The 142,734-nt window shown below is 45.6% G+C and overlaps 8 protein-coding genes across 13 annotated transcripts; 4 read left to right on the top strand and 4 right to left on the bottom strand.

Annotated features, from left to right (window-relative positions):
• Nucleotides 1-3,404: 3,404 nt before the first annotated feature.
• Nucleotides 3,405-11,623, bottom strand: LOC125945544 (histidine-rich glycoprotein-like). The gene is made up of 6 exons (XM_049667427.1): nucleotides 11,222-11,623; nucleotides 10,995-11,021; nucleotides 10,008-10,070; nucleotides 9,466-9,525; nucleotides 7,790-7,852; nucleotides 3,405-3,563 (listed from the first exon to the last, which is right to left on the bottom strand). Exons 1-6 carry the CDS (start codon nucleotides 11,271-11,273, stop codon nucleotides 3,538-3,540), a joined length of 291 nt encoding a protein of 96 aa, XP_049523384.1. The 5' UTR covers nucleotides 11,274-11,623; the 3' UTR covers nucleotides 3,405-3,537.
• Nucleotides 11,624-30,134: 18,511 nt separating this feature from the next.
• Nucleotides 30,135-50,287, bottom strand: LOC119452927 (acyl carrier protein, mitochondrial). Its single transcript, XM_037714887.2, has 5 exons — nucleotides 49,915-50,287; nucleotides 38,723-38,848; nucleotides 38,063-38,150; nucleotides 34,096-34,209; nucleotides 30,135-30,251 (listed from the first exon to the last, which is right to left on the bottom strand). Exons 1-4 carry the CDS (start codon nucleotides 50,080-50,082, stop codon nucleotides 34,118-34,120), a joined length of 474 nt encoding a protein of 157 aa, XP_037570815.1. The 5' UTR covers nucleotides 50,083-50,287; the 3' UTR covers nucleotides 30,135-30,251; nucleotides 34,096-34,117.
• A 444-nt stretch (nucleotides 50,288-50,731) lies between these two features.
• LOC119452922 (dynein axonemal assembly factor 5-like) lies at nucleotides 50,732-74,292 on the top strand. The gene is given in 13 exon segments (XM_037714882.2): nucleotides 50,732-51,377; nucleotides 52,811-53,003; nucleotides 54,672-54,745; nucleotides 56,841-57,070; nucleotides 59,478-59,675; nucleotides 61,249-61,392; nucleotides 63,081-63,243; nucleotides 64,200-64,387; nucleotides 64,389-64,457; nucleotides 68,736-68,789; nucleotides 68,791-68,847; nucleotides 68,850-69,043; nucleotides 72,107-74,292. Coding segments are annotated over 13 exon segments (2,196 nt in total). The 5' UTR covers nucleotides 50,732-50,746; the 3' UTR covers nucleotides 72,108-74,292.
• A 102-nt stretch (nucleotides 74,293-74,394) lies between these two features.
• On the bottom strand, nucleotides 74,395-84,579 carry LOC119452921 (DNA ligase 3). Its single transcript, XM_037714881.2, has 3 exons — nucleotides 83,032-84,579; nucleotides 82,099-82,503; nucleotides 74,395-81,209 (listed from the first exon to the last, which is right to left on the bottom strand). Exons 1-3 carry the CDS (start codon nucleotides 84,328-84,330, stop codon nucleotides 80,241-80,243), a joined length of 2,673 nt encoding a protein of 890 aa, XP_037570809.1. The 5' UTR covers nucleotides 84,331-84,579; the 3' UTR covers nucleotides 74,395-80,240.
• Nucleotides 84,580-84,774: 195 nt separating this feature from the next.
• LOC119452925 (CDP-diacylglycerol--glycerol-3-phosphate 3-phosphatidyltransferase, mitochondrial-like) lies at nucleotides 84,775-100,277 on the top strand. Its single transcript, XM_037714885.2, has 11 exons — nucleotides 84,775-84,847; nucleotides 85,943-86,087; nucleotides 87,019-87,096; nucleotides 89,009-89,194; nucleotides 90,614-90,741; nucleotides 92,094-92,275; nucleotides 94,526-94,680; nucleotides 95,998-96,150; nucleotides 97,113-97,332; nucleotides 98,250-98,332; nucleotides 100,063-100,277. The coding sequence occupies exons 2-11, from the start codon at nucleotides 85,965-85,967 to the stop codon at nucleotides 100,180-100,182; spliced, it is 1,428 nt and encodes a 475-aa protein (XP_037570813.1). The 5' UTR covers nucleotides 84,775-84,847; nucleotides 85,943-85,964; the 3' UTR covers nucleotides 100,183-100,277.
• A 1,166-nt stretch (nucleotides 100,278-101,443) lies between these two features.
• LOC119452923 (signal recognition particle subunit SRP68) lies at nucleotides 101,444-117,062 on the top strand. 2 transcript variants are annotated; one of them, XM_049667401.1, is made up of 11 exons: nucleotides 101,444-101,659; nucleotides 102,946-103,012; nucleotides 105,242-105,497; nucleotides 106,314-106,430; nucleotides 108,556-108,768; nucleotides 110,021-110,230; nucleotides 110,921-111,133; nucleotides 112,170-112,385; nucleotides 113,412-113,537; nucleotides 115,755-116,002; nucleotides 116,520-117,062. In XM_049667401.1, the coding sequence occupies exons 1-10, from the start codon at nucleotides 101,569-101,571 to the stop codon at nucleotides 115,983-115,985; spliced, it is 1,740 nt and encodes a 579-aa protein (XP_049523358.1). In that variant the 5' UTR covers nucleotides 101,444-101,568; the 3' UTR covers nucleotides 115,986-116,002; nucleotides 116,520-117,062. The 2 variants fall into 2 exon arrangements, with proteins under 2 accessions (XP_049523358.1, XP_037570811.1); XM_037714883.2 differs by lacking the exon at nucleotides 116,520-117,062 and having other exon boundaries at nucleotides 115,755-116,087.
• Nucleotides 117,063-126,746: 9,684 nt separating this feature from the next.
• On the bottom strand, nucleotides 126,747-140,273 carry LOC119452915 (uncharacterized). 5 transcript variants are annotated; one of them, XM_049667395.1, is made up of 4 exons: nucleotides 135,545-135,932; nucleotides 132,913-133,049; nucleotides 130,143-130,444; nucleotides 126,747-129,702 (listed from the first exon to the last, which is right to left on the bottom strand). In XM_049667395.1, exons 2-4 carry the CDS (start codon nucleotides 132,917-132,919, stop codon nucleotides 127,852-127,854), a joined length of 2,160 nt encoding a protein of 719 aa, XP_049523352.1. In that variant the 5' UTR covers nucleotides 132,920-133,049; nucleotides 135,545-135,932; the 3' UTR covers nucleotides 126,747-127,851. The 5 variants fall into 5 exon arrangements, with proteins under 5 accessions (XP_049523352.1, XP_037570804.1, XP_049523353.1 ...); XM_037714876.2 differs by having other exon boundaries at nucleotides 130,143-130,426; nucleotides 132,945-133,049; XM_037714875.2 differs by having other exon boundaries at nucleotides 126,748-129,702; nucleotides 130,143-130,426; nucleotides 135,545-135,931.
• A 545-nt stretch (nucleotides 140,274-140,818) lies between these two features.
• On the top strand, nucleotides 140,819-141,379 carry LOC125945435 (uncharacterized). Its single transcript, XM_049667183.1, has 2 exons — nucleotides 140,819-141,174; nucleotides 141,241-141,379. The coding sequence occupies exons 1-2, from the start codon at nucleotides 140,819-140,821 to the stop codon at nucleotides 141,377-141,379; spliced, it is 495 nt and encodes a 164-aa protein (XP_049523140.1).
• Nucleotides 141,380-142,734: the final 1,355 nt, after the last annotated feature.

Raw genomic sequence — 142,734 nt, 5'->3', positions numbered from 1 at the left:
CGCTGGCTTCCCGCTTCCTTGCTTGCGCGTGGGAGAGATAAGAGACTGTTCGGACGAGCGACGAGCGCGGTTGTTGGCAGAGAAGTGCCCCCCCCCCCCCCCCCCCCTGCTCCCTCCGGCGCTGGCTTTCCGCTTCCTTGCTTGCGCGTGGGAGATTGAGTGCGTTCGCTCTCCGTGATAGCGCGCGTCCCCGCACGCTTCCGCTGGGGCATACGGCGCGCGGCGAAGATTTTATCTATACGGAACCTCACGGCGACGGCGACGCCGACGGCAGAAATCCGGTTGAAGTGTCCATATAATTGCTATCGCAATAAAAAAAAAGTTGTGTATGGGAAATACCGCTGCCATAAACTAGAAGCTTGTTTCCCCACAGTACGACTGAGTTTGTGGAGAAACAAACGCATTGTATGTTTTCTTCGTATTTCCAAGCGATTTGGTGCGACTGCATTTAAACGCCCGGAATCAGGTTAGTCATGTCCGAACGATCGTCAGACCAGTGTTTTGTTGCGCTACGAGGACATTGTAAGAGTCACCTTACGAGAGGAAATATTCCCGACAAAGCGGGGCTCCGAGAAGTATTCTCAAGAGATTACCAATTTGCTCAGCTAAGCAATCGTGTGACTCAAAGCAGGCCCTACAACAATTCAGCCGGTGTAGTTCAGCGGTTGCGGCTCCACTTTCTCAAACCTTCACAACCTTACCTTCGCGTATAACGTGCGAGATTTGCGTACACTTAACAGGCACGCATGGTTTTAGTTAGACTTCCGAACTGATAAAAGAAATCACGCAGAAAGTCCTCTGTAAGTGTCCTAAGTGTGCACAAGCATTGCGCCGCTTGTTAATCGCCACGCAGCCTAGTGTCATTATCAATGTTATGAAATTTGATTCGACCAGCATAAACCCTTATTAACCCTCATCGGTCGTTATCAACCTTATCGAACACGATCCGACCCTTACGAACTATTATCGGTCCTTATCAACCTGTATGTCCAGCTAAGCTGTTACAAAACCACCACTACAATTGCTGAGGGAGCATGCAATGTTTTATTCATGGTTCGGATGCTTGTTTTGCACTTGTTTTTTATTGAAACGTGTGCTGTTCTGCGTATAGTATGGGTGATCTGAATGAATGTATGCGCTGTTCGCTTCACTTCGCTGAGCGCTTGTAGCCTCTGCCTTACGTGGTTATGAGCCATTGCATTCGTCTTACGTGACGAACGGACAAATTTCTCATTTGGTAGGCATAGAAATGCTTATGCATTTAAAACTGAAACGGGATGGTTTATTAAACGAGACGAAGCTGCTGATTTTCGCTGTAACACGGGGACTATCTTTTCCTCTTTATTTCGTTCCGTCACGCGCACTATAGATCAGGAGTTTTTCCTTTCAATTTGTTTTTACACTGATAATATTCAAACCTTCGCATTGTCGGCACATTGCACTACACACACGTAACACACGTAACAAATTAAGTAAACACCTAACAAGTAACACGTAAACACACGTAACAAGGGCTCTATTTGGCGATGTACTTTTGTGTCAAAAATTTGCCTAATACTAAATCTGTCTAAGCACCTTATCTTTCTAAATACCAATTGAAACACTTTACCATGCACCGAAACTTGAGAAAAAGGGGGGCGCGCAACCAGGCTTCGCGCTTCGATGGCACTCCATAAAGCCATTTGGCCCGCTCCTTCTTGCAGAATCTAATACCATCATCTTTCCTTATACGTCATGGAGCAAATATGCATCACAGCTGCACATTCGTGTCCATTTTTGACATGGTCCGCAAGCTCTTTCCCATCAATTCCACGGCGGACGAATCTTTTGCCCCTGTGGAGATGCTTTGCCGCATAGTATCCAAACAAAAGCGCCCCAGGAAAAAAATTCAGCCAGCGGATTAAAAGCAAACTGGACCTACATATATAGAGAGACCTAACGTATCTGCCACTCGAGTGCAATTAGCGGATGAGTTTTTACTGTGCTGCAAACTACATTTTAAAAATCACCCCATGCATTTTCAATGGGTCTACAAAAGTGCCCCAGGAAAAAAATCCAGCCAGTGGAATTAGACTACACTCGACATATACCGTGAGAACGTTGTCGGGATTTAGTGCCTAAAGTGCAAATTGCGAAAAACGAGCCATTGCTCAGTAATCAATTTTTAAAAAATCCTTCCCATAGAGTTACGCCAACCGCATCGCCCCAGGGTCGGCTTCACCGCAGTAGTCGATGTCCCAGATTGCTGGACTTGGTTTATAAAGCTTGTTGGATTCCAACTTCTGGCAACACATATTAACGCTCTGCGGGCCAGTATTTTCATTCCGAGTACGCCAAGCAACAGCATTTTGGTCACTTTCAGAAAGTGGGTTTTGCGCCTGGGCTTCGGAAGCCCTCACGCTAAAATCGGACGACAAGCTTAGCTTACCCACGTTTTCTCGACAGGGAAGGGGCTGGTGATTTTGTCTCTTTGGGTCCCACGTGTGACAAGGGATGGGTTCAAGCTCAATGGCACATGGTATATTTTAACTGCGCTAACCCACACGGACAAGGACGAGGCAGACAAGACGTGCGCAGACTCGCAACTGAATGTTTAATGGGTGAAAATAACATATATACAGAGAAAAATGAATACATCTGATTGGCGATACAACCATGCATATGTTGACGTCACACAGTAGCATCTAAAAACCCCATCTCGCAATCAGCTAGTGACACCGAAGGTTCGCTATCCATGCTTGGATCGCCAATCAGATGTATTCATTTTTCTCTGCATATATGTCATTTTCACCATTCAAACATTTTATTTTCACCATTTTCAAACATTCAGTTGTGAGTCTGCGCACGTCTTGTCTGCCTCGTCCTTGTCCGTGTGGGTTAGCGCAGTTAAAATATACCATGCATGTCAACCAACTAGCCCGACTTGGAGCTCTACTTCAATGGCATACTTCAGTGGGCTCGGGGACCTGTACCACCTGGATAAGATTTCGTAAGTAGCCTACCCGCGAGCGCGCCGCTGTTGGTATGGTAGCAATGCTGGCAAAAGGGGTTTGTGTGAGAGTGTCCTTGTAACAGAATTATGTTTTCTCGTACATTCAAGTAACAGTCCGACGCCACCATGTCTGTAGGTTGTGGTTAAGTCGTACTTTACCATTTTTCTGACATATTTCACTGTGAGAAATTCAATTTTTGTTCACTAACACCTTGCGCCACGCGGAGGGCCTGCGCGGTCGAGGTGGTTCGGGATGATTTTCTCCGCCACGGTCGCGACGCCGGATTTTCTGCGACACGGGATCCTTAACGCTGTCGCGTTAAAAATCTTAGCGTGGAAGATATTGACACATGTGTACGCGTGAGCAAGGATGAGTGAGGAGAGAACGAATGCCAGTTTTGTGAGTGAATAAGCACGCCGTTGCCCATTTATTTCATTTGTACGAGCCAACAAATCTCGCGTGATGATCGTCGACATGGCAGAGCGTCTGCGGCCAATTTCTGTTCCCTCTAACCACAGTCGACATTGGCGTATTTCCTTCACTTCTACTTTCCGTGACGGTTTTGCTTCCCTGCGTAAAAAAATAAAAATAACAACTTAAAAAATACTGCAGTTAGGGCAATATTTCCTATTTCGGAAAATAATGGACGCATTCCGGTGCAACATAAAGAAGGTAATTAACGCTTGCTTGTTCAGACAAGGCCGCAGCATGCGTACACTGGTTAACGTATGAATGCATAGTAGCGCATACATACTAAACCCCATTCAAGAAAATTGAGTTTACCTTGAAGAGTGCGAACGACTACCAGCTTCCACTAAAACACTCCCGGAATCTTCCACTAACAACACTGCTTCGTCCTTTACTGGCCTTACTAGCTGCACTTAGTAAATATTGATAACGGCACTAGGCAAATAAATAAACACAAAAGTGCATGGTTGTCTGATTTATAACGAAGCAAATTTCACGATTTTAGTGAAGCGCCGGAAACGATTAGAAACGCTGGAGCTATGTTCGCGTGGTTCTCATTCTGTGTCGTGGTCTCATTCCGCAATTGTTCATTCTGAAACCGATCACTGAAACTGAAGGGCGTTACTGTGAACTGCGTTGCACCTTCAACGTAGAGTTTGGTGAACATCGAGGCAAATTCATGTAAGAGATGATCCGTAAGCCATTGCCAAAGTACGTTAAGCTACAAGGTAGATCTAGGGAATCATGAAATTTTGAGAATTTCGCAACGAGAGTAAACGTTTTCCACGATGGGGACTAAAGAACTTCTGATGCAGCCCACCATGCATGAAGCGGTAGCTTCAACGTGAGCATAGTCGCCTTTCGCCTCAGCGACGTGGGAACTGAAGATTTATGGGAGCTAAAGTAGAAATTTTAATTTCCAAATATTCCTTATTATCATGATAGCATTAGGAGTTGCAAGCAATGACATTCCCCAAGCAAAGCGCTTTCGAATGCGTGCACACCTGAACGCGGGCAGGTTCACAATGACTATCTGTTCTAATTTTACATGCCCGAACAGCATCGCTGCATAGATGGCTCAGTAGAGGCAATTTCGGCTAAACGTTTTGTACTTACAAAATAAAAAAATGTCACAGTTTCGCCCTAAGGGTGAAGCAATGAATGCGATAGCAACACAGCAATGTCATAGGAAGTAAGGTGAGCGGCCTTGGTAGCAATATGAATTGTAGTAAACATGAGCTGATTAAGTAAGCAGGTGTGCTGCGGCGTAAGTAGACCGACATGAAGAGAGACTCGATGACCACGAGAAGGCGCGTGTGAAACGGTGGTGTTGATGAGAAGCGCTTACCGTGGGCAGCGCGTGCGAAGGGACACACCTGTAGTGCTGCACTGCCGATCTGGGCAGCATTGCATGTGTAGCGTGCGTTGGAAAATGTGGCCCGACTATTACTAACTGAATGAACAAGCGTGGTGTGAGCGCGCACAAACAAACATGAATAGATCACACTGAATGACTGCAGCCAACGACTGTCAAAACGCTGGCAGCGCAACGTACCTTCGGCCGCGCAGCGGGCGAAGGTACAGCGGTGAGCACTGTTAGGGTGAACACGCGAGCGCGTGGCCGACGGCACTATCAGCGCCGCGTAACAGCCATCGTTGGAAACATTGCACATGCGCAGCATGTGCTTTGCGAAACACTCTTTCCACCGCGCGCATCACGTCATCGATACGCTTGTTCGTCGTCTGCTAGCCGCATTTTTTGTTCGCTGAGCTGATACCTTCTGCATTTCAAGGTCCATCTGGATTGAAGATTGGTGCGTGAAGGAAAAAAGTGAGTGTAAGAGGGATAATTATTAAACTTTTTATTCAAGAAAATTGCACTTTTGCAATTCAAGTTAAACAAGACCATGAGAACAAATATAAAAACATGAGCAAATCTAATAGCGAGTCATGTGACCACTTACAGCAACGACTGCAGCTATTCTGGACGGTAACGAGTCTTAAAGTTATCGAACATATTCCCGATCGGCTTTCAGCCTTTCCCACTCGTTGCTGACTTGCGCCCACAACTGGTCCGAAGTCGCGGAATAAAGGGGCTTCCTTGCCAAAGAAGCTTTCAGACGGCCCCACACGTTTTCTATCACATTCAGGTCCGCTCCTTTCGGAGGCCATTCCAGTAGCTGCATGTGCTGCTCCGCCTGGAACTCCTTGACAGCCCGCGCCGTGTGTATCGGTGACCGGTCCTGTTGGAACAGGTAATCACCGTCTGGGAATAAACTGCTCGCATATGGCAACAGCACATTGTTCAAAATGTTGCAGTATTGTTCCGACGATAAGTGTCCACGTATACGTTGCAGGGGCCCTAAACCATATCTTGAAACAGCACCCCACACGCTCACACTCGATCTCCCACTGGCAGAAACACCTTGCACGTTGTCCGGGTCGTTCCTGCGTGGCATTGTGATGTTAACTAAAACAATTGCTTTTCAAAGCAGGAAGTTTGCCTCACCGTGTGCCTGGTAGTCTCCAAACACGCAATCTTTGGTCTTGTCGCGTCGAAAACGTCGACTCATCCGAAAAGATGACGCGACCCCACTCTTCTGATGTCCATGCTTCGTGCAGCTCAGCGAACTGCCGTCGTGCGTCCTTGTTTGCCGCCGTTAGTAGTGGCTTCTGCGCTGCGACGCGACTGCGAAGGCCCGCAGTACGCAGGCGACGTCGAACAGTGGTGTCCGAAGCGTCCAAATCCAAGTCCTCGCGTATTGCTGGGGCTGGCAAGAAAGGGTTACGAACAGCAGCTGCAACTATGAGGGCGTCTTCATCGTCTGTGGTAGCTTTAGGGCGGGGCGCGCGGGGTGCATCCTGAATGCGACCTTCATACTTGTAGGCTTGAATTATCCTGTTCACAGTCTTCAGGGGCCTATTAACTAAAGCGCCAATATACCGCTGGGAATAACCTTTCATGGAAAGATCGACAATTGAGCGCCGTTCATCATCGGGAACCCTAGCCATAATACGATCTGGCGACAGAATGAACGGCTACAAAAGATGTTTGGTTGTTTTATATACGGCGTTGCATGCACAACAACTTTGAAGGGAACGAATAGACACGCCCCCATAGATATACAAGTTTTTTGTCTTGTTCTGTTCAAGCACAGATGTTTAAAGAAATCTTAAAATGCAGGATGCATGGGCTAAGAAAACAAAAATGCGGCTAGCAGACGACGAACAAGTGCATTCATGACGTCATGCGCGCGGTGGAACAATTATTTCGCGGAAGGCGTGATGCGCATGCGCAATGTTTCCAGTGATGACCGTAACGGGGCGCTGACAGTGCCGTCGGCCACGCGCTCGCGTGTTCACCCTAACAGTGCTCACCGCTGTACGTACGGTCTATCGCTTCAACGGAAACTGAGCGGCGCATAAAGGTCAGAGCCGTGTGGAGATAAGAGGCGGTGCGGTCGAACGAACGACGAGCGCGGTTGTTGGCAGCGTAGAAGTGCGCCCCCCCCCCCCCCCCCCCCCACCCTCACTCCCTCCGGCGCTGGCTTCCCGCTTCCTTGCTTGCGCGTGGGAGAGATAAGAGACTGTTCGGACGAGCGACGAGCGCGGTTGTTGGCAGAAAAGTGCCCCCCCCCCCCCCCCTGCTCCCTCCGGCGCTGGCTTTCCGCTTCCTTGCTTGCGCGTGGGAGATTGAGTGCGTTCGCTCTCCGTGATAGCGCGCGTCCCCGCACGCTTCCGCTGGGGCATACGGCGCGCGGCGAAGATTTTATCTATACGGAACCTCACGGCGACGGCGACGCCGACGGCAGAAATCCGGTTGAAGTGTCCATATAATTGCTATCGCAATAAAATATTCCTTTGAAATAAACCTGAACATTAGCGCCGTGCGTAGCCGATCAAGTGAGGAATTATAAAGCGAAGCTTTCGTTGTAATACGATATGCGTGGGATCCACCGATTTTTGTTCCTCTCTTGTCTCCTTTTGTCGGGCTCATATACGATAAGATATTGGCAAAGTGGTATCTGCAATGACCCTGGTCATTGCAGATACCACTTATAACACCCGATAATCCCCAGGGTTACCGAGAGGTCCAGGCACGCAATGGACGACCACTGCCGGCTCCTATAGCTGTTTTGAGTTATCACAGGCTGCTCGATCAGGTACGCTTTGATATCAGCAACCGGGGGCCTAGCGAGGGACTAAACAAGTTTGTCGCAGCGTCAGTGTTCCTCGACAAGGAGTCGTGAAACTAGCACGCGAGGGGTTGATTCCTATATCTGCCCAGCGTCAACAACAGCTAAATGTCTGTGAGGGTAAAGGATTACCATGTTCGTTTGTCCAGCCGGAATTATGGCCGCCATAGCGAAAGCGGTGTTGGAATGATGACCCTGCAAAATGAAGAAGCCTGTTGGGCCCACTCTTACAGCTAGATGCAACGCGTTAGTGAAGGAAATAGTTCGACGTAAAAAAAATAACTTTTCTTTCTTGCCGATTATTCGTATGCTTTTTCTTGAAGCTTCATACTGCTTTTAGGTAGGTCGATCCACTTCACGGATTTATGCAGAAGTCACTCACTCAAGCAATTCAAACACGACAAAGGGCTCACCAGGATGTGGACACTCGTAGTGATCAACGGCGGATGAACAAGATAATCGTCAACCTTGAGCCGACGCTTCGACAAAGGCACTTGTTTTTATCGCGAAGTCTCCTTGTCAAAACAGCTCCAGACTGAGGATTTTCTTGTTTCATCACTATTGATCATTTGTTTAAAGAAGTATGATGTAACCATATTAAGTAATAAGAGGCCGCTTCAAGCGCTCTCCGTTGAAGCTTAAATAGACACACTCTTTTTCGAGAGCTATACTTTTTTGCCAAGCATCGCCTGAATTTCATTAGCCGTGAAAAAACTATTATTCATTTCGCGGCTCCAGTCAAGACGGTTGACGGTCATGGAATGAATGGTAAACATGCCGGCCTACAAACCAATGAGTTAATTTGTCCAGTCCGATTGCGTTCGTATTGAATTCAGACTCGAGGCAGCGATATGTGCGACTAAACGAGAACTAGGCTGAACTTGGGCAGCATGATCACAGAACAAACGTGAGATGATGAATACAACGGAATAAACTTGGGCAGGACATACCATGCGCATAAACGATAAGTGGTCACCTCTATGAGCAATGGATTGTAGTTTAAAAAATGTACTGGACTGTGGCAGGTAATACGACGACGTATGATGATGTTGATTACATTGATTTTCATTCTCCATTCTACTTGTACATAATGAGCAATGAGCAACACACAAGACGATGTCGAAGACAAAACCTAGAAAGCGCTGGACTCGTCTTTGTCCTCGTCGTTTCGTGAGCCGCTCACAGTGTATGTGCTCAATGTTTCGCTTGTTCGTGCTCTTAGGTGAGCTATAGTAATAACCCCAGCAGGGGAGACTAACACGACAACTGTCTATACGACGGGGTCAGCTACCCAATGTCGCGCTGAGTGTGAGCAAGCACCGATACGCGGGATAACGAAGGCTGCAAGGTCAAAAAGCCGTACCCGTATCGCCGCTTCAACCACGGCGGTGACTCTGGTGAAACGGATGGTGACGGGGTAGTCCTCCGAGTTGAGAGATCCAGGCTTTGCTCGGTCCTGTTACGTTGTCTCCCACTCCAAGTACGCTTTGTGCATTTAGTACGGAACATTTCCGGGGTATACTAACACAGTAATATGTCTTGCGAGTCATATTCTTACACTTTACAGACCCTAGAAGATCCAGTTGGCCTGATCCCATTTTCGTAGCCTTGGGTTTACACGGTCGGGACAATAACCCCGAAGAGTGACGCATAGGGCATTGCACTTCGCCGTGAAGGTCCTGCTCTCTTCATAGTGTTCGACTTATTCATGAAACACTTACCACAGAGAAAAACGAGTGATTGGCGATATGTTTAGTTTGAATATTAGACGTAAGAATAAATTGTCAGCAAAACAAGATCAAATTTACCCTGTTCCCCGCTCGACCCATAGTGAGGACGATCCTGGTATGGGTAGTGAGAAGGCGGACCTGCGAACCAAAAGGAAAACGAATGAAGACAAATGCTGCACCACGCTTATCAAAGTTGTTTATAAAAGCCTCCGGCAGTGACGCGTCTTCCGTGAATTACTGCTAACATTTGGCATTGCTCGTTCATCTCGAACTTCTATAGGCTTGGCTGACGGCTCGGCTTCTGAAGTTGTGCTCTGTCTCTCTAAACTTACCTAAAGCCAGTTAAAACACTGCAAACTGATTTATACAATTACGAATGTGCTCTTTTACTAAATCGCTGGTGCCCCCCCCCCCCCCCCTGTTTTTTTTTCTCAGAAACAAATGCATTAGTCCGAGAGAATACCTCTTTGACCGAAGTTATTCAGCCTTACCACTCTTCTTTGCTTGTGTGCAGACGTGTGATGCGCTTCAATGTCTTGTTACAATCACTACAGAAAAGAGTTTGTTTTACATAATGCTATTTCTGCAGTGTACAGTGTTGAGTAAGGAAAAAGGCTCACCCCATTCACCCTTCCGGTGATGGGGAGGAGAGCCGTGATGCCGATGGTGATGATCAGGGTAGCCTAGAAAGCAAAGCGGATAAGCGTTGGCGTATGCGACAACTCCCCCCCAAAATATCACGCGCGTGAAACTACAATACATTTGCTAGAAGTTTAGTAATTAACGAACGTTAGCTAATTATTTTAATAAACTAATTACTTTACGGTACGTACGTATTACAATTTACAAGATGTAGCAGGTGACTTTGAAAGTCGTATCCACTTGGTACTAATTCTGAGGATGAGACCAGTTTCGAAATACGTGTTCCCAAGTTTGGACGAAATGCAGTGCTGTTGCAGTAATTTTATGAGCTTCAATGTAGAAAAACGCGTTTTGTTAAATAGTAAGTAGAACAACATGGCATTTTTACCGCAAGTTTGACTGCGCTTATCTCAAAACTTGTGCTAGTTTCAAAATTCGTTGCAAATGGACGGGCCCTTGTCAAATCACTAACTTCAATTCGTGAATTGCAATATGCGCGCTAAATTAACTCGTTAAGAAGTTGATTAGAGAAACTTTGTTAACTACAGTCGATATCTATTCTGACTTCCAATGTAAGTAACGTCCGCCTCTTCGAGTAATAGAGCCCAATAAGTCGATTTGCACTATATGCTACAGGCGATTTTTAAAAATTATGTTAACGTTAAAATAAAACATCCATTTGTTTAGGCCCTCAGGCACTTAACACATGGAATGCTTTTAAAGCAGATGAATAGATGGCCCGGCATGATGAGTGCTGATAGTGTTCAATGATCCTGACCTGTCAAGTCAACTCGTATGTAAGATTGCCTGTGTAAACATTCGCAAGACTCATGAGTTCTGTTTTAGCGCTGAAGTCACCTTAGAACTTTTCTTTGACATTCCCCACCAAGACTATTTTTAACAGGTGATAAAATAGGATTTATTTTTATACTTATGTATTTATTTGCGGAGAAAGCGGGCCTTACCTCGCGTTTCTGGGCCGGGATCCTGGGCTGGGAAGCAAGAACAAAGAAATGACAGACTGTCCATACACTATACCATTCGACACTTCACCGAATAGAAGTATATCGCATGCCAGTACACTGTATTTCGGTAATTAAGGCGCAATTTTTCATGTATCCCTGACATTTCTTACGAAAAACACACTAAACGTACACGTCGTCTTCGATTTAATGAAAGTATCAGCACTTACAGACGACGACGCCGACCAAAGCAGCGAGCAAGATGGCGACAGGCAGGTTCATCTTGGAAATGTTTCATACGATATCTGCGGACGATACGCGAGAAGAACAATATGAAGATGATGAAACGATCACTGAAAAATGTGGTTGATCCCTCTTATATAGGAATCGGTATAGAACACGAAAGTGAAACGTGTCTTCACAGAAGTAGTGTAATGTTTATTGCACATTGATATATAATGTCTATTGGTGTTTTGTGGCTAAAGCGCCCTTAGGCGTTGATTCACCCACGCTGACGCCTGGTGGCACGTCTCCTCCATCACGACTACCAACGTCGATGACCATGAGCAACCGTCGTGCATATGGAAGCTGCACTACGCTGCACACGCTAGCACAACGCGAAAGACGAAGCACGTAACTGACACACTAATACAACGCGCAAGACAAAGCACGTAACTGAATCGTCACCGAGTCAAATCAGCGCGTACAGCGCGTCGTAATTGCAGCCTCCGCGATCAACTTCAGAAACATTTTCAGAGCTAATTGCGGAGGCCACGCTCCGCTGTGCTGAGTACGGTGAACGCCACCTAGGTGGCGTTGGTAGTGCTTCTTGATGCCAGCGTCCCTTCGAATGCTGGCATCGAGGCGTCGTAGTGCTGAGACCACCGAAGCGTTCACTGTCGGTGCGCGTTAGTGTCATAATGCAGTACTTCTCTTTTCTGCTCGTAGGCGGCGGCACCGCCCCGAGCAAGAGCGCGGGTACACGGAGGAGTGTTAGATATATAAGGCGCGTCTGTGTAGCTCTCTGCAAATGCGTTTGTGGCGCAATGGGTTAAACGCTCGGCGATCTATCGTCGCGGACCGAGAGGTCGTGGGTTCGATTTTCAAATTTTGCATGTTTGTGCAACTTTTTCTTCTGGTTTCTTTCTTTGTAGTGTACATTGTAAGCTGACGTATTTCCGTGACGGAAATACGTCAGTGAAGTCTTGGTGGACCCCGGCATAAAACACTTTCGTGTTAATAAGCCCAACTAACCATGCACTCAATTCCAGATCCTTTCGCCCTAACCTCACTCTTGCCTACCAGCTTATGCGTCTCGACACTAGAGGGCGGAGGCGGAGGGTAAGGAGGGGGGGGGGTAAATAAACGCTGTCAAGGAACGCATAAGGACTCATTTAGCGCAACGTAATAACGACAAAGACGGACACATAGACACACGTCACAGGCGCATCAGCGAGCTCCAACCAGCAAATGAGCTTGTGCTCCTGCCAATGAAAGCAGCCGAAGACAAGTTCCCTAGTTCACACGTTGGCTCCGGGATTAAACTGAAACTATTTCACTAAAATCTGGGGTTTTACGTGCCGAAACCAGGATCTAATTATGAGGCACTCCGTAGTGGGGAAATCCGGATTGATTTTGACCACCTGGGGTTCTTTACTGGGCACCTAAATCTAAGCACGCGGGCGTTTTTTTTTTTTTTTAACACGAAAGTGTTTTATGCCGGGGTCCACCAAGACTTCACTGACGTATTTCCGTCACGGAAATACGTCAGCTTACAATGTACACTACAAAGAAAGAAACCAGAAGAAAAAGTTGCACAAACATGCAAAATTTGAAAATCGAACCCACGACCTCTCGGTCCGCGACGATAGATCGCCGAGCGTTTAACCCATTGCGCCACAAACGCATTTGCAGAGAGCTACACAGACGCGCCTTATATATCTAACACTCCTCCGTGTACCCGCGCTCTTGCTCGGGGCGGTGCCGCCGCCTACGAGCAGAAAAGAGAAGTACTGCATTATGACACTAACGCGCACCGACAGTGAACGCTTCGGTGGTCTCAGCACTACGACGCCTCGATGCCAGCATTCGAAGGGACGCTGGCATCAAGAAGCACTACCAACGCCACTTAGGTGGCGTTCACCGTACTCAGCACAGCGGAGCGTGGCCTCCGCAATTAGCTCTGAAAATGTTTCTGAAGTTGATCGCGGAGGCTGCAATTACGACGCGCTGTACGCGCTGATTTGACTCGGTGACGATTCAGTTACATGCTTTGTCTTGCGCGTTGTATTAGTGTGTCAGTTACGTGCTTCGTCTTTCGCGTTGTGCTAGCGTGTGCAGCGTAGTGCAGCTTCCATATGCACGACGGTTGCTCATGGTCATCGACGTTGGTAGTCGTGATGGAGGAGACGTGCCACCAGGCGTCAGCGTGGGTGCATCAACGCCTAAGGGCGCTTTAGCCACAAAACACCAATAGACATTATATATCAATGTGCAATAAACATTACACTACTTCTGTGAAGACACGTTTCACTTTCGTGTTCTATACCGATTCCTATATAAGAGGGATCAACCACATTTTTTTTTTTTTGCATTTCGCCCGTGGCGAAATGCGGCCGCTGCAGCCGGTATCGAACCCGCAACCTCTACCGGAGCAGCGCAACGCCATATACGTATGGGCTACCGCGGTTTCGTTCCAGGCTGAGGCATCCCTTGTTCAATCAATGTTCATTGCTTCAGCTGCTTTGAAGGGTTTACGGTAGTGCGATTAATAGACAGGATAAAAGAAGAGACAAAGGGACACACACGGCGCCGTGCGTCCCTCTGCTTCTCTGATTTTCCTCAGACCAGCCCTGTGTACAAGAACTGCTTAAATATTATGTTTGCTTCCAATTCGGTAAACGCAATTATTCCCCCTCACTTGGCGTGCTTGAAAGGGCGTGTCCGTGGCTTAGATGTGAGCATGACACCAACAGAAATACTAGAGATTTTTTCACCGGCAGGTGCAATTTCAGTTTATCGGTGTGGACGGGTGGTCGACAAGAACAATCGGTCTGAATCGGTCATTGAATCAGTCATTGTTACATTTGCTGGGACAAATAAACCAACAGAAATCAAGGTATGGCCCCCGATCTACCGAGTGGAACTACTATCCCCTCGTCCTCTTTAATGTCTAAAGTGTTGACGTTACGGACACACTACGAAATGATGTAGGTCTGCTCCCAGATGCCGAGTTTGTGGTGAAGAACACAATTCCAGCGAGTGCAAAAGCAAGGAAGAAAAGTGCTGCCTCTGCAATGAATGCCACTCTGCTGATTATTCGAATTGCTCGGCAAGAAAACGGGAAATACAAATTCTAGAAATTGTTGAACGAAGATGTTTTTCTCGTAGAGAAGTCATAGGCTGAAATGCAGACTAGATCACAGGAAGACGCAGTTGTCACAGCCTGTCTTGCAATAGTTACGGATGCGTCTTTTTCAATTTCTATTGCTGATGTTGTCGAAAGCGCAATGGAGAAGGCCGTCGAGCCTAGTTGGAGCCTAGCTGGAAACCTTTGCGAGTCCTTGTCACATCCTAGCTAACCAGATGGCACAGATATTCGGCACGAGAGAAGCTATCAGCATAACTTCACAAACTACTGAGTGTCCACGACCATCAAATGAAGAGGTAACTCCTAAACTCACGTCCCAAGATGATCAAATTGCTGGTCCATCCGTTGATGTAAACAAGAGTCATAGTGAAGGCATCAATAAGGATGCACAAAGCTCAGATGAAATGGACATGGATCCCCGATCGCTAAAACGATCTAGATCCCCTTTGTCGTAAGCAGCCACTAGCACTTATTCACTCAAAGACAAGAAATACTTGAAAGACAGCCTTACAACGATTTCTTAAAAGAAAGCATTTTAAGTAAAGCAGTTACTGAGTCAATTCTTTCGCAACCATAGGGTTTCTCAAATTTCTTCATTGGAATTGCCGAACAGTTCACTCTGCCATAACAGATTTATTGTATTTGTCATCGAAATTCTATCCGGATATTATTGCATTGCAAGAAACCTGGCTTTCAGGGCATCAATCTTTTCAATTAAATAACTTCCGATCTTTCCGATTGGACCATCCATTGAAAGGCGGAGGTTTAGCATTTTTTGTTACTACTAGAATTAGTCTGAAGGCGAAGATTTCATATCAACATATCTCCTGAAAGTGAAAATTTTGCCTTACATGCGACCTTACTTGGTTGCCTACCTTTCTCCTTAGTAAATTTATACTTTCCTTCGGGTGTGCTGGGCGCTCCATGTTTGTATTCTGCGATGACGTCATGGTGTAAGGACAAAACCTTTGTGGGAGATTTCAACTCCCATCACACTTGTTGAGGTTTTCGAACTGACCATGCAATGCGGCCAACGCTTGTGGGATTGGGCATTAAATAACACTCTCACTTGTCTCAACACTAGAATTCATACATTCATTTGCAATCGGTCCCGCTCAGCCTTGGATTTAAGTTTCGTAAGTTCGTCTCTCACTAGTTCATCCTGGGCAGCCTTGGACTGTGCCACCAACAGTGATCACTTACCAATAATGTTCGAAATTGCTTGCCCGTTAATGCCATCGAGCTCTCAGATCCGAGTATTCGTAAACTACGATAAATATTAAAAAGATCTAAAAGTACAATTGGCTCACCATTCTGAAGGGCGTGAAGAAACTAAAGCTGTGAAAATCTGTGCTGTAATCGAACGATCATACAAAAAAACTGAATTTATTGTTGAATCTGCGAAGAGAGCCTCTCAAAGTTGCGGAATCCACACACGAGACCAACGACGACGAAAGGCAGCTTGGAAGCAGCTACTTTATAACCAGTACACCCAAAATTGGGCTGATTACAAATTTCACGCCACTGTATTTAAACGCACAGTCGCTCATGCTAAAGAAGATTATGATAGGAAACGCTATGATTTCCTTTCACAAACCAAAAACAAAAAGCGCTGTTTAGATATATGCGAAATCTCAAAATTCTGCCACCACCAATTAATATTGACTGTGTAAGTTTGTCGTCTGATGAACTGACAGAATTACTAGAACACATTTCTAAAGACCTGGAGTGTAGATTCACGTCGTCTATGTCATATAACTTGCAAGAACCAGCCCTAACGCCAAGTTAGATTGCCTGAATTAGCTAAAGTGATTCGAGTCTTACCCTTGTCAGTTCCAGGTCCTGATGGCATTATAGTGCATATGACAAAAATTATATTCGAACGATCTCCTTGTGACCTTCTAAACATTATAAACTGGGCTACTTACGGCGTACTTTGCGCACAGCTCCTTTAAATACTAAAGTAGTCGCTTACAAATCAGTTATCCGGCCACTTATGGAGTATGCATGTGTGGTATGGAATCCGCATAAGAAATCAGACACCATGAAGTTGGAAATGGTCCAGAAAAAAGCTATCCGGTTTATCTACCGTCGATATGACAGCAACTTTTCTCCGTCTTCTAAACTTTCAGAGTTAAATCTAACAACTCTCAGCATCCGTCGCAACATAGAATCCCTAAAGCTATTACATTCACTAATTAACTCATCGAACAATTCTTGCCTTAGCAAATACATAAAATTTGCGGAACCTTCCTCATCTAGAAGATATCACCATCTTAATATTGTACCTTATCGGTCACGAACAGATGCGTTTAAATATAGCTTTTTTCCTTTAACCATTGATTATTGGAGATCTGTGCCTGGTGCCATTCATTCCCTTCCTTTGGACGATTTCGTGCTTAAGCTTAACTGTCATTGATTTATCTTTTGTGTTGTTTGTTTTTGCTTCGTGCTGCTTATATTTGCAATTTGTGTACGCTCTACAATTGTATAATTCCCCACTCCTGCCATAGCCCTAACAGGGCTGCAGTATGTAAAAATAAATAAAATAAAACTGTTCAATAAACAACGCCTGGATACCATACGATTGGAAAGTAGCTAAAGTAATCCCGATACCTAAAACACAAGGAGTAGGGTACGCCATAGAATATGTCAGACTTATTTCTTTTACTTCTAATATGGTCAAGCTCATAGAGAGGGTGCGACATTGCAGAATTACTGTATGTATTACGAATAATTTAGTATTAAATCCAAATCAAATGGCTTCAGAGTTGTCTGCTCAATAAGGTGTGCTCATGCTCATTTAGAGAGTCGCATACAGCTTGCTAGAAAAAGGAGACAATATGCTATTTTGGTGACACTAAACATAGCTTAAGCATGTGACTCTACGGAACATTCAGTTTTACTGAATGTCCTACCGAGTAATCATGTCCCAAAATATATTATTGCGTGTTTGGCAGAATCATTGAGATCAAGAGAATTTTATTGCTTTAAGGATGGCTTCTCCTCGTCTAGATTCAAACAGACTCACGGTGTCCCCCAAGGAGCAGTCCTATCTCCAATATTATTTAACATATTAATGAGCTCTATTCCAGCTAGTCAGGACGTGCAAGTTTACGTCTATGCAGATGACATTGCATTGTTCGCAGCCGACAATGACATTTACTCTCTATACCAGAAATTGCAAAGATACTTGAGTATGCTTGAGGAATGGCTTCAGACAATCTGCATCTCATTAAATGTAAGTAAAAGCGCAATTTTGGTGTTCCCACTAACAGATCCGATTTCAATCTCTTTATTTTATAAACAAGAACCCATTCTCCAGGTTGAGCCTCTTAAATACTTAGGAATCATTTATGACGAAAAACTCAACTGGAGTCCACACATAGAAAAGGTAGCATCTAAGGCACGGCGTGCTTTAGGTCTACTGCACAGATTGAGCAACCGAAAATATGGGCTAAGTAGGGACACTCTCATAATGATATACAAAAACTACAAGCGCCCAATATTGGAATTCGTCGGTGTCTTGTTCTCAGACAGCCCTGCCTCTGGTTCTTTGGAGCGCGAAGCCCTGCACCAGTGTCTGGGACTCCCTAGGTTTGGGGCAAACAATGTTCGTTACCAGGAAGCGCGCCTGCCAACATTGCCCTGCAGATTCCGCATCTTAACGATACAAACATTTCTAAAATTTTACAGCTTTCCAATTAGACGATCTGAATATGTGCTTATCAATAAGCCAAACGCCTTCATTTTTGCTCATTGGCCACGATTTCAGAACCCACAGATTATTTTTGTACAAAAGCAATTAGTTAGTCTAAATGTGAACATTCGAGACGTAATTCCATCATATGGCTCAAATCAGAATATTAAGGTTGAATTCAATGACATTTTCCCACAAAACCCTAAGTTTCAATCAGTCAGGTTCTTAAATAACCGGTTGCAAGATTTCACTCCCGTCTTTCAAGCTGAGCTCTTGGTAATTAATAATTCTAGCGCTGCTCAAACTCCATTTGAATGAAACCTGTGCGGTTATTATAACAGATTCCCTTTCTGTCTGCACTTCGCCAGCTTCAACCACTTCACCAGCTCTAAAGACGTTTCGAACATTAGTTCCCCCACAGCTGAATCTTGTAAAATTATTATGCATGGGTACCAGGTCACTGCGGATTACATATAAATGAAATGGCCGATTCATTAGCGCGAGCATCTCTGAAATGGACAGATAATATCGGTCTTTCCAGTAGTGGCACACATAACAGCGATCAGATATCGAAAACACCCGCCGATGTTGCTTAGTGGCTATGGTGTTGGGCTGCGAAGCACGAGGTCGGGGGATCGATCGCGTTCGCCGTCGTCTTCTTCCACCGCTGGCTCCGATGCCGCTCATCATGCCAGCATTCCCATATACTACCCTTCCCTCTGCGAAGGCGCTGACGGCACTGGCCCACTACCAGTCTATAGGTGCGGCAATTTCGGTGAGTTCTGTCGTGCGCTCCGATGGACAGTTGCCACAATTCCTCATAAACATATCTTAATCGTGACAAAAAGTGTGCCAAGCTTGCAATCGGGCCTTCACGTTTTGCAACGTGTAACACGTGCTTAATGTAATTATACTGCCAGCCCCACTACAGGGCTAGCTATTACAGGGGTGGAAAACATGCCGTGGTTGATCAGTGGTTGTGGTGTTGGGCTGCTGAGCCCAGGCACGGCGGCCGCATTTCGATGGGGGCGAAATGCTGAAAACACCCGTACACTTAGACTTAGGTGCACGTTAAAGAACCCCAGGTGGTCCAAATTAATCCGAAGTCCTCCACTACAGCATGCCTCATAATCAGATGGTGGTTCTGGCACGGAAAACCCCATAATGTATGTAATGTGCAGGGCTGGAAAGAAAAACACTCTAAAACCTAAGGCACTCCCATTACACAAACAGCAAAGCACGAACAACATGTACGGCATAAAAATAAATAATCACGGGAGAAGCAAATCACTTTATACAAAGACAAACAAGGTTGCCATGACACTATACAACTTACTGGAACACCACGTCGTTTATATTTTTCAAAAATGAGCTCATACATGGAGACAAAAAAAAAAAAAAATTACGTAGCATCTCATCAGGGAGTATCTGAATGATGCGTACGCAATTCGCAGTTACGACGCGGTGTTGAGTGCTCGCACTCAACACTGCTGGTAATTCTAGCACTGCTCAGCGGTTGCGGTCGTCTTGGCGCCATTACGGTAAGTGTGACAGCGCTGCGGCGACACGAACTGCTGTGGAAGGCGGCGCAACGTGAACTGATGACGCAAGCAAACTACTGCAGGTGGCGGCGCCAAGTGCGTTGATGATCCGATCCGAAGTCACGGCTGCTCCACAGTTCTGGCTTACTAAAGGTGTGCCTAGTGGTGGTCCATATATATATATTCCTTGCTGCTCTCCTAATGTTGTTGCTGCTGCTCCACTACCTTCGACGCACTGTAACAATGTCTAATATATAATATAACAATATATAATGTCTAATCGTTCAGCCGACCTTCAACGTCCTTGAGCGAAAATCATGTCGTCGTAGCGAAATCGTACACGATGAGGGCTCGGTGTAGTATTTACTTACTACACCGACCCGGCATCGTGTCTTAAACGCTCATGCAACAATTGTGATGGTGTGCGGGCCACCGTCGTCATTGTCTTTAAGTAAGCAAGCAACGCTTGCACAACTATTCTGATGGTGCGCCGGTCAAGCAAGCAACGCTCACGCAACAATTTTGATGGTGTGCGGGTCACCGTGTTAATTAAGATATAGTTAAGTCCACTCGAACACACGACCTTCGGTGGGAGTCGAACCCACCACCTTTTGCGTTGAGACGAAGTTAATTAAGGTACAGTTAATTAATGTAGAATTAAGGCACTCGAACCCACGACCTTTGCTCGCTGAACCGTTCTGCTTGCAGCTCTCGTAGACAATAGCACCTCTAGTGAGTATTGTAGAAAACTATGCTCCCGCCCAATCGCCGATGTTATCTACTGATACAAACATTTTAAGGTCGAACTTCCCGCAACGCCACAATGCAATGCGTGCGGGGCGGCTCGCGCCGACCTCGACCACGTTATCTGGGCATGTCCGGCAGCGACACACACCATTAAACACACCACCAACCCTACATCTAAAATAGAGCACTGCACGGGCTCGGGCTTATGTCCGGCAGCGACACACACCATTAAACACACCACCAACCCTACATCTAAAATAGAGCACTGCACGGGCTCGGGCTTTCGGCCCGTGCAGTGCTCTATTTTAGATGTAGGGTTGGTGGTGTGTTTAATGGTGTGTGTCGCTGCCGGACATGCCCAGATAACGTGGTCGAGGTCGGCGCGATGTCCGGCAGCGACACACACCATTAAACACACCACCAACCCTACATCTAAAATAGAGCACTGCACGGGCTCGGGCTTACCCGAAAGCCCGGTCCCGGCCCGGCCCATGGGCCGGGCCGGGCCGGGTAGAGCAGTTTTTTCACGGGCTCGGGCCGGGCTCGGGCACGGCGTGTGCTTTTTGACCCGGGCCCAAGCCGGGCTCGGGCTTTCTGCGAGTTATTCTCGGGCTTCTCAACTCTGAAAAACATGTATTTTTCGGTCTCGAGCCGGGTTCGGGCCGGTTTAAAGCCGGGCTCGGGCTTAAGGTAAAGGAGTGGCGGGCCGGGCGGGTAACGTAGATTATTATTATTAGAGGGCGCAGCTTGTACTCTGCCAACAACCGTGCTCGTACGTTACTCAGCTTTGGCGGTCGCCCACACCGTCTCTTATCTCCACACGGCTCTGACCTTTGTATGCACTGTGCATTCGCCACTCAGTTTCCGTTGAAGCGATAGACCGCATGAACCTTCGCCCGCTGCGGCGGCTGCGCTTGCTGCCAGCGTTTTGACAGTCGTTGTCTGCAGTCATTCAGTGTGATCTATTCATGTTTGCTTGTGCACGCTGACACCATGCTTGTTAATTCAGTTAGTAATAGTCGAGCCTATCTCACATGCTCATTTTCCAACGCACGCTACACATGCAATATGCTGCCCGGATCGGCAGTGCAGCGCTACAGGTGTGTCCCTTCGCACACGCTGCCCGCGGGAAGCGCTTCTCATCAACACCACCGTTTCACACGCGCCTTGTCGTGGTCATCGAGTCTCTCTTCATGTCGGTCTGTCTACGCCGCAGCACACCCGCTTACTTACTAAGCTCATGTTTACTACAATTCATATTGCTACCAAAGCCGCTCACCTTACTTCGTATGACATTGCTGTGTTGCTATCGCATTCATTGCTTCGCCCTTAGGGCGAACTGTGACATTTCTTTTTCGCAAATGATCACCATTACTAAACTGAAATTTCGTGGTGGCCCAACTTAAAATTTGGGGGTGGGCCAACTAGAAATTGGAACATGGTTCAACTTAAAATTTGAGGGTGGGCCAGTTAGAAATTGGGGGTACGCCAGCTTGAAATTTGGACGTGGCTCAAATTGAAATTTGGGAGTGGGCCAACGTACATTTGGAGGTGGCAAGCATCAGTGGCGCACCGACGGGGGGGGGGGGGGGGGGGGGGGGGGGGTTTCGAGGGTTGTAACCGCCCCTGAAGCCGACTTAACCCCGCTCTTTTGTTTAACCCCTTTTCTTTCCTTGCGCATTTGAGTACTGCAACTAAGATGTAAAACGCGCAATCGTCTGCACACTCACAAAAAGCGCATTTTTTGACAATTTCCCGTGAAGAAATTGAAATTAGTGCTATATGGATGGTATTGGCAAACTGTCAACTGCCCCCCCCCCCCCCCCCACTGGCAGAGATTCTGGGTACGCTACTGGCAAGCATGGTTCATCCAAGACGCAGGATTGAGCCATGCTCGTTGCCATGTTGCTGCATGCATACGAAGGTGCTGCAGAGGCACCTTTGTCCGGGATAGATCCCCGCACACTGCAGTCGCTGTACACAATCCGGCGGCCGCCGAGCTTTCTGCCCACAAAATGGCGGCGCTGGCTTCGCTTGCCCGGAGGACCAACTCTGGGCAGTACGGCCGCCGCCGCCACGACTCAAGGTCTGGCCGCCGCCTCAGGCGACGGCCTGCTGCTGACCCCACCCACCAGCTCGGCCTAACCAGCGCCGGTTTGCCAGAGACCGCAGTTCTGGGTTAGGTTTGCTAGAGAGTTTGAGACATACGGTGACGACTAGCGCCGTGTAGTAGGGGCTCGCGCAAGTTAACTATACTCGCGGACAGCTTTCTGTGGCGATGAAGGGAAAGCTACGGAGGCAAAGCGTGCACAAATGAGAGCGCTTCTGAAAAGAGTCCCGCGTTTTAATCCACGTTGGCTTAGGCTGGGGAAGACAAAACAAACAGCTCATTAGTAACAGTTAAATAAGACAGAACACCCCACTCAGTGTAAACGTTTACTTATTTTGCGGCTTTTCCCGTCCGCGTCTGGGCAAACGCGAAACCGTCGCACGTGGAAGTTGCACCGATTCAGCGTCTGTTCCGAGCAACCAAAAGCACTGTCGAACGCTGCCGGACAACTTGGCGCGGTAACACATGTGCAGCAGCCAAGCCTGCAAACAGCGGCCCACCTGGTAGAATCCTATGCGGGCCACTGTGGTCTTCAATGTACACCGACCAAATCAGAATTTGTCCATATTAGGGCATCTCCTAAAGACACCACGAACATAACTATCTCTTTGCCGAGTGGACCTATCCCCGAGGCAAGAGAGATAAGAATACTTGGCCTTTTCATCCACAATCAACTGAAAGTGGATACAACATTACACAAATTACGCAAGATTGGAGATCAGGTGGGCCGGATGGTCCGCAGGGTATCCAATAAACGAGGAGGGCTCAGAAGCAAGGATTCTGTGCGGCTAGCACATGCTTTTGTCACCAGTAGAATCCTCTACTCGGTACCCTACCTCTATTTGCGCAAACACGAGGAGGAAAAAATAGAGGTCATCATACGCAAAATGATCAAACGAGCTCTTGACCTCCCGGTTTCCACATCCAACGGGCGCCTCCTCGCCTTAGGAGTGGTAAACACCTACAGGGAGCTCAAGGAGGCTCATCTTACAAACCAATACACAAGATTAGCACAAACACGATCCGGGCGAAACCTTTTGGCCCAACTACACATCCAACACGACGTACACATACAGGAGCGGGTAAGGATACCTGAACTATGGCGACGCGCCACCATAGTTCACCCACTTCCCACGAAAATGGACAAAGAGGACCATAACGGACGCCGACAAGCTAGGGCACAAACCTTAGAAAGATACTATAGCCAGAAACACGGAGTCTATTACGTGGACATCGCCGGTCCAAATCCACGGGGGTGGTATACGGCAGCGGTGGTCCACGAACAAAGGCAGATAGACGGACTCTCTTTTAGAGCACCGGGAACAACACAGGCGGAGGAGGTAGCCATTGCATTAGCAGCATCCGACTCTCAATCTAAACATATCATAACCGACTCGCGAAGCGCATGCCGAAATTATGAGGCAGGCTGGGTCACCCCCCTTGCTGAGAAAATACTGCGAACCTGTATGAGGGACACAGATCCCTCCCCTAAACATGTCGTATGGACACCAGGTCACCAGGGCGTAAGGGGGAATGAGGCTGCTGATGCAGCTGCCCGAGCACTCATTTCCCGGGTACCTCCTAACAACCCCAATGACCTAGAGGAAGAACTATTGCTTCGATTTAAGGAGATTTCAGAATATTATAAGGATAAACATCGCATGTACCCAGCGCCCGCCAAGGGCCTGGGGAAGGCCAACGAACGCATTCTTTATCGGCTTTTCACAAACACGATGCTCTGCCCAGCAATCCTCAAACATTTTGACCCAATGGTCACCGGCACGTGCCACTACTGTGGGGAGGTGGCAGACACTTTCCACATGGTCTGGGCCTGCCAAAGTAATCCAGCCCTTACCCCCAACCCCAACCCTACCCGAGAGGACTGGGAGGCAGCCCTGCTTGGTTGCTCAGACCTCCAGGCCCAAAAGGCCTTGGTCCAGAGAGCCAGGCTGGCGGCTTCGACTAATGGGGTCCCGGACTAAGGATCCCACCCAGTATGCAGGGCCCCACAGGGGGGCCCACACCTCTCTGTACACACAATAAATGCTTTTTACCACCACCACCTACCACCACGCGCCCGTAGCTTACCCTTCATTGCCACAGAAAGTTGTCCACGAGTATAGCACGCGGGTATGCTAAGCCAGAATAAAGGGGCTTTAAGGTATGCGCGTGAGCGTGACGCTAATTTAAACTTTCTTGCGAATTTCCGCAGAGAAAGTGAGCGGAGATGCGGATCTTTAGCAATTGGTTTTACACTAGTAAATACAATAACGCATCATTTTACTGCGACATCAACTACATGGGCACTCCAAGCGGATTTCTGCCATCGGCGTCGCCGTGAGATTCCGTATAAGTCCAAGGGCGATAAAATCGTTGCCTCGCGCCGTATGTGCGCGTGAAAGCGCGTGAGGGACGCGCGCTTTCACGGAGAGCGAACGCACGGTGGAGAGCAAATGCGACCATCGCGCGAAAGGCCATGGGGGAATGGGAGGGAGCGGGACGACGTCGTGCTGCGGCACCAACGGCGCAAGGGGAACTGGCGACTCAGCCTCGCACGCGAAAGGAGGAAAGCGGGAAGGCAACGCAGGAGGGAGGGGTTGCGTCTTCTACTCTGCCCGCAACCGCACACTTGTACTTTGAGCGGCTGAGGCCGGTGGACCGCACCGTATCTTGAAAGCGATTTGCAGACGGCTCATAGCTTTGTATGCGCTGTGCTTTCACAGCTCAATTTCCGTTGAAGCGGTAGACCCCACGAACCTTTGCTCGCTGCTGCGCTTGCTCACGCCAGCGTTTTGACAGCGGTTGTCTGCGGTCGTCGAGTGGGATCGTCCAGTGTTTGCTTGTGCGTGCTGACACCATGCTTGTTAATTGAGTTAGTAGGCTATTGTGTCCAAGTTTATACAGCCGATAAAACCACTATGCTTACTCCGTATAGCTCTCTACTAATTTACTATCGTAATTGATGCTTCGCCTTTCGGGCAGAACTGCGATTTTCGTTATCAATTATTTGCTACCAAACAAACAATATCCAGCATTGCAACAAAAAAATTGTGCAGAGCTTTCAGTCTTTCCTTCCTGGCTTGCAGGGACGTCATTCGTGCTAATTAAGACCGACATGTACGGTACATATTACATAAGTGCAACTTACAAATCCAGCCTAACCCCGTAAGGGTTCTGACGACCTTAGCTCATCAACAACTTTTTTTTTGCTTGTGAGAAGTTCACCACTTCATGGGTATTTCGCCACTTTTTGAATGGGGATGATGAAAAGAAATCTGGCAAAATGTTTCGTCCTCTTTCATAATAGATGGCAACACCAGGCTCTTTTATCGCAAGGTCTGTATTTGCAGCTTTCTCTTCCGTCACACCCATATTTTTCATGGAGAAATAGGTTTCTTTGATTGATTACTTGATAACTTATACTACGATATTTCCCACTAGACGGCGGTTAGTGACCCCGACATGGACATGCTGTTCCATCGTCTGCTACCTGAAATGGAATAGCAAAGGGAAGAACATTCACAAGTAAATCACCATCTGGTATAAATGGCATGAAAAAGCGCAGTGTGAAGTACCGTTTTGAGCGCCGTCATACCACTGGTAGTCTGCAGTGGTTCCCACAGCATCGGTACAGGAATACTGCAACGCAATATTTTTCACAAAGTTCCGAGGCATGAAGTGGGTGAGTCACAATAGTAAACAAGTAAATATTTTCTGCCATACAAAGTCTCCAGAGCTTATTTTTTAGGTGGGGGGGGGGGGGGGGGGCTGGAGGGGGTGAAGAAAGTTCTTGAAAAATTTCAGATCAAAAATGAGTCACTTTGATACCATTTGAAAAAAACAAAAACAAAAGACAGCCCTTCAGGAGTTAAATGTTCCCTCTTTACAGTTTCTGAATTCCCACACTTGACAATGCCTACTTACGGCAACTGACTGATTTAGGGATACAGTCACATATAAACAAGAATGTCAGATGGACATATGACAATTGAATCACTGCCACTCGCTGACCTTAAATACTGCAAAGATGTCACAACTTCAAACAAGTTCCCTCATTCTAAGAAAAAAAAAATACAAGAATTGGTTCAGCCACAAGCAGAACTGCAGTTCATATACAAGCTCTGTCGGGGTGAAAAAAAAATAGCTTGGCAACAACTGCAGTTGACAAATGTTCACTTATTTGTGAAAGCCTGAGCCTGTATTGTCACTGCCCGCAATTTACCCAAGACATCACAAACGCTTTGCTATACCCAGGGGTGGGACCATCCAAAGTCATTTTGGAGCGAGTAAAAAAGCGTTTTAGAGCAGTTTGGAGCAGACAAAATAGCATTTTGAAGCAGTTTGGCGTAGGCAAATCTGAATTTTCGTGGAATAATGCAATATGGCAGCACACTTCGAAACCACGACAAAACACAGAATAAACCAACACGAAGCGCACTTTGTAGCTATAGCATACAAGAAAATGGAGGAGTGGGTCGAGCGTCAGCACGGTGCATACTTTCCTGTAAATCCGAAAACATTGGTGTCACTACGATCAAACTATTATTACCGCGCCGACGCTCAGGATGACAGTGGAAAATATATGAAATTATGTGGTCCAATAATTTCTGGGTCACCATATATGTAGGGTTGTTCGTTTTCGGGTAAAACCTGATTTTACCCAATTTTTACACCCCAAACATGTTTCAAGAGAATCGGGTTAAACCTGATTTCTCCCCGAATTCCAAAACCACATGCCAACCCAGTTTTGTCTATGTTAGCCAAGAGCAGCACCACATTAATGAAAACATGTTCTGATGAGTTTTGCATGAAACTAGCCACAAAAGGGTACTGCACTGTTAAATGGAACACCTCAGACAGACAAAAACCAATTTACATTATGGAAATTGGGAGCCGTCTTGGATCCATTGCAGAAGCGTCTGCTGAGCCAGTCATTTGATGACTACCGACCTCTTTTATTTCCGTGACCGACGACGTGGATTCACTTCATGATGAGTTTAACCAGTACAGGACTAACCAGTACTAACACAGCTGTCGAGCTCATCGAGTATTGGCATGGCTCTGCCGCTCGCTACCCCAGGCTGGAAAATGCTGCACTAACATTGTTGTCTGTGATGTTGAGAGAACATCTCAGCCGAGATGCGTTCAAAGATCGGACAGTTCTCAGATGGAGACGGACACATTGCGCATGCAGATGATGTATGTTAACAAAGATGTGTAAAAAATTAAGGACCAGCATTGCATGAATAAGATGTTTAATTTCCTTGAAGTTATCAATGCTCTTTACTGTCATTATTACTTATTAATTTCCAAACAAATGCCAAGTTTCAGAGTATTTGCTAGAAAACCCAGATTTACCCCCCAATTACCAGCTTGAAACAGATCCCTAGTTTTAACGTGTTAGGGTTAAGAAGCTCGTGATACCCTCCGATAAAAAAATGAAAACCCCAAATGTATTACTTAGTACATTTGTAAATTTAACCTGGAAAAACCCGAATTTCTGAATATTTCTGAAAAAAAAAATGATTTCTCCCGATTATTAGCTTGAAAAATAGCACCCGAATTTTACCCCCGAATGTCCAAAATTATAAAACCCGAATCGAACAACCCTACATATCTGCCACCACGGACCCAGAGAGCCGCAATAAATCCTGGGCTGGTAAAACATGATACTATAAACCGTTTTTATTGCAGTAGCAATTACACGGCCACTCCAGGCGCATTTCAGTCGTCGCCGTGATGTTCCGTAGAAGGTCCAGGAGCGATAACATAGTCGCTACGCACTGTATGTGCGAGTGAAAGCTTGCGAGGGTGAGACGACGATGGTGGCTCAATCTCGTGCACGCAAGGGAGGAAAGCAGGTAGGAAGCGCGCCGTCTTCCGTCGCGCGCAAGGCACCGGAAGGATGGGGGGGTGTTCTACTCCGGCGGCTGCTGTGTATGGCGCGAGCCAATTTTAAAAGCGACCTGCAATGGTGACAGAGTTCAAGTCCTGCAAGCTTCATGTGCACTGTGTTTTCGCCACTTAGTTCCCTTTGAAGCGAAAGGGAGCGCGAAGGTCAATTAAATCGCTGCTGGTGCCGCACTTCCTCACTTCGGTGTTTTGAAGCGAGTTTCCGCGGTCATCGAATGCAATGTGTTCATGTTTGCTTGTGCGTGCGTAACACCATGCTTGGTAATTTAGTTAGTAAAGGAATGTTTACAAGATTATACGGCCGATAAAACTACTATACTTCATATAATTGTCTACTAATTTGATATCGCAATCGATGCTTCGAATTTCGGGTGAAACTGCAACTTTTTATTCAAATCCGCCATTAGGCCTTCATGATAGATCAAAATGGCTGAGGCATCGCCTATATCGTCATTAAAACAGATTGGAATAGTTTTACGTTATACCGGCCTTGGGACAGAGACGCCCGCCCGCTGAACACTCTGCGGTGAGCACCTCCCTAATATCTAGTTCACTCGCAACACCCTCAGCCTACTTTTCGTTGTTTTGTGTCTCAGCTAGGGGAGCGCCGCGCCGCTCAGCCCACTCCATCGTACCCGTACACTCTAAAAAGCCGGCAGATCCCACGCCCTGTGGGAATCGATGTTACGCGAAGCAGTGAGCGGGGAGCCTACCAAGTAGGCTCCATGATAAGAGGGATAAAGTTGGCTTGAAGTAAGGATTCTAATGCATAAAAAAAGATTCCTGCAAAAGCAGAGCATTTTGGGCCAAGCATGTAAAAATTGTATCTTCACTATACACAAGACTTCCGCTGATTCGATTTCTCTTAATGCAATCCCAACCAGCGCCCATGCATGTCAATTGGCCTAAACTTTTGGTATTTCGATCCTAAAATTGGCCGTCACCAGATAATTCGTACTTGACCAATCAGTGTGCTTGGCCCTCGCCCCTATGAAGACTCCGATAGCGACCCCTTTAGTGGTAGCATCTGTCTCAGCAAAGCTTAGGGGACAGTGAATGCGTGGACCACACGTCATCTCCCGTTAACAAGCGTATTTCCAGCCTACCCTAGGAATATTTTCAAGTAATAACCGTAGCTTACAATGTCCGATTTTGGTATTCACAAGGAAATTGGGCCGAAGACTGCCTGCGTGGTGCAATCGGATACAAAACCAAAACTGACTTCGCATGTTTTACCGCATAATACTGACGTACCGGGGCGAAGCTGACTTAAAAAAAAAAAAACACATGCCAAAGCTGACTTTAGGAAACCGGCCCCCAATGTGCAACACATTTTGACCCTTGGCCTTTTCCTTGCTAAAATGTTGGGTGCACATTCAATGTCGACACTGTTTAGGAGCCTTAAATGTCATTTCTACATTAATTTTCTACTTTGGTCACACAGAACGTGGACAGGCGTTTGATTAGTGGGCCTGTTAGACTATAGAAAATACTGCCAAATTAATTTTTTATGTATCTCATTCAATCAGACCCGCTGGATAATTCCATAAATTACGGCAGTGCCATTAGGGTCGAATTAACGGAAGCCGACTGTAGTTCATTTATTTCCTTAGTGCCAAGGCCAATGAGCATGACAACACACATTTAATTTCGCTAGCTTTTCTTTTCAGGAGACCAGGAAGATTCACGCTCAGCACAATTCGATTCCATGCGGCTGTGGGCTGTGCAACATTGTCCGGAGCACTTTGTTCTGGGCACAATGTAGAACAAACCAAGATTTATTTGTCTACTGTACACAGAAAAAAAAGGTGCGCACTATCCTCCAACGACGGTTCAAATAGACAGGCCCATGCCAAGCCCGTACAAAACTTTCAGCAACCTGTAAAGAAAAAACAACAAAAGACATGTTTGTAGCATATACTTCTGGGCTTTTTGTTTCTTGTTCTGAAAGCATAAACTTGGTATGCTCCAAGAAACGTTTGCACCTTTTCGGGCTTACCTTGTCTCCAAACAATCGTCATCTATTCTGCGTGCCTTTCCGGCACTTCTAGGTCACATATGGCATTCACGTTATCAGCATGACATAGCATTCCTGGCAGGAATGTAGAAAGCGTAGTTATAAAGAAAGGAAACACAAGCAAGGCCGATGACTATTCATCTGGGGAAAGGATACATCCCAAAGGGTGTAAATATGTTTTAGTGTAGCAACCCGAGGTCACAAATGGCATGCGCATTATCAGCATGACATAGCATTCATGGCAGAAGAGTAGTAAGCGTACTGAGTTATCAGGAAAGACTGATGACTATTATTGTTACGGGGACAAGGTATGCCTCACAGGTTGTAAACAACCAGCACAATGCTTTAAGAGGAGACGCAGATCTTGAAAGAGTAAAAAAATCACAAGAAAATCTACTCTCAGCGAAACGCCATCTGCGCTACATTTATACATTCAAGAATATCTCCGCAAAATCTGAAAGCCAAATTCAATCTTGAAATATTAAACAATAAGCATTATATGTGCCAGGGTGGACGCAACATGACTGAAAACTGGCCAAATATGTTCAAAGTTCGCACGCTCGCAACATGCGAACACAGCAACTGCCGGCCGCCACCTTGGGTTTGTTTTGAAGCTGATTTCTTTGAGCGTATTTCGTTTATATTCAGAATGGTGTCAGTGTAGAGGAGGTGATGTTATTGCACCTTTTTTAGAAGACACTTACAGGCCACTTACTAGCCAAAGCGAACGCTCCCTTCGGATGCCTGCCTCCTATTGGTCCAGAGCATTTGTTCAGTTTCTTTTCTTCGCTGCCACGCCTCGCACACTTCTTGGCTCAATTGCACTGGCCGCATCGGCTTGCTGTATCACGTTCGTTCAGCCGCTTGCTTTACAACCACTTTGAATAACTGGCCGACTTTCTTTTGTTCAGGGCCTTAATGTGTGGAGATACTTGTCTCAAGAGGACTACGCATGAAGTGTTTGGCAAAAAACGAAGGCAACCGTGGAATTCACAACACAAGGCGGCAAGGCATGCCATACACCCAGAATCACCAGACCGAGTCCGGAGCTGTAACCTAGCACGTCCAGCGTGGACGCCTCGAGTGCCAGCATGGACCGCATAATACGCAATCAGTGGTTGAGTACGTCACACCACGTCGACCCATGCTTTGAGTGCTAGCACGAACCACATTCATAGTGTTTTCTTATCAGCTAAAGAAAGTAGCGAGCGTGCAGCAAGTGCCAACAACTTGACAAAACGCTTGGCATCACATCGCAGTCGGCAAAGAAACACAAGTTAAGTCTGCTGGGTGTCGTGGAGGACGAAAACGTCAACAACAGTGGGATGCACCACTTTCTCACATAGAGTGCGGTGAAAAAGTGGTCACGCTTTCTGACAACCAAGGAACAAAGAATGGGCTCTGTGTGAAGCTTGTGCTAACGTGCTCGACGTACAGCATGCGCGACTTTCTTCACCAAGGTTGAGTGGTGGTTCGATGACACCATTTAAGGTGAATGCCCGCACAATGAAGGCCATCCAAGGCATAAAGTAAGGGAGCAACAGCCCTTTCTGACTTCTTTGCAACTATGAACATTTCACATCATGGCCTACACCACAAGAGCTATCAAAGTCACATGAGCATGATGGTGCAAGCCTGCAGTAGTACTGCAACAAACTGCGAGGCCGCGAGTGTAATCCAGACCAAGGAGCTATAGAAGGCCTGTGGCAACACACCAGGGATCATAGATGTTATTATTGATGGAATGGATGGAACTTGGCTCACACGCGGCCGCAGTTTGCTCGTTGCTGTTGGCTGCATCATCGAGCTGTACTCCAGGCTTGTCCTGGAACACATTGTGCTGCCCAACGTTTGCTTAGGTTGCTCGATTGCACACCTGCCAAGTTTGGAAAAACTAAACCCGGAAGATCTTCCCACCGGGGCGGGGTTAGTCGGTTACACAACAACCCCCCCCCCCCAAAGTCGATATTTTCAAGTACTCCCAGCCGAACTTCATTACCAGTGTGTTTACACATATACAAATGACCATATGAACATCAAGGTCTCAATTTTGCAAACCTTTTGTTGTTGCTAATTTTGCCTTCCAAAATTACTTAAAATTTAATTAAATTCTCGGGTCTTACGACACACAACCACCATCTGATTATGAGGAGCGCCGGCTTAATTTCGACCACCTGGGGTTCTTTAACGTGCACCCAATGGACAGCACACAGGCCTTTTTGCATTTCGCCCCCAATTAAATGCAGCCGCCATGGCCGAAATTTGATCCAACTCATGCTTAGCAGCGCAATGCCAAAGCCACTAAGCAACCACGGCGGGTGTTGAGAAATTCTTCAGCTAATGATCGATTGTAAGAAATTTCATTTCTTTCCCATTTTGCGAGGTTCACGTTTTCCAGTGTCTAAGACGAGCGGCACTGCGTCCTCGTATTTTTCACGATGTTAAATTGCTGCTCGCACTCTGCATTGCTCTGTGGTATCAACAAATTACCCAGCGTCACTTCGGCTGAGCACTACATTCAAAATACTTGAAGATACTTATTGCGCTAGCACTCCTCGCTTTTAAACCCATGACTGCCCGTAGGCCTACGCTTGTGATTGACTTACTAACACACATCAGAGAAACACTTCAGCATAGAAAAATTAAGAAAGCTTACATTGCCAAAATTAAATTTTGCAAATCATCAGCAATAGAAACAAGAAGGCTGCATCCATCATCACACTTGGGACAGCTCAGAACTAATAATGAACAAGCTCTGTAGATGTCGAGGTTTAAAGTGTGCAGCATAAACTATCAACCCCAAACAGGTAGAATTGCAAGGCTGTGCCTGCTGTGAAATGAACGCTACTCAATTCGATGTGCACACTGTGTTCCTTTGATTACAGAAAAAAAAGAAGAGAAGAAAGCAATGTGCATCCTCTGCATTCCTAACATAAACATAAGCATAACCTAACATGAGCAGTTTGCTGATCAGCATCCCAAGACACGTTGCTTCTGAAGCTTCCTTCAACTTCTACTGCTTCACGCAAAAATGACTACAAGAATGCAGTTTTATTAGACCCATACCTGCCTGCCTGAGAACTTAAAAATTTGTGGTAAAAATCCCACGAACTCAACAAGAAAGGGAGAGGGAGACAGCAATAGCACGCATCTTTCTTTGAAAATTTACCCTGAGGGCGCACTTTTTATAGAACACAAATGCACTTTATTAATAACCGTTTAGCTTTAGACACAGCACACAAGCAGCAAACTTGCATCAGCAGAAGCTGGCAAGCAATACATTGTTTTTAGATCGCAACAACCTTTTCAGCAACTTTTCTGCTGTCGATTTTGCCTGGTCAAAGAACTTTTCTGAATAAACTTGCTCGAAGCAAGATCTCACTGGTATATACTGCCCCTGCGCTGCCACAAGAAGGTGGCACAGGTAGCACATAACGATTCCTTTTCTGTATGCCCTTCAGCAATCTTGTGCCACTCTATCTTTAAACAACTCTAAACATCATTGCACACAGAATTTTTTTTTTAACTTGATGCAACATTTGTAATATTGTGCAAGTCCAAATTCATGAACTTTACGAAAAATTTTGGAGGATTGCCAGGTATGTAGCCCCTAAGCGCAAGAGCAGCAGCTTGGCACAACTTTCACATATTCCTAAAAGGCACCACGAAATAAGCAGCGCAGTGTCACTAGGCTGAGACTGCTTACCTCTTATAGTAGTAGCCCCCGCCTATTTGTAAACGTCCTCTTTGTCGGCCACGTACTGGATGATGTCTGAAGGCTTCACCAACTTCTCCGCATCCGTGTCTGGAATCTCAAAACCTGTCGCAGCAACAAGATGACCCAAGGTGAGACAGAACACGACTTGTCGGGAAAGTATCTTACACGCTGCTTGCAGAGAAGTTTACACATCATCATCAGCATATTTTATGTCTACTGCAGGACAAAGGCATCTCCCAGTGATCTACAATATGTACTGCACCAGCTGACCCCATCCTATGTCTGCAAATTTCTAAATTTCATCACACCATCCAATTTTCTGCCATCATCGATTGCGCTTACCTTCTCTTGGCACCCATTCTGCAACTCTAACGGACCACCGGTTATCTGCCCTATTCATTACCTGGCCAGCCAAACTGCACCTAAGCCGTTTAAATATTATCAAGAATATTGACTATCCTCGAATGCTCTCTAATCTACACCACTGTCTTCCTGCCTCACAACGTTACACCTATCACATTTTGTTCAATCGCTCGTTGCCATGACACCTACCGCAAATCTTGCTGCTTTCTCAGCTGATCGAAAAAAATTTCACAATTTCTTTTCTCAGTCACAGGAACGTCAGAAACAGATCTGAGTGACTGCCAGTAAAGTTAAACGTCTTGGTGCTCGTACTGCGACTGGAGACTGCACATGCATAATTAAGGAACACATAATATCTTTCGTGGCAGTGGTCCCTTTCCACTCTTAACATCTTCACCACATCACTCAGCCGTATAGCAGTGAAGATAACTTAGGGAAACAGTCAAATATGCAGCGCAACTGCACATATTGGACCTTTGCCTCACGTGCCTTCTTCAATGCATGTCCCAATTTGAAACGAACTTAGTTCGTTTCAAATTGGGACATGCATTGGGTAGCAATTTGGGTAGTTAAGTCTACCCACATTGCTTGGATCTAAATCTGACTTCGGCTAGCTACCTAGCACATAATGGCAATAACTATGTGGCTGTGCTGCATGATGTAGCGCAACTTTGTTTCATTTTTGCTTTTTTTCAGATTGGTTGGGGCAGTTTAGGAGATTTATGGCCATTCCATACAATCGGGAGGATTGGTCGAAATTTGGAAATCCCGCGCACGAATCAGTTGCACATTGTGCAAGTCTCCATTGTCAGTACAATGTGCATAGACTTCAGACTCTGCCCAGGCGGCGCTGCGGAAAAACCCGCCACCAGCGCCCCCATCGCAGCCTTGGCGCAAACTGAGTAGTGCAAAGAGAGCTGTCCGCAAGCGAGGCTCCATAGGCCACAATGGAGCCCCCTCTTTCGGTTGTGTTGAGGCGCGGTTTCCTAAATATCAAGGACCTGGAAAGCTTCTTCCGCCCATCCACGCTTCAGAAAGGGAGCAGAGCGAAGTACGTGTACAATGTAAAAGAAGTTTCAGGTGTTATTTCGGCGCGCTGCAACTCGCAAGTACAGCGAGCATCGTACGACGTCGAGTTCGAGGCAAGCACTCCGACGTCCCTTCTCTAGCGCCTAAATGTGTTAAATTTGGGTACGTACATAATGTGAAAGCGATGAAGTACATATATGGTTAAGTCAATTAGCTATGTAGCTTACGGTGAGTGGTACAAAGCTCGCTTTATCAGGGGCGAATGGCCCTGGCGACCTTCGCCTTTTCAGTTAATCGCGTTCTCGCTTCAGCTCTCGCTTCCTGGGCGTTCGAGCGTGTTATCACGCATCTTCGAATGTTTTCTTCACGGTTGTCTTCCGTTTGTATTTACTGCAAATGGAGATACGTGTGTGTCCGCTTTCGCGGGGTACAACCGAAGGCAAAACAAACCTAAAGGTTGTCGCGAACAATATTTTGGGATTTATTTGTTGAACACGTGTTAGCATTCGGTAGTTGTTGCACGCGCTGAACTGATGGCTATCTGATTTCAAATCTCTCAAAGGGTGACCGCTTGTTATTCGATTGTTTATCGCTCACTGCGGCGCGATTACATCTGTTCCCGGGCAGGCGCGTATATACACAAACGATGCTGCCGTTTTTGCGTTCCCTTTTTTGGAGACCACAAAAGCTCTATCGCACCTTGTTGGTGATAAGACGAAGGCTTCTCACTTGTTTCGGTTTTCGGACGTACACACAACCATTTGTCAGTGCGCTTATCTTCTTATTCATGAATAAACATTGTGTATTTTACAACACAAACGATTCTCTCGTCACTTTACCCTCAAAGGGTTAGGCATTTTATCGTAATGTTTAATGTCGTAATTATTTACAGAGATTACAGAGAAGAAATTCTTCCAAAGCCTTTTTCGGGCAGCAAACAGAAAACGTTTTCCAATTCCAAGGCAGCAAACAGCCTGCGAACATAACGAAAGTAAGCTTCCTACAGTGCCTGCGCGAAGCATCTTTCTGTCTCGCGGGAGCTACAGCACCGCTCAGTGCCCTTGAATATTTAGCAGACGCTCAAAACAACACACGCGGACTAATGAATGTAAATAAACGCGACATTTTTTTCTACACACGTGCATTACTTCGCAATTACTCATCCAGTGCTCCCACAGCAACTTTATTGCTCAGATTACAAAAAGAAAAAAAGAAACGCTGTCAAGAGGGCTCAGTGCATTGTGAAACGTGCTCGTTGTATCGGAAAAGCCGAAACTAGAAATGAGCTCGCGATCCAACAATGCCCTAGAACACGATTTTGAATTCATAAAGGAACCAAAATGTTTGGTTAAACTAACCTGCCAAATCTCTCCGTTCCACTTGCTGAGTCAAGTGGAGGCGGACGTGTGTAAACAGGTAGAAACATCAATGGCACATACGCAGGATGGTTCACAACTTTCTTTATTCTGTTGCCAACGAAGGGGCGGCTGCAGATTCAGTTTTCGCTTGGTTGATATAGTCCCCCGTCAGGGCTACGCAACACAATTACAGCAGAACAATATTATCATACTTTCTCATGTGAGCGGCTGTGTTGAGGAGAATGCGAGTAATTCACTTACCCAACACGCGAACGGCCCGTATCCAGCGCTCTCTCCTTTCTCTTTCATACGACCGCGATGGATATCGGTAAAACTGAACGTTGTTATTCAGTCCTTCACGTTCATGGCAATTTACAACGCAACAGTAACGTCGATTGCGGCGTTTCTTCGTAGCGCGCGGAGCTGTCGCGGTTGCCGTCATGCCCATCGCCATAGAATAAAGGAGTGAGCCACAGAACACCCATAGTGAGCCAACAAGAACTTTACGGCAGTTCGGCGGCACGTCCGACTAGCGGAGAAATTCATAGCTCTCATTCTGGGTGTTAAATGCGCAAACCATTCGCAATATGAACCAAAATTAAGTTCAATCGTTGTTTCGCACTCGCTAGCTGCTTAGGCAACTTAGCAAGGGAGTCGGACTTTGCACTACTCAGTTATTACCACTTCGCACCGACAGGTGGCGCTACACGTCTTGCAAAACTCCAGAGTCTGACGTCTATTGCACTGACAGCACATGGCCGTCTAGGTTTAGTGAAGCTGCAATCATGGCCCACTTGACAGTTCAGCCTATGTCTGGTCAATAAACTCATTGACCGATTGATTGATTGAAAAGTGAACGATAAAAATGGAACCTTGGCACAAGGCTTCTGGTATACAACGCCACATTTCAGGCAATCCAATTAAACTACGTGTCTTGTCTTGTGCCACTATGGTCAGTTTCTGATTGAACAATAGAAAAACACATGCAGAATTTTCGCCAAGGATTTATGCCGTACTGCGCCACAAAAGTAAAATTACAAGCAGCAGTGCCTGGAACACCAAAACATAAAATCTTCGAACAATCGAACAATTTCTCTGCAGCCTACAGGAAAACGTTAAGCATAGTTCCCTCTACATTTACAGACTAGTATATGCCACAGAGCTTTTGCTCAAAGCACGCCGACAGCAAAGTGGTGGGCACTGACCAAACTCGTCTTCGATGGCCATGATGACTTCGACACAGTCCAGGCTGTCTAGGCCCAGGTCGTAGATGAAATGCGATTCAAGCGTGAGCTGCAGGAATGGTCAAGAGAAGGACGACAGTTTTACTTCCCGCCTCAGATGACGGGCCACTATTTCGACGAGACCTTTGAAGACCCTTCGCGCAAGTCCACAAAATGATGTCCACAAAGATAGCTTGCAGGCCATGATTTAGTACACAGGAATTTTTTTGTCCTTGAGCAGCTTTTTGAATGTGGACACCACAATCACAAATCAGTTAAAATTATATTAAATAAATTCAGGGGTTTTACGTGCGGAAACCACGATCTCATTTTGAGGCATGCCATAGTTGGGAACTCCGGAACAATTTTAACCCCCTGCGGTTCTTTAACATGCACCTAAATCTAAGTACATAAATGCCTGCATTTTGCCTGTATCGAAATGCAACCGCTATGGCCGGGTTCAAGCCCCTAACGTTGAGCTCAGCAGTACAATGCCATATCCACTAAGCTACCGTGGCAAGTAAGGAAAGGAAGACAAAATTCCATACTTATCCACAAATTTGCTGAATTACTCACAAAACTATACAAAACAGAACACAGTTTTTATGAAATCAAGGAGTCTTGAGAAGTTTAGAAACTGACCTTCTCGGGGTCAATCTTGTCGTACAGCTTCAGCACGAGCATGGTTCTGTCACGGATAGAGTCTTTTGTCAACGGCGCCTTCTCACTGTATGACCGTGACGGGAGGAACTGTGTCGGTGCCTGCACCTGCAAAAAAGTCAATGAATGTGAAATTAATGCCGCCACCGAAACAGTTGTACGTACATATCATCAAAGCAAACATGTACAAGGAGAAGTCCACGCTTCTCTGGACAAACAAGTTTTGTAGCAATGTCAAGTCATATCTATCAAAACTGCTCTGCCATCCTCCTGCACGTAGAGCATCCAAATGCAAACCATAACGCAACTTAATGTTTACCGGGATTCTTCTTCCAGACACGGATACTATAGAAAGGCTATCTCTGAGACCATTTAATCTTACAGAAGAAACTACGGCCGTGACCGCTTGTTTGATTATTTGATGTAGCTTAAAGGGACAGCAAATGATTGAAGACCTTAACCGAGAAAGTGTAAGAGTGGGGTTGAAGATTAATATGCATAAGACAAAGATAATGGTCAATAGCCTGGCAAGGGAACAAGAATTCAGGATCGCCAGTCAGCCTCTAGAGTCTGTAAAGGAATATGTTTATCTAGGCCAATTACTCACAGGGGACCCTGATCATGAGCAAGAAATTTACATAAGAATAAAACTGAGTTGGAGTGCATACGGCAGGCATTGCCAAATCCTGACTGGGAGATTACCACTGCCGTTGAAAAGTGTACAATCATTGCATTCTACCGGTGATAACATATGGGGCAGAAACTTAGGTTAACAAAGAAGTTCGAGAACAAGTTAAGGACCATACAAAGAGCGATGGAACGAAAAATGTTAGGCCTAACATTAAGAGACGGGAAAAGAGTGCTGTGGATCAGAGAACAAACGAAGATAGCCGATATTCTAGTTGACATTAAGCAGAAAAAGTGGAGCTGGGCAGGCCATGTAATGCGTAGGATGGATAATTGGTGGACCATTAGGGTTACAGAATGGACACCAAAAGAAGGGAAGCGCAGTTGAGGACGGCAGGAAATTAGGTGGAGTGATGAAGTTAAAAAATTCGCAGGCGCAAGTTGGAATCAGCTAGCGCAAGACAAGGGTAATTGGAGATCGCAGGGAGAGGCCTTAGTCCTGCAGTGGACATAAATATAGGTTGATGTTGATGAAAGGCACACTAACGGCAAATATTAAGTCAACGTGGAATGTTAAAATACGACCACAGAAACCTCGAAACGGTTGTTCCGTGCCAAGAAAACACTTATTTTATGAGAAAATTGCGTCTGAAGCGTCTCTGTACCTTTAGCACCATTCAAATCGCCCGCCTTCCCGAGCGAAGAGTGGTGACATCATGGTCTCATAGTGACGTGCCGCCGGTGAGGAAGCACCGCATGCAGACGGCACTACAGCTGTCGATTGCAAGGTTACCGGCTGCAGCGGTAACTTAGAGAATATGCAATGTACGTCTCTGCTTCACATCCAGCAAGAACTGCCTGCACAAGTTCCACACAACACCATGGGTGGCTTGGAGTGAAAATCACTTCCAGTGCTCTGCCTGGTGTTACCTTTGCACTGCTGAAAGTTTAAAACATATTTTCTTTGAATACGCTTATTCTCACTGTCGTCAGCACATTTAGATTAAAAATACACTTTTCCTTCTGGTATTTATGTCTCATTCTTAAAGGGTTCAAGGAAATACTCGCACTACATTTTCAGCTTGTCATTTCTTTAGGCGTACGCGTCACGATAAATTGGCTTGCTCTGTTCCTGCAATCGCTGTGGCTCCACACATGAACACAGCCGAAGGAAAGGCGCGCAGCACTCGTTCATTATTTTGACAAGCAACATCATCATACCTAGCCTTACTGTACCATGCAGGGGTGGGACTGCCCAAAGTTATTTTGGAGCAATTATTGGAGCAAGTAAAATTGCATTTTGGAGCAGTTTGGCACAGATAAAATTGCATTTTGGAGCAGCTTGGAGCAGAGTAAATTTCATTTTGGAGTAGTTTGGAGTACGCCAATCTGAATTTTGGTGGTATAATGGAACATGGCAGCATACTTCGCGAAACCCCGATGAAACAGAGAATAAACCAACACAAAGCGCGTAGTAGAAGCACGCTTTGTAGTTACAGCATACTAGAATACGCAAGAGTCGGTGGAGCGGCGGTACGGAGCATGTTTTCCTGTAAAGCGGAAAACATCAGTGGAACTACAATCGAACTATATATTCCCACGCTGACGCTCATGATGATAGCGGAAAATGTTCTAAATTTATGCAGTCCAATCGACGCGCTACCATAATTTCTGGGTCACGATATGGCACCGCAGACCCAGAGAGCCGCAATCAACACTGCGTTGGTATAACGTAAAACTATTCCAATCTGGCTTTATTGTGATAGCAATCATATGGACACTCCAGGCACATCTCTGCCTTCGTCGTCGCCGTGATGTTCCGTATAAAGTCGCCGCCCGCCGTATGCTGTATGTGCGAGTGAAATCGTGCGAGGGTGAGCCGACCATGGCGGCTCAATTTCGCGCGCGCAAGGGAGGAAAGCGTGGAGGAAGCGCAGTCTTCGGTCGCGCGCAAGGCACACTGTGGGGAACGGAGGGAGGGAGGGGGGCGTTATCCGGTGGCTGCTGCTGTGTATGGCGATGCTGCGTGGGCCCTATCTTGAAAGCGGTCTGAGATCGGGACAAAATGCGAGTGCTCATAGCTTAGTGTGTGCTGTGCTTTCGCCGCTTAGTTCGCGAGGCAGCACGAAGGTCAATTCGCTCGCTGCTGCTACTGCACTTCCTTACTCTCTGTTTATACAGGGAGTTTTCGCGGTCATCGAGTGAGATGTGTTCACGTTTGCGCGTGTGCACGTGACACCATGCTTGTTAATTAAGTTCGTAAGCTAATGTTCACAAGTTGATACGGCCGATAAACCTACTATCCTTACTTCGTATAGCTGTCTACTAATGTGCTATCACAATCGATGCTTCGCCTTTAGGGCGTATCTGCGACTTTTTATTCCAAATCCACGATTAGCCCTTCGCGATATGTCAAAATGGCTCGGGCCTCGCCCATATGGGCATAAAAACAGATTGGAATATATTTACTGTATACTGGCTCTGTGGATAAAGACGCCCGCCCGCTAAACCCGCTGTAGCCCGCGCCTCCCTAGTTCGCTCGCAGTGCCATCAGCCTACTTTCCGTTGTTTTACGCCTATGCTAGGGAGCGCCGCGCCGCTCAGCCCAATCAACCGCACTCTAGTACACTCTAAATACAGCCGCCCTGGCCGTTCCAACAGTAGCAACAACAGCCAGGAGCGGCCGCGCACACACCGGCCACTTGTCGGAAGCGCCGAAAAGCACAGTGTTATAATAGCGAAAATCACGAGAAACTGCCGGAGGCGCCGTCACATGGTCTGCGGAATGTGAACAGCCGCACTGTTTTTCGGAGAACGAATCTGCTCGCTGTTTGCGGCCACTACCGGTGCACACATGCCGAAGCCGTTCTGGTGCAATTTTGGTGAATTTTCTGTGTTAGGAGCAGTTTGGCACAGGAATCTGCGTGTATATCAAAACGGCGCAATTAGCGCAGGGGTCCCACCCCTGACCATGACATTAGCAAAATTCCACTCTTCGTCATGGCATCATGATACTGTCTATGGTGATGCCTGGTCCAGTATTTCAAGACCAAGTTTAGTATGAATTAAAGTTTACGATAAGTTCCCAACCTCCATACTTGCCAAGTGTCCTCCCTTTACAAGCGAGAAGTGCGTTTTTGAAACTTAAATATATATTAGCCAAGTACCCCTTTAAGTTTCACCCCCAGAGTATTAGTGCTGTCCGAAAAGCTGTAAAGTAACCTAACCTTTTTTTTTATATTTAGACATAAAGCATGAATATAGCTATGCCACAAGGCGGCATGTGTGTGCCAAAGTAAGAAGCTTGGCTCCAAAATAAAATATTGCAAGCTGGGCGATAATATCTGGATACTAAGAACATCAAGCAACAAACTTGCCAGGGCAAGAGCACCGACATTCCAAGTTAGTTTGCCAACTCATCCTTAGTACTCGGCAGTATGGAGAGCCCGGCAATGATGGGCAAGATTTTTCACTGCACTGCAAGCAAAGCTAACACCTGGCTACGGCTAGACAATCAGGATGGCACCGCCATCAGACTTGAACGAATAAGATCAAACTCTTCATTAAACTCTTACTACGAGAAAGCAGCTGTGCGCTGTCGGGGCATAATGAAACAATAAAATAATAAGAAAACAAAACAAGCACGATGCCCACCTGTGTTTTCATGTCTCATGTGTGCGTTTACACTAGAACTGAAGCTCTGGGACATCATTATCTTTAGCAGCCCCCTACGAAGCAGCATTGTACAGCTTTTCCAAGTAATTATACTTGTCCTACATTCTTTTTTTTTCTTTTTCAACATTTCCATATAAGTCCGATAAGAGCACAGGCTGTGAAAAACAAAGTAATTTTAAAAAATATATAAAGTTGCAAATATATAAAGTCACCCTCAATTGCCGAAGCCAGAAAATCTTGCAAACAGGTGGTGCGCCGTTTTGAAGAAGCACCAATGAGATTACTATGCCAGGATGCACCAGCGGATTACTCGTTCGAAATCCTCTCCTCCTTCAGTGGAAAAAGGCTGCTTATTAGCTAAGAAAATAAAGGCTGAAAATGTATCTTCCTAAATTTCGCACACGAATTAATAACAGTGAGAATTTAAAACTCCCAGCAACACATTAGAGTGGAGGACTCCGGTCAGGATTAATTTCGGTCACCTGGATTTCTTTAACGCGCAACCAACGCTCATTATTTGAGCATATTTACATTCTTCCCCAATCAAGATGCAGCAACCACGGCTAAGGATAAAATCCTCAATCTCAAGCTACACCCGGAAACAGACCAGGCAGCACATAACATGGGGCCAACTAGGGCCGATGATGGTTTTCAGCCGGCACTGGCTGGGCCGCGAAGGCCCGCCGTTGCCTCCGTAATGCCAGTGCTGGCAAAGCCACTGTAACAGACATCCAGCGCTGGCCCTGCTTTGCCGGTGAATGCCCATTAATGGCTAGGCCGGGTGTCGCAACTGGCTATCCCGGGCCTGCTTTGCCGTAAGAGTGCCGTCATTGGCTGTACATCACTAAACATTGGTTAACAACGTCCGTTCAAAGCTATAGGCATAGCCACATTGTTTAGCAGTTTTGACAGACCCGTAAATATCGGCCTGTCAAACAGAACGGCATTTCAATATTACTTTTCACGCAGCATTCACTGGCCAATCCCGATTATATATGTTATACAGCCCGCAATATTTATTTGAATTCTTCACCGCTCACGCCAACTACAACGAGATCACTCTGGTATTTTTTTTTTCTTACTAAATGTCTGCATACTTTTTTCGTTTTATTACAAAGGCTGTTAACTTTCACGTAATTGTATTTATTGTGTTGAATCATTCGATCGGACATTGTTAACAAGTGGCACAAGGGCACTCCATTATAATGCGTCAATGCGCGCTTGCCGTGTGCATCCTCGATAGGCGTAATAACAAATTCAAGGGGGTATATAATTAAAAAGCATGTGCGCTTACATGTGCGTCATTGAAGTAGTGTTGCGGGTAGTGAATTTCAAAATACTGCATAACTTTATGGTGCAATCATCTGTACCACTTGCCAGTAATGCCGTCGCTAGCTCAACTTCTGTAGCGGCTGTAAATTTTATTGCCACTACAATACAAGGCATTTTGGATGACTGCTCCCTATATTATTTTTCTGCATCGAACTGTGCAGTAGTGTCTCCTGTCGCCAGCTTCATTATAATGTTAGGTGCCTTTCCCGGAAAACTCCGTCGTGCGTGTTTTTTTTTTTTTTTTTTGATGCCAGATGATTTTTTCAGACCAACTGGCACAGTAGGCGTAAATTCCTCCCCGCAGAAAGAACCGAGGAAAAAAAGAAATGGCGCCATGTTGAAGAAAAGGATTCTGCTGGGCTATTGGTGCATATTTCTAAAACAAAAAACAGCCAATAGAAGAGACAAGAATGTGAGACAAGCCCAACGCTAACTTACAATGAAATGCTTATTTTGCACGACGCCAAATATATCTACACTGAAGAGAAAGGGGAAGGCGGAGAACAGAGACAATCGCCACAATAGATATACGGGGGTGGGAGGGGGGGAGTGAAAAGAAAGGTTTGGTCAGACGACCAAGACGTCTATACAAGGCGCTCTCCGTTGGAAGGAAACAGAAAATAAAGAAAAATAAAAAAAGAACAATAATGTTCGTGGCCCGCCGCGCCATTCCGAACCGTGACGGATGGCTGAAAGAGTTGAAGTTACCGACCTAGGACTGAGAATGAAGAACGAGGCTAAGATTAAGGAGAATACAGGAAAATAGAATGGGAAAAAAAAAGAATATGAACGCTACTGGATAAAAATGTAAGCTACTGAATAAAATGAATTTCTGATTAAAAAGTGAAACAAGCATAAAGAAAAAAAAACTACTAAAAATATATACGTTTTTCAAGTAGGCGAACTCTTTTTGTGAGAGCAACACAGATTTGAATAATTTTTTGCTGACGTTTGCATCTTATATCAGCTAATCAATAAACCTATCGTTGTTTTGACTTTGCAAGGAGGCACACATAAGCTTCCTTATTCCTTATTAAATTCAGGCTCCCACTTACACCCTCAACTATCACACCTCTGGTAACTTCTTCCTCTTGTAGATAAATATCTCGGTATACACATCACACACAACATTTTTGGAATATTGCATGCTGAGTTTTCAATTTACCAATGCCAACCGCATGTTTGTTTCTTGCTCCAAAATTTTCTTCATGCATGGGAAGCTTTTATTTTATAAATCTATGGTGGGGTCAATCTTCGAGTACACCAGTTCTGTCTCGCAAGCTCTCGAAAGTGTCCCAAACCTTGCCGTCCTTGTCTTGTTACATACAATTACTCACGTGTAGCCAGTGCGTCTTCTACAAAATCATCGCTTGGTTTACCTTGTCGCCGTATGCGATCTCGCTTGTGTTTGTTTATTACGATTTATTTTATTACTCCCGCTGCTTAAAAGACATATTTTTCTACTTCCCACCTACGTTTCTTCTCGCAGCGGCCACGTTTGAAGCTTTCTTGTTTATGAAAAGAAAAAAAAAAAAACTGCCCGCTTTTTTTATGTAAAGCCTTCGGGCTTTGACACTATACTAACATAATTAAGTAAATTAGTATGGCGAACTTGAACGAGATCCTTGTACTCGCTTTTTGGGCTTCACTTATATGCTATGCGCCGCGTAAGGTATTGTCGCGAGGTTTCTTAGACACGGCTGCCGCTCCTATGTGTCTATTAATTTTTTTTCCTAAGGGGGAGGTTGTATTATTTAACTAGAAGCAAGAAATCCATGGGGGCATGTTAGCAAGTGATGTTGTGCGCCGGACTACCCCTTTGCGCACACGTTGTCTTGCTCTACCGTTCTCCTGGGATAATGAGCAGAAAAAATAAATAACGATGAAAACATTCATTGATCAATTTGAGTTGTTCTGCAGGTCCATTTGTCATGTTTTACATTTCAGCTATAATATATAATAAAATAAGCACAAGTGCTACTGCTCCTTCAGCCGCAGCAGCTTTTGGAAAACGAATAAATAAATAAATAAAAGAATAAAAAAAACGTGCCCGTGTCGTTCTTCACTACTATCAGGCAAAGTGACGTCAAAACACCAAGAATGCGTTTCCCTCTCACCACGTTTTCCCTGCGTTCCCTCGCTTTGCACTGTCGAAGGTATGCATGGTCTATAATGCGCACAGCCGAGCCTGCGTTGCTAATCAGAACCGGATGGGCGCACAAAGAAGCGTGAATAATGCCCTGTCAAATTTGATCCCTGCGCGGACCTCGCCCGCTTCCACAAAAACGTGGTGACTCTCGGTGTCTCGGAGGACGAGGGACCCGTACACATTCTGCTTCTGCCTGTGAGCTGTCGTAGCCCACATTTCGTGCACCATGTTTTGCTTGCAAAGCATGCATCAACTTGTCCAGCAACGTGTTCAGTATCAGCGGCTTGACCTTCGCCACTACAAGCTTGGTTCAAACATGAACAACTAGCCAAACGTTGGAAAACTGCATTTACTGTGAAATAAACTCTATCGCAAGGTAAGTAGAATTGTCATATTTATTCTCAAGTATAGTGTTTCAACTAAGTGCATTGCCTAATACGTGTTTTCTTTTTTTACAGAGATAATGTACGGCCACTTTTTACTACATACGTAGACTGTGCTGCACCGCTTCAACGTCAGCTGAAACGCACTGTCTGTTTGAAAACACACAGCACGGCACATTTGGGCTGGTACACTCAAGAAGACCAAAGTTGGATTGTCGTAATTCCTTACTCAGGAAGTACATTCTGCGAGCTGACTGGTGTTCAGAACTTCCTGCAAAATTATAATCTGTTGTATTGTAGCTTGCTTAGGTGCTTATCATGAAACAATGCACCCTTTCTTTGCTACCTCTGTTCTAAAAGCTTACGCATTGCGAAAGGCTAAGTACAGCTACCCACAAGCACTTACGAGAAGTCTTGTGATGAAGGCATAATTCATTATAATTGTCAAGTTAGAATAAAAATCGCATATTTTGATGCAGCGGCATTTCCTACATAATTTTTGCGTATTTCTGCTTCTTTTTTTCAGCTTCAATAACTTGTTTGGATTGAGAAATCATATCTGTGGGAGGTTGCCTTCAATATAATGAACGCCATCATGGGCCATGCAGTTCAACTGCCGTACAGCCTGCATAGGAAGAAAAGCAAGAGACTGTTTAACATGCGGCTATGCAGAGTGGGAACAGGTGATACGCATTTAATTTCTCAGTTTTGTACCTTTTGCTTATATTATGCACTGCTGACAGTGTTGGGATAATAAAGGTATATGTATTGTATGCAGATGGTGCCTGAGAGACGCAGACATCGACATCAATCAAGCGCAAGACTTCATAAGAATGTGGCTGCCAGGCGCCGTCGACTATGCTAATAACAGAAGGCGGCATTACGCCGAAGCGGCTCAACCCCCCCGTAGCGTCATAAACAAAGCTTTCGTAGGTGGCCCACAGGATTGGGGATACGAGCGACAATCTGTATCAACCTATTTTAAGACCAATAAAGAAATTGTGTATATTATTTGGCGATTTTATAGTAGATCATGGCATGTTGCATCGAGCTACCGTGCAATATTTGCGTAATTTAAAATCATAAGAAATAACGGCATCGCCCACATACATCACAATCTGCCAATATGGCCATGCCAGTGGGTAATGCGGGACAATAAATTGACTAAAAGCGGCAGAGCCGGCTATTGACCAATACCGGCGCTGCCAGTAGGCAAGGTGGGACACTAGAATGGCAATGAACGGCAGAGCCGACTATCTGTCTGTATTGGCGCTGCCACACGATGACCGAAATAGGCTCTTTAGTGGCATGGCCACGCTGGGCCATTCTTGACGCGGGTAGCGCTGCCGGTTTCGGGCCTATATTTGTGCCGGTGTTTGCCGTGCTGGGGCCAGCCTGGTTGTGCTGCCTGGGACCATAGCTACTCAATTACTACAACAAACTTACAAATAAAGGCCTTACTGACATAACTGTGACGTCAAGGATTTCCTAATTCTCTTCCATATTGGAATCCCTTTTGAGTAGGGAAGATCCCCAAAAGTCTGCTGGCTGATTCACTTTCTAGTATATTTATTTTGTATCATTTTAACAATACGCTAGCCTAGGCTCAACACTTAAAATCTAACAAGCGAGCTAATGCAGGAAGTGCCAAGGTGGAAACGTCACCAATCTGTTGTTTTGTTGAAAGAATGCCGCGACTTAACAGTTTGAACTATTTGCAGTTCCAACAGTCCGGACTAGGAATACTGTCCCCTTGAATTTTTTCCTCTTGGTGAGCGAACGGAATCAAATGCTGGTGATGGCCACTTCAAACAAGCTCATCAGTGATAGCTGGGCTATACTTACATGTTAAACAACAAGCTTCACAACGGCACAGAGGCCATAATCCCTCACGTGCAACAATACTTGAAAGAAAATTAACTAAGCAGTCCATGCTGAAAATATAGTCCCTTAAGGACATTGCTTTCTCCCTTGTAGCCCACAAAAGTTTAATGCACTGAATAGGTTGCCACATTGTACAACAATATCAGGAAATGAAGTAGACACGTTAATAAAATGATACGTTAGGTACGCGCTTATATCATTCCTAGCAAATACTGAAACCACACTGCTTAACGAAACAGTAACATCACAAAAAGGAAATAGAAAATAGAACTGGCAGAGCGCTAAGGGATAAGCTGCAATTTATAAAGTAAATCAAATCCGGAAAAAAAGAAAACTTAAAAGACGCGGTCGCCCTAGTTTGAAGAACCTAATGGCTCATGATTACGTCGACTTTATCGGGAGCCAAACCCTATCCGTAGATTGCGACAATGCTCGAGTACGGAGGCGATAAAAGAACATTGCTCATACATTTTTTTTTTCTATCTGTTTGCTCTTTGGCGTCTCTCTCTAGCAGACACATTTACACACAATGCCCACGCACCGCGTTAGAAAGTGTACGGTGCGAACCCGCCAACGTAAATCTTTTTTCCTGCGATAAACTCGTCGCCTCGCCAAGCAAGCAGGCAAGGTTTCCTGAAGTTTGCCAAACAATCCAAAACTCCAATGAAAAAGTGCATTGACCCCAGGACATCCATTGAAAGAGTAAAGACTCGAACCTGGCTGCAACACGGACCGAAACAGCTCCTTGCCCGGCGCTCACTAGTCGTTATTAAAAGACTGATGTTTTTCCTCAGACGAGTCAAATACGTTGCGTAAGCACGTACCCACCAGATGCGATAATCCCCAGTAAAACGGCACGAATGCCGGCGATCGGTGGAGTCACGTTTTTGAGCCGCAAGGTCAAGCGGGGATTTCGCGGCATGGAGAAGACGACGTCGAAATCAGTTGGCGAAAGAAAGTTCGAGCGTCCGCACAGAATTTCGCGAGATACAGCACAGCAGCTTCTAAGCTCATGGCATCAAGCTCACACACTCCCCGCGGGCTCCTTAACCCAGTGTCCCCTTGAACAACTAGTTTTTTACTTATAAACGGACGCACTGCCGCTTAGGCCTCCACTGTGTTACCTGAAATAACAGTTGCGCTTGTTGCAAAGGCTGTGGCGCCGCCGACAAGGGCTGACATGGTGCACGATGCTTGACGACCGACGACAAGAAGCGGGCCTGCGGAGGCCCGACAGCCCACAATTTCTCGAGTTTCAGGCTCAACCTGCCTAGCCGTGTGATCGCCGCCATGTTGAACGAGCACGGAGAGGGGAGACCCCACAAAGGCACCGCCAGGTGGACGGCAGCGGTCGTTCTGTCGGAAATGCGCCCGATGCGCCTGGCCGATTAATTCGGGTTATTGTTCTTGTCAGCTCGCTATGCGGGCTGAATGCGGGCTAGGATGGTACTGATGAAGAGCGCAAATTTGCGGCGAATGTGCACGTTGCTGAGTTTGGGCCCGCTAGCATCCACTAGGCGCTGGCCACCACACTACAATCTAGAGCTAATGAGAAGCGTCTGCTTGCTTTTGTTACCCTTTATTATAGCGAGGTAGAATTTAGACTCCAAGAAGTTAAGGTTGCTACAAAAAGTTTGATGAGCAGTGAACTAAGCAGAGAAATACATTAGTTTCTTAATAACAAGGTAATCTGCCAGTTCTGAATAAACAAATGTAGGTTAGAGGTGGTTAGTGGCAACAGCCATCATCATCTATTCAAAAAAGATGCTTTTCATCATCTATCCACTTACGTAATTTGATTATTTACTTTAAAAATTGCGCATATTTACCATTTCTTCAAATCGGGTACGTCATAAATATAAAAAATAAGAAGGCAGTAATAGCATTTTATACAGGCTTAGTGAAAAGCGCACTTAAGCTGCGTTGTCAAGGGCAACGGCGGCGAAGCGTTGAAAGATGGCGGCGGACGACTTTCGAGACGTGCTGCTCGAGCTCGAGCGGCTCGAATCGGAGGACAAGCACATCAGGAAACGGGCGCTGGAAAATATCTGCTCAGCCGTGAACGCGATGCACGGCGACCTGCCCGAAAACAAGCGCAAGGTGCTCGTGTCGGTCGTCATCCGTCCCGTAATCGGCGCGCTCACCGACCCCACCGAGCGGTGTCGCGAACTCGGCGCTCAATTGCTCCTCGACATCACGTCGGTGCTGCCTCTCTCCGACGACGTAGTGGCTCTGATCGTGCCGGCGCTGCGCCGACGTCTGCTCGCTGGCAGTGAGCCGGTCACGAGCTGCGCGGGAGAAGTGGCCGAGGAAGTGCGCCTTCTCGAAGCTCAGGCTCTTACGCGGACGGTCATGGGCGCTGGGTCGAGGTGCGCGTCTCACCTGAACGACATCGTCATAACGCTGTGCGCCTGTCTCGTGGACCCATTCGTGGAAGTGAAAAAGGAAGCGTGCCGCTGTGCCGTTCAGTTGGAAAAGGCCGTACCCAATCACTTTCACCTGCAGTGCGACTCCATGCTACCTGCGCTCGTTCAAGCACTGCGGCATCAGCACTCGGCGCTGCGGACCCTTGCGGTGCAAGCGTTAGGTAAGGAGCGTGATGTCAACATTTCTGGACGTAGCCACAAGCAGTCGTTCACATGCTCATGAAAATGTTAACGGTAGATGCACACATCGTTCCAAAGTTATGTTGATTATTTAGAGCGAGACCTACGCTGATCGTAACGTGCTCTCGTGGCCATAACTCCCCTTTGGAAGAGCTATGAATTGGGCTAGTTGGTGTGCATTCATTTTTTCTTGCGCTAAGTACAGTAGGACGCCACAGGGATGAAACGGACACTGGATGTGAAGCGGACACGAAGTGACACACGGGAGCGCAACCGTGTGTCCCGTGTGCGCTTCCGTGTGTCACTTCGTGTCCGCTTCACATCCAGTGTCCGTTTCATCCCTGTGGCGTCCTACTGTACTCAGCGCAAGAAAAAATGAATAACTCCCCTTGTTCATCGGTTTTTCGTTTCATGCGTTTGCCAGTGTTGTTAACTAAGAAAATTGTCTGGGACGAAGTCGTGCTTACTAACGAAAGCTTAACACGTGGTTACAATACTCAACATACAGTGCAGCAAGTATCCGTGCATCAATGCACCGTAACGTAATGGCAATAGGAAGAAAACATACTATAGGCGACGTGCTTCCCTCTCCAATTCACCCATATATTACGGCACTTGCACGATTCATTCACAGATTGCTGACTTCGAAGTGTGTGTTATATGTTTAACACCTGGTTACACTAAGAATAAAGTGGCTTTTCGTAATGGCATTCATAGATGACAAAACGGCACTTTATTCAGTAGAGATACCAGCAGTCGTGGAGGCATCGCATAGTCGAGGAGTACAGAAAGCATTTCTGAACATTTTAGCAGATGTGTCTATAAGTACTCCACAGCTAGCCTAATTCTCCACAAGAAAAACCCGAAAAGAACAACAAAAATCAGAATGATCTAAAACAACGTACTATTAGCAGCCGTATACAACCGCGTGGTTGTTTCTAAAGAATAAACTTGTTTTATTCAATACTGCCTATATAAAAAACATATGCACATGATTACGGTAAAAGAAACATGGAACTATATCCAAGTGCAAACGCAGCCACTGCAAAAAGTCTCTCTAGCCTCCACAGCATTGCACCTGATGTCTGAAACGGAGTATAGTTACACAATGGGTGCCAAGGAAAGGGAAGCACGATCGAGGATGGCGGAGAATTAGGTGGGGGGATGAAGTTAGGAAATTTGCAACCATAAGATAGGATTAGCTGACACAAGACAGGGGTAATTGGAGATCGCTGTGAGGGCCCTTCGTCCTGCAGTGGAGCTAAATAGGCTGATGATGATGACGACAAGATGCCACATCACATGTTCAAGTAATCACACATCACATGCCTTCTAGTTTGTTCCTTAGCAGTTTCATCTCCTTCCACTGCCTAGCGTTCGTTGATCATACATAAATTTGATTCAATTTTTGCAGGCCCCATTCTTGAGCAGAATGACTGCAACTCACTCACGCCTACAGTCATCTCATCAGTGGCAGAGCTTCTCGACGATCGCTCTCCTGCCGTCCGGATAGCTCTGGCCACAGCAGCGGCTAGATGGGTGGCTAAGACTTTTGGACCGGTGGCTCTGCCCATTGTGCTTATAGCACTTACAGATCCTGTTGAAAGGTTGCCATACACACCTAAAGGACTTTACCATTCGACTCCCAAATACCTTCCAGAAAGAAACTGCAGATTCAAGGCAGATCTTGAAATCCGTGTGAAGCGAAACTTTTGTGAAGCGGATAATCAAATGCTATAAATTTGGCCATTTTATTCTTGTGTCTTTGGCATAAAGGAAACTGGCTCGCGCACCCATGCTACTCAGTGTGACGCTTGCAACAGTCATCTCAAAACGCTAGTTGATGTTGGTGCTATAAAAGTATACGTGTGACTGTGGCCTAATGGTAAGAGCATTGGGATGCTCTGCTGGGGAACTGAGGTTTGATCCCACCATCAGGCGCATAATGACATTTTTTTAACGCGTGAACTATTCGGCAGGACAGCAGCAGCAGCCACGGTCAGGATAGTCCGGGAGGGTTTGCAAAGGAAGCTTTAAAAAACTGTTTTGATGTCTAAACTGACCTTTATCCTCCCAAACCTTTGCACATTACAGTCATAACTCGATATTACAAGCACGGATATAATGGATTTATTGGACATAACAAAGTAAACCAACTTTTCCTCCCCAATATTAGCCTGTGATGAATATATGCTTATAATGACTATTGGATAGTATGAAGCTATTTTTATGTCGGATGCAAGGGGGGTCACTCGCGCAGCTTGTATTTTGCATTTACCCCAAACATTCATGACAGATGCTTCTTCTAAAAAAGAAGGATTTCTTCAGCACACATGTAAGTTCCAAGTATAATAGCCTTACTGAATGATAACGAAAGAATGTGAAGCATTGAAGAAAAAGTATCACCACTGTAACTAAACTGCAAGATGAAATGCAAGTTGACGTGTACAATTCGTTTTCAGCTAGGAAGATCTGTGTAGTACTCATCTCTCGGCAGCAGTGGTTCTATAGCATGCATTTTGGAGCTATAGAAGGTTAAGCATTTCAGAGCTAACTCAGCTCCTTCCTCGGGGGTTAATGAAGGATGGTGGGAGGGGGGGGGGGGGTGCATTGCGCATGTTTGAATGTGTGACATTTTCTACTTGACGTGCACATATACATGCCAAGACAAGGCATTGTTATTGCAAACTAGCTGAATGTGCATTTCATCTTCTCATGATAATCACATCTTTTAAAATCTCTAGATAATGGGAAACACAGTTTCCACACATGGGTCATCATGGGATATTTTTGACACTTAAGGTAATGTTAAGTGCCGGCACCACCAAACCTTGGTCCGCGCGTCTCTCCTTGCTCCCCACCCCTTTGTCTTCCCTGTTGTCTAGAGACACAAGAAAACAAGTGACCATCCCTAGTGAAACTCTCTGTCCACTTCATGGACCCCACCACCATCCTTCGTTAACTCCTGGGGAAGGAGCCGAGTTGGCTCCGAAACGTTGCATTTTAATAAATCCGCTATTAGATGGAGATGTTCTTAAATTCCTTAAAAATGTGGTTTCTAGCTTTATTGTAATGAACACAAGTTACTTTGTGATTTACTTCTGCTTGCTTAGGTTTTTCATTGGTTACTAGGCAAGGTGCTTCAGTGCTTTGGATGTTACTTCAGATAGAAGCATACATTTGACTTTATTGTAGCTAATGCTGTTAACGCATGAGCAGTGACTGCGGTGTTTTGAGTAGCGGCTTTCGTGACAAAAAAAGCACTTATTTTTCAGTGTTAGTGCCAAAGCAAGTGACCTCTGGAATGCAGTCGGAAAACTGTATGCAACTGATCAGTCATTGAGGCCTGGTGAGTACTAATCTTTTTAAGCATTGTGCTTTAAAAAGCCTCATTTTTCCGCATTATTCTCTCAAAAACTTAGTTTTACCTCTGGTGAGTGCAGGTTTTGCCAGTGATTCACTGTCCAACCTTAGGGTAATGTCTTCTTTAGAAAACTTCCCTTTCGTAAGGCCCTAAGGTACAGTGAAATGTCAATATAAGCGAACGTGTATATGGTGAATTATCGGGCTTGATGGAATAAATCTAAAATATATTTTGCCAATATCAACATATAATGGATATATGCTTATAATGGATATCGAATATAATAAAGGCATTTTTGTGCCAGATGCGACTCAAATAAAGCGACATTCAACTGTAGTATGATGTGGCTCTCGTATCTAGCCACATTTAAATAGCTCAAGTGAAAGGCTGAATTAGCAAAGAGTATTTATTGTGTTTATAGCACAACAAATGCAGCTTAGAATGTTGTATAGTTTTTTTTTCTAGGTAGTGGTTTGCTTCCACTACATCACTATGGTTACTAATCAAGGCAAACGGCATGTAGAAAAATTCCCGAAGCAAGATGCAAAAGCATTTCAAAAATGAAGACGAGATGGATGCTGTACGTCTGGCTGGGGTTTATTATTTCAGATAAATCACCAGAAACAAGACTGCATGTACTAAACATGGCCTATGCTGCCAGGCTACTGATTGCTGATTAAGTCTTATCTTCAGGCTACATTAACATTGATTTTATTTAGGACATTTTGATGCCTTTGTTTCCTAAAAGTTTTTTTTTTTTTTTTTTAGGAAACAATAATGTAACCTTCGTAACGTTCCCAGTTCTGTTGTTGTTGCCACTGCTGCTGCTGCTGCTGAAACATTGAACCATATTTTTCTCCAGTATATTACACATTCTATTTATGAATGTGTCTTTCACACTACAGTTCTGTAAATGGATGGCAATATGTAAAAAAAAATAGTACAAATAAAGAAATGCAGCCAGTACTTAATATAACAAACACGGACATAATGAATTATCAGATATAACAAAGTAAATCTAAAATATTTTTTGCTTATAGCATTGTGTAATGAATATTAGCTTATGACAAATACTGAATATAATGAAGGTATTTCTGTGTTGATTGTGACTAGTTATAACGAGCTTGAACTGTAATTTGGTCATATGGTTGAACCTCGTCATAACAAAGTCGCAACCAACATGAAAATATGTTCGGTGTATCCTATATTTGCAATTGGATATATTTGTTACATGGAGATATCGGTAGAAATTAGGTTTACTTCGTCATATATGATAGTCCGTTAATGTATTATGTACAACTGATACCGCCGACCTATCTCATCCCCTTAATTTTTCTGTAAGTACGGTAAAAACATTGAAAAAAGAGATTTCGGTCCTTTAGCATGAATAATTAAATTAAGTCACTTTAAGCCAGTCTTCACAATTAGACAAATACATTGATTAATGATTATGGATATTGACCTCTTATAGCTGATGCAAAGTATCAAGAAAAGAACTGAAATATTTGTTACAAGTAGATGCGCCAGTTATTATTGTGTTGAGGGCCTTTCGATCCAAGAAAGAACTTGAATTAACGGAAAGAACTTCTTGTTAACCCCTTCTGTGCCGGGCTGTTATCCCGAATTCTGACTGGAAATAGCCAAATTATTTTTAAATACCCCAGTTTCTAACATGTTTTACATCCTCAGAAAGAATAATTTCGCTTCTACTTGCACTGTCCCATGGCTTCCATCTACCAAAAGCCCGACTAAGCACAGAGACAAAGCTAGGCTCGTCCATGGCATCACTAGAAAATGCAAAGTATTGCTAGCGAGCCAAGCTCATCTTCGGCTGCTTTTACCAGAAACCCCCCTTGACAAACCCAGCTCCTTCAGGGCACAGAAGAGATTAAACCTGGTGGTGCACCTGATAAATTATTTTTGTTTCGTGTAACTCTCGGTACTTAAGTAACATGATGTTTTTTGGTTAGCAGAAGATTACGTTTACACGGTGACTAAAAGGGTTATGCAAGAACTTGCCCTCTGGTGGGAAAAGGCAGCTGCAAGACTTATTGTGTCTTTTACTGACTCCTTCTTGCAGCTGTTGAGAGTGAGGGCTGTCGACTTCTGGTTCAGAAGCACCTTCCATACCTTGTGGGCGTGACGCACGACTCTTTACAAGGCTGGCGGCTGGAAGAGCAGCTGCGCGCAGCTAAGCTTCTGTGCGAAGCGTTCCGACACGCCGGGGCACATGCATCAACTCACCTGTGCTCATTGTTGCCCACCCTCACAACTGTGCTCTGCCGGGATGAACAGGATCTCAGGCACTGGGTGAGATTTAACTTCAATTTAACCAAAGTCAACATGGCCCAATAAATATTTAGTGCACTCATGCAAATATGATTATTTTATTCAAAAGTAAAAATCATGAGCCATTCAGCTATGTGAAGGTAGATGACGAGCAAAGCTGTTTAGCACATGACGCGGACATGACACAGAATTTCGAACAAAGGTACAACACATTTATTGTCTTGATTGTTGGTCATCATTACGAAGGGTACGCACACACATTTATTGTGTTGATCGGTGGTCATTATTTCTCTTGATCGGTGCATAATTGGTGTTTGCAGCCCGCCAGCACCGATTGCACTCTCGCATCTGTTCTCACCGTCGCTCTTCATAGGCACGTTGCTCCTCGGGAGTCCGGACTATACGTGGCCTTCCGATTGCGACAGAAAAGAAGTGAAATTCAAAATGGAGAAGGGCAACTTGTCTTTCTGGTTTGCTTATATACCACCACCATGGGAGAGCGGAAGGAAAGAAAACTAGATACTCAAGCGCTTGGAACGCCGACAAAGGGAGGGTGGTGAGAACGTAGACATGGCTGACGCCGGTCGCACAGCAGCAAATCTTTGAGAAGACTTTATCATCTACCTAGAAGTCTACTGATCTTGAAAATAGTGTCTGTTGATAACTAATCTACTCAAAATGCATATCCAAGTGATGAGAGGTATAAGCTTTTGCGTAGAATCAAACAATTTTGCATCAAATTTGGGACATGAGTTAGAATAGATGGAAGGATATAATGAAATAGACAGATGGAATGGAATAAATGGATAGATGGAATGAAATGGATGGATGGATAGAATGGAATGGAACAGATGGATGGAACGGAATTGATGGATGGATTGATCAAATGAAATAGATTGATGGATGGAATGGAATAGATGGATGGATAGAATGGAATAGGTGGGTGGATAGAATAGATAGATGGAATGCAATAGATCGATAGAATGGAATAGATGGAATAGATGGATGGATAGAATGGAATAGGTTGGTGGATAGAATAGATAGATGGAATGCAATAGATCGATAGAATGGAATAGATGGAATATATAGATGGACCGAATGGAATAGATGGATCGATGGAATGCAACAGATGGATGGAATGGAATGAATAGATGGATTGAATGGATTAGGTGGATGGATAGAATAGAATAGATGGATGGAGTATATTGATGGATGGAATAGATAGATGGGTGAATTGGAATGAGTGGAATGGGATTTATTTGACTGAATGTGTAAATGGGATGGAAGGATTAAATGGATAGATGGGATAGATGGAATGGAATTGATGAAATGGAATGTATGAGATAGAATGAAATCGATAGACCAAGATGGGATTAATAGATCAATGGAATTGATGAAGTAGAATGATCGAATTGCATTGGGATGGAATGTATGAGATAAATGGAATAGATGAGATGGAATGGATCGATGTTTAAGTAGCTTACTATGCACTGCTTACAGCTGACACAAAGGAGAGCTGTGCTAACAGGAAATGAAATGTGAACAAGTTATAGTTAACTAGAGAACTTCCATTTGTTCCTGCTTTCACCACTCATTGTGATGTTGGCATGTGCATTTAGTTTGGGGCCCACATCAACATTTACAAATGGAAAATGTTGCAGTATAAGATCATACTCTTGAGCAATTAATTGCAAGAAGTGCAATACATTCTCGTTCACATGTTTTTTTGTTTTTTTTTTGGTCCATGATAGTAAGTATAAGGTGCAATGAGCAATTTCATAAGCTTGCTGGTGAAGGGATGAAGACGGTGCTTTTATTTGCTGGCTTAAAGCCATTCGCAGAGGTCTGACTTCGTGGGATTTAAATGTATTTGGTAACAAAGAACAAAGCGCACAGTAGTGCAACCATATAAAAAGGACATTTATTGTTCCTCTCATGCTACAGTGCCAGCTAGCCAAAATGCTTACGAGGTACAATTCCTTTATGAACCACGCTGAGCAAGAGATGTTCGACTGACCAAGCAATGATGCTGATTGAATCTTTGCTTGTAACGAACACTAAGGACTGAGCATTTTGCGGGTGCAGTCCCAAGAATGCAAGAATGTCCGAGCGATCGCCTATGCTAGTGACACGCTCCAAAGCTGAACGGAAAGCCATTCACAGGGCAGTCCTGCAAGGAGCAGCAACAAGTGCTCAGTCAATCCGCGCCTGTGTTATCCACGCGAGCATGTGGTACTCGCATCAGAACACTTATGCCATCTCTCGTCGATGCTGCGTAACTGCGACACCAACATTCACCATCACGTGTGTGTCATGCGGGGAAGCAGAATGTCAGGGGAAGTGAGAAAGCCGAGAGCGTCCCCACAACTTTTGTGACCTATTAGTGAAGCAAGTACTACTAGATTCGTTTTCTGTTTTTCACCTGCAGCTCACAAAGAGCCTGGAAACATGTGCTCGGTGGGTGGACCCCGAGAGCTGGCTGGAAGCTGTGTCGGTTCCCTTTTCAACAGGCGCGCTGCATGCCTTGGCTGCGCTCGTACGACCCTGCCCGCCCGACCGGCTGAGGCCTTACGCACAGCAGCTTTTCCCCATCCTGTTTGAGTACTCGGGTGCTGCGGCTGATACAGTGAGTAGACGCGAACAGAGTAGCCATTTGGCAAGCGAACTTGCTTGGGTCGCGTGCTTCCTGCCTGTGTCATTTCAGCCATTGTGCATTGGGCAAGTGATCATTCCTTGTGCCATCACTGTACTCATTTGCCTTTGCAGACTGCCTTTCTTGCTGTCCGAGAAGATAGCGATTGATAAATGCACTGTGAACGTGTTATTTACAATTATTCACAGTGTTGAAGTACTGCACTTTTCCTCACAAAGAAGTGTCGCGCAAGAGAATGGTGTTCCAGCACATTCTATTTTGAACACAGCGTCGCCGAGTGCCGAGATCAGTGCTGCTGTTCGCATTTCTATCACATGATTCCCCGTTAAAGGGGAATTTTTAAAGGGGAAACAACCAATTTTTATAATACCCATTTTTTTAGTGCAACGCAAAGCTTACTAGTTAGAGTGTCCTATCCTAAAGTGGTAACATGAAAAATGGCGTGGAAAATTTGTTATCCGAATTTTTTATCTGTAGTTGTGATCGTGATCATGAAGTAACAGTGATGAGGGAGCGCGATAGCGATTGTATGCCAGTATTGGTGGGAAGCAGACAAAACGTGTGGCCCTAGCTGTAAGAAGGGAATATTTTGTTTATCAAGCCAATGTTCGTGTGGTTCATGTTTTCTGAAGTGTTGAATTATTACTACAATAATAGCCATGTGCTTTCGTGGTTTCCTGTCCAACTCCAACTTGTTTTGTCAGATACAAGTCAAGACTTTCTTCTTAGCCAAACAAAGTTTTCGAAACAATGCTTTTACACCAGTAGTGCTATTCAGGGAGCACCGACACCCATTGACGGCACAATTAATCAATGTCATTTTGTATTGCACAGAGAGATCACAGAATTCGGGGTACTCACTCACAAATTCTCGTGCATACAAAAGCATTCAAGCACCGTCATGCAGTGAGGGACGCCACAGCTCGCCTTTGGTCTGCCATTCCACTCGTTGCCGTGAAGTCAGCGTCACTTGTTAGTGTGCACTGTTTTTTAGCTCGTAATTTGCATGAAATAAAGTGCAAATGCCTACATAATATTAAGACTGTGATTTCAAACAATAATTTTGCTGCACATAATAACAGCTGACTTATGTGCAGTAGTCTGAATGCATCCATAGGCTTGCACCAAGGTCTTACTGCCAGATAGCACACCATGCCTTTTTTCGCGACTTTCTCTTGCAATATAAAATGATGCTAATTCCTACTTAAATTAAAAACAGAATGTTCGATTCTATCACTCTAAATCATGGTCATTTCCACCAACATCTCATGACAGATTCTGGGTTGTTGTCGGTCTCTTTAAAACACCAGTCGAACCTCAACATAATGAACATGGATCTGACAAAGTAAATGTTAAATGTTGCTCAATGATGTGAGGCATGTGTGAGGCAATGATGTGAGGCCTGTGACAAACATTTGATACCATAACAAATGTATTTTCATGTTGGACGCGACTTCGTCATAATGAATTTCAGCTGTAACGTGTAAACATACGCTAAAGCATATACGTACCAGTTAAAAAGTGTTGTGAACCTCCTGCCATGCAGAGGAGCCAACTTGAGGTGCTGGGAATCATGGACGCTCTGCTGTCATGTGTATGTGACCCCATGGACCTGTCAGTGAAAGAGCTGCTGTCCTGCTGCTTGAGTATCCAGGCCTGCTCTTCTCAGGACGAATGCGTTGCTGAAAAGGTTTGTCTGGCAGCATACGTGCGAGGAGAAACAGACATGCATCTTTGTGGTGTGGTTTCTGTGGAATCTTATTTTCTGTCTTTGCATAAACGAGCAGGGTGTTCTACTCAAACAACTAAGTTCTACTCAAACGACTCAGTTTGAGTAGAACTTATACTTAGACTAATTAGCGCATGTTCTTTACAATAAGTTTAGCGCAAGGCAAGGGATCAAACATACGAGGGTTGTTCAATAAAGACTGACACTAATGGTCTGAAATTATTGTCTCTGGAACTTATTCGTTGGCACCTTTATCCCTTTCTGTATGCTGCCGACTAAGTGAAATGCATGAATCCCACCATTTCTACCAGCCTAGATAACATGAGTGAAGCCAACTTCTGACACCTGCTTAAAGATCGGCTACAATGTCTTTAGGTCTTTAAGCATGGGTCATTTGGCCTAAAAATTACCAAAATATTTTGCTTTGTAAAATTGCATTTTCGTATTCTGTGTCTATTATTCTCTTGATCTGCCCAGTTTTTTATCTTGTATGTTGATATTTCAACCATAATATATTATTTTTAAAACTATAGGGTTGGTGATCCGTTTGCTTTCTTCATTTTCTCAAAATACTAATTTTGCACACTCAGGCAGTCTTTTACTGTGGCACATCAGTACCTATCACAGATAGAAGCATAATTCTTTTTGCAGCATGAAGCTAGATGTTTGGAGCACACAACATAGGGAGCAGACTAAAAAAAAAAATTGTTTTACGTTTTTTTTTTTTTTTTTCATTTGTCTTTTCTGTGACCACTGCATGGCCATGCTCAAAACACTGGGGTTCAGTCTGATATGAAAAAAGAAATTACGGACCAATCATAAAAGTGCTTCCATCATTGTGAGTCTTATGCTTTGTAGTATTGACCCATTTGACATATGTATATTTTTGTGTAGTGGTTATTTCTCTATTGTTCCAAAGAACAAAATAAATTTGCTTTTAATTACCTTAATAAATAATAAACTTACAGAAAAAATAATTGCATCTTTAGTATCAGGAAACAATCATACAAACTTTTATCCAATTTGGTTCAAAAATAAGGGAAGATAGCTTTAAAAGTCATGTCTTTTGTTCCATGTCTAAGCAATTTTTTACCGTAAGGTACATAAAGAAGTCAGAGAGTGCCGAATCTGGACTGTAGGACAGGTAAGGGGAAGGCGACAATGTTTCAGGCAGCGGAAAAAAAGGACATTGCCTTAACATAGAGGAAAGCGTAGTTAACACATTGGGGGTGATGTTTAGGAAGGTGGCAAACGATGGCTTGTCTTACTGTTGTCTAGTTCTGATAGAACTGGTGGAACGCATGTGCTTACGATGAATAATTTTCAGAAATAATGATTTCAGAGCCTCAGTCTCATCATCAGTCTAAGCCTTTATTGAACCACCCTTGTACAAAGAGAGATGGGACGATTGCTTGTTTTATATCTCGTTGTATGTGTGGTTGTTTGCCTTGCACTGAACTTGTAACTAGCAATTCAGTTGCACAAGCTAACAAGTCAGCTAGACAGGAGTAGTGGGGTAATAAGCTGGCATCTCAAGGATAGCACTAAACCTTCTTCTTTCTTTTCTTTTGGCATCCTGGTGCTTGACTTTGATGTGATTGTTACTGATCATGTGAACATTACAGCACATTTGCAACCCCCTTGCGCAGGTGTCGATGCTGCTGAGGCAGCTTGCGGACATGCTCAACCTCCCCTGTGTGGAAGACATGTGCGTCGGCTACGGCAAGGACATGATCCAGGACCTGTCAGAAAACCGGCCACACACCAAGACGACACAGTGGGATGCCGTGCGGGAGCTCGTCTCACTTGCAGGTGTGTTAAAGGTTTTTTTTCTGTCTGGCTTTTTTAAGTTCTAGTGTGAAGAACTAACCTAACCTAACCTAACCTAACCCAACCTTTTAATGAAGTTGGAAGTCATGATCATGTGTGCACATCTGCGAAGTGCTGAGGCAGTCAGGATAATTGGATGTTCTAGAAGCTATGATGGAAGGTTATTATGGCTTGTGTAGTATGTTGGGGTCAGTTTTGCAATTCCCTCACCATCTGCATTAAAGTCCAAAGGAGAGCAAACAGTGACATTAAGATGACGTGAATTTTAAAGCGAATAGCTTTCTTTAGCTCTTTCGGCTGTTTTTGTGGTTGGTGGTCGATAGGTGGATTCGGCAAGAAAAGCATTCATTTCTTTGTTCTCTCTGGCTCTCTCGCGCCCTCTCGTTCGCTCACTTGTTTGTTTGGGCTATTCGTTTACATTGATAATCATCGTCAGTAGTTTCTGCGCAATTTCTTTTGTCCCTTTCAATCTATTTGCCCTCTTTCTATCAACCATCAATCTCCCTCTGGCTTGCATAGCAGCATGTTAATGAATACTTATACACCAGCAAGCCACTCCACTATTTAATAACGAGCTCTCTTTCTCATAGTTACACAGTCCTGAAAAAAAAAAAAAAAAACAAGGCCTCCTGCCAATATAGTCCTGTTACATCCTAAAGCACCTCTCCTTCTCCTTACTAAGACCTCAGGCCATCCTCACTCGATTAAAGATTCATTCATTCATGGATTCATTTGTGAAGTTGTGGCAACATTTTTCTTAAGTAGGTCATATTTTCTTAGCCAGCGACCATTGAGAGTCTTCAGGGCCAGTCAAGCCTAATTTATAATAATTACATGTAGTGTCCTTCCAATACAGTGTGTTTGTGTTTCACACGCATGCACAGATGCCAGCTAATATCAAAAAAAAAAAGCATTCTTAACTAGATATACCACTGCAGGTCCGCAGAGTGGAGACCTGGTTCCTTCGCTCGTCGCGCTGCTCAACGCAGTCCAGCGGCGCCCTGAGTGGCAGCCGCAGGCAGCGACGGTGCTCCAACAGGCACTGTCCGTTGGGCGGATGCCCCCTCAGTGCACCAATGCAGCGCTGCAGGCCCTCCTTCCACTGCTGACTGCTGCGGGACGACCAAGCTGTTCCGGCACGGACCGCTGGGCTGCGATGCCTCCTCCAGCTCCTGGAGTGCATACCGTCCCTGCAGGTCAGCTGACTGCTGTGGCATTATACCACGTTGCATTGAGTAGCCATGCTATCCACGTGGAATGTTTTTGACATGCCGATCTCGGTCACCTGGACCCTACTTACCCCCCGTATTCAGAAATGCATCTTAACAGTAAGCCCATCCTTGACTTGATATAAATGACACCTGGCGTGAACATGCCCAAGACGCTCATTGCATTTCTTCGGTGCGTTCACGGCAGGCGTCATTTAAATCAAGTCATGCGTGGCCTTCAAGCTAAGATGCATTTCTGAATGCGGGGGTTAGTCTCCTATCTGGGCTATCGTGAAGTAAGAAAACGTTTGGTTTTTAATGTGATTAGCATTCTTAGGCGACTTCCCCCGCTCTGAGATTTGTATTATGTTTCTAGTCTCTTTACTCTGGCAGTCTTTCTAATAGAAAGAAAGATTTGAAAAACTTTGGTACTGATTGGTATAAAACCCCGGTCCCCGAGAGCAACAGCCTGATGCTGTATCTGCTAAGCCACAATCACTGAGCTGGGCAACGAGGGATTCATTCTCAATGTTAGCACGCACTGGCGCACCACCACTGCAATCTCTGAGGCCACACAAAAGAAGGGCAAGAGTGCGCATGCACCGCTAGATGACACAGTAGCATGTCCGGAGGGAAGCGTGAGAGAGGAGCCCGGTTGCAGTACACGGCTCATACATGACGCATTTTGGCAGTGGCTCTTTCAGTTCTCTTTATTGACCTTTAAGTCGGATCACATGATGGGAAAATAATGAGAGCCATTTCGTCACCCACAACGAAGCCACTACATAGTGCCCCAACGGCAGACGGCTCTGCTACAGCAATGCCAACGTGGACCACTACAACATGCAGTGCCTCCAGGTCGCGTATGACGTTGTCTGCCAGGGTGTGTGTGACGACAAAATCGGCTGAAAGAGCAACCAGGCATACAGAGATGCACTGGCAACACGGGTGGCCAAGATGAAAACTAACAATAGTTAGTTAGCCTTTCGACCTCTGTATGCCTGTGCGTCAGCAAGCCGTATATGATCACGGTCAACATTGATGTGAGCGACGAGTTGGTCAATAGGAACATGGACACCTTGCAGTACGTGGAGCACGACGAAAACGGCCACCCCATGCGCCTGTGGCTCAAGTTCTTTCACCACGTATCATACACCTCCTTGATATCCTTGAAATCTTTTGAATTTGGAGAACGAAATTCAAGGACCCTAAAACTACATGAACGTAAATGTGTGCCTTGAATTCCTTGAAAACTGGGGTTGGGGGGAAACTTTTGAAGAGTAACAAAATATGCATGGGGCTATGCTATGAACCCTGTGTATCGGGGAAAAAATCCTAGCTATTTTCTTTTGAGTGTGTCGCTAAACCAGGGGTTCTCAAGTACGTTCATCCCAGGGAACCCTGCTAAGCTCCATAAAGTGCCAAGGAACCCCCCCCGAATAAACCGAATGTCGAATTATCGAGGGTATCAAGAAAAAAATAAACAAATGCTTCACTACGCCAACACGCTTTTATTTACTCAATGAATCGTGAAATCTTGTTTCTATTTAGCACAAGACCAGTGCGGAAGCTGAAATTGTCTTCATCTCATGACTGATTAGCGCTAGCTGCGGCGAAGGCGTCGCGACATCCTTCGCGGCGCGCGTTTTCACCTGAGACGCGCTTTCCACCAACGGGCGCACATCCCGATTATTTTTTCGCCACTCAGCTGCTGGCCAACAAATTGTCCGTCCATCACGATGTAGCCGGTGATTTTTATCTTCGACAGCTTTGCACTGAGTCAAAGCGAAACTACTGCTTGCCGCAACCGCTGCGGACGAAACCGCGGCCGCTATCGACGCGATCATGGACGGCGACCTTGCAGTTCAGAAGGCAGGCGGCTGACGCATGCACCAAGTCAAAACGAAACTACCGTTCGCTGCAAGAAGTGCGGACGAAACTGCGGTCGCTATCGACGCTGCCATGGGAGGCGACTAAGCAGTTGGGAAGGCACGCAGCCGACGCGCGCATCGAGTGAAAACGAAACTACTATTTGCGCAACCGCTGCGGACGAAACTGCGGTGGTTATCGACGCGATCAGAGATAGCGACTACGCACTTACGGAGGCACGCGGCTAGCCGCCAACGCGGTGTTACGCGCGGCGATAAACGCAAGAATAAAGGCTTTAAAGGCTCAATTAGGCACGAAGCGCTTCGGCGTTGCTGTCAGTCACGTGCCGCGTACGATTGCCGCTGAGGACCACGGCGATGCGGTCTGGCGATTCGGTTGGACGCTACGCCGTTCTTGCTCTTCTGCGGCGCGCATTTGCGGTGCTCCGCGCATTTTTTTTTATTCCTCCAACGTATAGTTCAGTGCGCACGTTATCGGCACCTACCCTATCTACAAATAGGAGAAAGGCGCACGGTGGTAAGCTACGGCCTCTGAGATTCAAGTACGAAAGCTTAGGCGTGCTGCCCGTTCTCAGAGGTTGGATGGCTAAAAGCTGCTTGCGTATTTATTACGCAGTTCGCGCGTTGCTGTTACGCACTGTGATGTGCTTTTGGACACTCGGGCATCGGTAATGAAGGTTCTTTGGATAAAGCGCACCTCGTGTTCGCCGTTTTAGACGCTTGTCAAGGGCGGGACCAGGGAAAATATATCAGTTGGCGCTGAGCCGTGCTCCCTCAAGGGCTGCAGAAGATAGCGCCAACCTTTCCCTTTCCCTCAAGAACCACTTATCATCATCATCAAATATATCAGTGGCTCGCGGAACCCCGAGCATGGGCCTGCGGAACCCGTAGGTTCCGCGGAACCCACTTTGAGAACCCATGCGCTAAACGATTGCAATGTGGCTTGTTCACAGCCACCAACAATAGACTTGTTTACATCACCATTGCCATCATGGAGCTCGACAATGCCAGATCAAGCAACCAAGCCATGCCACTATTTTGTCGTTTTGCTAGTTCACACCATAGCCATCATATTTATTTATTTATTTACAGTACCTACAGTGCCCTTGTGGGGCATTAGTGTAGGGGGGAAGTATTAACATTCAAATACAAAAAATACAAATGCATAGTAAAATGCAGATTGGTGACATGTTATTTGGAATTATCCACAGAACAACTATGAAATTTTGTTTAAAATTAACAAAGGCAAAAAAACATAAATTGCTAGGACAAATCGCACAGATTGACCTGTAAGCACAAATAGAAGCAGGCACAAATGTGAGCACAAATCGCAAGCACAAATCGCTAGAAGGAGGAGAAGAAATTGTAAACAATAACTTTCATGTGAGCCCAGGCTGAGATGAAATGGAACTTTGAAGGACAAGTGGAAATGTTGAAAGGGGAGCGGAGACAATTTCTTGCGGGAGTTTGTTCCATTGTTTAATTGTGCGTGGGAAAAATGAATATTTGAAAAGATTTATTCTGGTAGCAAACTCGCGCACATTTAATAGCTCCATTTTCGAGCCATTTGCTTTAACACGACAAGTAACACGTGTGCTTTAACACAAGTAACACGGCTGAAGTCGGACACTATACTAACCATCATGCCAGGAGGTGATTGACGTCATTACAATGGAAAAGTCAACTTAGAAAAGCGACCTCAAGAGTTTGAAGCGTGTGTCCAACTCAGCAGCTGCTTAGCTGCAAGAAATTGCAGCTAAGAAAAAGAAATAAGTACGAATAAGGTTTGTTTCCCCCTCCTTGAATTTGGGCCTTCAGCATCTTTGAAATTCTTGAATTGTCTGAATTTTGAGTCAAATGTTCTGTACAAACCCTGCTTCACCCTCCGGCAGCATAGTGGCCTGGGCGAAGAGGCACATAACATTAAACAAATCTTTATCAATCCTCTCAATACAAATCTCCCACCACAAAATTACATGTACATCACCACTTGAATGTTAATTGCTTTAAGGACGATAAACATGCCCAAAGGATGGGTTCTGTCTGAATTTTTTTATGGCTATGACTTGGAGTAGCTTCTAAGATTTTGCTTATTGCATTGGAAAGTTTGACAGTGCTAAGTGTGACGACTGAGGCAGTGAGAAAGCTACAAAGCACATTCTTTGCCGCTGTCCTCGCAACTCATGGTGGTGAACTCACTCCAAAGCTTGCTCAGTTAAGCTCACACGTGAGTCTGAGAGACGTACAAGTCAAATAAGTTTTGTGAGCGAGTCAGTGTGAGCCGTGTTCATTTTACCAGCGTTCGGCTGTGAGCCTTAGTACACAAGCTATCACCTGCCCACACTAAGGGTGAAGCAAGCACAACTTCTCCGGGCAGGTGTCGGGCGAGGTGGTGACAGCCGTGCTGGGCCTGCTGGAGGATAGCCAGCCAGCAGGTGCGCATGCTAGCGTGCAGAGCAGCTGCAGCAGTGCGTCCCCGAGCAGCTGGCCTGTGCGGGCCCTGGCAGCACGGCTCGAGGACGACTCGCGCCAGGTGCGCATGGCCGCTGCCCGGGCCCTCGAGAACCTCGCCCTGGATGGCCTCGAAGAGGCGCTCGACGCACTCGCCCTGCACGCCACCAGTGCCGGCAACGACTCAGCAACAGGGAGGTGGCGGAGGACGGGAGAGCGCCGCTTCCTATCATGGTGAGCAGATGAAATTTAACGGGAATGGCACAGAAGTACTTGAAGGTACTTAGCATTCAGCAGGATTATAGTTTACGTGGGCTAGTTCCACATGGCTTATTAAAAAAAAAAATGCAACACTGAAGGTGGGACGCAGACAGACAGGACCATAGGTCAGTGTACTCACTCACACGAGTACAGTGACTCATATTTGCTCCACACTAACCGTATTTACTCGCATAATGAACACACTTTTTTTCCCGAAAAATATTAAATATGCGCAAAGTTGGGAGGGGGGGGGGGTGTTCATTATATGGGGCAAACTTTTGAGCGATTTCTTTTCCGCAGCCACCTCTCAAAAGGTTGCAGTTTTGGCCTAAAGGCGAACCATTGATTGCGATAGCAAATGTGTAGACAGCTAAACGAAGTAAGGATAATAGTTTTATCGGCCATATGAACTTACAAACATTAGCTAACTATGTAAATTACCAAGCATGGTGTCAGCGCACACAGACAAACATGAACACATCACATTCGATGACAGCGGACACTCGCTGTCAAAACGTTGGCGTGAGGAAGCGCGGCAGCAACAGCGAACGAAGTGACCTTTGTGCCATGTATCACTTCGACGCAAACTGAACGGCGAGAACGGAGCACGCACAAAGTATAAGCCACTGTCGCAGCTAGACTCAGCCCCCAACGCAGATCGCTTTCAAGATAGGGCGTGCAACCGTGCAATGTTCAGTTGCTGCGCCGCCCCCCAGTGCCATGCGCTCGTCGGAATACGGCGCGTTTCCTCTCCGCTTTCCTCCCTCGATTGCGGGAGATTGAGGTGCGATCTTCGGCGCTGATGGCAAAAATGCTCCTGGGGTGTCCATATAATTACTATCGCAATAAAAGTAGGAGACACGTGGTACGATTCGGCGTCCGATACAGTTGTACCCGCCGGACGCCATATCAGATGCCAAATCGTACCCTGTCTCTCCTACTTCACGGCAGCAAGTTCAGGGTGCGTTCATTATGCAAGGAAAAGAATGAATGAATGAATCAACATTTATTTCCCTTTTAAAGAAAGGGGAGGGGGCGGAGGGGAGAGAGAGAGGTCTGTGTGTTCCAGTCCCAGCACCTTATGTTGCCAAGCGTCCGCCTACCAGTCGTGGTAGGCCTCCGCTACCTCCTCAGCCCACCTCAGGACTCGGTCCTGCAGGGTGGGATCGGAGCTGCGCAGGGCAGTCTCCTACAGCTCCTCGCTACTAATTAATGGTTTGAGGTTGCAGGGGGGATATTTGATGGGGCATTTCCGCATGATATCAGAGAGATCTGCTGTCTGGACAGGGCAGAAGCGACACTTGGGTGTCGGGTATGTGTCGGGAAAAAATAAGTGCAAAGTGCGGGGGGTAAGAAAAGTGCGAGTTTCTAGTTGGCCCCACAATATTTCTCTCTGGCACGTGCTCAACACAGAGAGAGGTGGATACTTTAGGCGTTGGTGTTTGTAATGTGTGCAAGTTTCATGGAATGGTGATGAGTGCGTCTTTATTGGTGTGTTGTTGGGAGTCATTGGGTTCTAGAGTAAGGCTCACATTTCCGTCCACTCGGTCCGTGAATCCTCGAGCAGCGGCATGAGCCATTTCGTTGCCTGGTAGTCCTTGATGTGCTGGAGTCCAGATGAGAGCGATGTAGTTTTTTGGCAGGTGAGCGACAAGTAGAGAGTGCGCGAGGTTGGTAATGTAGCCGCTACTGAAGTTCCAGATAGCAGTCTTCGAGTCACTGATGATGAAATCGCAATCTGACGGCCTCTTCAGCGTCACCCGGTGAGGTGGTCTTGACTGATGCTGAACGAACAGTGTTGCCCTGCTTGTCTACAACCGCTAGAGCATAACACACTTCTTCATTGTAAAAGTGTGGGGTGCGTTCATTGCGCGAGCGTGTTCATTCTGCGAGTAAATATAGTATTTCTCAAGTCTATGTGAGAAAGAGCATTAGTGAGTGACAAAGGGACGAAGTGATGAGTGGATGTGAGCATGAACGAGAGTGAGTGCCGGTTTATGTCAGTACGAATGAAAGTCAGTGATGGGGAGCTTGAGTAGACTGCCGTGAGTGACTATCGGTGAGTGTAAGTGGACGTAAGTGTGTATGTGAGTGAGTGCTAGTGAGTGGGAGTGAACGCACGTATGAGCGTGAGTACGCCGCGGTAAGTGAATGGGAGCAGCTATGGAATGCCAGTGAGTGTCGGTGAGCATGAGTAGGAATGTGAGTGAATGCTGACGAATGTGAGTGCACATAAGTTCTAGTGAGTCCAAGCCTGAAAAAATGTTGGTGAGTGAGCGAGTATCCACTTATTCTGACAACCTATCGACAGGACGCACGAAGTGCTGTGTTAGGTTCCTTCACTCTGTGTCACGTCTTTGTACTGTATTATTTTTTTTTCTTAGTATTAGTTCAACATTCAGCTGAAATCAGCGTAAATTTTTAAAGTGATTTCTCCTTCCCAAAGTTACTCCTGATGAATGAATCAAAGTACTAGCTCTGGAATGTTGGGTTGAACTTAGTAAACCTAGTTGGTTGGTGCCTTTTTAATCAGTCCAATTTCAAGCACAGAGATAGGATGGAACATATGACCCCACAGAATGCTCTCACCTGTGTAATCCTTACGTCTCATTTTTGTACCATTCTTGTTGAAGAAGCACAGCCAATTGGCCAAGACCTTCGCACTGTTAGATATTTAAACTGCCTGGTTGTGAGATAGGCGTGCATGATTTCACTCACTATTGCTGCTGCTTGTGGGGAAGTCTGTACGTATCACGTGCAGCAAGAAATTAGCAACCACATGACACTGACTTGCCATGTGGAATGAAGAAAGAGAACTACACAGAAACAGACACAGCTTCATTTTCGTTTTTGCGTAGCTGTGTTTGTACTGCAGTGTAAGTCGATGATGCATCACCAATGAGCTCAAATCTACACCATGTCAGCTGTTCTTAGTTTCACAAACATCCTATGGGATGCTTTCTTGTAGCAGCGCAAATATCATTTGCCAGATGACATAACTTTTCACGGCCATTTGCATCCTTCTGTCTTTTTCAGAAGCTGTCAGCCGATTCTCCGACACAAGTTCGCAGCTGGAAATGGAGGAAGGTTTGCCCGGCTGAGCAAGCATGTTTCCAAACTTTCTTGAAGAAGCACGTCGTGCTACATTGCAACCACGTCCGCAACTTACATCAAAACTATCGTTTGCCCCCATTTCATCCACCTCTCAACTACCGCTATTGAAAAAAATATATATACATAAGGAAATTGTTTGTTCCAGTCAGACTGATGTCACAACAGAAGCCCCCTTTATTTTTAATTCTCACGCTTCGGCAGATGTACATATTCCTACATCGTATGGTGCTTTCGTTTTGTTCCTGGTGTCGTGGCATTGCTTTGTGAACTCAAGACTTCCAGAAGTTCCCAGTTAAGTCCGTTGCTTGAGTTAATGAGAGAGAGAATATGTGTTTAATGTTGCTGCCAAAATCCGGTATTTCCAGCATCCATTCAAGCTGTCAGCAATTTCATTACATGTGCATTGTACAACTCCCAGAGTTTCTTGAACTGTCTCGATTTCGGCTGTTTGCTAGTGACCTCTGAAAGATGACTGTGTTTGCAAGGTTGATGGTATCTCCGTCGTCTGCTTATAAAAGTGCTCCGCAGCGGAAGTTGGTGCAAACAACGCACATAATACTGATCGTGATACGTAATCAGTATGGTTCTTAACTCACTGCTCTCTGTTATGGGTACAGAAGAAAGCACAAATGGACTGGTAGTCACCACGGCCTGAGTATACTCATGAATGATGTTCATTAGGTTCTACAGGGAATGAACTGAGAGCAGCTCGGTCAAAAATGAGTGCAGTGTTCACCTGCAGTTAGGAACTGTGAGTGGCATGCTAGGTTAGGTTAGGCATTAGAGATACTGCTGGCCTCCACAATGTTAACAGTTGCTGTTAAACATAGGCAGTGTCCAGAAGCAGCAGCCATGGTGCATTCTGTATACAAGGTGCACCAATATGAATGGGAACACCCCAATTTGTGTTCCAGACTGTTAAAGGTCCTTGCCGTTTTTGTGGCAAAATGAGAAGGTGCCATGAAACACCTAGTTGAATGAGGTGTTATTGGCATGCACCTGCAAGTGGTATTCCAGCTCTTGCTTCTGCAGTACCTGTTCACCGAGTATTGATTAGACGTTCCATTTCATATCTACGGCCCCTGTACATAAACAGCTCGACCCCAATAGCACAGAAGATACCTTTCACCTATAGACTTCTCTTCTGGTGTCAGTTCCCTTTGATGCATCTTGTATTTGGTCTCCCGTGCCAGTCCACTTTAGCTCAAGCCTATTCAAAGCTGTTGGGAGTTGCAAAGGAAACAGACCTTGCTGGTTCATAAACATAGCAGTTATAGTAGTACTCTGTAGTTCACTGTTTAAAGGGAAAACATGAGTCAAGAGCACCAACGAATTTTTGCTTCTGCCAAGTGTTCAATCGCAATGCTTTGCAACAGATTAGTTCTGGTTGGTGACACTGGCACCTACTACACACCTTTCCATTGCATTGGCATAGCTTCAACTGGCACTTGCAGATGAGGGTCTGAAAAGTGAGAGCCGCACATTGGAATGTTCCCTTTAGCAGTGGACCACACTGAAAGTCCGTTATGCTCGGACTTAGTACTTGGAAAGTCTGGTCAGTTTGGTTCCCTGTAGAGGCCGTCCCTGGTAATGCTGTGAAGTCAATCGCTCCAGCATTGAGCCTACTGTCTGTAGAGTAGAAGGCTGATCCATTGATTCATGCCACACAGTCCATTGCAACACTGTGAACAATCGGGGCAGTGCTCAATGCAGTCTGCAATGTTAGATTAGTGCAATGCAGTAAATATGTGCCAAGTTAACTCATTAGTCGTGCAGGATTATCGCCTGCAGTAAACATCAATTCACTGCATTCAGAGGACTGAGGATTAGCCAGTCAGGCTTTTATCTTAGTGCAATCCTTAACAGTGAAATCTCGCTGATACAATTCTTCATAATACGTTTTTCGTTATAATACGTTTCTTTTTCTTCTTTCGATAATATACGATTTGGTCGGATATTGTTGGATGATACGATTTTCAGATGATACGCTTTATTTTCCAGTACCCGTGACGATTGTATCAACGAGATTACACTGTACTAGTCGCAGAGTGTAACAGCAGTCTGCAGCGAAATGTTGGCAATAAAGAGAAGTGTTTAAAAAATCTCGATCGCCATTTCGTGTTGTCTTTTAGTTCAGTCATTCATGACAACGGTGTCAAACCGTTGTTGGATTGTCCTGGTAGTACACATTGAAATGCCGAGAGTCAAAACAAGTACCCATCAAGTGTCACTGTAGGTTTTACTGATGCTCAAGAAAATCAAAACTGGAACATGAAACTACAAGACGCAGACACAGATGCCGACTAACAACATCTGAGCACATTTAGCATAACCATTTTCTCAACTATCTTTACCACATTTTGGATGACAGGTTGACATACATGTTACGAGCACAGTGGTGAAGAAAGCAACCCAAAGCAAATGTATAGGGTTATGTGCCATACAAAAAAAAATAGCAGGAGCACAGTGACGTGGCACTGGGCACAGTGTTGCCAATCCCTGAAGAAAGCCATTGTTTGCAATGTGCCTGGAAATAAAGAAGCACGACCTCAAACCTGGCAAAGAGGAACTTGGTTCTTGATAACCTTAAAAATTGTAGATGTCCACTCAAATGAAAAACTAGAATGGCACAAGAAATGATGGTAGCGACCCATTGATGACAGAGTGACGACAATGACAACATGACGGCTCGCCCAAATTCTGGACACAGAATCAAATCCTGGTTAGGACAAATAACACAGTTTCCTGTTCTTGTGACATCCTATGGGAAGATACAGTGATAATGTCTGCGAAAACCACATGAAAGTTTGCTGAAGCATCTGTAGTAGCTACAGCTGTAAAATACAGAAGAATCTCATTGATACAATCCTGTTACGTACGGTTTCCCAGTGCCAACATTCGCGATCAAGAGCACAAAAAGTGACCCGTTAGTATAGTGCCTAGAATATACTTACTAAGTATATTCTAGGCACTGTACCATTAGAGTTACGCTCATTTTTTACCGGTTCATATATTCCCCGGAGACACAATCTTTTGGTACTGTTCAGTATATCGCAAAATTGCAATCGTATGATACGTTTCCTGGCCGCTATAGTCCACGTAAACAAGAAAACGCACGAAGCGTGTACAATCAAGAACAGTAGTCGCCCACTGCATCAGCTTCCTCGCAATACTCGTCCGCCCGTCTCGCATGAAAACGCCGACGCACACTCAGTTTCTTATTCCGGTACCAGCCAATCCCCTCCCGGATTGTCGCACACTGCATTCACAGCTATCGCTGCCAACTCTATTGTGATAAGCATCTTCACTTACTTGTTTTACAGTGCGTGGGGCGTAATGCCATTGGAAGCGTACTGCATGCTTCTAGTAGGCGATAACCCAAGCATGCCATCGTTCCCTGCTGCAGACGGCGTAATGTGAGCATCACATTTCGCTTCGGCAGCATCCAGCGTGGCCCACCAGTTCGATTTGTTTCGGCTTCCCGTCACTCTCTTGAAACACTACGCAATGAGGAAACAACAAAACCTGTCTTGGGCCGCCCACCTGTCACCAGCTTGACGAGCATCGGCGTCTTGTGCCAAAATTATTCGTGCAACTCTTCGCATTACGTCTGTCAAATTTTTTTTAGTTACTTCGGATCGTACGTTTTCCCCGTCAGTACGTGTTTTTCTCGTTTTTTTTTTCTCTCAATACGTATGAATGAGTTTCTACTGTATTTTTAGCCTTTGACTATGACAAATGCGCTTTTCATTCACACATGACAAAATGTAGAGTATGCTTGGAAATCACATAGAAGCATTTATTTTTTCGACGTTCTGTGCCCAGTTGCAACACAAAGTGAAAATGTTACACTGAGCAGGTTTAGTAGTCGGGCACAAACCATAAAATATGGCATTGACATAATGTGCTTAGTAGCCATAGATTAATCACTGACACAATGTATATACTAACAAACTATCATTTGGTCATAGACACTGTTCTAGGGATATAGTGCATTACAACATAGTATTATCTTTCAGGTCCACAAAAAGCAGCTTTTCTTTGGTGACATTGTTCCAAGTGCGTGTTTAATTTAGACGCATTCATTAAATCATTCACTTTCATTGTTAAAATTCTGTCGATGATATTAACCACACATTCCCCAAAATTATGATGTTCTTTACAGTTTACTCTCCAAACTTGTGTGTATAAAAACACTGCAATTACAGAACAGCCCAATGAGAAACATAGTAAAAAAAATGAGAAATTTTATGGAACATCCAGCCATGTTAGTGTACTGAATTGGTGTACACTACAAAAATACTTTTTGCAGGCAACACGCATAAATGCATTAACATATGTAAATACATATATACCTTGCAAATACTGCTAAGTTTGTTTAGACGTACACAACACATTATGTAACCAAGGTATCGTAATCTGAATATACTACTATTATACTGCACTAACAGATTAGAGACCTTTTCAGGCCAGACAAAAACCTCTACAAGCTCTACATGCTTGTTGCCTAAGTGAATTAGTAACTTATGTTACTAATTCAGTACTATGTAATGTACTATGGAACAAATCTATGTAATGGCCAAATAGGTTTCGTGCCAGGACAACACACTCACTGACATAGTTTCATTAGTTAATGAGCTTTTAGTTTTAAAGAAAAAACCTTCTTCTGGACGTAGATACACAAACTGACAAAGGCCAGAAAAGGAGACTGAAAAAGTGCATAAGGTGCAACTTTGAACTAAATGCAAAAAGGTCTTAACATAAGTACAATTGATCTTTTTCACACACACGCACAATCACGTACACACAAATACACAGGCATTAGGGGTGTGTAAATAGTGATTTTTTAAACCGAATTGAATACAAATCAAATACTGCCAGAAGCCAAGCAAATCGAATATTGAATACATTTCAAATAATGAACAGCTGTTATCATAAATAATACAAAACGATGTTCACATCCCAGTAATCTTAAAGTTAGCAAGTTTCTGTCCTTACATAGCACGTCATGAAGCATTGTTTATTAAAAGCACAAATGGGGCAATAGAAGGCTGCAAGTAGTTTCTTCACATGTACAGGGCTCTTCAGAGAGTGCGAATGATTGCTGTACAGCCTGTAAAGTATGGCTACCTAAGTGAAGTTGCCTGCACCACTACACAAGTTCTCATGTTTTATGTCTATACTATGCTCGCGGGGGTGAAATTGTACCGTACGTTTGCTCCAATTTTATGTTTATATGGGTGCAGTTGACGTTTTAAAATATTCAAGAAGTGTTTGAAATATATTCGTATTTATGAATAGTGACTATTCAATTTCTATTCTATTCGTTATTCGAAAGTTTTGAATATTCGCACACCTCTAACAAGCATACATGCACTTGTATACGGTGTGTTGCATAAATAGAAATGCTCCTGCTAAACCGCTAGGTCCTTCGTGTGCAAAGTTTGAGCATGAACGAGAGTGTAATTTAATACCATTTTTATGAGTATTACTTATAAGTTTAGCCCACAATAGGTTCGAAGTGGGTGTCTGTGGCGATGTTATTCTATCCACTGCCACGGTATGGTGCTGCCATCTGTTTAAAAAAAAATTATGGGGTTTTACGTGCCAAAACCACGATCTGATTATGAAGCGCGCCGTGGTGGGGGACTCCGTAATAATTTGGACCACCTGGGGTTCTTTAACATGCACCTAAATTTCAGTAAACGGGTCTTTTCGCATTTCGCCCCCATCGAAATACGGCCCCTGTGGCCGGGATTCGATGCCGCGACCTCGTGCTTAGCAATTTGTTACGGCTTAGAAGAAAACGTAATGTTCACTAGAACCATGTCAGATGCCGCCACCATTCCAGGGCAGTGAAATCAACATGCTTTCAGTGCCGTTGCCACAGACAACACAGACTTTCAATGGACTTCAGAATTATTCTGAAGATTATCTAGAACTGATAAGTAATACTAACATAATACATTAAGCTAACCTCGCTTCAAAGCAGTACCTCTGTGCAAAACTTGAGCGTGAATGACCCAGCTGTTTAGCAGGAAGACCACGCAGTCCTATCTATGCAACACACATTATATACAGTACACTAAGGTAGCTTCTTGGGCCTGTTGGTATGCCATAAGTATGTACAATGTTGCGCACAAAGGACACGAACACAAGAAAGAACGATGGCACACACTAGCGCCTTGTGTGTCCCATCGTTCCTTCTTGTACATGTGTCCTTTATGCGTTACGTTGTACATACAGTACAGCCCACCCTTAATGCTTTGAGGGTCACCACTGTACCATATGGCAGGGAAAACAAATACCAAATTTTGTGAGTTGCGTCATATCCGCTAACCACCAGGTGCACGTATAATCTACCAAGATGGTATTTAAAGGTTGTTAATAAAAAAATTAGACAACTACCAGCCCTGCAGCTTTGCCAAGATTGCTTCATTGGTATATACAGCTCATCTATAACCAATTTAGCAAAAGTAAAATTTCTTTGCAGTTGGCCTGTAAAATGGACACCTAATTACATAGTGTTCAAATCAACATGACTCAATTTCAAAAACAAAAAAACACTTGGTGTGATGCGTTAGGTACATTTAAACTAGCAAAAGCAAACGTTTATGCCAAAAGTAAAATTAATCAGTTTCAAAATAGTACTAATTAATTTGCTGATGTTTTTAAAAAACTTGGACAAGCTTAAGCTTCGCCTTTAAGAGTGGAACGCGATAGCATTCAAAGATCCCTGGCTACTTATCAGGCTTCCCGGCAACTACAGATTTTTTGTCCAACGTCCAACTTTGCCTCTGCGCGCGGCTGCCAAGGAGGCAAGTGCCATCTGGAAGGTGTTCTTGCAAGGCAGAAACCACGGTGCACCACCGTATGAATTGTAGAAATGCTAGAAAAGGGATTTGTGTAAGAGTTTTGGCGTAAGAGAATTATGTTTTCTCGTGTATTCAAATTACAATCTGACACTATCACATCTGTAGGTTGTGGTTAAGTCGTACTTTACGATTTTCTGATGGATTTTAATTTGAGAAATTCAATTTTGTTCACTAATGCCTTGCGCCACGCGGAGGGCCTGTGCGGTCGGGGTGGTTTGGGATGATTATTTCTGCCAACGACGCCGATGCGCCTGCGCCGACACCGGATTTTCTGACACGGGGCCCTTAACTCATTCACGTTAAAATGAACCATACTATACATATGCACTCGGTGCCCTTTCAGTTTCCACCTCCTAACCTTGCCACTTTGAACATTCATGCCCTGCATGTAATAATAATAATAATAATAAAAATTCATGGAACCGCAACATTCATATGGGGACAGAAAACCAGCGAAGCTTTTAGGCTGCATACATTATGAAATCATACGTTTCTTTTTTTTTCATACGGCACCACACTACGCCGACACAAGCGACGCCGCCGTCACCCCCTCACACATGCATCTGCCACAACGGTTCTGCAGCCGCACCGGCACCTCCGACGTGCATGACGTTATAACCACAGAAGTGCAGGCCACATGCACAAGTGCCATAGCCCCACTATTTCCCCCTCTCCCCTACCTGTCTCCATTCCTGTCCACGCGCCATGTCCCCGATACAAACGTAAGCCGCCCAGAGTACCCCCCCTGGGAATGCATGTGGGGGATGCGTACGGGGGCTAGAGGTTAACAGCTTCGCTGTGAAAGCTTGCTCCAGTTTCAACCCCAGCATAAAGGAAGGCTTATAGGCACTTCATAGCTCTTGCTTCCAGAGATAAAGGCAGCAGTGAAAACAACATGCTTTGACATCAATAAGGACATTTAGAAGAACACAAGAATGACTCCAAAAGCAGTTCTACAAGAAAAACTGCATAAGTACATTGGTGCACAAACACAGCGGTACTGTAAATGTACAAATTTTCCTACGCGAGGCTTCTTTGAAGGCCACTGCCCCATTCATAAAGGATATAGCAGAATTCAGAAAGTTCAGCACTGCAAGTTTGTGAACTTCAATGTCAGACTCTGCACGTGTAGACCACAGCTTCAAAAGCAGAAGTTAGAGGCTCAAAAACAAGAACTGTGTTCATGCAGAGTACCTCGCTTCATCCTGACGTTTTTGATGCTTTATGCTGTCCCAAAGCCAATCTATGGTAACGATCTTCACTGAACGTGCACATTGTCTAACACCCACATTCGGTGACGACAACATGTGGGTCACACTGTCACTTTCACTCTTTGCAAGCGCACCGTCGTAGGCAATGAAGTACCTTCTCAGCAGCCTACTCTGAGGAAGACACATTCGAACACCCGTGAAGACGTCAGGAAAGTCGCAAAGCTTCTTCTTCATTCCTGCAGGCACCTCCGGTTTGGTGTCATTTTTCAATGCTCTTTCTGCTTGACGCTTCCTGGCAGGTGAAGGCTGTTGTCTTGAAACTGACGAGGGGGTCTGTTTTGGAGAATCAGATCTTTTTGAAGAATTGTTTTTTCTTGGTGAACTGGATTTCTCCAGCGAGGAAAACTTATCTGTCGAGGCAAACGAAACATTTGCAACACCATTGTTGTCTTCATCCTCGCCAAGGCCCAAGTCAAACGGCTTTGCCCTGGAGTTCTGAAACATCTTGCGCAGCTCCGGAAGCGTTGTCGCCTCCTTCGGTGTCTTGTCCGTCCGGATCCGCGTGACTCGGGGGAAGCGGATGGAGATTCCGTCTGCGGTGTGCACCTCAGCCCGAGTAAACTCTGCACCAGCGATCTCCCAGACCTGCGTGCTGTCCGGGTCTTTAGCAACAAAGTCCGGCACCAGAACTTTCTCAACATCGAGCCACGCCGGCACCCGCTCCATCTGCCGCGATATCTTCTTCATCTCAAGCTCTGTCTGGAGTCGCTCCAGCGTCTTGTCATCGTGGCCGCCATGTACTTTGGTGACGGTGCACCAGCGACCGGTCGCCGGATTCCAGCAGCCCATCAGGAAGATGGACATGATGCCACCGTTGCTTCCAGTGCCGAAGTATGCTCCGAGCACCGCGAGGTCAGCTGAGTCCGCCATGCTACCACCCTGCATGTAGCAATAAGGTAATATGCTTGAAGGAACACAAAACTCAACAAGACTAACAGCTTTCCCTTGTAAAGCAGTAATTATGCGCCTTTTACCAAAATAAGCTGAAGAGTAAAAGAAATTGATGTACAGTGAAAAGGGCCATCCATAGCACCATTGCCTTAATATTCACACATTAGCCTCCTGTGATGAATGACACATTGTGGAAACTATGAAGTCATGGGCAGGGACAGGGTCCTTTGTGGCAAACCTTGACACATAAGAAATGCAGCATAATTTGTAAACTTTCTTACATTTTACTTTAAATCACAGCTCATGGTGTAGGTGACCAAGCGTGGTGACCGATTTTGTGCCAATAAGTGCACAGACTGGGAGGTCGTGTCAATTTCACCACTTTATCCCTGTCATTTATCCACAAGAGAAACTTCTGGCATCCAAATGTTATTTTCTTTGCGGATAATCACTTTCTGTTGTACAGCTGCTGCAATGGTGTCAGAAGCATGATTTATCTTAAAAGTCCGCATGAAAAATGTGCTTCAATGTCACAGAGGCACATCAGAACACTACTGCCACCTGTGCCAGAACCATGGCAGAACGGCTGAACCAACGCTCGAGACGCCAATGGACACAGCTTCTCACCGTACTGGTCCTCCAACATGGCAGCTAGAATGACGTCAGTGCAAGCAATATATGAATAACTGATTGTTCCTGCTGATGCTATCGCACCAGCAGATAACTAGAACAAAGTCATTGCAATTATAGTGTGCCCTAGCTGAATGTGGTGCCACTAGTGCTCCTGGCGATTGCATCTGAGTGTCCAGTATTCCATTACTCAGTTACTCACTCTTGTGGATACGGACAAGCTAGAATTGCAACATTCAATGCTCACCTTAAGGTAGTCCTTCTTAACCTTGAGCCAATGGCGCTTTCCTGGTTCATAAATGCCATCAGGGTTCTTGAGCACAAGCCCTTCCAGGCCCTGAGACAGGACGTCATTGATGAGGTCCCGCAGCTTCTCGCGTGTCGTGATCACATGCTGCTCGCTGAACACGACGTGATTCTTGATGGGTGTCATGTTGGCCTGTAGGATCTCCCTGCGCTCGCGCAGTGTCCGATCCAGTAGGCTTTTGCCATTGTAGTGAAGACAATCAAAGACGAAAAGACACACAGATGCATCTTTGAAGGCTGCCCGCTTGTGGATTCCTAGTGTTCCAAAGGGCAGTGGCTTCTGCGTGTGTGTGTCCACCATAAGAATTTCGCTGTCGAGGACCAGGTCATGGCCGTGCTTGAAAGCCTGCAGGCAAGGACATCCACAGAAACAGGTGAAGTTGGTGAACAGTGGGGAAGAAAAAAAAATTGATAAATGCAATGGCCATGGGACTTGCCACATGCATCAGGTCTACAATCACTTCACAAGTCAACAGAACTGTAGCAGTCACATTGCCAGTCACAATGAGCAGAACTGTAGCTGTCCATCAGAAAAAGGCAGTTATGCCATGTCCAAACTATGCCCTATCTAAATATTGCAAGTGTGAACGCACCTGCTTTCCCTAATAAAAATCAAATGTATAAACTTGCTGAATGTAGTTAAATAGCGAGTGAAGACGTCCTTGAGCAATGGTGCTCAAGCACTTCATTTTGTTGGCACCTTGTGTAATGAACTAATAATAGTGCACCTACTACTTCTACATAGCACAAGCAAGTTCACAGTGCAAATGGCTTTGTAATGGTAAGAGATTTAGCTGACCTTTTTTCAGCTTGCATCACAATGGCTAGATTATGGATGTCCTTGAATTACACCGAGCAACTGAGGATTTCATACCTTCGGAATGAAGTCCTTAAGATGTTGGACCTTGTGTGCCGACACCGGCTTCAGGCTTCTGCTGAAGAACAAGAACTCCGAGCCCTTCTTGTGTAGCTGGACCCGTTCGCCGTCGTACTTTATTTCGGCGTACAAGCCATTCGGGCACTTGGCGAAGGCGTCGTCCACGGAGCCGCAGGGCTCCGCCAGCATCGGTATCATCGGCGTCATCAGGCTCGCCGAGACGCTGACGTTCCCTTCCTTGGAGGTCCTCACGACGTCCTCAAGGTTCCGAGACGCCTGGAACGCCTGGTACGCGTCCGGGTGCAGCGCCTCCAGGATGTGCTTGGGTCCGGAGTTTATGCGGATGTCGTGCTTGATGAGCCTGACGACCATGACCAGGTCGTTTGCCGTGCAGCGAGCGCTCAAGGACCTCAGGAGCTGTGTCTGGTCGTCTTCGCGGGTGAGCCGTGACAGGCGCTCCAGGTAGGCGTCGACGTCTTGCATCGTCAGCGTGCTCTTGTCGGCCGGGGAGCCGTACTTCTCGAAGAACGCGCCGACGGTACGCGCCACGTCGCCCTGTTCCAGGTCCTCGATCATCTCCTCGAGGCAGCCGTTGCCGAAGATTCGACTGAACACCTTGACGAGCTGCTTGCTCTGCAGGTTGTAGATGCGCTTGTTGACCATGGGCAAGAGGAACTTGACCCAGAGGCAGAGGTCGCCCGTGAAACCCTTGCGCGTGCTGCCTTCTTTGAAAAACTTCGCGACGATCGCCGTCTTGCCCGTGTAGGTCGATTCTTCGGCGATGGCGGCGCAGAGCTTGCGGAACTCCTTAAAGGCATCGTCCTTACTCGACTTCCTCGGCAGCGGCGACGCTTCCAGCTCCTCCAGATCGAGTTTTTCCTCGGTATCGTCCGATCCCTGAGGAGTCAGAGTCGCCTGCAGTTTCAGCTTCTTGGAAGGAGTTCCACCGCCGCCGGCGTTGTTCGCCTTTCGCTTACCGGGGCTTCCAGCGCCGAACTTCTCCGACAGCTCGTCGATGTGCTTGAGCACTATCTTCCGGTCCTCCTGGCCGATCTCGCTCCATCCCTCGAGGTCACCGGCGTCCTCGATCTTCTTCGTGGTCGCGCGGGCCCGCGAGAGCTGCTCGAAGATGCATTCAACGTGAAACCACTGCTTCATCTCTCCGCCGCTGTCGGTGAACGGGTTCGGCACTATCTTGCCGATGCGCAGCACTTCCTTGTCGATCTTCTGCTTGCACTTCTTGCACCCCGCAGTTCCCCGCTTGGCGTACTCGATGCAGAAGCGAGCCTCCGACATTTCTCTGCGGAAGAGCGTCCACCGTTGCTGGAAGGAAAGATTGTCGGAGATCGCACTTTGGAGCGAGACGGTCGCAAACCGCGGACGTTTGTGTTACATTTTACCGTCAGTGACCGTATTTTCCGTTGCAGAGGTACCCGATAGCTGTCGTTCCATGAGCGAGTCACAGTCAGCAGGATTCTCCGTTACCGTGAAGCACGACAACAAATTGTAACAACACGAACACGCACTCAGGCGCGCGGAACAAGTTACGGCTCGTAGCGACTTGGTTGATGGATTGTCTTTACTCTCTTGGCTTGCTTAATGAGTAAACGTTAAGCGCTAACAACACTTTTATGTAATTATAACAAAAGTAAAATTAGTTTTATAAGTTTTTTGTTATAGACAAATGCTTATTGCTTTGTTTTAGTTTAGGTTTTGTTTAGGAGTGCTATTGATGCTAGAGACCTCTCACGCTTTTTTCGCGAACTACGGTGTCTTCTGCTGGTAGAAGCGTGCTCGCTCCGGCACTTCTCGTGTAAGTTCATCGTTTTGCTTCATTTTCGGTGTCCCGTGAGTTGAACCAAACGTAGCGCTCAGTACAGAGGTAGTTAGGCACTCAATTAATAACAGATTGAAGGACACACTACGTTTTGCGTGTTGGAACGTGGCTCATACCTACGTAGTACTCAGGAACTGCAGCGCTATGCAATTGCGTCATTTCACCATGCTTCCACAATTCGTAACACGTACTGCTCCTGAAAAGGTAATTAGGAATCATCTTTGCGTCTTGTTGTTTCACGTTATCGTATGTTGAACGTGGACCCTAGACGTGAAATTCCTGGATCAGCGCTTTAACTGCGACGGACGTGTCAGCTGAGCTAAGCGAAAGTATTCGCGCTTGTGGTGCAGTAAAAGCTAGGCGCCCGCTTACAGCTCACTCTTTTGAGAGGAAAGCCTGACAGCTCCACAAAGGTCTTGGTTCCAAATTGACATTCGTTGTCCGGCCTGGCGTTGACCGAGTCGTGATTTATGCGAAATTGTGTCCGTTTGTAATTTTCTATTCATTCCCAGTTGCGGAAAATCATATCAGCTTGCAAAATTATGTAAGCACTAATCTAATTGATATAGACGAGGCTAGATCATTGAACAGCGTGGTTCTTATTGACACTTAAACCGCGGACAAAAAAAGGTTACATTTTTTTTTTCTTGCGTAGACACCTTGACAATCTGGCTCTGATTTAAAATTTACATACATGCGCAAAGAGCGTACGCTCTCTACGCATGTATGTATAATAAACTACCAGTTCCAGCCTGAGAAGATTCCTAGTTCAAGACCAGGAGCTCTCTACAGGAACCAGTTTAAACTCGTGGCCGACCAGTTGGTTAGTTTTCAAATGGGACCACTTCAGACCGGTTCATTCCAGTTGAGAACCAGCAGCAATAGTTTCACTTGTGTAACTGCAGTTCACCAATGTGGAACTCAGAAATGAGCTGCTATTGTAGTGATTAAGCATGGGCTAGAAATGGCGCTTAAATGTTGCCGACCTCGTTCTTTTGTATATGTAATTAGTTTTATTTATGCATCCATCTGCAAGAAATAATTGGACTAAAGGTTCGATTTTAATTTCAGCCTGGACTGCAGCTAACCATCGATGGAGTCGTCGGGGACCATGGAGGACTTCCACTGGCTATGGAAGTTCGGCCCCGGTTTCACCATTTCGGGCGACAGTGTCACCGTGCTGCACGAACCAAACCAGTTCTATGAGCATCTCAAGGTATATGGGGTGCTGCTAACTAAGAAAGTACAAATGCCAGACTTATTCCATCTCATTCCTCTTTTGTCTGCATTTTGTATGCCTGCCTTTCTGTGCCATGAATTCCTGCCATCTTGCTCAGCATTATGTTGTTTTAGGTCTCATCAGTTCAGTTTATTCTTCATCAGAATTTGACAGGACACAACATCCCCTGGATCCCTAGCTGCGGGCCAGTTGGTATCCATACAAAAACACGGTGCAACATAAGTTCGCAATAAAAGCACAAATTAATGTGCACTTCGAGTAATCGTTGGCATTATATCAAACCAAAACGGTATGACTGTATTATATAGTCACAGTACAAAATAATCAACTAGCATAAGCATGTATTTATATATAATGCAGGCTATACAGTGGCAGTGCAAACTAAATAAAATCAGTGAGGTATCTAGAACACACATTCCATGTAGGGATCAAAGCAGCGAGATTGTAAAGATGCGAGCACAAGATAACCTCAATGTGTAAATCTCTTTATAAATGTATTTACTACGCAAGTTGAGGACAAATGCTAGCCTGAAGATGTCTTTTCAAAGCTGAAAGAAAATTTTTGTCTTCATTTTGAGCAGGGAGGTAAATTCCAGAGGATTGATGCATCTCAACCACAATCAGTTACCTGACTACAATTGAAGGTTGCATGTGTATGCAAAGTATATGTCTTCTTGACATACAATTGTCATCTAGTGCTTTAGGGGAGCAATATTGTCAAAAGCTTGGTGTGTCTTTGCGTTTTCAATTACTGTTATGAAGCACCAATGCAAGAAGTGGTTCAGTTTTGTCTCTCTCTCTCTCTCTTTCTCTGCCCTTCTGCTTCAAGTGAGATGAGTCGTACATTAGAAAGGAGAATGTCAGAACACCAGATGTACTCTTTCTTCCACTCCTTCCAACTTTCCAGAAGCTGGCGGCGTCTGCGAGCAAACGTATCGTATTGGCCTCTCTCTACCTTGGCAATGGGGAACTCGAGAAAGACCTGGTGAGTACTCGGAAACACTTACTTTGTTTGCCGTCTGATGTGCATTACGAAAAAGTAAACATGGTTCCTATTATCTTGAATGGGTGAAGCAGTAATGTAAACAACTCAAACAAATGTGTGATAAATTTGCACTTTGCACACCTTAAGACTCTGGAGAAGATGCCTAGGTGGGGCAGTTGCCATTTCAAACTTTTGAGACACATTTGAGGCTGAAGATGCCATCAGCCATTGGTCACATTATAATCTGGTAAATTCAGATATGATGGTGGGTCATATTAAGCATATATAATGTGTTGAGAAGGGGGGATTTTCTTTTCTCTTGTTTCTTTTTACTGCTTTTTAAATGTGTGATCGCACGGAAAGAATAAACATTTGCTAGTCAGGCTTACTCTTTAATATCTGTGTTTATGCCACTGTGTTGGCATTTCAGCTTTCTGCGCTATGCATCATTGTTCATTAATAATAATAATATTATTATTATTATTTTGGTTCGTTGGTTACAAATCAAGCAAGGAAGGCAAAAGGCAGAACATCACTTAAGACCTGACCTTCCTACACAAAATAAAATCATAAGGAATGGACATTTCACGTTGATGTCACCTGCTGTGATCACATAAATCTTCTTTTTTTGGCTTCTTTTGTTTGAGCGTATGTGCTTTTTCCTTTTTTTTTTTTTTTTTGCTTCTTCTTCTTCTTTTGTTTTAGCCACATCCATCACACTGTACTTATTATTTGTATTGCACAGTCGTTGCTATGTGGGAAACGTTTCGATTATCACCTTGTTATGTAGTGTATCTGATGTGTATACATTTAATTTGTGTTGCATTTCTCAAGATTTGATACTTTCTTATTATAACTGATATTTTGTACTTGTAAATTGATGTGCATGTGCTTTGTTGTATGTTATGTCAAGCAGATACTTTACGTCTTTTTTTTTTTTCTGAATTCTTGTTCTGGACATGTACCAATGCGTCTACAGCTGTGGGGACTCATAAACAGAATATGTTTCGATGTCATATGCACTGTGTAAAGAGGGCGGTAGTGAAGTCAGGCAAATTATTGGCTTTAGCCTCAGACTCCTCTTATTCCTTGTCTGAGAATCAAATAAAGGAAGAAAAATTACAGCTGACTACACTGCAGCGCACAAAATGAATGCAAGGCAAAATAAATCGACTATATAGTATTAAAATTCGCAGATAAACGAAACCTGAAAGTATAGCTAGAAGAAGAAAATTGTGCAGAAACCATTAACAATGATAGTGTAAGCGAATAGCCGGAACGAGCGAGTGGGTGAATGAACAAACAAACAAACATTTTCATTTCCAAGTCTGACTAACAACGATAAGAGGTGAAAGAGACAAAGAAAGCTGTTTACTTTAAAAAAACCTAAACAAACCATGTTAGAAATTATGTACTGTTAACCCTGTAATGCCCAAGTACACTTTCCCAACAAGGAAATAACTTGTCTGCCATTGTTTCTGGCCATAGAGAGTACATCTGTACAAAAAACATGACATTTTATTTGAATAAAAAAGCTACTGAAAATCTTATTAGTAATTGGCTTGCTGAACAATACACTACTGCAAGCTCGCTCCGGCATATAAAAAATGCTGCTATAGGCTATGAGCTAAGTTTCTCATGCTTAAATACCATTTCGAGGTGTCAATTATTCAGCCCAGCATAAGTTATACATTGGGCATTACAGGGTTAAATACAATGTCATGAAGGCACTTGTTCAATTGATTTGGAGCGCAGTTTTCATGTGCGAGCTCAAGAATTACAGTAAGAGAGTTTAGTGCCTATGGTATGTTAAATATGAGCTTTTGGATACCATAATTCGTCCATGGTCTGTTATAAGTAGTGAACATTATCAGGCTCCTCAGAGTTCAAGCTGTAAAAACTCTTGACACAGGTCTCGGAACTGCACGCGGCGGCCAGGCGCAACGTGGAGATTCGCGTGCTCTTAGATTACACCAGGGGATCGAGAGGCGAGGTAAACTCGCGCACACTCTTGATGCCCCTGCTGCAAGAGTTTGGTGGCCCCTCGAGCAGCAGTGGTGGCCTCGGCGAACCTGCAGAATCCCTGAGCCAAGTTCAGGTTTGTGGCCTACCCGTGATGAACACTTCAGTTGAAGAAAGCAGTGGGAAAAAAATTGAGACTGTCCATTTCATTAGTCTCTGGTAATTGAAAAATTCCGGCTAGCAAAAAAACGCAATCAAGCCTGATTATAACTGAGTCACGTGCAATGTGAAAGTACCTTCGTTATATCCGATATTCATTGTAAGCATATATTCGTTGCCCGCTGATATGTTACCGGCGATAAAATGTTATATTTACTTCCTTAAATCTGATAATTCGTTTGACTGTGTCAGAAGATGTGTAGACTATAAGTGATAGAGGAATTATAGCTGGTGTAATCAAGTTGCAGTTTGCATAAAATAATTACTTTCGTTACACAAGGTTAGCAAAAGTACTATTTGCAATTAGTGGTGCTCTCCAAGAGTCATATACTTCTTGATCTCGTTCTGCTTTAGACACACTATAATCACAACAATTTGTAGAATTACTTTTTTTTCTTTTTCTGTAGGCATGTTTCTTGAATTGTTGGAAGATTTATTACACTGGATTCCAGATAAACAAAATTCGCTTAAACAAAAATACTAGATAAAAGGAACAATGGTATCAGCTCTGGTTGGCAACCCATAGGCATAATGTAAATAAACTTGGGTTAAACGGAACCCATATTTTCCTGAAATCCGGTTAAACGGAACTTTGACCAAAACTGCCACCTACTGGGTGTATGGAACAGGAAAAGTCCAAAAACATGCCAAATGGCGATGCTATAAATAGTGAAGAAAATTAAATCCAACTGGTGCAGTGCACATTAGTTTTAGGGACCCGACGGCAAGAGATGCACTTGAGAGTCTGCAGCACTATTAAATTTGAATGCAAGAACGTTTCCAAACCTTTGGGAATCCTTCCGCGCATGAACACAGCCTTACGCAAAAGAAGCTACAATGTTAGAAGCAGAGCATAGTAAGGTCTCTTCTTTTCACGAAAGTAATGTCAAAACACTTGGACGCTTTTCGAATAAAGTGATTGTTGGCGATTTCGTGTGTTCTTCGCTTGAATGAAACTTCGGATAAGCGGAACAGCATTTTTCTGTCCCCTCGAGTTTCATTTAGGAGGAATCTGCTGTATTTTCATCAACCCCTGTTAATGCAATCTGTGCAATGCACAACTTGATCCTAAAGGCTGTGCAGCCAACCATCGCAACAGTGAAGCAGCAACTGACAAAAAATTGTCCGTGTTATATCTGATATTTGTTGTACACGTACGGGCTGATATTGGCAAGAAAATTTTTGTCTTTACTCAGTTATATCCAATAATTCGTAATATACATGTTCAAGGTTTGACTCTACTGAAATTTCGTCTATTGAGAGCATGAATTGGAGTGAGCAGGCAAGCATTTCTAGTACTGGGAGGAACCTGCACACCAGCACTCATCTTTCACAGGTGGCACTGTACCACAGTCCGCGGCTCCGCGGCCTCGTACGCTGGCTGCTACCGGCACGTTGGAACGAGACGCTTGGACTCAGTCACCTCAAGGTCTACCTGTTTGACGACACCCTCATCCTCAGTGGGTGAGCAGGTGATTTATGCCTGCCATTGTCTGCTGATTTTCATTTCTCTTTTTTTAGGTGTGTTACCACACCTGTTAGTAATGGCCGAGTGCTTGAAGAGGAGTACTGAGGATTGCGGATAGTAAGGTTTATTGCACATCTTGCAGTCCTCCAAGGGTGTCTTTTTTTCTTTCTGACAGTAATCTCCAGGCTGACATGCATTTAACGCTAAGCCTATCAATACAAATTCCTTGGTAAGCTGAACGGGTATAGCATCAATAAGCACATTTTCTCAACATGTCTCGTTTGACCCACACATTGCGGCGGAAGTCGTCCTAGAAGTGGAAATAAAGCAGGAACACAAGGTGGGCACCACTATCCTTGTCACCATCTCTTCGTCACTACATCCTTGCTGCTTGCAAGCCTACTCTCGGCACAATGTTACCTTCAGCGGGAAGCCAGCCATCTTGTAGGGCAATCAAATAGTGTGGAAAAGGCTACTTCCAGTATTTTCCACCTAGCCCGTTTAGTTTTTCATTGATTCTGTTTAGCATGCAGAACTACTTGTAAGGTGATTCTGTTTAGCAGAACTTCTTGTAAGACGAGATTCAGGTTCATCTTATAAAGGCTCCGTGTTACTTGTACCTTACAGTGACGAATATTCAGGCATGATCATCATTATGTGTGTATTCGTGATGCAAAACTATCAATAGTTCTATCGATAGGTAATCATCTACCAATTAGTTCAGGAACCATCAATAGTACCATTGACAGCACATTATCGATAGCATGCTATTGGTACCTGTAGCACTATCAAGCACACTATTGATAATGTAAAATTGCACAAGGTATACAGCTAAACACTGCAACGTAAACTTTGCGACGTTTCCCTATTCCAAATTGCATGAACTGAGCGTTACTGATAATCAATTATCGAAAAATTTTTGGTGATATCGCTATTCAGCAATTGCAAAACTATCGATCGCACTCTCACTACCTAATTGTGGCAATATTATCTATATGTAGTGCCACTGTCAATAGTTTTTGTTACACTATCGACATATTCATATCGAAATATCGTAATACTCTAGAGAGTGTTATTGATACTATTGATAATCTTTTTTACACTAACAAATACTATTGTTAGTCAATTTGTTAATAGTTTTGCATCACTAGTATGTATATAAATTGAATTTGTAATGAATAGTGTTCTCTTCATGGTCATCTTAGAAGGGCTTCATTGTATTCTCTGTACCCAAGTCTGGTGAAGGTTCAAGTATGGGTGTCATAGAGTGTACAAACTGCATTAGCGTAAAATTTGCATCTTTCTCTCTCTCTCTCCTTTTATCTTTTTCTTTCTTCCTTTCTCACAGGGCCAATTTGAGCGACCAGTACTTCAGGAACCGGCAGGACCGCTACGTCGTCTTCCGCGACTGTCCACACCTTGCCGACTACTTTTCTCATGTCGTGCAGACAGTGTCGTCGTTCTCTCTGCAGCTCCAAGGGGACGACTCTGTTTGCGTTCATCCCAGCTTCAAAGTTCATCCTTTCAAAGGTAGCTAGTGGAACAGACAAAAACGAATTTGAAAAAGAAAGAAAAGAGAGGAAAAAAAAAAGCGTAAAATGGTCATCACACGTCTTCCATGTGGGAAAGAGATGTTACTCACTGTGGAGGTTCAGGGGCCGTGGTGTTCTGCTGCAGTGCGTGAGGTCACGGGTTCAGTTCCCTCCCACAGCTGCGGCATTCCGATGGGGGTCGATTGCAACGACAATTGTGTACCATGCTTTAGCTGCATGTTAAATAGATACTAAGGACAAACACTGAGTCAGTTTAGAATGACTGAGTATTCTTTGAAAATGTCATTTTCGTTGATTTCAGAGAATTAGATTGTTTATTGGCACCGAAATTTAGGGTCAGAATTTCGTTCATTAAATTTCATTCTTTTAAATTTAAACCTGAGCGCTGGTACATCAGTGTGATGTCATGTATTTCAGATTATTTTTCCGCATTACAGGCCATTGTGCTCAAAGATGTTTTTGAAATGTTTTTGTTTTTGTAAATGTTCCTGAAACTTGCTAATTTCAGTCTTTGGTTGTTTTAGAATGCGATAGATAGTTTTAGGTTAGGGGACACAAGCCCTACCCGAGCGTCCATTGTGGGTCCTTCGCATTCTTTTGTGCTCGCGTTGCGTTCTTTTGTACTCCCGGCGGTTTGCGTCCCCCAATGCTTGGGACGGCTTGCATCCCCTAACCTAACACTCTCTTATGTATCATTACTTTAACAATAAAAAAATTAACTGGATGTCACGGTGAGCTCATGCGAGACGTTCAGGGTGGCATTGCCACCTGTCTTTCATTTTTTGCGTCTTTACTAGCTTGCCAAGCCTCTTCCCATGGTAAAAGTGGCTGTTTCCTTAGTATTTTCGAAAGGTAATTTACTAAGCTCAACCTACTTTTATTTATTTTATAAGGATGTTTATTGGACGGCACTTGAAGTAGCGCAAGGGCAACTGTCCAAAAAGCGCAGCACGGACTCTCAGCACGAGCGGCGCTCGAGAGCAGAAGGAAACGACCCACTAGAAGGTACTGGAGGAGACCCACTTCAAGGCGCTGGAGCGGACGACCCACTTCAGGGTTTCAACGCTTCGCTACAATTTATTTGTTTATTTCAGTGTACTGTCAACCACACATGGGGTTTTTACAGGTTTCTCTTTAATGTCCCTTTAAATAACACCAGGGAGTCAAAATTACGGATCTGGAGCCTTCCACTACAAGCTCCTTTATTGCCCATTGTGCAACCATTAAAGGGGCTGACATTAAAGAACACAAAACAAAAGTTTGGACCGATTGACAATTGGTATGATAATTGATCACTGCTGCCTTAGGTCGATAGGCTTGGCACAGAAGCAAACAGGCACAGTCCCGGGCAAATGACATTTGCCTCATTTCATACTCTCTGTGACAGCGTGCTAGAGCCAGGAACACGTGACAACAGGCAGCAAAAATAAGTTTGGGCTGCAGCTACAAATTTAGATGGAGTTTTGTAACTTTATACAGTGCCGATCTGGCTGAGTTGTAATTGCAAACCCATATTACCTGTCAACGCCGCATACACAGACGAGGACAAGAAACGACTAGAATGTATACGCACAGCGCTCTGTCCACGTTCTAGTCGTTCTTGTCCTTGCATCAATTTCTGCGCTGATAGCTACTATAGGTTTAACCTATTCAGGCACCAATTAATTCTGTCCATGAACTGAAAATTTATTTTCACTACGTACATTTCTTGCATCTTCAGAATCACGAAAAGTGTACAGCTGCAGATCGGATTAGGAATTTGTAATTCTTCAGTGAGTTTTGTCAAGTTTGCAGCATGTTGAGTCTCCATGTGACAACTCTCCTTAGGAATGGCAGATATGAGAACACCAACTATTTTATGTATGGCGTGCTTGGAAAACACCCATCCAGCCACTTGAAAGGTATGGCTTGTGGAAAACATTGTGAAAAAACAACAAGAGAAGTTAACCTGCTATACATGACGACATACTGACACCGAGGGTATGTCTGCCTTCCAACTCATTTTACTACAACACATTATGCATATTATTCTCACTTGCAGAACAGACCCAACCGAGGGTGTTTCAAGAAGTACACGACGCGTCTTAAATATTATTTTTTTTCCCGCACTTTTCCTTTTGATGCACTGTCTTGGCGTGCACAGGTGTGTACACAGTGCCTGAAGGAATGAGCAAATGGTCCCACTGCACCACTCGAGTATTTTTTTTTTTTTAAACCTCTGTTTCAGGTGACCATCAAGAATTTGTGTCGGCTGCAAACCAGCGGTTGTCCAAGTTAATCAAGCCAAACAGGGAGACAGCTCCGGCACCAAGCCGAGGTGGCGCTTCGGCTGACACTTGGGTCTTTCCACTGCTCCAGATGGCGCCACTAGGCATCACTCAGGTATTTGTTTATTATTATTATTATTATTATTATTATTATTATTATTATTATTATTATTATTATTATTATTATTTCCTCAAGCTACAGTTGTACATTGCAGAGGGGTGGGGCAAAGGTAGGTACAGAGGCAAATAACACATACTTGATTATAGATACGAAATACAAATAAGCAATAAACTTTCATAGAGAAGGTCAAAGGCAAACATGTAGAAGTCAATAATTAATAAAAAAAATGGTCCCAGAAGTGTTCGATAAGTAGCTCATACAATACATGGCAAACATATGGCATGCAAAATGGTAAGAATGGTAAACAAAATTGCATGTGGCACATCATTTCATTTTAATGGCATAGGAACAGTTATTATTCGGAACAATCTGTCAATCACAACATTAATTATAAAATGAAACTTTGAAGTGCGGTTTTAATGTTATTGGTGCCAGTTATGCTTGTAAGGGATGCGGGTAAGTTATTCCAGTCTTTGCTCGCTTGGGGAAGAAACACATATGAAAAGCCAGCGGTGTTGCAGTGCAGAATGTTTACCTTTTGGCAGTGATTAATGCGAGATGAAATGTATGGTGGCGGTTGAACACAAATATAAATGTAAATATGAGTTGTGATTTTAGATTTTATGGAAATGACATCGGTGAGATAGTTTTCTGTGGGCTCAGTGGTATGCGGAACAGTTCTCAAAAATCTACAGAACATGTGAGCTACAAAAAAAATCGCAAGCCCAGAATTTGCACATGCCCCTCAATGATCATGCAGATTAGGGGCATATTGTATGACTCACTTTCAGACTGCATGCTGAGGTTGTGAAGAATTGTTTCTTTAACCTCACCTATTGTTTACTAAACCTTCATCTGTGATGGTACTGCAGCTTACAGTCCCTTTGCAGGAGGTCACACATTTCAGGTCGTTGAAGGCAATGTACAGGATAAAACCAGCTTATAAAACCAGCTAAGTAAACCTCACATTTTTGTTTTATGCTTTAATTGATATACTGTCACATAGTGATCATTGGTTGTTGTTATATGCTTAACATGGCTTTTAGGCCTTTTAGACAACCAGAGAAGGAAATGGAAAATGTTCATATGCAGCATTGAGTTCACTTGCAAGCAGCTTGATATTGAAGACCCAATAGAAAGAACTGCTGAGTGCTCTCACCGAACTGGGACATTTGATGTAAGAAGTTCAGAGCAAGCACGAAAAATTTCTGAGTGATAGTTTTAATTGTATTCGCTCGTAAGATGTGGCATTAAACATTCAAAAGAACAGAAAAAGGAAAAGAGCACTTCTCTCTTATTGCTTCTTTGCAGGACCAAGATGTTACCGAGCGATTGCTAGCCCATGCTCCAGCAAGATCAACGTTACGGCTTGCAACGGGCTACTTCAACCTCACGGAGCGCTACTCTAACATAATTCTCAACAATCAAAGTTCACGCTTCGACCTCCTCGTTGCTTCACCAAAGGTGACTTACAGCCCCAGTCCGTGTCTTATCATGTGGTGGTGTTTCAGCTTTACATTTGGTTGCAGCAATCACTTTGCTGGCATGAAAATGCCACGTTGCTGGACTGGACCAAGGCAATGCTGTGTGCCATTGCTTGGAGATACTCAGATTATTTTTTGCATACCGCCTACCTATATAATTAGTCTTAATCAACTTCTCAAATATCATAATTAAATAAAAAAGTGTCAGTGAGAAAATTGTAGAGCAACATGAAAAACTCCTGATGCAGCTTCATGTTGCTCAATACGTGCTACATAAAAGTGTTTTTTCCAAGCGGGGAAAAAGGCCCGCGAATACATCCAAAATTGCTGTGCGACTGGCTGCTTGAGGCACTTTGCGTGTATTTGCATGTATTGCGTGTATTGCACTTTGCGTGTAGCTAAGGCGTTGCGCTGCTGAGCATGAGGTCGCGGGATCGAATCCTGGCCGCCGTGGCCGCATTTCGATGGAGGCAAAATACAAAACACCCCTGTGCTTGCATTGTAGTGCACGTTAAAGAACCCCCGGTGGTCAAAATTAATCCGGAGCCCTCCACTACTGCGTGCCTCATTAACAGAACTAGTTTTGGCACGTAAAACCCCATAAAGAAGAAGAAGAACGATGGGAAAAACACTTTTATTTTGCATGTATTGAGCAACAGGAAGCTGTATCGGGAGTTCCTCATGTTTCTCTACAATTTTCTCATTGGCACTTTTAATGTAATTATAATAATTGAGAAGTTAATTAATTACTAATTATCTAATTAGGTGAAATGCAAAAAGTAATCTGAGTATCTCCAAGCAACAGCAAACAACATTACCTTGGTTCTGCCCAGCTACGTGGCATTTGCATATTTTTAAAGTTTGGCCCAAGTTAAGTGAAACACCCTGTATTTGCATCAATAACTACACGACCAACAGCACCAATGCGTCTGGATTTTGCAGGTGAACGGCTTCTACGGTGCCGAGGGCATCAGTGGCGTGATCCCGACAGTGTACACGCATTTACTGCGCCAGTTCTTCCTGCGAGTCGGGCCGTCTCACGGTCACGTTCAGGTTGGCGAGTACGAGCGGCCCCACTGGACTTTTCACGGCAAGGGCCTGTGGCTGTGGAGAGACGGCCAGCCATGGCCATGCCTCTCTTTCATTGGCTCGCCAAACTTCGGTGAGGGCTTTTTTCTACAGGCCTCGTTTTGAAACAGGAGGCCGATACACAGCACCTGAGGCTCAGATCATCATGCTGAAGCTTGCTTTTTTGTTTTAATGTGCACAATCTTCAGGACTATTTTATAGGCATTACCAAGTCACGGCTGCTATTTTACTGCTTTCTTTGAAAAGAAAATTCAGTGATTGTGGCATTCTGTCAGCACTGGCATAATGGGAAGAAACTTGGGAGTTTAACAAAGAAGCTTGACAAGAAGTTAAGGACTGCGCAGTGAGCGATAAAATGAATAATGATAGGTGTAACGTTAAGAGACAGGAAGACAGGATCAGAGAGCAAACAGGGATAGCCAATATTCTAGTTGACATCAAGAGAAACAAATGGAGCTGGAGAGGCCATGCAATGCGTAAGGCACATAGCCACTGGACTATTAGAGTTACAGAATGGATACCAAGAGAAGGGAAGCGCAGTCGAGGATGGCAGAAAATTCGGTGGTGTGATGAAATTGGGAAATTTGCATGTGTAGTCTGCAGTTTACGCAAGACAGGGGTATAATTGCAAATCAATTGGAGAGGCCTTCATCCTGCGGTGGACATGAGTATGATGATGATGATAATAACAATGTTGATACTATATGGGGCTTGACACACGATTTGAACTAGTGGTTTCTGGAACAAAGGTTCATCTAACATATGTAGAAGAGCGCTACGTCTTCTCGTCCGGTTTTCCTAGATATCAGTCATTCTTCATTTGAAATATTTAATCATGATAGGGAGTCTTATTTTCGGGAGCCTTGTTGCGCTGATGCTTGATTTTACAAGGCCTCTCATGGTCTCCTAGTGTAATCATTAAATGTCCGCACAAACAAGTATATTTCACAAAACCTGTCTTTTTCTTTGCCTTCCTCGATGAACGTGCAGGTTTCCGGTCAGTCCACCAAGATCTAGAAGCACAGGTTGCCATTGTGACGACCAATGAGAAACTTCAGAGGCAGCTGAACCACGTAAGTAGTGCTGTTATACTTTTTTTCATTGGGTTCCTATCATAACATGGTAAAGGTGTGCTTTGTATGTTGTTCTTGGTGTTCAATTTGTGTTCTATTCAAAAAAATCATTTAAATAATATTTGGAAAAGTCAGTTGGGCCCAACATTGGGTATCGTATGATTGCTAGTCCACAAGGAAGGAAGGAAAGAGTGGAGAAGGAAAGGCAGGGAGTTTAACCAGTTTAGCAAAACCGGTTTGCTACCCTACACTTGAGACCGGGATGGGGGAGAATGAAAGATGGGGAGGAGAGAGGGAGAGCACATAGCACAGCACACACATCGTCAGTCACAGTTCATCACTCTTGCGTGGTACGTGACATCACTGTCACAGCCGCTTGTCTAAGCCCGTTTCTTTCAAAAACCTAAGTAGTCCCTTTGTCACCTTCAGCTACAAGAGTTAACAATCTAGGTAATCAGCAGCCACATCACAGTAGCTTCAAGTTACCTGCTAATTCACAGTTATGCTAAACTCAGCTGGATACACTCAGGTACTCTTGCAGTCTGTGTTCTGAGTGGCAGCCCATTTTCTGCTGCACCAATTCAATTCTGAAAAAAAAAAATACTTTGTGGGAAATACAACCTTCTGGTGCTCTAGAGATAACACGGAGGTACAGTAAGGTACTCTTAAATGGAACACCAATTTAGCATTCAGTTTTGCATAACTGCAAGAAATCTTCGCATTAAAAAAAACATTGGTGGCTGATATGATGCATTAGGCAGACATTGATTGACTTACGATCATTGTAGATATCTCCTTGTCTAATCTTAGTAGTAATCTGTGCTCTTAGTAGTAATTAAAGGTGTTCCTTTTAAGATCCTACCATATTGTATGTGCATGGGAAAAAGCACGTACCTATGAGGCAGCTGGAGCACAAGAATTTTCGAATGGAGCAACAGCATAGAGGTCCCCATTGGCATGATTATAGTCACCCATATGTGCCCTAACTCAGGCGATCTCATCCATGCACTGTAGCAGGTCTCGTATCCTAATGCTAAAATGTTATGCTTTTAGCAGACAGCTGTAGGCGCATCGCTTGTATTTTACCTTGCTTTTTTTTTTTTCTTTTTTGGGTTATCAAAAATATGGTATTGGGGCAGCTGGCTAGGCTCTATCACAGTCCTTTCAGACGGCCAATTAAAAAAGAACCACGCCAGAAGAAGGGATGGAAACGATCACTGGCTTTCAGTGATCAATAACTTTATTTAAGTCTGCTATGTCTCAACATCATCGATGATATCTTCTTACCTTCACTGCTCTTTTCTTGAGACAGATGTCCTACTGAGCATGTTCAAGGTGCACCAATTTGCATACATATGTGTTACATTTAAATAAACCTTTGTTGGAGGTCAGTGTGTTGTACTTTTCCAGTCTCCCGTTTTTTTAATTTTTTTTATAGGCAAATCTTGATATAACGCATATAACGAATTAGCGGCTATAGCGAAATATTGGATCTAACGAATTATTGCATATAACAAATTATTGGATATAACGAAGTAAATATGAGACGTTTCTCATCAATATCAGCATGCAATGACTGTATGTGCTTATAAAGAATATCAGATATAAAATTATTTTTTTGTCGGACGCTACTTTAATTGTAACAAGGTTCGGCTGTATGTACTATCCTGCTGAAAGTAATGGATTACCGAGTACATCAACATTTCTTTTGCTTGTTCTTTTGTTTGCAGGAGCAACAAAGGCTGTACGACCTTGCAGCACCCGTATCCCTCGCCACGTTTCAAAACCCAAGCCGTCACGTGCCTTTCTGGGTCCGGCTTCTTATGCCACTGTTCCGGCCTCTCTTCTGAGCATGTGCATCACACATAAGAATCAGACACCACAACTGCATCATGTCTATAGGTCAATAAACTAATTGAATGAAATAAACGTTTTAAATCGCGTGTCTTTAGAGTTGCAGTGCCTTACTGCTGGGTGACACAGCAGTGACGTGCGCAATAGTGTCATGTGTGACAGTTAGAGCTTTAGTCCACTGTAATTCAGGAGTCAGATGTGTACGTGATGCCATTTGTGCATGTTCTACATTATTCCTGTACTGTGCTGTGTATTTCTGATGTTATACATCAAATATTTTATCTCATTTCCTAATTGTCATCAGCTTCCTAATATTATATACACAGTTGACTTTCATTAACTTTACATTGATTACCTTGATTGTGCTAAATCCTTCCAACAAAATGCCCATGTGTGAGCAACATTTCATTTAACTCGAAATGTGATAAATTGGTCTAATTTTGTATCACCTGTAGGGGTCAATCAAATCAGTAAAATTTGACTGTGCGATCTTGATTTGTAGTAGCTAGCTAGTAATACGATTTCCACAATATGCAAGCTTTTGCTCCTGCTCCATTTTTATTATCTTTTAATTATTTAACAAGATTGGTTAGCTTTTACGATTTTTTTTTTAATTACACAAAAGACGGAGATGCACTGCAGTATGTGCAATGAACTGCTCTTTTGTAGCCAGCCGGCACAGTTAATTGTGATGACACATACCTTGTGTTGATTTGAAATTACTAGGCTTGCAGTAGAAACACAGCTCTTGCATCGTAAATTAAATGTCACTACAGCATATATTCAACAACAGGTTCAGCACGCTTCTGTTCTTCAAAAATAAGACGGGTAAATATACCGAGCAGGGTCGTGTCTAAATGGCTACTCTACACCAAGTGACGGGATAACACGGGGTCAGGAAAATGTCAAGAATGTGTGCCTTTCATAGCCGCAACTTTTTTCCTTAGTTACCTAAGAGCCACCGAACTCTACAAAGCTGTCGGGAGATTCCTCCATGCATGGTGAGATAGATTCAAATCTCCCGCGTCGACAACAGCACCACCAAGCGACATCAGTATGGTTCTGCGTAAATTGTAACGCCATTTGAGTCAGTGGTTAAAATTTTGATTCTATATAATAACCTTTTTTGATGCGGTGAGTTCATTTAAGATTATTCTTTTAACGTAATGATTATCTGGCAACTACCTTCACCTAGCGGGTGATTTACAAACTAAGCCGATCATTCGAAAACCCTCTGTGATGTCCTCGTGCGCTTTGGTGCGCTCGATGCGACAGTGCTGCCAGGTTATACAGGCCGCTCCACTTCCTCGTCAGTGTTTCTGTGTGCGTGCAAAAATACGGCAAGTTTTGTTCGGTCCTGAAGTTTTAGAAGCGCCGACACAATGCCCGCCGAAGTCGAAAAGGCACCGGGGGACCAGGCCAGCGAGACCAAGCCCACAGAGGAGCCTCCCAAGACCGTATTGACCCTCGAAAGTATCCTTGAACGCCGGCTTTCCCGACATGACAGGCGTCGCACCAGTGAAACCTCAACGTGGCACGGAATTAGCGGCTTAAATCTGAAGATTGTGTGCCGGTGATAACGTTAGTCGGATCACCGCCTTTTCGCGTGCTCACTGGATGGAGGTAGTTAAGAAACCGACCTGGAACTTGCACGTCGAACGGCGCGTGCTTTCGGCGCGCTGTGCAGGCCATATGTTGCCGTAGTGATGGATTACCCGGCGTGAGTGCAGTTTCGGATAAAGGGCATCGATTCCCGATGCCTTCGGTGTACGATGCCAGAACGCCGCCAATTTGCCGTCTGTACCGTTTTCGATCGCAGACTCTGGTATCCCCAGACGGGCGAATGGATCGATTGTGTTCTATGTCGCTTCCGAAAACGGTTTACAACGCGATAAATTTGCACTTGGAGGCCTTCACATCTGCGCTTAACAGACCTTATTTTTTTTTACACCATATATAATTCCGCGACTACTACTTTCGCAATAACCGGCATTCAAATATCGAGGCACCGTCGTGATCGTCTTCTCGGAATTATTTGCCAGAGGTTTCACCTTATAGCAATCGTACTTACTTTACGCCGATAGCAAGTATGCAGTGCCCGTTGGCATCGTGCTAACAAGCTCATTTTACTAAGCCGAAGCATGTGTAAAATCTGCCACGGCTGTTAACAGTGGCGCTAGTCGCGATACCTCTGCACAATTTCTGATGTCCGTAAGGTTACAGGGACAGCAGAGGCTGCATGTCAGATTGTTGCACTGTTACTGTAATGCCAGAAATGTTCATGCATATAAAAAAAGAAATAGGTCGTTGTAGCGATACTTAGTGAGCCTTGCTCCGCACAATAAGAGACTGCTCACTGACTTCGCCTGGTGCTCTTGGCTCATCGGAGACATACATCACTCTTGGGACAGAGGTAGCAACTTTGCTGGCTAGTGCTTGCTCTGCCATATGTACCTGCTGGAAACTACGTATTGTGCAGCTCCAGCTGCAGGCCCTGTCTCTTAATGTCTCATACGCATGCATGCTTTTGCTTTCATATGTAACCTTAATCTCCCAAACACGTGGTTCCTAGTACTGGGCCTTATTGCTGAGTATTTAACTGCATGTTCAACAGGGACATCTCGTCTTGTGTCAACACAATGTTTGCTGTTGCTATGCTGTTAGATGCTCCATAGTGGCGGGATGGAGCAGTGGGAGACTAGACAAGTACTGCCTTGAAAACTTGAGAAATGCAACTTTCCTTAGCCTTTGTGTTGCAGTCCTGCAGGTAATAAAGGATGCTCAGCAGAAGCATGGGCTCAGGCATGGAGACTACCAGCGTTACAGGTACTGCATTTGTACTATGTTCTTTGTTGCTGAACTTGTCAAATAAGAAGCTTTCTGTGTAGTTTGTTGAGTACAGGGGGGACCGACAGAAACAGGAAGATGGCTGGCAGAAATAATGGTGGACTATCCAAATAATCGTTGTCTATCACCATTGTTTAGACAAATCTACAACTCCTCTAGAAGGCAACAGTAATTGGATGTCACTGAGGAGGTTAACATGCGCTCTAAAAAAAATATGCACCCTTGAAGCTTACCTTGTCCCCAAACAATAATCATCATCCATCTTTTGTTCACCTCCTTTTCTGCAACGCTGCAGTCCCGGTACTTTCAGGTCACGAACGGTGTGCACATACAACAGTGTTCCTTAGAGGAAAGTATAGTAAGCGCAGTGTATTAAAGGAAGAAAACGCATACAAGATTATTGTTTGGGGACAAGATAAGCCTCAAAGGATGTAAAACTATTTTTAAGGTGTAGGCTCAGCTACCTGTGGGTCAGAGTAATATGATCCAACCAGGTTCTCAGAGGTGGTGTAAGGAGTTATGCGAACTCCAACTCATTACACCGGTTTTGATGGACTTTCTCAACTCTCTCTCCCCATTTTGCCCTCATGCTCACATACCACAATGCTCTTTGATGCTCTCGCTAAAGATTCTGCTAATAATGGCTAATAATAATAATAATAATAATAATAATAATAATAATAGCCTTTATTACAGGTTCTTAGGTACATACATTTCTTGTGAATGCCAATAATAATAATAATAATAACATTGTTGTGTTGAAGCATTGGTCCTGAGCACAGGCTCCGCCTATGTTTCTTCTTTTTTCTTGTTGAAGACAGGCAATTAAGCATGTAAAGCACAACATTATAAGCATTAACCAAAGAAATCTTGTTTGGCATTGTCTTTTCCTTAAAAGCTTTTGGAGTGCTTGGCACAATAGAAACTCATTAATGCCACCCGCTTTTTGTGCAAGCAGATGGGTGAAATGTATATTTCCTTAAGCACTATTAGTGTGGTGAGCTATCACTTGCAGAGGTCCACAATCTTTGCTAGCTGTTTTGTTCACAAAGCAAACACAGGCCTCCTATCAGGTGCATGAAATCAAGGCTGTATTTGTCTGCAATCAAGCTGTGATTTCATTATAGTAACATCCATGCTGTACACGTGTATCTATAGAATACACATGATCGTCTATTAATGCTTCGGATATTTACACTGATGGTACAATTACTAGAAAAAGTTCTCGAAGGCTGGTGCTACCAACCCAAATAACCGGTGCACGCAAGCACCTACACATTGGGCACTCTCCAGCATCCAACTGGAATGGATATTTTTGCATGTTGGGTGGGGCCCAATGCATGCCGCAAAGGATTCGATCTCTACTCACTGTTGTGGGTCACAGAACCTGTCCAGACTGACACATCTGTTACGCAAATTATTGGTTCGTTGCCTTGACCTTTTCTTGCATCTATACTTTGTTCTTTTGCTTGCCTGTTTGTTCCTTGCTCCAGTGTCATACTATTGGCACTAAGTTTACCTGTCACTGGTTTATCTGTCATGTCAGCATTTACACCTCACTCTCATGTTCATTATTTTAATACCTGTGTATTTTACGCATATTACAGCGACTAATTTTTAGGCCCTTTTACAGCCAAGTAACATCTACCTATCGTAATACATCTGTCCATCTCATTGACAGATCATTGACACCACATCACCACTTGTATGGCACTCTTTGGCCTAATCTGGCCATTGCACCATTAAACACAACACATCATCGTCAGCAGCAGCATTTACTGTGGCTGTCATGAAAGTAGTACTATATATATATAAAATGTTACAGAAGCATTGTGTAAGTGTACTGTGGGGATTCACCATACAGCATATCTCTGATACTGTCACCCATTTGCAGTTTGCATCTCTCAGATTAGCATTCCCAATTAAACGACTGAAGTCTGAGCACAGTTCAATCCCTACTGGCTTAGCTCAATTGCTACGGCATTCTGCTGCTGAGCTTGTCGCGGATTCAATTCTAGGCCGCATTCTGATGGAGGTGCAATGTTAAAATGTCTCGTGTATCATGCTTCAGATGTGCGATTAAGAACCCCAGGTAGTCAAAACTAATCAGTAGCTTCCCGTTAAAGCGTTTCTCATAACCCCAGTTTTTCCTGGCAGTGTTAAATCCTTGAACCGATCAATCAGCACAGTTCAATTGCTTTTCTTCAGGGGCTACTGTAGCAGACGTCTTCGTCGTCTGCGCAAGTCGCTGCACTTCCTGCAGGGCAACAAGCACCGATACCAGGGACGCGAGGTGACGGACGAGCTCCTCGGGGGTGGCGACGCCCGCTACCTGCTCATGGTCGTCGTCCAGTGTGAGCGGGCGTGGGCGCATGCCATGCAGCTGCGTCAGGAGGCCAACACGGAGCCGCGCAAGCGGTTCCACCTGTTCGGCCGTCTGCGTAAGGCTGTCAAGCATGCGCAGGTGAGTACGTGCTTGACGATGGGCGGTCACTTGGCTCGGCCACATTGGAAACCACTATCTCGGCATACAAAGTTTACACATTATTCTCCACTTGTGTTACGCTGTCACGGAGTTCCTTACGTTTTTTTGAACTAGTGTTACACAAACTTCACGGATGGTCCCGGTAAGTGATACGCCAATAGAGCTTGTAATTAGTTGAGTAAACATTGTTATAGTGAAGGGGGGGGGGGGGGCACCGAACTCAACTTATGAAGATTTCTTAAGACATTCAAGCAATCAAAGCATGCTCTCTTGAGCAATGTACCCTCATCACTGTGCACAACAAACTACAATGAGATGTAATGTGCTAGCAGACAGGACAAGAAAACAGTAAGGTTCCTGAAGATAGCATCAAAAAAAGAGCGGTGTCAACATTCTGTGACAAACAGGGCAATTTCTGTCACTAACGCAGTTAAAGAGACAAAAGGTTAAGGATTAACATTTCTGAACTCTTATGGCTTCCTTGATTGGAAATATTGTATGCCTCTATATTTCTTTTAAGAAGGAAAAAAAAGGGCTTCAGGACATCAGCCCTTCACCTTTCGCCTTACTTTGTCAGTAACCAGAGTTAATGCCTTTCGTCACAATATATGACCAAATAATTTTCTGTTGAAACCTTAAATATGTTTCTGTAACACCCAGCAGATTGATACTTGGCTTCACCAACGATGCATAAAAGTGACAGCAACTAAACTCTTAGAAAAGCAGTTTAAATACATTTAAAGAACTGCCACAATTTCTGAGTCTTTTTCCTATCGCACGTGTTTTCAAATGCAGGCCTTGGAAGCGCTGTGTACAGCATCGACACGATGCGATGCTCGTTGCAAGCTGGAAGCACAGGCCTACTGCGCTTATCTTGAGGGAACCCTGCACACCGAACTGCAGCAGTGGAAGGTGAGAGTTCCGCACACTTATTAGTGTTCACACTAACTGTTTGACAATTAGTGTTTACACTATATGTTTATTACACAAACTCAACATGTAGTGTGACAATCTCAAATGATGTGCAGCCATCCACACCTGTAATCCTGGATTTAAACCTAGACACTCAGTGTAGTGTGAAGTTTCTGCAGTGTTCCAGTGCTTTGTGTGGTAAAGCTTGTAATAAGGGGAGCATAGTTCTGTTTATTGTAATGCATAAGCTGCCAAATATAATTACAGCAGTCAAACTACTCAATAGAATCCATTTGTCACAGGCTATATAAAAACGTGCTTTGAAAATTAAGAATGGTAAACCTTTCCTGGGCAACGCTATGTCCAGCCTCACTGTGCTTTAAATCTGATCTATAGCTCCTTTCCAACTACAAAGCAAGAATATGGAATGGAATGCCAGTTATACCAACAAGCAAACCTCTCCAGTGTGCATTAGAAGAATATCTGCCTTTAAGCAAGAATGCAATTCTTTCAGCACAGAGCAAGCAGTTCTGGATTTGCCAGCAGTACAGACTTTAGCTTTGCTTTCTACTTTTGTGTAATTTAGGGCTGTTTACCACTTCGTTCTGTAACATCCTCATGGACCATGGAGGCAAACAAAAATGCTGCATGCCCATTTTACTTGAGGGTTGGCCAAGCAGAATGTGAACCAGTGTCTCCCGGCAGGCTTGTTGTTTTATGTCGACGCTAGCTGCACCCCACTGATAACTCTGCATTGGGCTTGTCTGAAACAAAAAATTCACAGTGGTATGCCGGGACCGAGTGCATCAATTTAGAGTTGAGTAAGCTGTGAAAATACGGTGCTTGTGCTTTTTTCTGATCTTAAGGTAAATTCCTGAAACACTTTTTTTAAACCTGTACCTGTATGCTGGAATGAGTGCAATGTTTTTCGAATGAGTGTACAGTGGAATCTCGTTGATAGGATCTTCACGGGAACCGGAAAATAAAGCATATCATCTGAAAATCCTATCATACAACGTATTATCCAACCAAATCGTATTACCGGGTAAACAAAAAGAAATGTATTATCCCGAATTCTATCAACCCAATTCCACTGTACTGTGTTCCTGGAAAATTTTTTTAGAAGGACCAATTATGAACAGAAATATGGTGAGTGCAGTGTTTACTTTCCCTGTTCACCCTCAATTCATCGATTCCTTTCAGCTGGGGTGGTGCTGTTGGCAATGCTATGCCTATCACTTATTTCCATCTTTTCTTCTCTATTCATTTCGAGGTTGGCAGCTTACAAAGGCAACTTACAAAGGCTCCCAAGGACCACAAAATAGTGGTGACATGGCAGGCCTTAGCAACCGCCACTTGCCCATTTCCTAGAAAACCCGGAGCGGCGTGCATGCGTGTGCCCGTTGGCTGCTGTCTACGGCCCATCACTTCTGGTGTAAATTTACTGCTGACGTTATCGAAGGCAGAAAAAGAAATAAGACGGATGCCGCGCTCTTGCACGAATCGGCATAAAACGAACCTTTTTGATGTTTGTGCAAATGTTAAAGCAGGTGTTATGCATACGTAACGTTACCAATGGAAATGTTTGTACAAAGTGGAACACATGGAATGTAATTTCGTGCAAACATTATACTAGTGACACAGGTGAAAAGCAATGTTTATTAAAACGTAAAGCAATCATGCAGATGTTATTGCTCTGGTCCCATTTTGCTCACTTTGATCTTTCTCCACTCTTGGCTGCTTCTGTTGCCTTTTTACTTTACTTCTCTGTAGCAAAGTTGCCCACTGACCAAAATTGTTGTCTACTTGGCAAGGCAGCAGTAGCCAGCACTCACAAATGGGGTGGGGTGGAGAAGAGGCAAAGGAAGCTTTGCACTAAAAATGTGCCGTCCTCGAAAGCTAGAGGAGAGAGCAAGTAGTCTATTGCTCGAAATTGTGGGCTGCCTGCTGCATGGAATGTAATATATAGCCATTGTCTACAGATCGGGAATGTTTGTTTTCTCACCATGTTCGAAAATTGTTTCAGCACTTCTTTAAGGAATCGTTTGCCACTGCAACTGCCTTTTGTGATGCGTGAGACGTAAGCAATAGCTATCGTCAACTTGGTTCCTCCTCTGTTCCGCAGGAAGCCATGGAGAGCTTCAGCAAGGCGCAGACCATCTACGAGAAGTTGGCTCAGGCTCTCGGAGAGGTTCCGCGTGCCCTCTACCAGCAGCGGGTGGACGAGCTGAGCCCAAGCCTGCGCTACTGCGCGTACAACATCGGTGATGAGACGGCCATCACGGACCTGAAGCGCATGCGGCTCCAGGGCAATGTTACCATGGGCAACGAGCTGGACGTGAGTTGACCTGCCTTAGTTTACTCGGTCCAGAAATAAGCAGTAGGTATTCAGCAGAACTCCGATTACAGTAAAACCTTGTTCATACGTTATGGAGAAAAAAATGTGTGAGAAAAACTTACTGACCAGGGAATACATACGATCAGAAGTCACCCAAAAATTTGGCAGACTCACCTGTAGTTGACATCTACATAATGCTTAACGTTGTGTGAATCGTTGCAGCACGAGACGCCGATGCGAGGCGAATTGGTAGAGCCCAAGCAGCTCGAGATGCGCATTGTCATTTTTGCTGCTTCGGCAAGGTAATGTTTGTGCTGCACGACTTCAGCCTAGGTCAGCAGCTTCTTCGGGCATTTTGGCGAGTAGTTTTGACGCGCTGACTCAGCAAAGAATCATTGCAGCACGATGCACGTTGGTGGGGACCAAGCGACCCAAGACGTGCATTGTTGTTTACCTATTGCGTACTGTTTAAAGACTGTGACGGTAATCTGAAACGAAGTCAGGCTGGTGGTCAGGCAGTTATGCTGAAATAAAGTGCCACCAGAGCGAAACATGATAGTCACTTTGCGGCGCCTGCAGCATGTAACAGCGGCACGTTTGGGTTATCACCAATCAAAAGCATCCAGTACGGTTCCGACTGCAGTACTCCACACGCGCTGCGAAACAGATAGGTGAAAATGCTTATCCCAATAGGGTTGGCAGTGATAGCGGTGAGTGCGACGTGTGATGACCTGCGAGGAGATTTGCCGGTACCAGAAGAGGAAACTGAATAAGTGCCAGCATTTTCACATTACACAGGTGGGCGAGCACTGCGGGAAAGCGTCTGTGGTGGGTACCTATGCTGCTCTTGATTGCGCGCATTTTTTTATTCACATGGGGTTTAGCGCCCGGAAAGCATATTATACGATCTTAGTTTGGCAATGTACTGAACGTTTGTGCTAAAAGATAGCATTTTCCGTGAACATAATAACCGGTAAAAATGCAGTGTAACAGTATTGCATCATTTTTTTGTGTTCTCGACTGCGAACATTGGCACTGGGAAATGGTATAAAACGAGATCGTTATATTGAAAGGGATTTCACTGCGATCTCTGTCCTGAAAGGTCTAATCACCTGTGTGGCTACCCCCTTTATAGAGATGCAAACTGAGAAATATAAAATGTGAAAAGCCGCGAGACAGCATACAGTAATGTAGTCGTCATGTTTTAATTGCCGGCAAGGTAACTGACAAAACAACATCCACTTTTCTGCAGCACCTGATTGAGCAGGCGCGCGAGAAGCAAGCAAGCAGCCTGTCGGAGGTGACGTGGCTGGGCCGCACTGTGCCCGTGCGGCACGAGAAGGTGCGCCTGTTTCTGTTGGCCGCACAGGAGGCTCCCCGCGAGCTGGCGCAGGCGCCTGACATCGAGGCCAAGATTGCTGTGCACGAGCGGCTGCTTTTTGACTGCAAGGACGCCCTACAGGTAACATATTGTTCCAGTGCTTCATCATAGAGTCAAATCTCGTTAATTTGAATACGCTTAATTCGAACTTCCGGTTAATTCAAACTGACGCTGTGGTCCCGTTGAAGTTATGTGTATTGCAATGGGCAAAAATGCCCGGTGATTCGAACGTGCAAGCATTTGCAACGATTAATTCGAACATACCGTGCTCCGACAATGCTCTCAGCAGCACGTCAAATCATGCGGCGGCACCTCCGATCAGCATTGCTCCGATCCCGCCATAGAGCAAAAACTTAGGAGAGACCCCTCAACGCTGCACGCAAAGAAGGAAAAAAAAAAAAATAGACACGGCGGAAACATCACCCTATCAAAGGCAAGGTTGCCGTTTCTGCGTTGTGCTGGAACACGCGTGTACGTGCCTACGTCTCAACCATGCGGGAAAAATGGCAGTGAACCCTTCTCCTTTCTGCTTCCTATATTTCCTGGTCATGTGTTAACCTTGAACGCTGCGGCACAGAGGGAAGCAGCGGTGGAGGTTCAGTCTGGCCAACGGAACTGCCTACGTCAGCCAGAGCTCGCTTCCCGATAACGGCAGAAAAGGAAACTTTAGGGAGTGGTACCCGGATGACGGGTATCACAGTAGCCTGACTCGACGTGCATCGTATTGCATCCCAAACGTGAGCACATGATCTCTCTGCTTTGACTGACCAGCTCCTGCGTGAAGACCTGCGGGCCGAAGGAGGTGGTGGTCCTCCGGGCAAGGGCCCGGTGTCCGCACTGCAGCTGCTGCACTCGTACCTAGTGTACCTGCGCCAGCGCACCACGGTCGAGCGAAACCTGCTGCTCATTCGCCAGCTGGAGGAGAATGAGTCGGGCCCCAAGAAGCCCCAGGACCTCGTCCGGCCGTACGAGATTATTGTCCAGGTGAGTCTGCCTGACCATGTACAAAGAACGTTCGCAACGCCTGGCTGATATTAAGTTGGACAGTTTGCCTTGCCTGTAATACAATGCTTACCTAATGTGTTTGAAAAGTACAATGGAATCCTGCTAAATAGAAATCGCTTAAATGGAACTGCCATTTAAACGGAACTGCCGCTTAAACGAACACCATCTTCATGGTTGGTTGGTTTTGTATTCATGCAATACGAAACTCCTGATAAATGGAACCAATTTCCCTGGTCCCTTGAGGTTCCGTTTAAAGAGTGTCCACGTTATATGGCCATGGAATATGAATTAATGGAAGTAGTAGGTAAGGTGCCTCAGTCCCCTGAAGTAGGTGACACGAGGCATCATTCATTTCTCCAAGCTCTTCTTCCTCTGTTCAGTGTCCTCTGCAGTCCTTTCACGGGAGTCACCATCCGCTGCCTCAGGAATTTAGAGATTCTCAACTATGCTTCAACCATTTGTGTGACAGTCTTATTTGCATCATTTCTGATTGCTGTCTGCATTTCCCAAGTAGTTTCTTTGAGTGAATCTTTCAACTTGACACATACTTTTAAGCAGATTTGCTAGTGTGCTTCTGGGTTATGAATGCTGCAGTTATATGGTATTAATTGTTACAAAAATGTTAACTGGGCACTTTGGTGACTGGTGCTGGGGTTTCCTGCACTTGTGGTTTATATTACATTAGCTATTGAACTTGCCTTTGCATTAACACCTACCCTCATTGTGCAAGGCTGCACAGACATCATGCAGACAATTCCGATACAGTCCATAGAACTTTGAAACATTTCAATGAAAAAACAAAAAAGATGTGAAAAAGAAAGGCAGCATTATTAGGAGTATTACTATACTATCTTGAGAATATATTTTCAATGTTTTTTGCCTGCGACCGTATCAGTTAAGAAACCGTATTAACTAGGAACACATTAGTGAGGGCCCACTGATTTTGTAAATCACATCAGAGCAATAACTGTCGCTCTTTGCTTAATTGTTCCCTCCTTCTCCACTGTTTTTGCAGTGCCTGGGCGAGATGCTGCAGCTGCCCGGCGTGGAAGAGGGCTCGGAATTTGCGGAGCAGGTCCAGGCGGAGCTGTTGCTGTTCAAGGCGCACAGGGTCCGCCACATTGGGCAGGCACTGGCCGCGGCAGGCCGCTACCCGGAGGCCATGGCGCTGTATCGACGCGGTCGCGACTATGTCAAGCAAGCCCTTGCCGTCTCCACTCATCTGAGCAAGGCAAGTCCATGCATACGTTTGCAAGCAGTGCCCACATGACTGTAAGGCTTGGGCTTGTCATTACTTGGGCTTGTTGGTACGGCAGGTCGTACTCGCGAAGCACACACAAAGAAAAACACACCTTATGAAGAAACGGGCAATGGGAGCAGACATTGTCTTCTGGCATTGTTTGTTTTTTCATATGGTTGTGACTAACAGAAAACTCGAGCATCTCAGATCCACTTATTCTTCTCGCTTAAGGAAGCACAGCCGCAGAGAAGGACAAACAAGCATAACACTTGTTTGTTCGTCCTTCTCCGTGTCCTGTCTTTGCACTTGTGTGTGCCTCGCAGGTATATCAAGAGTGTAAATACACAAAGCTTTTGAAGGTAAGATGCAGAGAAGGACAAACACACAAAGCACTTCGCGCATTTAACCTTTTTTGTGTTGCTGTCTTTCTTTGTGTGCGTTTCGCAAGTTCTTCAAGAGCATAAAATCACAAGCTTTTGGTGCTGTAGCAATGAGGAGCTGGAAGATAAGAAGTAGATGATGACCTTGTGTAGTTGAGCTTCTGCACACAGGTGCGAACTAGCTTTGGGATCTTGTGACAATGAGAGGAAGTGGATTTTGTGTGTTCAGGCTTTACTCGACAGATGCCAATGCAAGTCCAGTCAGCGTGAAGCAACTGTACATGCTTGACATTCATGGACTCTTTGCAACTGCATCATTCCTCCCGTATACATATAATCAGAGATGTGTGTTTGACAAAGAACTGAGAATGTTCATGCATGATTTCAAAAGTCCTGCCTGCTTATTGGTTGGAACATGTTTCAGCTATCGCTTGTGGCCTTTTATCGCCATTTGTTTACCTCAAGCTGTTTTCACTGCAATGTACTCACTGTGGAAAAAAAAAAAAAAAGATGAGACAATCATTAGTGGAAGGCTGCTGCAATAATTGCAATTCAAGAACAGTATGATACCGGGGTCACGAAAGCTGTACCATGATAATGTTGATAACCTAGCTACCACATCTCATCTCTCGTGCAGGAGGCAGTGGCTTCGTTGAAGGAGCTAGACGGCATCCTAGAGGGCCAGGTGTACTCCGTGCACGCTCAAAGCATTCTCGGATCAGAGGCTGAAGCACCCACACCTGAGGAGAACAAGGAGGTTCAGGTGGGTAGTTGATGCTCTGCACTCGACTGTAATTTCTGTATACAGTCGAGCATCTCTACAACGAACACCTCTACAATGAAATGACCTGTATAACGAAGGAATAATTCTGTCCCGGTTTTATTGTGAGCTGTGTGGTGCGTGACCTTTACAACGAATTCACCTGAATAGCAAATGATGTCGGAGGCCCCGAGCACTTTGTGATAAAGGCGTTCGACTGATTATCAAGAGGGAGATTTTATTGAAGGAAAGGCAGAGAGGTCGGCTTGAGCTAGAGTGCTCCGTATAGTACACTTCCAATAATTTGACCTTGACGGGACCAACGAAACTGATAGAATTATCCAACGGGTCGAATTAAACAAGATGCGGAAGAAACGCCACAACACACCGCTGTTCAGTTGATTCAGTTGATATTTCCCCTAATCAAACGTGCACCCGCTTTCCATTGTCCAAAGTAGAACACTAACGTAGAAATGACATGAAAGCTTCTCAGCAAAGTAGAAACTAACGCACACCCTATTTTTAGCAATAAAAATGGGAAGGGTATATGTGTTGCACAATGGCGACCGGCTTCCTAAAGTCAGCTTCACCGCATGGTTTTGTAGTCTGCTTTGCTGAAGTACAGACGTGCTTTGCGGTAAAGCATACAAACGGCGCAATGGAAATTTTGGTATCGTGTCCAATTGCACCACGCAAGCAATGTCTGGCCCAATTTTCTTAAGAAAAGGAAGGTGCGTGTTGAATCAGGTAAATACCCAAATCAGACATTGTGAGCTACGGTTATTTCTTGAAAATCTTTTTTGGGGGCAAGCCGAAAAAAGGTTTCAGTGGGAGATGACATGAGTTCAATGCATTCAGTGTCCCCTAAGCTCCTCCGAGACAGACACTGCCACTAAAGGGATCGCTATTTGGGTCACCACAGGGGTCAGGCGCATGCATGTTGACTGGTCAAACTTGAATTATCCAGCAAAGGTCAATTTTAGGATCGAAATAACAAATCTTTGGGCCCATAGAAATGCATGGGTGTATGCCAGGACCTTCGGTTGGGACCAAATTAACCGGGGTCGAATTAACGGCAGTCTACTGTGTATATCAAGCTTTCTGTTTATGGTAAGCAAAGAATTTTAAGCGTTGGCGTAGTCCAGTGGGATGTTCTACCCACAAAAGTAAAACAGGCAGCAAATTTGCAAACATTGAAACTGTATTTTCATTATCTCCTTTCCTCCGTTTAAAGTAACATTCACTGCATGCTTTCTTTGATGCACTCCGTTTACTAGTAAATTAGCTTTTGCTTGCTTTACATCCTGCATTGTGAAGATTTTCTGTACTGTATTCTGTAGCTTGTCTGATGTAAAGGTACCTTCTTAGTGTTAAGCATATGTGCTCTCTCTTTTTTGTTTTGCTTCCTGTGCAGAAATGTGTTTTGGATATCAACTAGCCCTGAGATAGGGCTCCAAATGCATTTTAACATGTTTCACTGTATACTTCATGCAAGAAATAAACTTCGATTAATTCTCTGCTTGCTTTAGCTAGTTTTCGGTGAATGCGCTCTTGTCATGCTATCAGTTGCGTTGTTTTCAACAATCTCTTGCGCAATTCGTTTCACAAAGTGTTTGCTACAATATTAGAAATGCATTGACTTGTATAAAGGAACGCCCCGAGGTGGCAGCAGTTCGGACAAAAATGTTACAACTTGATGGCGTATAAAAGTTTGAGAAGAAACTGTTCAAGTAGTTTAATCTTAGTTGACAGACCACTCTTAGTTTCCGGAAAATGGGTTGTGTTTTCCTGGTTTCGGTTTTCTTTTACTATACCAGTACTACTTCGCAGTAAAAGCTATCATGAGGGCACAGTGTTGCATTTGGCAGTCGTAAAGTGGCATTTTGATAAGATATGCCTTTACTGGCACAGTGCTAGATGTGAAGAGTAGTAAAAGGTTAAGTCATTCATGTTTGTGCAGTGTGCAGAGCAATCTAGCTGTAATGAAACGCACACACCCCAAAAACCTGGCCGTTTCAGAGACTTATGATTGCATCCGAGCTGAGTTCCAAGACTGCCACCTTAGAATGCTTATGCTCTTGTGTGGCCTGTGCTTTTCTTGTGGGCATGTTAAGGGATGTATTGTATTAACATGCTGGCGTTTTGGATTGCCGGAATGTATGGCGATCATCACCAATGTACCTGAATGTTCTTAACTATACTGCCCTGCTTGCTTTTCAGTTACTGGTAGACCGCCTGGACACTTATCTCGAGGACAAGAGTCTGACAACCTCAAAGCCCAACATTGCCGCCTTTCCGCCGCCATTCGAGCCCATTCCGTGCAAACCGCTGTTCTTTGACCTTGCCCTCAACCACATCGAGTTTCCATCGCTCGACGATGTTGTCGACACAAAGAAGGGCCAGGGCTTGACAGGCTTTGTCAAGGGATGGCTGGGCGGATGGAAAAAGTAGCCTCCAGTGTTTGCTAGGTACACAGTGTGCTTCATCTCTCGTTCTTGAAGTTTCACTTTGTTTGAGAACACTGTGCCCGAATAAAATGACAGAGCCACCGTTCCTATGTTTTTGGTTACTGCTGTTTTTGTCAGCCGTGCTAACTCGTTTTGGACATGAGCTGCATAAAGGGACACTGTAAAAGGCAACATTCAGCTCTATAGCTGGAGCTGTAGATTGCGCTTGTGAAAATCTCCCAGCATTTATTTAAGTAAGGAGATGACCTAAGTGTTTAAGAAAAGTGCAGCTGAATTGTGGGAAGTGGGGCATCTCAAACTCCACTGTTTTGTCCTTCCCTCTGTTTCAGTAACTTATAATCTCTCTATGGTATCATAGTGTTTAAATCAATTAAATTATGTGGTTTTGCGTGCTGGAACTACAATATAATAATGAGGCATGCCGTAGGTGGGGGCTTTGACCACCTGGGGTTTTTTAACGTGCACTTAAATCTAAGCACACGAGCGTTTTTTACATTTCACCTCCATCAAAATGCAGCTGCCGTGGCCTGGATCGAACCCGCTAACTCAAGCTGAGCAACGTCGACGTCATAGCTACTGGGCTACCACGGCTGGTAATGTGCCGTCACTGAGTACAAATGTGGCACCACTGGCATGTTCATTTGAACGGCTGCATGAAGTATGCTTACATTCACGTTCACAAAAATGAACAGAAAAATTCATTATGACATGACTTTGTGAGTGTTGTGCACACAGCATATATGCGCTGCACTGACCTGAAGGACTCTGTTGGCAATGCTAAGAGGAAAACAGCTGGAACAAAGCAAAGTAAGTGATAAGTATTGTAAAACAAAAAAGCACACCTTTCCCTTCATCAATTTGCTTTAGAAAGGCAGCATTCATTCAACCAGAAAGACAATTTAAAGTTGTGATCATTCTTGTACTTCTTGAAAGCACAACAGAAGTACAAAATATAGAATGTGCAATATACGAGCGAACCAAAGACACTAGAGAGGTTGCGGGTCCGTTATTCTGGTATATACGGATTACCGTGTTGCCGGAGGCGACTTTACGCGTACCAGAGATGTAAACGTATGGATAGATGGATGAATAGATAGATGGATGCTAGGAGCGTCTCCTTTGTAACGGGGCAGTGGGTTGCGCTGCCGAGCTCGTTATATTGCTGAATGCCCTACCTCTCACCAAAAGAAAGAAAGAAAACATGAATTTCCATCACCAAGCTTTCTGCACCCCTATTGGGATTTGTTTTTGTATGTTGTTTCCCTGCTTTTATTTCACCAATCAATTGCCTCTTACTAATCTCTAGTGTGGACATGTTTACATTCCCCTGCTCAACCAGTAAAGAACAGCTATTATTACAGTAACCTTGTGTATTCTACTAAGCTTCTTGTGTAAATATTCGGCAGCATTGTAATCGGGAACACGCTGCCTTTTTAAATGTTTTTTTTTCTACAAAAGCACTTGTGGAACATGAAAATGTGTCTACAAGAAATGGTGGTTAGACGAAGCATCAGAAGATGTCGCTACCTGCGTCCGGTAGCTACCGGTAACCGGCTATAACGCGATACACGCTAAATATTACTCCATCTCCCGCTAAAGGGAACCATGTGTGGATGCGAAGCAGCGGGGAAATGGTTAACTTGAGCGGGAGATGGTTTCGCGGCAGCGGCCCGAGCGCTCATCGCGGCGCTGCACAGGAGAGAGAATGAGGCGCGCGCGCTCCATCATTTTCATACCGCGGAACTACCGTGGCGCCCCCAGCGGAGTATGCAGCTGTCGCACCACCTGTCGTGCGCGCTGCTCCGGATTCCTAGAGGAGAGAAAGGGGGAGGGGAGCGTAGGAGAGAGAGGGGAGGGGACGCGCATGCGCTGTGGGGGTGTGGGACGCCGCGGTAGGGACGAACAAAGCCCCCGCCATAAGATGCTTCGCATCTAAACAAAAACGCTAATTAAAAAAAAGCAGAGGAGGCGCTGTAAGAGAGCGTACGTTAAAGTTACTGTAAAGGGGAGTATATACAGTTAAGTCTAGCATACGTCGCTTCACTGTCTGCTCCGCTTGTGTTTCGCACGGAAAGGTGTTGCAGAGAACGGCGTTGATTTCGCATTTTAACGCGAAAGCGTTAACGGCCCCGTGCCGCAGAAAATCCGGCGTTGGCTTCGACGTAAGCATCGGCGTCCGAGGCATCCGTGGCGGAGAAATTCATCCAGAACCACCCCGACCACACAGGCTCTCCGCGCGGCGCAAGGGGTTAGTGAACAAAAATTGAATTTCTCAAAGTAAAATCCGTCAGAGAAATCGTAAAGTCCGGCTTAACTACAACCTGCAGACATGATAACGTTGGATTGTAATTTGAATATACGAGAAAAAAGCCTGATAAGCAGCGACGGAACTTTGAATGCTATCGCGTTCCACTCTTAACGGCGAAGCTTAAGCGTCCTCCAATTCTGATGGTGTTGGATTAGTCGCTCACTGCTCGAGTTTTTGATGAACGCGTCTCGTACAGAGACGCGAGCAGCGCGCAGTAAGCTTGGTTGCAATACGAAGATGCCAAGTGGATACATGCACCGTCACGCTCCACTCAATTGGCCGGGCCGCGGAATGGGGTCAGCGTTTTACTTTTCGACATAAACATTGTACGCACGCAGTAGCGTACTCGCTGTCGCTGATCGAGCGGGCTGTGTGCAAATTGTAAGGAGGTGCATACCGGTCTGAGCGGAGCAGACCGTACATTTGAAAGCTTAGCTAAAATTCTCTTTTGAGAAGTAAGAACTGGTTGTTGCACGTTAATTTACCAAACCATGTGCAGTGGACTTTGGTCAAATAAACCTTAGCTGGACTGACGGAACTGTTCGAATTATCCGGGGGTTCGAGATAAAGTAGGCATAAAAAGTTACACGCAGAATCTCCTGTGGGAGTTATCTAAGTGATGCGTATAAGCATTTGCTACTAATCACCTGCTGTTTCGTTGTCGTACGTACGTATGCTGTTGTGTTTGGCATAATTGAAAGAAACACCGCGAAAGTATCGTGAATTCAGCGCAGTTGCAGCACCGAAATGACGATCGATGAAGAAGATGAGAGCAGTTGCAATGTTCACTCATGGTTGGGAAGGTTTAGGAAGGTTTCGCTGCCAGTGTACCGATGGTGGGACGCTTTACTTTATTTTCATTTTATCTTAAATTAATGTGTAGGCCCTCTGTAAATTTCTTATCATTTATTTAGTTGCCTAATGCTTCGTTTTGAATGTTTGCCAATTCACCCCCTTTTTGGTATTTTGTTAGATGCACTTTTCAATCGACCCAGTGTGGCCAATTGGGTACGAGCCATGTCTTAGGGCAACAGAAACTACGCATGATGGTGCGTTTAGATGACGCCGCTGCTTCGGGGCAGATGAGCATTGTGGCAATGCGCGACTCTCACGCATCCCCTGATGTTGTTTTCCCCGCATGGCTCCCGTCTTCTGTAATCCGGCTTCGTCGCGTGGCTTTACGGTCGGTGTGGTTGCGGCGCATTGCGAGAGATGGCGTGAGTGTCGCGCTGCTAACGCCACCTAACGGCGGGGTTACTTGCCACTTGGGCGCAAAACGTCGAAGACGCTTCCTCTTCGGGTTGGGATCGGTGAGCGATGCGGACGTCCCGCGCGTGCGCCGATGCACGCTTCGCGAGACCGTCTCGCGTGGCTAGGAGCAGGGCACCGGTATGGACGAACACGGATCGTTTGAACTTGCCACCGTTCGCGTGACCGTACACGTGAACGACTGGGCGGTGGTGTCATAGCATGGGGCGAACATATTCGCTCGCTATCCGGTCGCGGTGAATCAGACTTCCTTGATTTGTCGCGTGCCCATGTGAATGTTCTATGGCTAGTAATTCGGCTAGCATGCATTAGTGTATGAAAGGTGCAATGAATGCCCTTTTGATGATGTTTGCACTACTTTGTCCCAAGAGCACGTGTGAGACCCCACAGCACTGACCGATGCGTGCTGTAGTACGTAACGTAATTGAACAGTTTCATGTTTGGTAGATCTCGTACCTAGACGTGGTCGATGACACTGCCTCCTCTCGATGCGAACAATTATCAACCGTACATCGGTGGCGGCTGCGTATGGCGCGGCTGCGCGGGCCCTATCTTGAAAGCGATCTGCGAACGCATATTCTACGCGAGTGTTCGCAGCGGTCACGCGCGGAGCGCGTGGTAGACACTGAGGCGACTGAACGGCATGCTCATCTTTTCACATAAATGCAATGCTTGGCGTGCAATGTCTGCGTGTGCAGAAGAGCAGATACATCACGTGCGCTAAAGCGCACATGCTGCATTACCAAGTGCAGTGGGCGATATATATAGTCCCTCCTTTAGGACCTTATTCCACCTGGCACAAGTGGGATATTCAACCAACTAAAGTTTTCAAAGTCAATATACTACTATAAAATGCGTAAACTATGGTTTATGCATGGGCTTCGGATGTTGTAGCCTTGGGGCATAATTTCAACACAGCAGAAAACGTGTTTCCCTTTTTCGAAGTCTGCAAGACCGAACCTCTATTGGAGTCCGACTGTAAATGTGTGGGCCGAAAAAAAAGCCGGGGTGTGACGTCCTCGGGACGTTAGCGATAACCTGAGTATTAAGTAAATTTAAAGAGAGCAACTCTCTTGGAAGCAGACGCACAGGCATGCCGCCTCCTGATGCACGCTCGTAGAAAACATTTCACATGCTAATTCCACATCCCAATCATGCCCGCGGTGGCGCGTTTTTCGGACGTCGCTTGGAAGTCCACTTTATCTCTCCATTGGGATGTGGGACGCGCGGATCTTTTGGGACGTCCATGGAACTTCTTGTGTCGTCTGGGCATATGTAAAAGTATAAAACTCATGGTACATTTGCACTCACTTTACAATTAAATCATGGTCCATTGTCGCCAACCTCGAATAGCTTTTCATCGGACTGAACTTAAACATGCCATACTCGTGTGGTCCACAGTGTCTGATATTCTGTATTTCTTGAACGACTGCTGCCACCATCGCGAACGCGAGGATGGCGTACGCCTAGACTAACCATTTCGCCATGCGACGCATGGAAGACTCCGCAGGGCCGAAAACACGTTACGCGACTCTGCTGACGCTAGCAGTTGACATGTAAAAAAAGTTGTTTTTGAATTAGCTTCCGTAATTAAAGCCTGAAAGCGGCGCATTATCGTTGTCATCCTAACATCATCGATGTCATCCACTACGGGCGGCCGCGCGCGCCCGCCCGGGCCACTGTATCTTGAAAGCCATCTGCGACGGGGACAGAGTCCGCCCTGCGCTGTGTTTTCGTAGCTTAGTTCGCGTTGATGCGAGCGGCAGCACGCATCAACACGATGAAAGCGCAGGAAGCGCTGTTGCGGCCGCGCTTCCTCACTCCAGCGTTTTGACAGCAAGCTTCCGCGGTCATCGAGTGAGATGCGTTCATGTTTGCTAGTGCGCGGTGACACCATGATTTTTCATTTAGTTAGTATGCCTATATTTACAAGTTTATACGGCCGATAAAACTACTATCATCACTTCGTATAGCTGTCCTCTAATTTGCTATCGCAACCGTTGCTTCGCCTTTCGGGCGAAACTGCAACTTTTTTGAAAACGAAAAAAAAAAGATAAACATTTAGTATGACACAGTTTTATATGCTGTAATCTTGGTTACAAATGTAGCAAGTCGATGCCACAAACTGAATCCTCGTCGGAACTGCCAGACAAGTCGTTCTCGGTGCCATCGAGTGCGTTGGTATTGCTGCATTTCTTAAAGCCAGTCTGGATAACCTCATCCAGACTGCCTTTACGGCGGGCGCGACGGAAGAACTCCTTTAGCTCGTTACTTTTGCTAGCTTTGTTCATGATATAGGTCGAGATTCAGTGGTCACGAATCAGTAGCGCACCGACGAGGGGGGGGGGGTTGTAACCCCCCCCCCCCCGCCCCCACACGCGTCCAGCCCCACCAGTCCAACATGTACCTCTGTTGAGCAGACAGTCCTGGAACGCCGGCCTATACAGTCGTCACACAAGTCAGTCAAGGCACTCTTGAAGTTTTTGCGATCGAGTGGACTATCTGACAGACTATAGTTCTCACAGACGTTTCCAACCTCCTCTTTTTTTTTCATTGAATTTTTTTGTGATTGCTTTTTCTCTTCCCTATTCTTTCCGCCTTTCACTTCCCCTTCCCCCAGTGCAGGGTAGCAAACCAGAATCTTTTCGGGTTAACCTCCCTGCCTTTCCCACCACGTTTCTCTCTCTCTCTCGGTGCTCTGTTCACATTGTCATTGCAATTCAGGAGGTGGCTTGAGGCTTGGCTCTATCACTGTCTTGTATTTATTCATTCACCCTTAAATTACTTTGAATAAGACGCCGAAGAAATAAACATCGTCATCATCCTTGGAGAAGAAATAACCATCGTCATCATCCTTGGAGTCATTATTATATTTATTAGGAATTTTATTTGCTGCTGGATTCATCCAGCTAAAGCAAGGAATATGCAGATTATGCAAAGTGCTTGCTCCCCCCCTGGCAGAGATCCTGGGTGCGCTACTGTCACGAATATAGCTCGATAACTTATTTCGGGTAAAATATAAAATTTAGAAAAAAAGGCCGACCTATGCTCGATCAAATACGGTAACACGCATATAGACAATTCGTATCTGATTCGAGGGTTTGCTACTCGAAACTATCCATATATTTGTATCTTTTCGAATATGCGAGATAACAACGCGTATTAAATTCTACAAGGGAGAATTAAAGGTACAAAACCAGATGCACACGGAGGCTGCATCGAATAATTCTTCCGCAGGTAGCCGCAGTTTCCTCGAAGAGGCACCAGAATTACTAAGAGAGCGCACAGGTAAATATATTCTGCTCAACAATTTTCAGTCCTTCACTAAGGATGCCTTAACTTAACAGCGCTCGTCCTGTCTGTTACTCTTTATCTGGGTCGGGTAGTTAGCGCTGTTTTCGTAAGCTGTACAACATATACCAACTATAGCTCCGTTTTCACTTCCCAACTTTATGCAGCCTACCAATTCGTTTCCTCGACTTAGTCAAATCTATTTTATTGCGATAGCAATTATATGGACACTTCTACCGGATTTCTGTCGTCGCCGTCGCCGTGAGGTTCCCTATAGATAAAACCTTCGCCGCACGCCGTATGCCCGAGCGGAAGCGTGCGGGGACGCGCGCTATCACGGAGAGCGAACGCACTCAATCACCCACGCGCAAGCAAGGAAGCGGGAAGCCAGCGCCGGAGGGAGCGCGGAAGGGGGGGGGGGGGCGCACTTCTACTCTGCCAACAACCGCGCTCGTCGCTCGTCCGCACCGTCTCTTATCTCCACACGGCTCTGACCTTTCTGCGCCGTGCATTCGCCGCTCAGTTTCCGTTGAAGCGATAGACCGCACGTACCTTCGCCCGCTGCGGCGTTGTGACAGTCGTTGTCTGTAGTCGTTCAGTGTGATATATTCCTGTTTGTTTGTGCGCGCTCACACCACGCTTGTTCATTCAGTTAGTAATAGTCGGGCCACATTTTCCAACGCACGCTACACATGCAATGCTGCCCGGATCGGCAGTGCAGCACTACAGGTGTGTCCCTTCGCACGCGCTGCCCACGGGAAGCGCTTCTCATCAACACCACGGTTTCACACGCGCCTTTTCGTGGTCATCGAGTCTCTCTCTCTTCATGTCGGTCTACTTACGCTGCAGCACACCTGCTTACTTAATCAGCTCATGTTTACTACAATTCATATTGCTACCAAAGCCGCTTACCTTACTTCGTATGACATTGCTGTGTTGCTATCGCATTCATTGCTTCGCCCTTAGGGCGAAACTGTGACATTTTATTTGGACGATCTCACCATATGCTTGCATCCCTATAGAACAATGTGTGGTGCTGTAGTTTTATACTTTGCTCCTTTAACACAAGGTGACGTGTTCTTCCCGTGTTTCATTACTGTCATTGTCATAGTGCCCCAGACACTACAACCTTTCAGTTTCACATTTACAACCTCCTCAATTGACTAAGTTTCGTTGTGAACGGCATTATCAAATAAGTATTGCAAATAAGCCTTCCCATTTTTTTCTTAACCTTATAGATGAATTCCACGCAACCTTTCTACGCTTCACCATTATGTATAAATGGAAAAATATTCGATATTCGAGTCGATATTAGAAGGTCGTTTTTCTCGACTATTTGTATTCGATTCGAAAATAACGTGTGGAAGTAGCGCAGAGACCATCGATACCATGTCGCAGTATTCATCCAGAGGTAATTGAAAGCGGTGTTACCCTACTAAAGTCTCCGAGACGTAGGGTTTTGAATAACGAAAAGCTGAATATAAATGGCTGGTGGTAAAGTTATCAGGCTTAGTAGCTATAGCCCTAGCTACAATTTCGTTTCAATGGGATTCGCCGTGGTTGCTCAGTGGCTATGGTGTTAGGCTGCTGAGCACGAGGTCGCGGGATCGAATCCCGGCCACGGCGGCCGCATTTCGATGGAGGCGAAAACACCCGTGTACTTAGATTTAGGTGCACGTTAAAGAACCCCAGGTGGTCCAAATTTCCGGAGTCCCCCGCTACGGCGTGCCTCATAATCAGAACTGGTTTTGGCTCGTAAAATCCCATCATTTTTTTCAATGGGATTGCTCATGCCATCCACTCATCATCCTGGTGAAGTGGGCGATATCGAATGGTGAGGGGCTCGGTGCCCTTCCTGAAGTGCCGACTTCGGTGGCCCCCTGGTGGACGTGGTGGTTTGGTTACCAGTATGGTCAGTGGCCTAGCCAGGAGGTGGGGCACTGACCCCCCAAAATTTCGATGTTAGCATGCGGCCTTCGGAAAAGAACCTATACGCCACTGAGCATGGTTTCAGCATAGGTCGCGATAGTGGGTCGGTATGAGGGCTGACACAGCGTTGGCACAGAGTGGGCTATTTCCTGGCAGGGATAGAGAGAGAGAGAGAAAACTTTATTGAAAGTCCTTGTTGGGGTCAAGGGAGGCAGTGGCCTGGGAGACTAACCCCACTGGAACCCCCCCCCCCCCCCCCCTGCCCCTTCAGGGAAACTCCGAAAATGACGGTGGGTTTTCTGTTATGTTTGATTCTGGTGGCTCTCTCTAGTCACAAAAAAAAAAAAAAAACTTATGCACACTTCTGCTGCACTTTGCGATGACTAATATCTGCAACGGCGAAGGGCTGCTGTTACAGGAACACGTACAGGACGAACATACCGAGCAGACACAAGGGTCTAAATCTCCAACGTAAAACACAGCGCAGTATACGGTTCACTGTAAAACGGAACACGCCCTTATCACCGAGATAACATAAGCGCCCACAGATATCAGCGTCGTCGTCCTGATAACCGTGATTATTTACGGCTTATATTGTTTTTAGTATTAGTCTTTTTACTGATTAGGTGTTTCCTTTAACAATTTACTGCACTGTATACGCCGACCAGCTATGCGATAATTACATCATCACATTCAAAGGCAACCGACATCGACCAGTGTGTGTGCTCTTTTGTTTTTTGAAAGGTTTCTTTGCGCTCTTGAATCTTTCGCACTGTGCCATTTCCTATTTTGCCGCCAGGCTAGTCGACAACCTCATTTCCTTCGCCGTCTTGAGAGAGATTATAGTTGGAAATGGTGAAAAATTGGGTTAAAGTGCAGCGCGATAACTGTCTCTCAATAGAGGACACCTCAACCGCGCTGCACAGGGGGATGGGGACTGAAAGATAAGAGAAGGGAAAGAGGTCGCAGGCGCAGGAGCGGAAGCAGCAGCAGCATCTAAGGCGCCACAGGCGCGTGGTGTCTACGTCGCACACTGTCGGAGAGAGAACACGCAGCATGAAAAAAAAAAAAAAAACACCACCAAACAACAACAACAACAAGTAAACAAACAGAGGAAGGGCGTGGCCGCCGAGAGCCACCCGCCGGACCCCGACGCCAACGCAGCATCCCGGACGGCCCCGAAAGAGCCGCCGGGAGCCCACAGGGGAGGCCTACAGGCGGTCGACCAAACCCACGTCGTCGGCAAAGTTCAGTAGTGCACGGAAGAGTTTGCCGTGGCTCGATGTGCAGCCCGAGGGGTGCAAGATGTCCTTCACCGTCAAGCAGGGGAGGTTCTGCGCGCGGTAAACGCGGGCAAGAGTCGCAGGCGGCGCCGCTGCACGAGAGAGAGAGAGAGAGAGAGAGAAAGTGCCGGCAAATAGAAAGAGGTGCTATTCCTGCAGCCCTAGAGAGAGCATGACTCGGCACCTTGGGGTGAGGGGAATGGGGAGAGAAAGATGGTGGTAGAAGACGAGAATTCTGCTCCATCTCGGCCGTCCCTTTCCACCACGCCGACAAATCAACGGCGGCTTTTTTTTCTGCACGTACAAGACTCCTATAATCCGCAAAATTGCGGTCGCTGTCCCGCGTACGTGGCAAATGAACATTTCGTGCAGAAGCATTCCACAGGAGGGTCTGCGGTGCTCCGCGAATTGGAGATGTGTAAAACCCCTCCTCCACCACGCGTGGAGCGAAGGACATGTCCATTTAGTCTGCTGCTGAAGTGCTGATTGGCTGTGGCTCCTGGCCCCTGCTGAAGCGCACCCCATCCCAGCCAATCAGAACTTCAGCAGCAGACGAAATGGACATATGTCCACTAGGTGGACTGCTACAGGATACCTCCCCAGGGGAATGTCACCGGTGTCACGCGATACTGTGCTGGAGGGTGCTGTGGTCGACCATATATCTGTAAAGCCTTGAGTTCTGCACTTCCCCATAAGGCAATAGTTACGTTACAAAACATCAGTCCCAACACAAGATACTCCCGAAAGAAAATTAGGAAGAAAATAAAGAGTACCAGAACCCTTCTTGCAATATAATTTATTTCGGACAACTTGGTTGTGCAGCAAACGCCACCGTAAAAATAAAAGGAAAATAATGTCACGTCATTTTAAATTACATAAATATGGCAGCAGTCGCGGCCAGCTGTCACAAGAAAACAAGACTTCGCGCCTGCTTTTCTTTGATGCTGTTCAGAAAAAAAAAAATATGGTGACTGATGCGAAGTCATTGCTCGGTATGTCCCCTTTGCAGTCTTCTTGCCCGTTTTTCAAGTTTATAGAATATATTATAGTATACAATCTGCTGTCACGTAGTTTCCAGCACATGTGACATCACATAACCAATTGCAGCCTCTCCCAATGGTCTTGGTCTGCGCGGACGCATTTTCCATAAACATAAGAACCTCGACACATTAGTCCAGCACTGGCACTAGGCACAAGACCGCAACACCCATCTTAGGCATATTCTGTTTGAAGCGCGCGTGGCATTGTCGGCGATCGCCGAGTTCGAACGGCGAAAACCTATAGCTGCCACCTCGATTCAATTGACCGTGTCATATTCAACTTATGTTTCTCAACAGTTTCACAACAATTTGGTTACGTCAGCCTTCAGCGTTGGGCTTTGTCATCTTCTCATACAAAATTTTCAGCAACGTCTGCCGCTGCTATAACGGAATGTTAGGCATACTTGGGGATAAACAAATCATCGCAGTCGGTCGCAGACTGCGTAAGAGATTCAGTTGTAATCTCGATTCAACAAAATGCGTGGTCTTAGCCTTAGGAGTTTGGCAATATACGTGGCATGTCGCCATCTTGCGACAGTTTTCACAGAAGTATGTAGTACATGGTTGATTTGTGTTTTCTTGCGAGTCGCAGTTTTCAACTGCATCCGCACACTTCCGAGGACACCCCGGTGTAGCCTCGTAACAGGGCGAAAACAAAACGTCATGTCTTGCCTTGGTCGCACACTTCGTGGAACTCCGTTTTCGACGAGAATAACTTGAGCCACTCTCCTAAGTGATCGTAGGAAGTGTCTGTTCCTCGTAGCCCCTCGAAGTGTTGTTATTCATCGGCGTTTCCGCCAGGCAGTAGCAGTACTTCCGCAAGACCGCGTGACGGATGCAGTGAGACTGATTGCCGTACTTGTTGATGCGACTGATGTCCCCGAAGACGTCGAATTGTTCCTCCTCCCTGTTGACGAGAATCAGGCCTTCCAACATGGCGGCGCTGGGAAGAACTTCGACGGTGACCCTGAGGCGTCGCGTGCCGTCAGCGGTCTCCTTGACGTCGTCGACGACGAACAGTTCTTGCGCGTCGTGGACTCGACGCAGGCTAAGCCTGGCGCATCTTCTCCTCCTCACGAACGGTTCGTCCAGTTCGTCGGAGTTCAAGAGGTCGTTGACCTTTTCCACGAGTGCCGTGGCCGCCTTCCTCACGAAAGGGCTGTCCAGTTCGACGGGAACCTCAGACCCGCAGGAGCAGTACTCGGAAGGAATGCCCGCTCGTTCGCAAGTTCTGTCTCGCGTAACCTCGCCGAATAGGCTGATGCCGTAGTGCGAGTCGTCTTCGCCGACGGTCGCAGATCCACCGCTCGCGAACGACGCGATGTCCCTAAGCGTGGCGTACGTGTCGAACGGCGTCGTCAAGCGACCCGCGTTGGTCTCCAGGTTGGACGCGAGATGAGAAACGTTTAGACGCGTCAGCGTCGACTTTGACCCGACAACGCGCTCTGGCGATGTTAGCCAATCCGTTCCTGTGGGAAGGCCGAGGGCGAAGAAGGGCAAGCGCTCTTCGATTCGACCCACGAAGGTCGATCGGATCGAATCGAAGCGATGTCCGTGGTCTGAGAGGAAAAAGAGGAACGTGTTGTCCAGGTGGCCCTTGGAGCGAAGGTAGTCGAGAAACTCGACGAAGTCGTCGTCGGCGGCTCCGACTTGCTGCGAAAAGTCATGACTGATCTCGACCAGGTAGGAGAAGGCGAAGAAAGGCTTATCGGCATTGCTGGCGTTGCGGCCGTCGAAGTAGCGCTTGAGGTAGTCGAGCTGCAGCATGTGCTTCGGCCCGTTTCCCAAGCACAGCGCCGAGCTGGACATTAGCAGGAACGACTCGTAAACGGCCAGCCAGAAAGGACGCAGGTAATAGTCCGTGGGCGGTTTCGTGAATCCGCGGGCGAGGTAGTTGAACAAAGCGTAGGATGGAAAGTCCTCGGCGAAGAGCGTCTCGTAACCGGCTTCCCGAAAGTCCTTCCACACGATGTGGACGTCGTCGTAGACCTTGTCCCTCTGTCCGGGTTTCGCGATGTCCTCGACTCGCCGGCCTGTCAGTAGCGCCAGCAGGTTTGGAAACGTGTTGTCCCCGACCTTGTTCATCCCTCGGAAGACGACGGCGTTGAGCTGGGTGACGAGGTAGTCGTACGTCTTGGGCAAGAACCGCATCATGGACAGTCTCGAGACGGAATCCAAGCCGAAGATCAGCACGTTTGGCAGCTGGCTCGGTTTTATCCGCGGTTTTCTACTCGCACGAGTGGTACCTCTGGAGCTTGCGTCGCTTGTCGGCGCTCGTGTTCGCCTGTTCGAAGCTGTCACTTTGGGACGAACGGGAGAGCTACGCCGCACCACCACAGCGTGGACATTGCTGTAGACGGGCCACTTCAGTACGTTGCTACAACTGACGGTGATGACTTCGTCGTTGAGAGGTACTTTGTCTTTGGTGAAAGGCACTGCGTCGCTGTACGCTATCTCGTTGTCAGTGACGCGCTGGACGGACTTGTAGCTGCACCTGAGGCTTGAGAGTGAGTAGCCCGATGACTCATTGAAGCGTAGGTTGCCGTACGAATCGATGAACGTCAGCCAGGGCTGTCGAACCTTGCAGAAAAAGAGAGAGAGAGAGAGAGATAAAAAAATGAGATCATCCTGTCACACACACCACGCTGGCTCAGCGGAAGGTTGCAGGTTCAACTCCCTCGCGTGGTGGCCGCATTTCGATAGTGGAAAGTGCAGGAAAGCTCGCGCAACGCACTTTGTGTACACATTGATGAACCACGCGGCCGAAATTAATCCAGAGTCCCCCCCCCCCCCCCCTCATCACGGCGTCATTCGTAACTCACTGTGCTTCTTTGGGGCGTTAAAACCCAATCAATCAATCCATCAATCAATCAATCAATATGTATGCTGCCTTATAAGCACCACTCTATTTGCACCAGGCGCAGAACAAGAACCGAATTTGACGTCTGCCAAAACCCTCTTCCATTGCATTGCAGCTACGTTTAAGCCTGTCACACTTGTGACTATAGTAAAACACACACCTTGCAGACAATGGGCGTGACCGGGTTCAGGTACGGCCACACGGCGGGGTGGAACGGGTGCAGGGCGGGCAGCGAACAGCTCTGGCGCGGATCCCTCGGCTCCTGGGCCTCGGGGTCGTAGTTCCAGTAGCGGTGCCTGAGAAACTCCGCGGGCACCTGGCCGTAACCGCGACCCGTCAGCAGGCCCCAGGGAGGCGACATCATCAGTAGCAGGGTGGCCAGGAACGGCAGCGCGATCAGGATCGCGGGGTGGACCCTGTTTCGCCGGATCATGGCCCCGCTTCCTGAACGGAGAATAAACACTTACGCGCACATTATACGAAGTGTCTTGTCGCGCCAACTATACATTGCTCATCGATTCAAGCGCGTCGATGCTAAATGTCCACCCGCCGTGGATATGGCGTTGCGCTGCTGAGCTCAAGGTCTCGGGTTCGGTTTCCGACGGCGCCGGTCGCATTCCGATATGGGCCGAATGCAACAACGCCTCGTGTACTTATAGATTTAGATTTAGCTCCACGTTAAAGAACCCCAGGTGGTCACCCGCAGGGTTGACGCCATATGCAGCTACCTGCAAAATGCTTCGCGTAACGATTCCCACAGTACGTGCTATCTGCATATTTTTTTGTGCGTTTATTATTGCGATAGCAATTATACGGCCACTTGAGATACGTTTTGCACCGTTGGCGCCGCCACCGCAATGCTGTCACGGTGCAGTGCATTTGGCTGCAAAAGTGACAAAGCCAAGTGGACGTGCCCCCCCCCCCCCAACTGTACAATGAATTTCATAACATTAAACAATAGTCAACAAACTACAGCAAAAAAAAAAAAAAAAGAAACGAGTGCACAAAGTAATGACAACTCAAAATGTCAGCACTAAAGAAAGCATTGATTTTTTTTTACCGCACCGAAGCTGGCGATAGCCCGATTCCATTTTAATTTATTGAAATAATATGAGCCATAAAACCCCGGCTTCCTTTCCCAAAATCAGTATCTACACGCGGTACTACAAATTTCTCCATCTAAGCGTAAAAAAAAGCTTTTAGCGTAAAAAAGCTGTTAAGTGTTGACAGATCGATGGAGTACCCAAATATCACCTTGAAACCATCAGTGGCGTTGTTTATTTGGCTGCCCATTTGTGAGACCAGCTACAGCAAACCAAGGCCTAGCTTGAAGATGGTTTTAATCAGCAGAAATGTCCTAGACTCCGTCGGAGACTGGCGGTTGAATATATGGAAAACTTGTTGCACGTCTTGTGCAACAGCCGCTCACGTGGTCTGTATCTATAATTCAAGAAAAAAGTTCTGTAGGTCCGGTGCATAGGTAGTTGAAGATACCAAGAGGCACACTTACGAAAATTGCATGTTTAACCATTAAACACGCAATTTTCGTAGGTGTGCCCCTTCGTTTAGTCAAATATATATATATAATATGCGGGACGTGTGTCGAATGAGCTCCTCAACAACACTGAAATGTGGTGAAAGTGGTTTAAATCATTCATCCGGGACCTCAAGCAGGTGCGACGTAAAGCTAACGCTTTTCTCTCGCGTTTACCGCTAAATCGCCGCTGATTTTTTTTTTTTTTTTTTGAGAGCCTCACCAACATTTGCAAATGTTTTTGTCATGTTTCCGATTTGCACTGGCAGAAAGAAAGTCTACTTCATCCGCAGTAGTGTTACCAACCATAGTGAATTCCCTTCATGAAAAAAAAAAAGAAATCTGGTGATTTCCAGGGATAAATTTGGCGCGCAAGGCAATAAAGTCTGTATAGCGCTTTTATGCGATCAAAGTGTCTGTAGGATCGCCTTTACACAACGTTGCTTGCCACGGTTAATATTCTGGCATGGACCCGAACTACTTCAAACATATTGCACGTGAAGCGAAGTCCAGAAGAAGCTAAGTCCGAAGTCGTCCCAGGAAAATGGAGACTCGAACTTGACAAACAGTAGGCAAGCGAGGGAAGTCCTGAGAAAGACGAGTCCTCTCGTCGGAACGGCGGCTGAAGCCTTCCTCGTTGGCCCGCTGTTGCCGTAAAGCGAACAAAACCTGTAAATCTCGCTTTCCCTCAAACAGACTCATATTGCGGTGAAGCCAGCTCCTACGAACACTATATTAGCGGGTTATGCATGCACGCAGGGACACCTCTTTAGAGGCGTCGCAAGTAGTACCATATATCGTCAGTATATATTTTAACTGCTTTTGCTGCTTTTTAGTACTAGCCCTGTGCAATGCTTTCCCTTTCCCTTTTTGCCCTGTATATTTTGCATTTCTTATAATATCCTTGTTCGTTAATCCCCTTACTCAATATCCTCTGTGCCCTGTAAGGTATTGTAAATAAATAAATAAATAAATAAATAAATAAATAAATAAATAAATAAATAAATAAATAAATAAATAAATAAATATCTCCGTATATCCGTTATCCGTATAGTAGAAATAACATAAAAGGCACCATATACGAACCGCAGGCATAGAGACGATAATGCTTAACGTACTACGCCTATCCTGCCTCTCACCAAATGTTTTCAGTGTAGCGGTTGTTAGCGTTTGTTACAGCTAATCAGTGAACGATTGTCTGCCGCGTGTTGCAGAGAAAGGAGAATGTATCGCCCAATGTGCGCCCTGGTCCTTTTGTGAAGCTTCCATTCAGTAGGCGTCGGACATAGGGCGATCAGCGGCGCAGCGTAGCGAGAACAGTAATTTTGTAAGCGAGAAAATGATGAAAAATGAAAAAAAAAAGCAGTGGCGCCACCTATTTTGGACTATGTTGTACCTCTCATGTGACGTCAGCACTGGTCCATTCACAGAGCGCGCAGCAGAGAGGGAGGTCACGTGGGGATCACGTCAACTCGCAGTCAGTCTTGGCGATTCACATTCAAGCGCAGCAGCAAGGCCTTCGGTGGCAGTTTTCTACGCAACAAAGTGAGATATTAGCACGCATAAAATGACGATGAATGTGACAAATTTATCGATCTAACTCTTAACGTCGTGCCTACGCTCTTAAATGTTTGCACCCTCTAAGGCTTATATTTTGTGCTCAAAGAATGATCGTCATCTAGCTTGCACGCCTTTTATTTTACGCTGCGTGTCCGGTAGCTGCAGGCCACGAACGACATGCCCGTTATCAGCGTGACGTGGCATTCTTGACAGGAAGGTAGCCAGCGTAAAGTTTTCAAGAAAGAAAACGCTAGCAGGAGTGATGACGATTATCGTTTGGGGTCAAGATATGCCAGAAAGGGTGTTTTTACGGTGTCACTTCATGAACCAGTTCATTACGGGGAGGCTAATGATTCGTTCATTCGGGTGTCTTTATACAAGTCTGAAGAGGAGACAATTGAGCGAGGTAGTGGGTAAGGCTAAAGAGAGGCGATGACTAAGCTAGCGCTTCGGAGTCGTGCCTTTCCATTGCGATTGCGCAACAGCTAGTGATACGCGGGATAATCCCCCAAGACGAGAGCTCTTGCAGCTGGGCGCATTTCGTAGCATGGGAAAGTGTTCGTACTCGCGCGCTCACGGCATTAACTTTCACACTACGGCTGCTTGGGCATGTTATGCGACACCCCGGCTTCTCAGGGTGCCACGTCGCTGTAAATATTGCACCATATTCCGCCATATAGTCGAATTTGCAATCTGGTCAGCTCTGATTGGCGCAGACGGCTGCTACGGCCTCTCCGATTGGCTCCTAATGCCGCCATTACCAAATTTGACAAAATGGCGGAATTTATAATGCCCGAAATAGCACCCCGCGGATGATGCATTGTGCAGACTTGATCTCGGCCTTCGACATCCGTCGCGATGACCGGCTCTGTGCAAGGAACCCTATGGGGTTTCATGCGGTTCATGCAAACGTTTGTGAACATTCCTTACTTCACGTTTATGCTGCGCTAGAAGTGCACACCGCGCAGTTGAGCGCACCTTATATGAATAATTTTACCCCTTCTATTCTTATCAGTCGAGCATATCGAGCGACGTTGGCGATAACGGTGGCCACGGAGAATAATAACGAGTAATAAAGAACGAGGAAGAAAAAAAAAACCTGGAAAATTAAACTGCATTGTTATTCCCCGCAGACATAAGTATACCATTATCTCGCAACACGACCTATCGTCATCTAACCCTGCTCATTAATTAGAGAGTTTTCGATTAGGGGGACGCAAGCGTTGGGGCCCGCTAGCGCTTGGGGCCATGGTACTGCGCTTGTGCAGACCCCCTCTGCGCATGCGCAGTACTGTATCCTCTAGCGCTAGGGGGCCCCAACGCTTGCGTCCCCCTAATATAAAACTCTCTATTTTCTCTAAACTACGACGTCAGTACGACACGAAAGTCGAGCTCTGAATCTTGTAAGCCCACTGGCCGGACCTGTTCGCTCTGCTGAATCACCTGCACAGGACTATAAAATTTGCAGCAAATGGCCTATCATCTATATCGTCAAGCAAGTCGCAAAGGCATGCCGATCGACACGGCCAAAATCAAACAGTGAGGTTTACCGTATCACGCCGCGTTGGAAGGATCCGAATGAACTTCGACCATCTATAGGGTTATTTAACGTGCATCGAAATTTAAATGAACGAGAGGTTTTTTTTTTTTCTGCATTTCGCCCTTATCTAAATGCGGCAGCCGCGTCACGGCAATCGGAACAGATGGACATGCCAAACCTGCTCCGATAAATTGTGCCCACAAGATGATGGCGCGCTTCCACTTTCACGAACTTACAAGTTGATTCTTCCGTCGTCAGCCTCTGGCACTGGGCGGTGTAGGCCAACCAGATACAGCTGCCAAATTACAACAAATTAATTCACCCTGCAATGTGGCTCAAACGCAGTTATAAATCAAGGGAAGTTATTAACTTGTGCACCGTCCAGCGTCGTTCTGTCGACTTGCTTTCCTTCCTAGTGTCTTTTTTCGCTGGAAATTCTTATGTGCACCATGATTTCTGGCCATGTAGAGTACACGTGTACAGAAATAATGAAATATGTTACTTTAGCGAAATCGTAATTAGTATAATACTTAATTGGTGATTGGTTTGCTGAAGTACCGAGAATTGAAAGCTCGCCCTCCAGCGTGTAAAAAAAAAAAAAAAAAAAAAAAAAAACTACAATATGCGTTCACTCTTTCCCACGCTTAAGAATTACGAATAATCAAACGCAGCGTAGCATAAATGATTTAGGAGCAACTCTAACCAAAAAAGTGGATTTATTGAACCCGTCGTTTCGGAGGCAACCCGGGTCCCTCCTGCAGGGTTTGACACGACGGACGTTGGCGGGGTGCAGCTTTTTAGAATATATTTCGGGCATATTACAGGGTTAAGATATCTCCTAAACGGCGATTCAATTCCCGAATTCCAACGAATTAATCGAGATCTGCATATAAACACGATTAATAAATTCAACCTATACCGCACTTACCTCAGACGGTGTCGTTTTTTTCCCCCCCCTCCGCTCCGGTTCACCAGCGAAGCACGTAACCCAACACGCTTCCTTATTTCCGCGCCACACTTTTGGTAACACACCCGCACGACTGGCTACGGTCACGATACGCCGTTCCCACCGGCGCCGCCGCGGCTACGCCGGGATAACATGTGCTTCTCGGCGAGCGAGGCAGCGACGAGCGACTCGGTCACGTGACTCGCAGCTCTGCCAAGCGTTGTTGGGGTGTATCGGCATCGTTCGTTTCGGGCCCGCGGTTTCGCCATGGATGAGACGGCAGCGACGGTGCCGGAATCAACCCCGACATGTGATTGTTTCGTGCGGTGAACGACTTTATTGTTTTTTTTTTTTTTTTTGCACGTGTATCCGTCAGTGAGCTGCTGCTGGAGGCGGCGGCCAGCGCGAGGCATCCGTGCCACTAGCGTCGCACGCCTCGAATCGAGCGAGAGCGTTATGCGAAACGCTGCTTTGACGCCCCGTCATCCTGCATGGCCAATGTTTTATCATCATCATCATCATCATCATCATCATCATCATCATCATCTCGTATGTACAGTCGGCGTTACAAGTTTACGGGAGGCAGTATTTGAGAAAAAAAAAAAAGTTGAATATTTTCTGAGCCTGGGCGCACGCGGCCTGGACTTGAGATTTGGGCTTTCCGTATACATTCGAACCCGGATATATCGAATCTGAAGGGGATCACAAGAAAGTTCGATATATAGGCAATCCGATATATATAAAATAAAAATTTTATACAAATATTTTCAAGGGGATATCTTACTGCTGTTCGTTATATGTACAATAATTCGTTATATGTGGGTTCGGTACATCCGGGGTCGACTGTACTAGCTAGTATATAGAGTCGACCAGAGGTTTATGGAACACGGATTTCGTGCTAAAAACGTGAATTTCTGCTCTGTCGAGGCAATATTTGATTTGAAATTCTAGGGTTATACGTTCTAAAATCGCGATCTGATTATAAGACACGCCGTAGTGGGGGGACTGCGGAATAATATTTACCACCTGGAGTTTTTAATGTTAACCTAAGTACACACGAGCGGTTTTTTTTTTTTTTTAAATTTCGCGCTCATCGAAATGCGACCGGGATATGGAACTCGCGAACTCGAGCTTAGCGGCGCAGCGCCACTGGGCTATACTGCGGTTGTTCAGAACACGGGCTTCCCGTCGAATGTGAATTTCTGCTCTGCCGGGGCGTGGCGCTTCTAATTTAATAAGTCACTGTGCAAGCATAGAACAGGCTACTACTCAATGAAGCTTTTAATTCGACGCTATATGTGCCGCGGAAATCCAACTTTTTTTGGGGGGGGAGGACCTGCAGTGTCCCGTAAACTTTTGTGGCCCACTGTACGCGACCGATCATCGGGCTGTACTGTTCATTGCAGCTGCAAGTAAATGTTCTGAAATGCAGCTTTCTCGCGGAATCTACATCCCGCAATCTTTTGACGCCGTCTGTACGCCTTTTGCCGGACATGACATAGAATACACTGTAAAATAATTTACACCCTTAAAACTGAAAAAGGGTGTAAATGTGTCTGTAACTCACACCCTACACCCTTTTTCACTTTTAAGAGCGTAAATTATTTTACAGTGTACTGGGACGACATAAAAAGCGCTGTCCGTGTGTGCTTCTCTGTCGTCTGTTTTTTGTTGTTTTGATTTCTTTTGTTTCTTCTTTTTTCTTTTTTTTGGGGGGGCCGATAGTTATGAGTATTAATTAATCACGACATCAACTAGCCTAAGTTCCTTTAGCACATGCATGCGCTACAGAGGAACAAAGAGTGCTGTATGGTGTCTGGAACCTTGGCGTTGACAGTTGATAGCGCCTCTTGACTGGCCACCGAGCTCGGGCTACCATGCCCGAGAAATGTCAATCCGGGCAGAGCACGAGCCGGAAGAGCTACCGCACCCGGTTACCAGCTTTCGGGACATTACCCGGATGTACTGAGAGGAAAGGTGCAAACTGCCAGAACCGCACCCCAAACTCACCAGGCAACAACAGACCATCCTGCATCGAGCGCAGGCGGGATCGCTTGCGCATCCCGTACTGATGAACCGCATGTACCCCGCGGAACATGATACGCTCTGTCGTTTTTGCAAAAGGGAAAAGGGCACCCTGCCGCACATCTTGGCCGAGTGCACAGAACTCAAGACCCCCCCTCCTCTCCTTCCCGCCAACACCCCCAATCCCCAACCCCTTGAGCGATGGGAGACCTTGTTATCCAGCCCCGCCCTACCGATTCAGCTCGCACTGACGGACAGGGGCCAGGAGCTGCTGGGAACATATGGGTCCCGTAACTAGCGAACCACCCCGTCTGGTACCTGTGGGCACCACCAATATATTTTGGGCCTAATAAATGTTTATTCATCATCATCTTGACTGGCTGACTGACTGACTGATTAGACCGACCGACCTTGGGTTTGTCAGAGTGCAGCGAAACCTCAGTAAACTGCCGGCATCGCGCTCGACATCAGATCGCCGTTTCCGCTTACAAGTTGCTTAAAGCATTCGAGGTTGGTTTCATCGGCTCAGAAGACTTCAGCCTGTTTTTAAAAGGTTACTGAGTTGAATTTTTTTCAGCTATGTTAGTAAATTATCCTACTACAATACCCCCCCCCCCCCCCCCCCGCGGCCCAAGAAAAAAACAAAGAACAGACAGAAAAAAAAAATGTGGTTGATCCCTCTTATATAGGAATCGGTATAGAACACGAAAGTGAAACGTGTCTTCACAGAAGTAGTGTAATGTTTATTGCACATTGATATATAATGTCTATTGGTGTTTTGTGGCTAAAGCGCCCTTAGGCGTTGATGCACCCACGCTGACGCCTGGTGGCACGTCTCCTCCATCACGACTACCAACGTCGATGACCATGAGCATTTATGATGACAAGCGCTTACGAACGCGCATCCAAAGTGCATCCGAAGCGCAAGCGACGCGCGATGCGCCGCTCGGTTAGCACGGTCCCAAACAGTGTCGCCGTCTGGTGGCCTCCGGCGGAAGGCATCACCGGCGGTGCCAGCGTCTCCCATTAGAAACGCCCGGCGGTCGGCACACTAGTAAGTATATTCTAGGCACTATAGTCGTAGTGCTGAGACCACCGAAGCGTTCACTGTCGGTGCGCGTTAGTGTCATAATGCAGTACTTCTCTTTTCTGCTCGTAGGCGGCGGCACCGCCCCGAGCAAGAGCGCGGGTACACGGAGGAGTGTTAGATATATAAGGCGCGTCTGTGTAGTTCTCTGCAAATGCGTTTGTGGCGCAATGGGTTAAACGCTCGGCGATCTATCGTCGCGGACCGAGAGGTCGTGGGTTCGATTTCCAAATTTTGCATGTTTGTGGAACTTTTTCTTCTGGTTTCTTTCTTTGTATTATGTTCGTGTACATTGTAAGCTGACGTATTTCCGTGACGGAAATACGTCACTGAAGTCTTGGTGGACCCCGGCATAAAACACTTTCGTGTTAAAAAAAGGCCACGGTTAAAATTGCAAGAGGAGTGATAAAGAAAAGACGCAAGAAGGCGACGCCGTCCTGAAGTTCCCGCACCAGTATGCGTTATGACGTGATCAATTTTCACTACATCTGCTCAGACCTGGTTATCGGTACAAAGAATTGTATTCTAATCAAAGAGTGCCCATACAATACTGAACTCGGCAAGTTTCGAGAACTTTTATATTGAACCACAACGGTCCAAATACAATAAGATAATTTGAAATCCGTGACGTCATGCTTGCGTATACCGGCGCAGATGTATCGGCGAAGAAAGTAAGAAATGATACTTTGGCCTTAATTTCCTCGTTTAATAAAGAGCCTACCCGCCGCGGTAGCTTAGCGGCTGTGGCCGTTGCTTAAGCACGAAGTCGCTAAACCAAATTCCGGCCGCGCCGGTTGCACTTCAACGGGGGCGAAATGCAAAAAACGTCCGTGTACCGTGCATTGTGCGTGAGAGAGAGAGAGAGAAACGGGGTGGAAAAGGCAGGGAGGATAACCCGAAAAGATTCTGATTTGCTACCCTACAATGGGGGAAGGGGAAATGAAAGATGGAAATAATAGGGGAGAGAAAAAGCAAAGTCAGAAAAAAAAATAGAGGAGGTTGGAAACGTCCGTGAGAACTACAGTCCACGTTAAAAAAACCCAGGTGGTGAAGAATTGAAGATTAATCCAGGAGACCCCCCTCCCCCCACTACGGCGTGCCTCGTAATCAGAGCGTGGTTTTGGCACGTCAAACCCCAGAAACTTTAGTCTAAGCGAAATTAGCAGAAATGGGGCTTTGAAAGAATGCTTTATCACTCTAAAGTGGTTCGGTGCCTTCTATTTAGTGTTTAGTTAAAACTTGCTCTACGTTTTAGCTTGGTCGCCCTGCATGAATGTGATGCCGGCCCAATCAAGCATAAAGCTGGGCGACACCGCGTTCGCTGCAGCCAGCAGGCCTCGTCGCTCGAGCAAGCAAATGTGACGGAAACGCCCGAACGTCGCGGTTGCGACTGCTGCATGCTGTTGTCAGTGATGCGTGCGATAATACGGTGCGTATTGTCTACGCATACAGTATACTAAACCTGGCAGCGTCTTTTATTTCTTTTACCGAATTTTTTTTTCTTCTTTCGTTCGCGTCACGGCGCAGCGGAAAGCTCCAGAGTTAACGAGTGCTTGAGCTTTGCTGCGCGGAGCCGAGCTGAGTCGTATCGCACATTTGAGGTGCTCAAGAGATAACCGCAGTTTTGCTGGCGAACGGGAAACGATGAGTGAACCGCCATGGCCGCGGTGTCGAGCGCCCTCCCGCTCCGCCAGGAAGAAAGGGACGCCATTAGAGTCTCCCCTTTCCGAGGAACGTTCACCCACAACACAACGAGGCCCGGCGCGCAGTCAGGGCCCGAGCACTCATCAAGACTGCCCTGCAGAACCCAGAGCTCGCGTCCTTTGTCGAAGCGGCGCAGTATCCCGGATCAAACTCGTACGCGGCCACGGTGGTTGATCCCCAGGGCAAGATCCTGAATGCAGCGTCTATCCAACACTCGACGGCGTCCGTCGAAGAGCAAGTCTCAGTGGCGCTGGCTCTGTGCGATCCCGGGCGCACCCAGATCTTCACGGACTCCAGGTCGGCGGCGATGGCCTTTCTCGCCGGCTCGGTCTCGGCCGAGGCTGCGGTGGTGCTGAGGACCCGCAAGCCAGGCACGGCCCGTCACGTCATCACTTGGTTCCCGGCTCATATGGGCCAGGTCATGATAGGTCATGACATGAATGTATCTTATTGTATTTGGACCGTTGTGGTTCAGTATAAAAGTTCTCGAAACTTGCTCGATCAACCCCAATGAGCTGGCACACGACCAGGCGCGAGGTCTCGTCAACCGCGCCGGTCCGAGGGGCCCGGCTTCGCAGGGGATCAACCGGACCACGGACCCGCTGCTTACTTTCCGCGACATCACTGCTTACTACCAGCTGGGACGCAGGCAGTTCCCGGCTCCTCACCCGAAGCTCGGCAGACCCCAGGCCTCGGTGTTGAGAATGCTTCAGACGGGCTCATTTCCGTCTCGATCCAGGCTGAGCCACTACGCTCCGGGTGTGGATCCCCGCTGCCCCGACTGCGGCGAGGAACGGTCCACCTTAAACCATGCACATGCTGTGGCAATGTTCTGCGTTGCGCCACTCGCGCCTTTCAACAGGCAAGAAGACTGGGAAGAAGCCGTCAAGAGCGACGACCTTCAAGTCCAGCTTCGGACTGTCCACAGGGCCTGCGACAGTGCTGAAGATCACGGTCTTCCGCCCCCGGTGCGGGAGCGCCCCGCGACTACGACAAAGTAGTCCCTTCGGACCAAATAAAGTTTGTCTGTCTTACTGTCTGTCTGTCTGTCTGCTGGCGAACGGGAAACGATGAGTGAACTATTTTTACTCGCACACATTGTAGAATAATTTACACCCCTAAAATTGAAAAAAAAAGGTGTAAATGTGTCTGTAACTCACATCCTTACACCCAACGGGTGTGAGTTATGCACTATTACACCCTTTTTACACCCATAAAGTGAAAGGCGGTGTAAATGTGTCTATACCTCACATCCTTACACCCTTTTGTGTAAGGGTGTGAGTTAGACAGTTTACACTCTTTACCACATTTAGGAGTTTAATTGATTATACAGTACAGTACGCAGCAGTATAACGCTCTTGAACGCCGCGTTGACGTGTGTGTGATGGCTTTTATTTTTCATCTCACGTCATCACACGGTCGCATTGTGCAAAACCGAGCTCGCTGCCGACATTTTATTGCGATAGCAATTATATGGACACTCCAAGCGCATTCCTGCCGTCACCGTGAGGTTACGTATAAAGTCCAACGGCGATAAACTCGTCGCCGCGCGCTGTATGTGCGAGTGAAAGCGCGCGAGAGACGCGCGCTTTCACGGAGAGCGAACGCACGGCGGAGAGCAAACACGTGCGACGTCTCCGGTCATGCGAAAGGCCGTGGGCGAATGGGTGAGGGAGGGAGGGAGGGGAGGCGACGTTTGTGATCTATTCATGTTTGCATTCATCGAGTGTGATCTATTCGTCTATCGTTGTATTCATCGAGTGTGATCTATTCATGTTTGCTTGAGCGCGCTCACACCATGCTTGTTAATTCACTTAGTAAGCGAATGTGTCCAAGTTTATGCAGCACATAAAACTACTATCCTTACTCCGTATACTCTACTAGTAAATTTGCTATCGCAATTGATGCTTCGCCCTTCGGGCGAAACAGCGACTTTCTTTTTATTGATCACCTCAGCTTTCGCCGCCGACGCCGGCTGCTATATATGGGGAGGCAAGAAAATGAGACGACATATTCCAAACATCGACGAAGCACGCTTTATCGCTCGTGTTGAGTGCTACGCGGCGAACCAGCGAGATCGCGAATGTTTGCGCTTCTGATCTCGATCGAAAACATGTCCGGTCGTATATATACAGAGCATGCGCACTTCGGCATCTTCACGTCTCGGGTACTCGTGATAAGGGATCCCAGGTGTTACGGCGAACGTTTATAAGCGTCCCTCTCAATTTGCAATCACTGGCTGTTTTCGCGCTGCTGTTAGCTATGGATTAAAGCCTATGGATAGATTCGGCGCAAGGTGCCAGACCTGGGCCGTTGGGGATGCCATTTTATAGAAGAGAGAGGTAGGTGATCTTAT

Source organism: Dermacentor silvarum, chromosome 5 (assembly GCF_013339745.2).
Source record: "Dermacentor silvarum isolate Dsil-2018 chromosome 5, BIME_Dsil_1.4, whole genome shotgun sequence".
Lineage (NCBI taxonomy): Eukaryota > Metazoa > Arthropoda > Arachnida > Ixodida > Ixodidae > Dermacentor > Dermacentor silvarum.
Note: the sequence above shows the minus strand (reverse complement) of the source record. Positions and strands in the feature narration are given on the sequence as shown.

Bases quoted from the DNA above. Each gene is read 5' to 3' on its own strand.
- LOC119452927 (XM_037714887.2), bottom strand. From the start codon at position 50,082: ATGGCGGCGATCACACGGCTAGGCAGGTTGAGCCTGAAACTCGAGAAA. The intron at 38,849-49,914 runs GTAACACAGTGG...ACTTTTTTGCAG, and splicing joins AAGCGCAACTGTTATTTCAG to GTGCAGGCACCGACACAGTT. The intron at 34,210-38,062 runs GTCAGTGCCCAC...TTGCTGCGACAG, and splicing joins GGCCATCGAAGACGAGTTTG to GTTTTGAGATTCCAGACACG.
- LOC119452925 (XM_037714885.2), top strand. From the start codon at position 85,965: ATGGAGTCGTCGGGGACCATGGAGGACTTCCACTGGCTATGGAAGTTC. The intron at 90,742-92,093 runs GTGAGCAGGTGA...CCTTTCTCACAG, and splicing joins GACACCCTCATCCTCAGTGG to GGCCAATTTGAGCGACCAGT. The intron at 97,333-98,249 runs GTGAGGGCTTTT...ATGAACGTGCAG, and splicing joins CATTGGCTCGCCAAACTTCG to GTTTCCGGTCAGTCCACCAA.
- LOC119452915 (XM_049667395.1), bottom strand. The intron at 129,703-130,142 runs GTGTGTGTTTTA...TTTTTCTGCAAG, and splicing joins TCACGCCCATTGTCTGCAAG to GTTCGACAGCCCTGGCTGAC.
- LOC125945435 (XM_049667183.1), top strand. From the start codon at position 140,819: ATGTATCTTATTGTATTTGGACCGTTGTGGTTCAGTATAAAAGTTCTC. The intron at 141,175-141,240 runs GTCCACCTTAAA...GCCTTTCAACAG, and splicing joins CCCGACTGCGGCGAGGAACG to GCAAGAAGACTGGGAAGAAG.
- LOC125945544 (XM_049667427.1), bottom strand. From the start codon at position 11,273: ATGAACCTGCCTGTCGCCATCTTGCTCGCTGCTTTGGTCGGCGTCGTC. The intron at 10,071-10,994 runs GTAAGGCCCGCT...TTTGCTTTCTAG, and splicing joins TCCCGGCCCAGAAACGCGAG to GCTACCCTGATCATCACCAT. The intron at 7,853-9,465 runs GTAAATTTGATC...TTCATTTTGCAG, and splicing joins TGGGTCGAGCGGGGAACAGG to GGTCATCATTCCAACACCGC.
- LOC119452923 (XM_049667401.1), top strand. From the start codon at position 101,569: ATGCCCGCCGAAGTCGAAAAGGCACCGGGGGACCAGGCCAGCGAGACC. The intron at 110,231-110,920 runs GTAACATATTGT...TTGACTGACCAG, and splicing joins ACTGCAAGGACGCCCTACAG to CTCCTGCGTGAAGACCTGCG. The intron at 113,538-115,754 runs GTGGGTAGTTGA...CTTGCTTTTCAG, and splicing joins AGGAGAACAAGGAGGTTCAG to TTACTGGTAGACCGCCTGGA.
- LOC119452921 (XM_037714881.2), bottom strand. From the start codon at position 84,330: ATGTCGGAGGCTCGCTTCTGCATCGAGTACGCCAAGCGGGGAACTGCG. The intron at 82,504-83,031 runs GTATGAAATCCT...CCTTGCCTGCAG, and splicing joins TTAAGGACTTCATTCCGAAG to GCTTTCAAGCACGGCCATGA. The intron at 81,210-82,098 runs GTGAGCATTGAA...TGCTACATGCAG, and splicing joins TTAAGAAGGACTACCTTAAG to GGTGGTAGCATGGCGGACTC.